General features: G+C 48.7%; 10 protein-coding genes across 16 annotated transcripts; 3 read left to right on the top strand and 7 right to left on the bottom strand.

Moving 5' to 3' along the window:
* Positions 1-3,723: 3,723 nt before the first annotated feature.
* On the bottom strand, positions 3,724-6,879 carry aqp8b (aquaporin 8b). The gene is made up of 5 exons (XM_023822078.2): positions 5,851-6,879; positions 5,426-5,552; positions 5,140-5,354; positions 4,264-4,398; positions 3,724-4,088 (listed from the first exon to the last, which is right to left on the bottom strand). Exons 1-5 carry the CDS (start codon positions 6,108-6,110, stop codon positions 4,046-4,048), a joined length of 780 nt encoding a protein of 259 aa, XP_023677846.1. The 5' UTR covers positions 6,111-6,879; the 3' UTR covers positions 3,724-4,045.
* A 491-nt stretch (positions 6,880-7,370) lies between these two features.
* LOC111849306 (aquaporin-8-like) lies at positions 7,371-11,132 on the bottom strand. The gene is made up of 5 exons (XM_023822065.2): positions 10,661-11,132; positions 10,043-10,169; positions 8,664-8,878; positions 8,450-8,584; positions 7,371-7,862 (listed from the first exon to the last, which is right to left on the bottom strand). The coding sequence occupies exons 1-5, from the start codon at positions 10,969-10,971 to the stop codon at positions 7,820-7,822; spliced, it is 831 nt and encodes a 276-aa protein (XP_023677833.1). The 5' UTR covers positions 10,972-11,132; the 3' UTR covers positions 7,371-7,819.
* Positions 11,133-16,818: 5,686 nt separating this feature from the next.
* Positions 16,819-36,362, top strand: arhgap17b (Rho GTPase activating protein 17b). 4 transcript variants are annotated; one of them, XM_072705274.1, is made up of 22 exons: positions 16,819-16,942; positions 17,730-18,207; positions 25,120-25,159; positions 26,753-26,857; positions 27,507-27,583; positions 27,705-27,816; positions 28,263-28,339; positions 28,447-28,564; positions 28,669-28,737; positions 29,094-29,175; positions 29,663-29,790; positions 30,191-30,302; positions 30,713-30,794; positions 30,890-30,970; positions 31,075-31,188; positions 31,605-31,696; positions 32,027-32,183; positions 32,339-32,578; positions 32,973-33,109; positions 33,220-33,762; positions 34,507-34,530; positions 34,924-36,362. In XM_072705274.1, exons 2-22 carry the CDS (start codon positions 18,155-18,157, stop codon positions 35,022-35,024), a joined length of 2,544 nt encoding a protein of 847 aa, XP_072561375.1. In that variant the 5' UTR covers positions 16,819-16,942; positions 17,730-18,154; the 3' UTR covers positions 35,025-36,362. The 4 variants fall into 4 exon arrangements, with proteins under 4 accessions (XP_072561375.1, XP_023677562.1, XP_023677563.1 ...); XM_023821794.2 differs by lacking the exon at positions 16,819-16,942 and having other exon boundaries at positions 17,642-17,925; positions 18,121-18,207; XM_023821795.2 differs by lacking the exons at positions 16,819-16,942; positions 34,507-34,530 and having other exon boundaries at positions 17,645-18,207.
* slc5a11 (solute carrier family 5 member 11) lies at positions 36,203-43,411 on the bottom strand. The gene is made up of 16 exons (XM_023821798.1): positions 43,295-43,411; positions 42,532-42,688; positions 42,320-42,391; positions 42,082-42,186; positions 41,890-41,949; positions 41,678-41,782; positions 41,488-41,593; positions 41,277-41,357; positions 40,979-41,184; positions 40,759-40,894; positions 40,516-40,623; positions 40,266-40,416; positions 37,993-38,161; positions 37,669-37,884; positions 37,388-37,523; positions 36,203-37,153 (listed from the first exon to the last, which is right to left on the bottom strand). The coding sequence occupies exons 2-16, from the start codon at positions 42,664-42,666 to the stop codon at positions 36,891-36,893; spliced, it is 2,049 nt and encodes a 682-aa protein (XP_023677566.1). The 5' UTR covers positions 42,667-42,688; positions 43,295-43,411; the 3' UTR covers positions 36,203-36,890.
* Positions 43,412-43,703: 292 nt separating this feature from the next.
* grid2ipa (glutamate receptor, ionotropic, delta 2 (Grid2) interacting protein, a) lies at positions 43,704-74,030 on the bottom strand. Of its 4 annotated transcripts, none has more exons than XM_072704897.1 (24): positions 73,844-74,030; positions 68,679-72,866; positions 66,863-67,116; positions 66,151-66,489; positions 65,796-65,950; positions 55,357-55,644; positions 53,969-54,054; positions 53,212-53,281; positions 52,552-52,848; positions 52,311-52,468; positions 52,011-52,181; positions 51,375-51,475; positions 51,138-51,291; positions 50,590-50,906; positions 49,383-50,414; positions 49,218-49,305; positions 48,238-48,327; positions 47,959-48,155; positions 47,692-47,847; positions 47,494-47,580; positions 47,143-47,272; positions 46,279-46,397; positions 45,778-45,942; positions 43,704-45,677 (listed from the first exon to the last, which is right to left on the bottom strand). In XM_072704897.1, the coding sequence occupies exons 2-24, from the start codon at positions 68,764-68,766 to the stop codon at positions 45,606-45,608; spliced, it is 4,614 nt and encodes a 1,537-aa protein (XP_072560998.1). In that variant the 5' UTR covers positions 68,767-72,866; positions 73,844-74,030; the 3' UTR covers positions 43,704-45,605. The 4 variants fall into 4 exon arrangements, with proteins under 4 accessions (XP_072560998.1, XP_072560999.1, XP_072561000.1 ...); XM_072704898.1 differs by having other exon boundaries at positions 68,679-72,418; XM_072704899.1 differs by having other exon boundaries at positions 68,679-70,350.
* On the top strand, positions 74,014-81,049 carry LOC111849357 (hexosaminidase D). Its single transcript, XM_023822169.2, has 14 exons — positions 74,014-74,152; positions 74,954-75,057; positions 75,355-75,607; positions 76,332-76,441; positions 76,525-76,612; positions 76,725-76,889; positions 76,972-77,155; positions 77,400-77,471; positions 77,676-77,880; positions 77,968-78,050; positions 78,667-78,742; positions 79,044-79,142; positions 79,395-79,484; positions 80,192-81,049. The coding sequence occupies exons 2-14, from the start codon at positions 74,972-74,974 to the stop codon at positions 80,379-80,381; spliced, it is 1,701 nt and encodes a 566-aa protein (XP_023677937.1). The 5' UTR covers positions 74,014-74,152; positions 74,954-74,971; the 3' UTR covers positions 80,382-81,049.
* Positions 81,050-81,350: 301 nt separating this feature from the next.
* On the bottom strand, positions 81,351-86,821 carry LOC111849360 (hydroxyacylglutathione hydrolase-like protein). Its single transcript, XM_023822171.2, has 8 exons — positions 86,256-86,821; positions 85,902-85,966; positions 85,578-85,695; positions 85,208-85,316; positions 85,022-85,125; positions 83,264-83,365; positions 82,961-83,040; positions 81,351-82,129 (listed from the first exon to the last, which is right to left on the bottom strand). The coding sequence occupies exons 1-8, from the start codon at positions 86,358-86,360 to the stop codon at positions 81,958-81,960; spliced, it is 855 nt and encodes a 284-aa protein (XP_023677939.1). The 5' UTR covers positions 86,361-86,821; the 3' UTR covers positions 81,351-81,957.
* A 117-nt stretch (positions 86,822-86,938) lies between these two features.
* On the bottom strand, positions 86,939-93,744 carry hagh (hydroxyacylglutathione hydrolase). The gene is made up of 9 exons (XM_023822170.2): positions 93,597-93,744; positions 92,676-92,845; positions 92,331-92,395; positions 89,389-89,506; positions 89,201-89,309; positions 89,024-89,127; positions 88,232-88,333; positions 88,063-88,142; positions 86,939-87,815 (listed from the first exon to the last, which is right to left on the bottom strand). The coding sequence occupies exons 1-9, from the start codon at positions 93,667-93,669 to the stop codon at positions 87,716-87,718; spliced, it is 921 nt and encodes a 306-aa protein (XP_023677938.1). The 5' UTR covers positions 93,670-93,744; the 3' UTR covers positions 86,939-87,715.
* A 58-nt stretch (positions 93,745-93,802) lies between these two features.
* On the top strand, positions 93,803-95,628 carry fahd1 (fumarylacetoacetate hydrolase domain containing 1). The gene has a single exon (XM_023822172.2). The coding sequence runs from the start codon at positions 94,062-94,064 to the stop codon at positions 94,719-94,721; it is 660 nt and encodes a 219-aa protein (XP_023677940.1). The 5' UTR covers positions 93,803-94,061; the 3' UTR covers positions 94,722-95,628.
* A 2,049-nt stretch (positions 95,629-97,677) lies between these two features.
* On the bottom strand, positions 97,678-111,450 carry LOC111849120 (heparan sulfate glucosamine 3-O-sulfotransferase 6). The gene is made up of 2 exons (XM_023821717.2): positions 110,523-111,450; positions 97,678-99,340 (listed from the first exon to the last, which is right to left on the bottom strand). The coding sequence occupies exons 1-2, from the start codon at positions 111,002-111,004 to the stop codon at positions 98,722-98,724; spliced, it is 1,101 nt and encodes a 366-aa protein (XP_023677485.1). The 5' UTR covers positions 111,005-111,450; the 3' UTR covers positions 97,678-98,721.
* Between the last annotated feature and the right edge of the window lie 2,255 nt (positions 111,451-113,705).

Genomic DNA, 113,705 nt, shown 5'->3' with positions numbered 1-113,705 from the left:
TGACTCAAATTTGAATGTTTTTATACATATGAAAGATAAATCATCTGAACCAAAGAGAATTTTGTTGTTTGTAATTCCTAGTATGTAAAACAAAAAATCAGAAGTTTTTCTAGATAGGAAAGATAGATTACCTGAATAAAAAGTAATTACTTGTCACAACAATAGGTGGTTGTCTTCAAAACTTAAAAGTTTGAATCCTCAAAACTCAAAAATATTGCCTTGAAAAGTTGCCTTGAAATTTTAGGTTGTCTTAACTTTTTCTTTTTTTTACAGTGTTTTTTTACAGAATTCTTTTGAATAGCAAGAAATGTAAGTAGACGTAAATTCTACATAAGCTATACCTAGTTTATGTTGGATGCAGTGTTTAACAAAATTTTCACCATAACCCAGGATTATTTATGTAAATTCAACAAAGATATCAATTTAATCTAAGTTTGATCTAACTTGAAATTACGTCTGTTAGAATGAAGCAATAAATCTATGATTGTGTACAGGCATAATATATAACATTACAGCATAGTGGTGGTCAGTAATTTAAACTTGCAACAAGCTGTAGAATTGTAGAAAATGCTATCTCATGTTTAAACTATTGTCCAACAGAGCATTTGTGGATGATTAACAACCAGAAAATACCAGAAAATGAAGTAACAGTGTATGTATGTCAGCCAGTGTCAATCAAAATGTTCAGTGTATTAAACCATCATCCCAAATCACACTAAGTGGCTCATCAAACATGACTGGATAAGAGACCTTTACTCACCACCCCCCCCTGTGGTCACCTGGCTGTCGGGCGAAAGATGGAAACATAGTTTTGTCAGCTTGTATTAGTAATTTTAAAGCCCTTTCCAAAATCGGCTTTCACCGTACGTGTGTTGTGGCCTTGTGTCTCACATTTTCACACCCCTGACAAGACGGAGGCTCGCGATTTCGCAGCAATCTTTAGTCGGCTTTTTAAAATATCGGTTCAGTTAAATATTCCCCGGCATTCCACGGTTTCAGTTCGCCAGCATTTTCACCCGGTTCCCACAGAAAAAATACGTTTAAAAACCAACAACACTCAAAAAAGATACCGACTTTTATTTTAATCCAATGATATAAGATAGTACATACACTCTCAGAAAAATTGTTCTTGTTACTGAGGTTGTACCCTCAATGGTCTGCCAATTGTACCATTAGCTGTAGGTAATTCAGATGAACATTTCTGTACCATCGATGGTACATTAGTGATGTTTGTACCTTTGGAATGTTCCACAGAGACCATTTCTGTACCTTAAAAAGTACAAGGGTACAGTTCCAGTGACAAGCAAAGGTACAGAGTGTAAACCAGAGAGTGTAGGCTACTTGTTTAATTCAAATTCTCCCTGACGTGAATTTTGCATTAATGATTCGGTGACAGTTTTATTATGTATTTTAAAAAATATATGTTTGATTTTCAAATTCAAACATTTCTGCCCAGACCAAAATCTCGTTAATACTACTATTTAATACTATTATATAAGATGAATAATGCATGCAATGTCGAAGGAAATGTTGTGAGAAATCGGAAAATCCACATGTACCTGACAGATTACTTTTCCTTATTTAAATTAAAATACAACATAAGATACAGTCAAGGGCGTGAAGCACCTAAGAACCTTTAAGGCCAAATATAAAACTTAATATCACTTACTCTGACTTTTATTTACGCCCTGGAAAGTGATTGTTAAATGAAATCATGGCTCCGCGACAGATCTAGGATGGATGCCAATAAATTGCACTCAGTGTTTTGATTAAACGGCTTACAAACTTTTATTGCAATCCACCCCGCGCCCCGTTTCCACTTATCTCTGTATTACGGTGGGTTGCGTCCCTGATAGTAAGCAAGGAAGCTAACATCGTTAGCGATAATTACAGTAAAATGTTGCTTCCCTATGCACACTTAGGCTGAAACCAGAGAAGTATTAAATGCATAAAAATATTTAAATGAAGTGCCGCATTATTTGGTAGAGGGGGTTACAAAATGCGGCGCCGCGCGGCTCTGGGCGTCCACAGAACGGTGGCTGGTTATCTCCTTTGCCAAATGTGCCCCTTTATCGCTGCATCCTGACGGGTTCCGCCCTCAAGGGGAAAAAAAAATGGTAACTTTTCTTTCTACTACAAAGAAACAAAGGAATATCCAAACGTTACTTTTAAAAACTAATTAAATCAACTTTCTCAACTGAAGATGATACGTGCCATCAATCAATGAGTATATTTGTACAGTTGAACTAAGGTTTTCAAAGGTTTACATCAAATAGTTGAGCCTTAACATTGTTTCTGAAGGACATGGTACAGCTTTTATCATATCAGAACGATACATAAATGAATGCAGTTATTTAATATATGTATTCCGGGCTTCCAGTATTGTTGTGATCCGTGATTCACAATAGTTGTTATTACGAAAGTAATTAAAATATAATTTAATTCGAAAAATATATATATTTTTATATATATAAATATATATATATATATATTTATAAAGTACTTGGCAAAACACAGCACACGCTGAGGCAACGGAAAAAAGAAGAAAAAGGAAAACAAAAAAAACAGAAAAAAAACAGAAAAAAAGATTTATTGTTTTAGCGTTTTTTGTGTAGTGTTTTGGCATTTTTGTGCTTTTGCATTTTCTTCTATGACTTTGAATGTTCCTAACATGGTACTTTTAATCAATTTTAAAAATATAATTAAAAATAGGCCTATTTAAAAATAATTTTCTGAGATTTGCACTTCAGGACCACCGTAATAAAGCAATGCTTTCAAACTTTATTAAGTCAGGGACCCCCCAAATTAAAATAGACCAGAGTGTAGACCCCCTTACCACTAAAGTGTGATCACATAAACAGGGGCGCCGTAAGGGGGAGGAAAGCTAGGACGATTCCAAGGGCCCCTGAGTGACAGGGGCCCTAAAAAATTAGGAAAATAACTGGATTGGTTTGGACTGGGGGGCCTAATATGATATGCTTTCATGGGGCCCAAAATCTCTAGCAACGCCCCTGCACATAAATAGGCCTAACTTACAAATAAAGATTGGTTGGGGGAGGGGTTGCCCTTAATTCTTTTCTGTGCGATTGCGGGATCCTCTCACCGTCACGTGGGCAAACCCTAAGGGTTGAGAACAGGCACCTGTGTTCGGCCCTTAGATACCCCACGCCGTGTTCGGACACGGCGTGTGGTGTTATTGGTTTGCTATGCAGCATACTGAGCGCTCAAACTTGTGCCTCCCATCCAGCCCTGATCCGTCCTGCCTGCTGTGCTCCAGTTTCGTCCCGCTACTAAGCTACAGTTATTGTAATACTGTTTCCATTACACCCTTTCGTACAGTTGTTTACGGTTGAGGTGCTATTAACAACATGCGGAAATGGGTCTGTTAGGGCCTTAATCCCCACTAGCAGCATCGTTTCAGCACCACGGACAGCGACCGTCACCTGTAAAACCTCACACCTGTAACCGCTTTCATCATCACAGCGGATCCGTAAGAGACAACAGCACAGAAAGAAAATGTGATGCCAGGATTTGGGAAAATGACAAGACACTAGGGGCTGAAGGGCCGGTGCAACCGACAAACTCCTTGTAGAAAGTGCGTTGGAAGCTGACACAGACAAGCGCTACCAACATTCCGGTTTTATTAGATTTGGCTGCAGGTACTATACAAATAAAACTCCACAACATTTTCAAAAGAAAGAAATGTTTTATTAAAGCAGAAAACGGGATTTGTTGGTTTGAGACCGCGGGATATGTTTTAGCTTGTGACATAGCGCCACCTGCTGGAATATTTATTTAAACACAATATCTCGGTGAAACTGCAGCCGCTAAAACGTTGGCGCACGTTTCGTTTTGCTAAAACTGCAGTAAGAGTGTTTCTATAGTCGCAATAATATTTATCTTTTTCACATTTAGTGCTCAAAGTATGCCTAAGCACATTTCTCTCTTAAGCAGGAGCATAACAAAATCGCACATAATCTTACGACCCAAAACTGACGTCTTCATATGATGTTTATAATAAGATCTTCCGTCATCGTTGAAAGTGTCATTTCAGGATAAGTCGAGTTTTGTTGTCTCCGAGCAGAAACCTGTAAATGAAACATGGGAAATGTGAGTTGTTTGTACCGATAACTTTCGAAATAACATAGATCGGACTCTAGTCAAATATAGGTGCATGTTGTTTCGCGGATAACTAATTACAGATGAGCTGGGCTGATAGCCTGAAATGGCAACCAGGCAGCCCAAGCATGACAGGAAGCTCACCTCACCAATGCAGCTGCCACCAGGCCTCCTAAAATAGGGCCCACCCAGTACACCCAGTGGTAGGACCAGTAGTTAGTCATGAGAGCAGGACCCAGAGCCCTGGCTGGGTTCAGACATGTCCCAGACACGTTCCCCCTGTGGCAACGGCAAGAGAATGACGGCCAGTCAGCGGGTGACTGAATCCAGCGCTGCGTTCAGTCACAGCACATGCGCTCTCTTGTTGGCGTGTGGTTCTGATACATGCAAGCCACATTTGATGCTTTGAAGGTCTGACATGTGTCTCTGGTTTTAAGTTTCCTGGTTCCAAAATGGGGGAACAGACTGAAAACTCCAGCTGAGACAGTACTGAGTTTCACTGCATTATGCTGGGTGACTCTCATAATAATGATTCCACTAATAATAATCTAATAATAAGTCAGAGTCAGGGATTTTTCTGAAAAGTCAATTATCAGCCTTGAGGTTCCAAGTCCCTGTGTCACAGACGTCTTTGTCCTACAGAGGTCCATGTCCTACAGATGTCTATGACCTACAGAGGTCCAAGTCCTACAGATGTCTATGACCTACAGAGGTCCATGTCCTACAGAGGTCTATGCCCTACAGAGGTCCAAGTCCTACAGATGTCTATGACCTACAGCGGTCCAAGTCCTACAGAGGTCTATGCCCTACAGAGGTCCATATCCTACGGACATCTGTGCCCTACAGAGGTACATATCCTACAGAGGTCTGTGTGTTACAGAGGTCCAAGTGCTACAGAGGTCTGTCCCTTACAGAGGTCTGTGTCTTATAGAGGTCCACATTCTACAGAGGTCCATGTCCTACAGATGTCTGTGCCCTACACAGGCCCATGACCCACGGCCAGTAGGGGGGCACACTCACCCTGCCAGGATGTTGATGACGACAGTGCCCCCAGCCATAAACGGCACCAGGGGGGTGCGGCTCTTGTGGTTCACCGCTCCTAGTAGCACCACCAGGGCAATGAGGCTGGTCATGGCTCCCTCAGCAAACAGGGCCCTGGCCACCTGCTCCTCGGACCTCAGGACGGTGAAGGCAGCGCCAGTGGCTTCCTCGTACTTGGCTTTGGTCGTCATCACCTGAGAGGGTGGAGACCCAGCTTGGACACCTGGAGCTCAGCAGGGACAGCAGTGTTCCCTCAAGGACTCACCTTAGACATGGCGGCTCCGATAACGCCCCCCACCAGCTGGCTGATGATGTACGGTCCAACCATGACGAGCTCCATACCCCCACACAGGTAGATGGGGATAGTAAACGCTGGGTTGAAATGGGACCCACTAGACAAGAAGGTGCCAGTGAAGTTTACCACAAAGTTCACACACACACACACACACAAACACACACATACATGGTATATATATATCAGACCTGATGATTATATTTTAAGGGATAAACTAATTAAATATACTGTATTTATTATGATTAGTATATAATTTCTTTCACAAGAGTCACTCAAAATCCAAAGATATGCATGATTGAGTCAGAATAACTCGCATCACATTAAGCACGGTGGTAGTATCGTGCTCTTGCAATACACACGACACATGATTGTCTGATAGGCAGCCGAAGTTTCACCTGATCTCTGCCATACACGCCACCAAAACCACGATGGCCAGGCCGTGCACCAGCGCAGGCTGCAGCCTCCCCGCCGACTCCACGTCCTCGATCACCGAGACGCAGCCGATGAACACGAAGAACATGGTCCCCAGAAGCTCGGCCGCGCACGGCTGGATCATCCGCTCCATCCGGCTTGGAGACCCGCCCTCTTTGGCTTTGCGACTGTCTCTTATTAAATTCTTCTCCATGTCTCGGAGCTCCAGCCTGTCTTCGGCCATTATGTCGCTACTGAAGGGGCACTTAGAAATGCAGATCTGCTACGCTCATAGTTATACATGGATTGTTTTACAGCCACGTAGGTGATAACCACGTGAACTCTGGATCTGCCTCAAAAAAAAGGCTCATTCTTAACTCGTAACGAAACGCGTGATTGCGGCTTTGGTCGGATTTATAATCTATCAATCATCCAGCCCACAGAGTCAAATGCTTATCTAAAAAATGTATTTTTTTAGTGGAGAGCACTGACCGGATCACACTGGAAATAAATAAATAAATAAGAAATATCGCTAATTAGTCTGATTAAGACGACTCTCAGATAAAATATCCCTTTGTGAGATCGGAGCGAAGCGAAAAGACACTAGAAATGAAATTCAAAGATCACTGCGATGGCTATATCACTTGACAAGCTGCCGTAAACAAACCAGCACCGTACATATAGGTTATTTTTTGCATGTAGCCTATGAGTATTTTGTCTTGTCTGCGGGTTCCGCAAAACTCGTAAAAAGTTTCCATTTAATTTTCGCGACAAATGGAAATCGCGATTGAGAAGGCTCGACTGTAGTTAAAGACCCGTCTGTTCCGGAAGCCGGTCCGCATAGACTGTCTAGTAACTTATAGGAAGATGCACATGTATCCGTCAAAAGACTGTGGAAGTGGCTTTTTGTAAGGTGGCAGCAGAATGCCGGTGTTCTGTCGAGTTGAGCTACTTTGTCGAGTTAGGCTACCGTAGTGCTAATCGATAGCCCTAACCCTAACTCTTACCCTAACCCTAACCCCCCAGAAACCCCTAAAGCCCCTACCCTAACCCTAACCCTAACCCAAACCCCTAAAACTTAACCCTAATCCCAAAACGGTGGAACTGCACATGCGCAAAAAGGCTCGATAGTACGTCTCGATAGGTAGCTCAACTCGTCAGAACACCTGCACCCTGCGTGTCGTTCGTATGCAGGATGTAATTAAATGCATGACACGTCTATGAAGGACGTTTTCTGTTTCACAACTGAGTTAGACACAAGACTTTAAAGTGATTGGTGGTAATAAAGATTATTTGGAAAACTGAACAAAATTCCCTGACGCTTTGATACTGGAAAATAATGTTTGTATGGAATGCATACGAAAAAGCTAATTTAGCATAAATATGACTACAAAATACCTACAACAAAATACATCCATCTTTCATAGTTGTTTCTCAAATGCTGGTTCTCTGCCACCTTAAACACATTCTCTGGACATTAAGAACATTGTAAAGACAAGAAATGTTAGTAAAGATATATAAAAATTTATTTGATACATTTACAGTTGATGATTTGCCCACATACTTGCTCATGGGTTAAGCGTGTGCCCCCCCCCGTTGGGTGAGGTCTGAACTTGATTCCTGACCCAGTGGCTTGAATCATACACACATGTGCAGCAGTGCTTCCAGTCAATCTCCGCATGGATCATGGGATCAATCACAATGCCAAGAGGTTTTCTGAATTCAATTCAATGCAATTCAATTTAATACGGTCGGGAAGATGGTGTCCCGGCCCTGGTGTGATTGTGGTGTCAGTCAAAGCCAACTCCACCATGTTCAATCACAGCCAATTATATTTTAATTGTTATCAAGTGTCTGCAGTGTTTTGAATCTTAATGGAGAGGAATAAAGCTGCCTTTTAGTTCAGGAAATCAGGTCCATAGGTTTCTGAGGAGCTCCTGTGAGGTGTTTCTGTCACTTCAGAATAAGCCGCAAACTCCGATCTCCCATCAGCAGTCTGAGGAAGAAAACGGCAGTGTGAGCTGAAAGTCAATGGAAAAAGGAAAAAAACAGCCCCCCCATCATGAGCAGGAGGAGCGATGGACTGATCTACCACGTTATCATGGAGTTTTGTTTTTGTACTTCTCCAGTAAGTGAGGCCAGACCATGACTGCCAGCCCATCTCTGACCCAACACCCCGGTGAGTTTCTCCCTATACTCACTGAAACAATTTTTTTCCCTTTGCATCCTGCTCATGGGAGTTTTACTTACAAAAAAAATGTACTGAGGGCAGAATGAAAAATCATTGGTTCAGATAGATAACCAATCAGATTGTAGCGGAAGTGGGTCAAAGCTGTTGGAGGAGGTGGGACCAACCAATCAGATGTCTTGGTCTCACCAGTTCCACAATCTGATTGGTTATCTCTCTGAACCAATTATTTTTTCTTCTGCCCTCAACTTTTTTGTGTAAGTAAAAATCCCATGAGCTTTTTCCCTGTTGTAAAACCCACCTCCACCCCTAACCCAAATAAAACTATAAAATAAACTATACTATACACCAGGAGGACGCTCCAAACACACATAGACAAATGTAGGGAAGCTCACCTAACAACACAGGCCGTGAAAACAGCCCCGCCCAAAGGCCCCACCCAGTAGATCCAGTGGTAGGCCCAGCAGTTCGCCACCAGAGCGGGGCCAAACGCACGCGCTGGATTCATGCATGCACCAGACACAGGCCCCCTGAAACACAACACTGCTTCAGAAATGAGTCGGTGGGAAGTGAACGCAGCTTCTGGCAAAGCGAGACCCCTGGCCTCACCCAGCGAGGATGTCGGCCGCCACCGTCAGGCCGATGCAGAGCGGCGCCAGGCTGCTGCGTGACTTGCCGTTGACTGCACCCATGCACACAGTCATGGTCAGGAACGCGGTCATGACGATCTCAGCCACGGTGGCCTGGCCCACCTGGGAGTCGTTCTGAACCACATTGAAGGCCCCTCCTGAGGAACTGGCATAGGACTGAGGAGTGGTGATGGCCTGGGGGGAGGGGGGTACAGAAAACATGCAAAAACATGCAAACAAACACACAGATGTGCAAACACGCAAACACACACACAAAATGTGCAAACGTACAAACACACAGGCAACCATGCGCATGCACATGCAAACACACATTCAAACATGCACACAGACATGAAAACAAACACACAAATGTGCAAACACACATGCAAACATGCGCATGCACATGCAAACATGCGTATACATATGTAAACACACATGCAAACATGTGCATACACATGCAAACATGCACACACATACACACAGATTAGTACCTTTCAGCAACTACAGGTTTCAGACATAATGAAGTTCACAATTTAGCATGTGCAATAGAATAACTAAATTGCATTATAAACCACATCATATTCTTCAGGGTTTGGGTTTGGCCCAGTCCAAGGACATGCAGTTTGGTGGTCTGGCTTCCCTAAAATGCCTGTGGTGTGTGTCTGCCTTGCAGTGGACTGACATGTCGTCGACACAGTGCACCCCAGCTTCGTGTGGCGGGTTCAGGATAAGGTTTCGGCACAAAGACTTACTGTGATCCCCTTATAACCAATCAGTGTGACTCTTCCTGTTCCAAATCAGGACTCCAAGTCATTTTCCAGGTGACTCCTTCAGAAACTAGACATTCCTGGGTTGTTTTATAGCTACTGATCATGCAGTAAGTGTGGCTTTATCGCTTTATAGCCTCACACCAGGGGGCATGCAGTTCCTGAGGATGAAAGTAATACCTGCCCTTTGTCAGCTTTTAATAAAGAGGGGCGCTACTAAAGACTGTAGATCCCATGGAAACATATCATATTAGGGCCCCAACCCAGATTCAAATTTTTAGGGCCCCTGTCACTCAGGGGCCTTGGAATCACACTATCTTTACAACCTTTTATGGAGTCTCTATGAACAAAAGTGTCAAAGCTCTCAACACAATCACTGAATCTTTATCTCCATGCCAGGGAATCAAGGGCGAAGATTTGGTTTCAACATTGGTAGGGACCAATTCAACACTGAACCCCCCACCCCCCACACACACACACCCCCCTAAACACATGTGGTACTGCCACAATATTGGTTCCTACCGTCCACACACAAATCTCTACACCCTTGCAGGAAATATACACAGACATCAATTGACGACCGGATTCTTACCAGAGCCAAGGCCGCCCCGATCATCCCACCAAGCAGCTGGGAAACAACGTAGGGCAGGAGCAGCACGAGCCGTAGCCCCCCGACGAAGTACACGCACAGGGACACAGCCGGGTTGAAGTGGCCGCCACTGCGCGTGAAGCATCAAACGTCATAAACCACCGTAAACATTAATACCGGTCAGTACGTGCAGCCGATGAATCAGCTGCACGGGGACACTGACCTCCTGTTCACAAAGGCGGTTATCTGGGCACCGTATCAAATCGGGGCTACTTAACTAGCACCACAAAAACACTTATTAGCCTATCAAAGGGGAATTCATCAGCCAGTTATATAAGAAGGATCTTCATTTATTGCCACGGATGGTAATTTTATTGAATCATAAACTTCGGATATTGCAAAACAACACGTGTAATGCTTTCATAACAACCTGCTCTGTTTTCTAGCGCGTTTGTGTATGTTTTTATTTAAAAAAAAAAAAACTAATTTTTATAGTAACCATATAAATATATATTTTTCTGATTAACGGTTTAACTTTTTCCAAGAAAATTAGGGGGAAAAAACGCAGACAAAAACGTCAATTAATTAGGACAGGATCTGAGGATAACGGACAGTCTGTACCTGATTTCCCCCAGGACCGCAATCACGACGACGAGTGCCAGCCCGTGCGCCAAGGCGGGCTGCAGCAGCCCCGTGGTCGCCGAGTTCTGCACCACCGAGCAGCAGCCCACGAAAATGAAGAGGGCTGAGCCCAGCAGCTCTGCCAAGCAGGGCTGCAAGTAGCTCTCGAAGGCGGCGGCGGCCCTCCGAGGCTCGTTTCGCGGCCGCTCCTCGGGATCCGGGGCGTCCCGGCATGGCACGTCGCAGAGCTCCGTTTTAGACATCGCGCGCTGCCAGGCAGATGTGTCCAACGTCCACGTAACCGCTGGCATTTATGCTCTTATCAGCTTCTGCTGAGTGACTCCGATTGACTCTGCAGTCTCACAGATGAGCGATACAAAACAACTATAAGATCCGAGGGAGATGTTTAAAATATAGATTTTACATTATTTAATATTTATTAGGAATGTTTGTCAGACATTTTATTGTGGAAACGTCTTAGTTTTTCAGAGCGTCCGACCGTATAGTTATACGCTGATATGCAATTAGGTATTTAACACGTTTAATTACCTTTTTATGCTGTTATTCGTCACGTAATCCATTAAAAAGGGATTTTAACTGTAAAAGTTTTTCGCTTTTACGTGATGATGACGCAAGTTTATATCGACGTTAAAAAATACCTTCAGCATCTTCTAATTTTCTTATTTTCATTCACATCGTCATTGTAGTTTGTTTTTAAACACCATTATGTCACACCGTTACTTTCGGCATTAAAGCAAAGTGATTAATGACATATAGGCTTAAACTTCTAAAACATCTATCTATCTATCGATGTATGATAGATGCGTGCAGAGGCAAATACATAAATTAATAAAAACAAAATAAATATAAAAACAAAATGACATAATTGAAATTTATGGAATCGTAATATGCGATGTGAACTGACACTGACATAATAAAATCAAGTTCTACATTATCTGGCCGGATCAGGGAAGTTTCTAGCTATTGAAAAGATCAGGGGCTAAGTCGGCTTTAGGCTACCTGGGGCTTGACCTTTTTTCCTGTCATCGGACTAAAATACTCAGTTTAAAATACGCGGGGCTATAGCCATGGGCCGGATTAAATGGTGGTAGCATTAAAAATACAAATATTCTCTTATTGAACGTGCGCAAGCTGTTCCACGAAGCAGGTTGTCCAATAAGAATTTAGGTAAGGAGCATTTCTATTGGACAATCATGACTTCTAGCTAAGTTAAACCCAGCTAACCGAGAAATCCTGTTTCGTGGAACACCCTCCAGCAGGGCCGGCCCAAGCCTTCAGGGGGCCCTAGCAGAATTTTATTTGGGGACCCCTCTGAGCCACCAATATGACTAATTATTGTCAATCCTTTATTATTCGCACACTATAAATCTAACACACCCAATATAAATTTTATTTTTTTGTAGCTGTGTTGCTTATACAGTGCCTGACAAAAGTCTTGTCGCTTAACCAAGTTGTAGGAACAACAAATAATAACTTGACCTGTAGTTAATCAGTTGGAATAAGAAATGGCTTATAAGAAAAGGCAAAGCCCTCTAGATTATGCTTATTATACCAAAATAAAGTTTTGCATCATTCGTTGAGTTTTGTCATGTAATTAGGACAGAAAGGTCAACTTTTGCCTGAACAAAAGTCTTGTCATATGTAAAAATAATGTAGAAATTATACATATATTTCATTTAGAATACACAAACATGCTACAATAACATCAGAACATAAAGTCATGGTGCCTTGGAAAAAAAAATTAATAATGTGCATGACTCCCATGAGCTTGGAGGACCACATCCATACGTCTTGGCAATGACTGAAATAACTTGTTGATGAAGTCATCAGGAATGGCAAAGAAAGCAGTCTTGCAGGACTCCCAGGGTTCATCTAGATTCTTTGGTTTCATCTTCCAAGCCTCCTCCTTCATCTTACCCCAGACATGCTCAATAATGTTCATGTCTGGTGACTGGGCTGGCCAATCCTGGAGCACCTTGATCCTCTTCAGTTTCAGGAACTTCAATGTGGTGGCTGAAGTATGAGAAGGAGCGCCATCCTTCTGCAGAATTTGCCCCCTCTTATGGTTTGGAATGTAATGGGCAGCAAGAATATCTTGATACTTCAGGCTGTTGATGTTGCCATCCACTCTGCAGATCTCTCGAACACCCCCATGGATGTAACCCCAAACTATGATTTTTCCTCCACCAAACTTGACTATTTTCTGGGTGAATTTTGAGTTCATGCGGGTTCCAACAGGTCTCCTGCAGTATTTGCGGCATTTGGTATGTAGTTCAATGGATGATTCGTCAGAAAAATCTACCTTCTGCCACTTTGCCACTGTCCATCTTTGCTGCAAGCTGTGGGCCTTGGCAAATTCAACATGCTTTTTTGTTGTGTTCTTGTTAATGCTGGTTTCTGAGCACTAATTTGGCCATGGAGACCACTGCGTGCGAGAATTCAAGAAACTGTTCTTGTAGACACAGCGGTTTCGGGTGACCAGTTCTGATGTAGATCTGCTGCAATTGAAAAAGGGTTGGCCCTGGACTTTCGAAGCAACAAACGGTCCTTTCAAAGAGCTGTCTTATGGGGTCTGCCTGACCTGGGCTTGTCATGAACATCACCAGTTTCTTCATATCTTTTTTTAATCCTCTCCACTTGACGTGTGGATACATTAACGATGTCTGCCACCACAGCAGCAGACTTGGTCTGGGGTTGAATCTTTGGCATGTTGTCAGAAGTCAGGTTGCGCTTCAAGTGAAGGTCTGGTGTGCTGGGGTTCTTTTTATACACACCTGGGATTATGTTAATTACAGTATTTGTCACAGGTGAACCTCTAATCTGTGATTGGTTGAATAATTAAAAGACATGACAAGACTTTTGTCCTTGCAAAAACAGGTGTTATGGACTTTAACAAGCTGTGAACATCAGGACACTTTTTGACTGTTTCATTTTGTACCCAGTTATTAATGTGAAAGCCCTTGGCATTAAATTGATCCATTCAATGTAACAATTGATTGATTAGAAATAAAGTTATATGCCTTTTTAAGTTACTATGTCCTTACGTGACAAGACTTTTGTCAATGACTGTATCATACCAATGTTTTTACCCTTGCTATGATCTTTAATTGTAACAGTAGCAAACCCACAGGAGTAGTCAGGTGTTAATTTGCACTTTGACATTCAAAGTCTTGCAGTACCAGTTGGCTTACTTAATGTGGTGTACTGAAAAGTGGCAAAATAAACTAGTAGACAATTGTGACGCCCGGCTCGTCCGATCCTCGTGTGTGCCACGCCCCCCTCGTTACCTCGTGTTAATTCCTGATTGCATGTGTGCACCTGTTTCCTGTGAATCCTGGCTTTTCTTGTGTATTTAGTCCGCGTCTGTGTCAGTATCCCTAGATCCGTCATTAACGTTAATCTCCGTGTTGTCCTGTCCGCCCTTAATAAAACCCGTTTCTTGGATCTTCGGCTATCTGCCTTGTCATTCCCCGCGCCCTGCCTGCTTGCCAGACAGCGCGGCATAACAACAATGCTCTTACTGTAAACACTTTAACCACTTTAATTATTTTTTTTTTGCAACATGTAAAAAGTGCAATACAATCAACACAAATAAAATAAATAATAAAATATAAGGCTAATGTTAACCACTTTACTTTTGGTCAGAAAATTTTGCAACATGTAAAAAGTGCAATACAATCAACTACAAATAAAATAAATTATATAATAAATAATAAAATATAAAGCTAAATACCAAAGAACTACAAATTAGTCAAATACAAACAGGATATTTTTTCTGGAGGGCCTCCAGGAGGAAGTCCAGCGTCGCCACTAAGCGTCACCGAGTGTTTGTCACACTGCAAACATTCCCATTATAAAGCGAGGGATTAAGCGCACACTAATCGGAACGCCGGCATTAATATTATTATTGCTGGCTTGTGGCACATGGGCAAGGCCTCTGCTTGGGGATATAAACAGTACCAAAGCGGTACTGCCGTGCTCGAAGCTCCAAGCCATCACCACTACACCCATCTTAAAAATGCTTTTCCCGGTCAGGGTCGTGGCCTCGTTGGGGGCCTGGAGTCCAGTCTGAACTGGCGCCAGTTTTTAGACTGCAGGAGGAAACAACACAAGTAGAACATATCAACTTCACACACAGAGCAGAGGTGAGATGGGAAGCTACAACCCTTCGGGTGTGTGGTGCCGGCCCGCACTCCGTACATCAGGCTGCTCATACTCAGTGTAAGGGCCGTATGTGAGGTGCAGCGCCGCTGTAGGCAGCATGGTTAAATATCTTCAGCCGTCACCGTCAAGCGCAGATGGAAACACGTCATTCAAACAGCAAAGCCAGCCTGGCCAAGGAATAGTGTCGGCATCATTAAAAAAACATCACGGACGATTTGTTAAACATAGATCCCCACTGGGGAACAAAGGAGAGTGTGTACAGCCTATTCTAAGCGTTATACTTTACAGTCTGATTTATTTTCTCTAATTTGTATGGTTTTACATTACTAGCATTACGACGACTGCTTTCCTTTTTCATAGTTTCAAGTTTGTTTATTGTAGCCAAGTCCAAGTGCTTTGACTCCAGGACCTGTACTATTTAGATTCTAGATAATACCACTGTTATTGATCTTAAAAATATCCTAAAATGTCACCAGTTTACGGTATGTTTAAGCCACTTGTGGATGTTTCCAGAATGCATAGTACGACGGAACAATGGAAAGTTAACAGTAAAATATCGGGTGGCATTGATCAGCGCAGCGCATGCGCAGGGCTGCATCACATCATCACATATCCGCTACTCCGACTGCAACAGTTTTGTAACTAAGTTGCTAAAGCAGGCAGACAGTACGTAGAATCTTTAATGGATACCAGTTTTTCCAATGAGAAAAAAATTACGGGAAGTGAGAAGAACTCGTTCGTCAGGGATTCTGGGTCTGCGGGTCGTACGGGGAGGCGAGGTTTCATCTACGCAAAACCGTGAAAGCAGACTTTTTTCTGCTACACAATATCTTATCTTTGACCAAGGCCACGGGCCAGAAACATATGGAATTGACCCCCTATTTAATGACTGCACTTAAAAACACGATAGCACGGTGTTAATTATTAACTAGAAAAACGTTTCAATGGAAAAAATTGAAATCGATGTTGAGGGTTGTTAACTTAGAACGAAAATGTTCTTTGTCCAAAGAGACAGAAGCTGTGATTTATGCAACGCTGCGTTTCCAGGGCAAATAAATAGAAAAGAGAAACGTTATATGGACCCATTTATATTGTGTCGGTATAAAATGATGATAATTAGATTACATTAGATTAGTTTCAACTTTATGGTCATTGAGCAAAGTACGCGTACTCAGACGAGATGCAGTTTAGTATAATATGATGCACGGTTAAGACAAAACATTGCTGAGACTTGCAATGCAATGTTACGTTTGCAAAGCCTTTCTGAATTTCATATTTGGAAGTTTGATTAATTTTTTTGCCAAGAGGGTCTTCTAAGTTGAAGATATAGGTCTAACGCATTTAATATCATTCTTTGCTTTTTACAGCTGATTACGGCTCTTGTACCTGTTCCTGTACGTTGGCACACAGTATGAGAGCGAGAGACAGAGATTATGTTCTTCTCGTTACTCAAAACGGGTTCAAATAAAATCCGACCTAAGTGCTTTTTCCTACCAACATCCTAAGAAATTAAGTAAAATAAAAGAAACAGGCCCAGTGAGAATGTTCGAATATTTTTTAGCGTTACTTAAAGATCTCGATTTCAAGTACAAACGGCAATTAAATGTACTTGATCCACGATGAGCAACGAAAATAACGAATCGAATCGCATGATTCGTGCATGCATGCAACCATCCATCTGTCTTCCAGCCGCTGTCACATGAAACGAAGGAAGGTTGAAGTAAAAGAGACTCAATACTCGGTGTTATACATGCAGTCGCCAGCGAGGGGCAGTAGATCAAGTCCCCAAACACAAGCGAACAAAGTTTTCCTCATAACCTTCCGGTTTGTAAGTTTAAAATGCATAAAAGCACCACATAAATTTGTGTACTGCATCAGGAACCTCTATTTAAAAAATTACTAGGCAAGGCATGTCCAGACATGTAAGGCAAGATAAGACCAATTCAGTTTATTTATTTAATTCACTTGAGGCTTGTTATGCCATTATTTTATTGAAAACGAGAGGTATCCTGTCAAAAGAAAGGTTCAGAAAGCCACACCAAAAATATTAAAACTAATCTTTTCATGGATAAGGAATCCTAACAAGGTAACCAAGAGGTAAGAAACAAATTGGATGATAAACAATTGTTTTGAGTGTATTTTATGGCTGATTTGAGACACGGGTCCGCTCCGACCCGTCTAACATAAAAGATACGAACAGAAATCTAACGTAATCCTTAGGTTAAAAAGAATAATATATAAAATTTACGAGACAACCTGACTGTGGTATCCGCATACACACAACGGCAGCGTAATATCGTTTTCAATAGCCTAATTAAAGCAAATGCAATAGCAATAATTTTCCTGTTCATAAATATGTGACGGCTGTAACTGAAGTAAACATCATGTCCGTGTTTAGGTCGGCTTACAGACGCCCTACATTATCCGACTGAAGCTGAAATAAGAGCAGAATTACTTGTACCGCATTTACATTGTAATCGGAAACAAGGCGAAAAAAAATTGCTTGTATCACTCTGACCGACAGATGGCGCCCTTCGCCTAACATGGGGAAAAAAATGTTAGCCAGGGTTTATAAATATGCATACTTTTTATATTAAAAAAAAAGTGGAGTAAACCTGCGAAACATGTTTAATTTCCAATTTAATTACATGCCCTTCTAGCGAGACCAAAAACTTAAACGCTTCTCTTTGCACTGAAACAACGAAGGTGAAGGTGATCATTTTTTTCTCTAAAAGCCAAATAAACACGATGTTACAGGTTTCATTTCCTTTGTGCTAGATTAACAGCAGAGTCTCATGACTAAATAAAATGTATATGGACGCGTCTCTGCTCGCGGCCAGGCGCTTTTACTCTCCCAGGCTATCACATGTCACTCCCGTGTTAGGCGCTCCTGGGAAGTCGATCGTACTTCCTGCCCCCGGTGGAGCCCACAGTATCCATCCAGCGCAGGGCTTGTCCCAGCTGAGGTATGCGGGGAGCTGGAAGCAGACACAGGGGCCGAGAGTCGGAGCTGCGTGACCGCCCGCTTTAAGAACAAGCAGCGCTCGCCTCGCCCAAGCGCATAAGCTCCGGTCGCTTTGGTAAGGCACCGAGACGTAAAGGGGCGGACATCTTAGACCGATCGCTAACTTTGCCACATAGGTGACCAGATTGGGTGGTAATGAGCACGGGAAGCTCACGGTCCTGCTCGTCCGTGATGCCAGCAGCTCGGGAGCGCGCATTCAGCTCCGGCCGGTGACGGATCTCGCAGCTGTTTTCTTAAACTTTTAAAACAGTGGAGGAGACGACGGGGAGGAAAAAGACGCCAAGATGAAGAAGCAGTTCAACCGGATGAAGCAGCTCGCCAACCAGACGGTGGGAAGGTAAGCGGCCCCAAGCGCAGGTACAGCGGGTAAGGCGGACTGAGACCCGGCGTGCGACTGTCAGGCTCGGCCTGGAGAACCGAAAACCAATTATACATATTTCTGATCAAATGATGGCCAGAGTTGCTCTGTGGTGTGTTTTTCAAACCGAAGTTCTTGACACGTAGACGGCTCCATACTTTGATATTGCTTATTAGTACCAGTTGGATTTTAAAAGTATGACTCATTGTGGGAAAAGTTGCTCGCTGGAAAGCCTGGTGTAGTCAATGATTTGACAGCTGCTTGCCCGAGTTATTGACCGAGTTTACTAACCAACTAACACCGGGACGACCAGAGTGAGGTTTCGGCGTCAGTCACGTGATTCGTCGGAACGAACCGAGCCGAGCGGCACCCGGACGGGGTGTTGGAAGCCCTGGGCTCGTGTGCCTATGATTTCCGAGGGTTAAAATCGGCCCGGTCCGGCTTGTCTCGCCGGTTGGCTGGAGCTACTAATCCTCCGGCATCTGCGGCTCTCTAAGCTCCATCTCTGCGTTGATTGACGCTCCCCCGATAAGAAGGACCCGATAAAAGCTGCGCTTCGGCCTCTAACTGTAATGGGGAGGGGGGTGGTTGACGTTTAGCAGAAATGGCCAAGCAAAGCAGCCGATTTGCCTGGGAAAGGCAGGCCGTGTTCCCCGAAGGGGGTTTCCATGCAAAGCAGCCTTTGCGGCTGAGTTTGTTTGATCTGCCTCAGATGGAGATTGTATCAGATGCAGATTGTATTACATATAGCGATATTTGAAAACTTGTCAGAAGCCCCCAGCATACGTTTTTCACTCTGTCGCACTGGGAGTGTGGAGCGTCCTGTTCATACCCCCAGGCAATCCTCTGAACTTCCCTGAAGTGGGGGGTGAAACGGGAAAATGCCGTTGTGAGATGGAAACGGACCAGCCGTGCAGCTGAGTGACGCTACTGACGTTTCTGTGATCGGCGATCCGGCGCCTCTTTGCTGTCTCAGTCTGAGGCTGTTTTTTTCGTGTTTTTCTCCACCTCTTGTTAAATCTACTCCCTCGTTTCCCCCGATGACCTCCTCCAAGCATGTCTGGAAGCAGTTCAAAGATTCCTTGAATGTCAGAGTTGGGGAAGTTGAGGGATGGAGCAGAGTTTGCTGGAAAGTGCATTAATCAGATTCACCCTGATCACAGACAGACTGTGATAGCGCCTTTGTAATGGAGGCTGTGTGCTTTGGATCAACACTGCAGATGCGTGTTGGGACTAAGGCGGGGAAACATCTCCATTATTTTTCCCATTTATCCTGGGGGATAAGCGCCTATACCAAGCTTCACAGGACTGGGTTACACCCTGGGCAGGGTGCCAGGCTCTTAGACGCACACGCCACAGCCCATTTAAAGATGCTAAATATGCTCACTGCACGTCTTTGGACTGTGTGAGGAGACCCACGCATCATGAGGAAGTGGGATTCGAACCCCCAGCCCTGGAGTTGTGAAGCGATGGTGCCCCCTACTGGGCCATCCCTTACATACCCCAGCAAGTGATAGTAATCACAGCTCTGCGGTTTCCGGGCCGGACTGTGATCCGTGTGGATTGTTAAAAGGCGTCGGGCGTCGACTTGCTCTGGTATTCTGCCCTATCTTGTGTCCTCCTCCAGGCCTGCCCTGTGTAATCCGGGCCTCATAGGTGACATTGGCACTCTTTCGAGAAAGTAGTCAGCCCTGTTTCCTCCACGCCGGCCGGCTTGTCTGCTTTTTGTCAGTCAGCCGCTGATTTGTGTGCGCGGTTCTCTGATCGCCCCTCTCCTGATCCATCCTAGATACATCGCTGGTGCCCGGCTGCGTCTCTCTGCGCAGAGCAGCCGCCTTGCCGATCCCGAGGCGGCCGTATCCAGCAGCTCTTACAGCAGACGCACTGATTCTGCTGGTGGTTAATTAATGAGGAGGAACTTGTTACTTCCCTTTGCTCACTTGTTGGTCATCGTTGTTTCAGACCGCCTTCGTTTGCCTGTGAGAAAGGCGGTGGCTCTGTTCTGAGGAGCAGCTGTGCTGTTGGACCTTAGAGTGGGGTACTTTTCCTCTCGGCTGACCGGCTGGCAGCTGCGTCCCTTTGAACGTCCCTGCAAAGATGGTTACCTCCTTACAACAGTCATATACTCCCCCAGTGTGGCCACAGGGAGTCAGAGACTCTCGGGGGAGGCTGGACGGGGGCCTGCTGACTGTGAGAGAAGCTTCGGGACCCTTGTCGGCCATTACGCTGCTGATACCATGTTAAAGTGTTAGTGCTCCTTGGGCTCCGCCCCCACTGACTCCTTAGCGAGTCCCAGTTAGGAAGTTGATATGCCCTGCTGTTGCCATGGCGACCATGACCACACGCAGCTGGGCGGAGCGAGACGCTGTGTGCTGTTTGGCCGCCCTTTACTGACTTCACACCTGTGTGCTGTTTGGAAAGCAATGTTTATGGCTGAGATTACATTCCTCTCACCGTGACTCAAAGTTCCCGGTAAGAAGCGTCAGAGAAGAATGTGGAGAGAATCTGCCAGCTTCGTGAAAGCTGATAAGCCGCGGTGATGTTAGCAAGCAGCCGGGGGCCCGGAGCAGCCGGCTGTGCTGTCGGGGGGCCGTAACAGGGCGGGGGGCCGTAACAGGGCAGAGGCTGCGTGAGAGAGCGACACCTGCAGGACACAAGGCGTCATAACAGGGCAGGGCTGCATATGGCGAGGTCCTGCTGATTCTCCGGTGCTTTGTACCTATGATGTCCGCATGATGTTCAGTCAGATCCCCCAAGATCTCTGCTTACAGAGAAGTCTGAGTGGGGAAAATGTTCTGGGTCTTGGTCACCATCAAGCCCGCTGTTTTGGGGAGGGTGGGGGGGGTCATCATGGGATGCCTGGTCACCATGCAGCCACTCTGCTCTAGTAGCAGGGAGATCATCATCATCATCATCATCATCATTATCATCGTCGTCGTCATTGGTGCTGCCTAGTGCTTTAGCTGGGGCTAAGCTGCCTGTTTTAATGGGTAACAGAACTGGGGGGTGGGGTGGACTGGGGTCAGCTGACCTCTTGGAGCTTCCTACCCCGTGATCCAACAGTGAGGAAAAAACAGCTGACTTGGTATCACCTGAGGAATGGCTCAGTGACATCCGGGGCGATATTTGGTGGACAAGCAGAATCTGAGACCCTGTGGTAGGAATAAGCTGAGGGACAGTGAGGTAGGGAGATGCCCGCAGCTCTGGCAGTCTGCTGATAGGGGGCGACGTGTGGACAGATCAGTTCTGGTCCAGCTTGCCAAACAGGCTGACTGTGTGTATTTTCTCTGTGTCTTGTGCTAAAGTAGCACGACGTGAATAAAGCTCTCCGCTCAGCGGAGGAGCATGCCGGCGTGGCTGTTTTAGCCATCTGCCACTAATGGCCCGCTAATGGCCTGCCATCGATCCACTGCCTTCCCAGCATGCCCTGCTCCTGCTTGGCCGTGTTCCTGCTTCCCTCCTGCGTTGGGCCTGTTCTTTCCATTCCCTTTATATCTTTACAAAGGTGATTTAATGGATTGTTTTATCATGGGCAGAGCAGCCAAGGGTATCGCCACGGTCTTGGGGGTACGCTGTGTCCCACGGGGCGTAGAAACATGCTTCCTGGGGCTCGAACCCATCACCTATGTGTGATTCTCCGCTTTGATGGAGTCTGTTCTGTTTCGCTTCTGCTACTCTATTGTCAGGGACAGGCGAGTCAGACTGTGGGGGGGGTCATGGGCCCCCCATGATTACTAAATGTGTGTGAAGCTGTTTGCTGTCACTGTGTCCCCCGATGCCCCATGTGTTGCTCTCCCCTGCGACATGCAAACTTTGATAAGTGGAGGCTGCAGACTGTGCAGGGAGGTCTTCTCCTCTCTGCTCCTCCACGTAAATAAACCTGCTTGTTAGCCCCCGAAATCCCCTGCTCGCTCTCCTCCCTGTCGCCACCTTTACCCTGCCTGCATCTACTCTGTCGGGTGTGTCTTTAAAGCCTAATCCCCTCCTGGGCCCTAAGACGGAGGGTGGGGATGCGTCGCTTGTTTGCTACCCTGGTGGCCTGATTGTCTGCGCGCCGTTTCCTGCGGCCGCTTCAGTGGCGTTTCAGGGAACTGAGCATGTATATTTCAGCTGCCCTCTGCGTCACCTTGCATGGGGGTTATCTGCGGCTGCTGCAGGGATACAGGAAGGGAAACGTGTTCATATCCTGCTTTATTGATGTTATAGTTTAATAATGTGATATTGTACAAACTGAAGCTTCGACTGGTGCCTGTGTTTCTTGGTCTGCCATTCTGGGACTGGTTTGCTGCTCCATCTTGCGCTGCCCCCCCCCCCCCAGAGGAGACTCTTACCCCCCACCCCTCTGTTATTTACAGGGGGATGTTTATATGCCTTGCCACGGGCCAGATTGTCCTGAGCTGAGCTCCGACAGCAGCAGACTCTCAGGGTCACGGTCTGTCCGCCTTCCCCTCCCCTGTAACCCCAGATGTTTTCCGTGTCGGATTTGGCGCCTGAAGCGTGCCTGCCTGTTACACACACAGGGGGTGGCTGTTTGAGCCCTGTGCTGTTCACTGCTGCTGCTTTTCCTTCCACCTGTTTGCTGTCCTACAGGCTGCTAGTGTTACCCGCCAGTGTTACCCGCCAGTGTTACCCGCCAGTGTTACCCGCCAGTGTTACCCGCCAGTGTTACCCGCCAGTGTTACCTGCTAATGCTGGGTCTGTTAAAATCTGCCTCTAGGTAACTCCAGGCTGCAGGAGCTGAGAAAACATCTGTCGGGCTTGCATTCTGTTTATGCCACCAGTGCCGGAGAAGGGGTGGGGGGGCGTAATATTCTCTGTGCTATGATAACTCCCTTGCATGTAAACACAAATGGTTACTAACCTTTACATGAAAGTTCCCCCTGTTCCCCGTTAACGTAGAGGTCATGGTTTGTATGGGAGGACTGTCTGCGGTTTAATTACAAGCACGGCCTGCATACATCCCCCACCCGAACCCCCGTGATCCTAACTTCCCCGGGACTGACTCATCTGTTCACGGACGGCACTTTTAATAACTATAACGGTAACTGTAGCGATCCTGTCCTGTCGCTTGGTTGCTACGGGCGATGCTGTTGTGGAAAAGCCTGCTTTGATATTATCTCTGAAGGGATCTCTTATTCTGCTGTTCTGCTTTAATTTCCGTGCCTGGCTCAAAAGGACCTGCAGCTTTCCAGATGTTTCCACGGTGCTTTTTCAGTGCCGCTCTGCCTGGCTGGGCGTGCGTTGTTGTTCCCGTGACCTATGGCGGTTCCCGTAACGGACTTCCTGTCACGACCACGAGAAAAAGAACCCTGAGTAACCCGAAGCTGGTGTTCCGGGTCTTTCCAGCCCTTTGCCGCCGAGTTAAGCAGCTTCTCGCAGGACCCTGTTCTCGATGCCTCGCTATTCCTGCGCTCAGGAGGGTGGGAGGTCCTGATGTCACCTTCCCGGTCTGGCAGGAATGCTGACATGCTGACAGCCAAGTTCCCCCCCCCCCCCCCTCAGCCAGGCTTCGGCGGTACCTGGGGCGATGGGGCGGGGCTGCGGTGCTGAGCTGTCCGCAGGAATCCGTGGGGTGTAGCCGAAAGTACTCGCCCAACCTCCCCCTGGCTATGTTGCCACAACAAACAGAGTGTCAGGCAGGTAGCAGGAAGGAGTGTTCCCTGGCACCAGGGGGGAGGAGTAAGGGACACCCCCAGGTCCCCAGGAGACTCGGGTTTGAGGGGGTCGCACAGCTGTGAGCTCCTTACCCCCTCCTCCATGAAGCTGAAGATGCTGCAGATCCATGCATACCAGGGGAGCGTCTCCCTGATCTGGGAACGGGAATCCTGCCAGAACGGGGCCATTTCCCCATGCCCGCTTCCTCCAGTTCCCTGACTCGCTCCAGCCAATAGACACGCTTACACAATTGTGGGTGTTTCCTCCCCGTGATGTCACAGGGTCGAGAGGGAGCATGTAGCGTAGGAATTCTGTTTTTATTCCAGGGAAAAACTAAATGACCATAGAATGCCTCCTTTTCCTAAGGTGTCACTTTCCCTAGCAACCTTGGCTTGTTATCTGGATCAGCAGCCTCGCTGTGGGAAGCTGTTCTCCCTGTCTGACCTTTGAACCTTTTAGCCTTTCAGCAGACTGCCCCCCCGGCAGTCATTCTGCGAAGATCCTGTCACATGAGCTGCTCGTACTTTGTCTCCCTGGGCGATAAGGTTGCCAGGGTAGAGCCTGTCGAACGGTAGCGCGTGAATTAGGCCAGAGGTTTAAGCTTCCATCATGGTGGCCATTTTTAAAGCAGCGATGTCATTGATGATCTTCTCAGAAGCTCTCCTGCACTCACGGCTCTTATTAACTTGCTAATGGTTCCTCAAACCTTTCGAGTAAAGTGGTGAAACAGTTCCGAATTCAGAGTTTCATAGGGGCATGTGTGGCTCAGTGCATAACAGATCTGTGTTTGTGTCCAGAAGGTCGTGGGCTTGAATCCTGCAGTCGTCAGAGTAATAGTGCCACTCTACCCCAGCCACTCGAGGAATGCTGACTCGCCCTGGTCAAGTTTTCCTCACTTGTATGCTGCTTTGGATAAAAGTATCTGCAAAAAATAAATAAATGGGTCCGGTGGTCAGGGGACCGCGCTTCTACTAGCTGGCCGGATCTGGGGATGTAGAGAATTCTGCTGCCATTTTGATCAGCCATGTGTCCCGGAAGGGCACACTGACAGCTGCTCCTGTATTTTTACCTCGATTGGCCTGAAGCTCTCCAGTCCGTCTGCCAGGTTCATTAGCATCTTCCTGTGGGAACGTCGTCTCATCGGGCTTGATCTTCTCGGGCTGGGCTGCTGCCTTCCTATGGATGTGAACCTGGTCTTCAGCAGAATCTAATTTCGCTGCTTTTCTTTCTTCACAGAGCCGAGAAAACAGAAGTCCTCAGCGATGACCTCCTCCAGGTACACAATTGGCGTGTGCCCCCCCCCCCCCGCCTTCCAGGGCCCTCTGCTCCTCCCACGTTTATAGCGTCTTTACAGCCCGTCCCTTTCACAGGCTCTGCTGGAGCTTTCTCGACGTGTGCTGTGGGTCTCGATTTGATGGCGAACGCTGAACATTGCGTCACATGACCTGCGCTGCGTCTTAGTGGTAAACAATGAGCAGATGTGCTGTTTCCCGTGGCTGATGTAACTCGGCCAGCATTAGAATGATTGTATATGTGGCAGCAGCGAGCGATACGTTTGAGCAGGACCACCTAGGGTTTGACCACGACAGTCTGTCATCTGTGGATGGTGAAATGTGTTTTCTGTGGCAGTCGGTTTCATGTCAGAATTGACACGGATGCACATTCATTCATGGCATTTTTAAGTGGAGCTTTTTTTTTTTTTCCTCATTTCGGAAATTCAAACTTCATTTTCCAGCAAACAAATCTGTCTTTCCAACAAATGCATAAAACACACGGTCCTGCGCACCTGAAAGGCTACGCGGGCTGGCATCGTGCCGTGGCGGGGGGGCGGGGGCGGTGTTTGGTTCTCTATCCGGCGCATTGTGGGATCGTGTGCAGCATGACAGGAATGCAGGCCTTTGCGAGCAGGCCTTGGTATTTTGTGCTGGGCTTTGAGCAGGCCTGTCTGTATCCTCCCCACGGCGGCTATGGCAAAACATGTATTTTATGGTACAGAACAGAAAACAAATGACGACGGGGTAGAAGGCATGCAGAACAGAGGGCGTGAGGGAACCTTCCAGAAGGTATCTCCCCGTGCATTACCCTGGACCTCCGTGGTAACAGTTTGGCCGCCGGTGATGGCAGTATCTCGCCCGTAATCCACATTCCCTTGTTGCACTGGCATTAAATCTGGGTGTACGGACGCTGCAGTAAGGCGGGCAGAGGGACCCGGCGAGTTTGGTTACGCCCTACAGTGGGCTGAGTCACCACACCCAGCCTGGCTGTCTCCTGACACAGTGCAAACACCATCCCGACTGGAGAGGATGTCCGGCCTGTCCTGTCACGTTTCTGATTAAAGGTCACCCTGGCTGTGTTTCTGTTTTGGGTCGTGCTCTCGTCTCTTGTTTATGGCGGCGAGGATTTGCGGCCTTGGGAGAACGCCCTTGTGTTTTTGGCATCGCTCTAACCAGGGTGGCCTGTGCATCAGAAACCTTCTGGAACATTCCGCATGTCCTTTCACTTAGTGGCAGCCTCCCCCCGTGGCCAGGAGATCAGCAGCTTTGCGTCGAAATTCAGGCCTGGGGCTCAGGACATCAGAACGCCAGGTTGAGGTCACGGTGGAAGACGGTGAACAGAGGCGAGGTGCCTCCACCCAGCCACTGTTCACAAAACCATGCTGAGCTCATCTCCTCCCTGCCTCGGAATGACAGGCACTCATGGCCCTCGGGGTATTGCCCAGCATGCACCTGGGTATTCCTGGGACCTGCCCGAGCTGTGTGGTGACATCAGAAAGGCATCTTCATCGGCCTGCCGTCCTCCATGTGTCAGTCACGGTTAGGCATCTGAATTGCACAGACGTCAGTGTGCCGTGTGTGTCGTCGCTGTGCAGATTGAGCGGCGCATGGACATCGTGCGGCTGGTGTCCCACAACACGCACAAGCGCATGGTCACGTGCCTCCAGGGCCACATCGGGACGGATGCAGAGAAGCGGCAGGTACGTCACCCCCTCCCCCAGCAAATCCTTACCTAAAGAAATGTTCCAGAGTTCTTTACATTCTAAGACATGTAAAGGCATGATATTTATATACATGTAGGTTTCTGAAGCATATGTGTGCTGAAAGACGTTTCAAAGCCCTTTTTTTAAAGCACTCGTGTAGTGCATTATAGATGCCGTCATAACGCAGTATAATGCATTCATAAGGTATTATAAACACGCCTATAACTATTTATAGAAAGGCATAACACATTATAATGGTCAGAATAAGAATTAAGGATGTACTGCATTATGCAGGTGTCTATAGTGCTCTATAAATGAGCTTCATAAAGCATTCATGATGCATAATGTATAATTCATAATGTATTATGCCTTTTTATAAATAGTTATAGCCATGTTTATAATTCTTTATGAATGCATTACAATGCATTATGAAGGTTACTTTAAGTGAATGGTTACCCAAAACTGTGAAGATATAAGCTTTAAAAAGCTGAGAGTTAAGTTAGTTTAAATTTAACAGCTGATGCATGCAGTAATACATTTATACGTATTGTTTAGTAAATATGTTGGATCACGGTCAGTTTGTCACTGTGGCTCCACTGCCAGTCCCATAATGCACTGCACTGTCACCCCCCCCCCCCCCCTGCAGAAAAAGCTCCCACAGACAGCACTCTCTCAGGCCATGCTGGACGGGGCCGGGCAGTTGGGCGACGAGTCTCTCATTGGGTGAGCCTCCCGTTGGCGCCCCCCCCCACTGGGCAAGATGGTGCGGTCGGCTCATGGCGGCATTGCGCACCAGCCGCTGGCGCTTTTGCTAACACGCTCTGCCGTCACGCTTCCCTGGCAGCAAAACGATGGAGCTCTGCGGGGACGTGGAGAACAGGCTGGCGTCAGAGCTGATGCAGCACGAGGTGCAGATAGAGAGGGAGGTGATGGACCCCCTGAACCAGCTGGCTGAGGTGAGCGGGAGTCGCAGGGAGCTGTGGAACGCCTCATAAGGGTGTCACTGACTCCCACAGGCTGGGGGGGCTGTCAGCCTTGTGCTTCTGTCCTGGTGGGAGTGGAATCTTTGGGCTGCTGCGGTCACCGGCTCTGGACGTGGTGCATGGTGGGGCACCGGCAGATACAGGCACGCCCTCCCCCAGGACACCTGCAGGGGCTAGAAGCCCTACTGAAATACTTTGAAGTCTGGTTGCCTGTTAACTTATGTTTCATCTGGGGAAAAAAAAGTGTTTCTTTCACTTAAAGAGCTTTTGAAGAATTAATTACAGTCTAGATTAACCTCAAAATTCTAGCCCTGAGATTATAGGTATCTGGATAAGCAGTAGAGGGATGAGGGATTTTCATCTGCAGTCCTGAGTTAGACTAGGCTGCAGTGGTCATGTGACCATCCATGCCATTCCAGGTGGAGATCCCCAACATCTTAAAGCAGAGGAAACAGCTGGCCAAACTGGTGCTGGATTACGACTCTGCAAGAGCCAGGTGATGAGGAGGGACCGCATTTCCCAGAATGCCCCGGCATGGGCAAGTGTGATCGGTGAGTCTGCAGGGGGCCCGAGGGTCTCAGCTCTCTGCTGGGCATTTTCCAGGTGGCTGCAGCAGAACAAGTCGATGGTGTCCACCACAAACAGCTCGGGCCTGACCGCTAAGGTGGAGGCCATCAAGGAGGAGGTAGACGAGGCTATGAACAAAGTGGAGATCTGCAAGGTACAGCGTCTGCTTCAGTGTGAGGGGGGTCTGCGTTACTCAGGGGGAGAGATCCCCAGTGGTCCTGGAAAGCCTAACAGCATGTGATTCCCCTTCCCCCACAGGACCAGTTGGCTGCTGATATGTATACCTTCTCCTACAAGGAGGGAGACTACGCCCGCTATTACGTCACGGTGCGTGCTCCTGCCACCTCTGGCTCCGCCTCCCCTCATGCTGCCCCCGCCCCACTATCCACTGTGCGGCTCCCACTTCCTGATTCTGTTCAGCAAACTCATTAGCCCTGCCCCCAGCTGTGGACCACCGTCGTCATGTGACACCTGGGTGGGGGGGGGGGGGTGTTTGCATGCTCCCCCCTGCCCGGAAAGCAGACCATGTGATTACGCTCCGTGTTTATCCACTTAAGAGGCTCTCGTGTGACCGGCTGCCGTGCCCCCCACCTTGCCGAGGGGGTGGGGCTCTGGGAGTCGTGCCCGTCCGCGTTCCCTTTCCTGTCATTGGCTGAGACTCTGCCCCGTGTGTCATTTCATAGTTGCTGGAGGCGCAGGCTGATTTCCACCGGAGGGCCCTGTCTCTGCTGGACCAGGTGCTGCCAAACATACGGGCACAGCAAGGTAGGCTGCCCGCTTTGCCCCCGCCCCTTGCCCCACTCTACTCCACCTGCCTTTCCGTGCCCCCTGTTCTGTTCCTCTGAAGAATACTGGAAGTTTCCAATGGCTTCTGCTTATCTGTGTAAAAACCTGTCTGTAGAGTGAATTTGGGACACAGGGCGGGATGGGGCGGAGTTGGGGGGGGTTTAAACACTGAGAGATTAATTCTGTTGTTCAGGCTTTTGTTTTCAAGTTTGCTAAATGGCTGCTCTGTTCTGCCTGGATTATTAAACAAAGCCAACACTTCATAAAGGTCTTTGAGATGCCTGCTTTCTGTGTTTGAAAGAAAGGCCTTGACATCACTCTGCTGGCAGCAGGATTTGAACCAGTGACCTTCCGTTCAGTGTCTTGCCATGGAGAACCACACAGCCCCCCCCCCCCCATATGTCAATCTAATGGCACATGTCCTGTCACGTGATAACATTAGTGCCCCGTGACCTTTGACCTGCAGACTCATGGACAGAGAAGCCGGCCTTTGGGACATCGTTGAGCGAGCACTTGAAGCGCAGTGGAAGGGAGATCGCTCTGCCCATAGAGGCGTGCGTCATGATGCTGCTGGAGACGGGCATGAAGGAGGAGGTGGGTGGGGCCTCAAGAAGTGATGGGTGGGGGCAGGGCTTCCCATTAAATCCAGAGCCATTTATTCTGAAGCCTTTAGTTCCTCACCTGAAAAGCTGTGGATTACAGGGGATTTCATGAGGGAGTATCGCCCAGGTGTAAACGCCCTTGTGGTATCTTCAGGATACCGGAGAGGGCGGCTGATTTCTATTCGTGCTCAGGGTTCCGGTTCTGTTCCGCGGACCACTCGCATTACAAACACACGGCCTGCTAGCCAGCTGTCACCTGCGACTGACACTGAAAGTGGGGGCCGGCCCCAAACAAAAGGGCCCATGTCTGCCTCAAACATTCATCAGTGTAAGTTGATCCATGGGGAGAGGGGAGCAAGCATCCAGCCCTAACCGGTGTCCCTGTGCCCCAGGGCCTGTTCCGCATCGCGGCTGGAGCTTCCAAGCTGAAGAAGCTGAAGGCGGCTCTGGACTGTTCCACCTCACAGTTGGAGGAGTTCTACTCCGACCCCCACGCTGTCGCTGGTATGGCCCGTCGACGCAGTTCCCCCTGACAACCCCTCTGTAGCATCCCTGTGGTTGTGGCTGTCTGCGGCATGTTCCGGACTGGCTAGCACGGTTGCGATGATGAGTTAGTGATGCACATCCAGCCATGACGATCCTGGAGTGGGTTTAGTGTCAGTTCGAGGACCTGAGGAGGAAATGACCCCGACCTGAGTGATGACAGCAGAATATAACTCCACGAGTGATTTGGGCTCATTACACCCTCAGACGCTGGCATGAGGTCCAGCTCTGTTGGCTAACAAGATGTGGTGGGCAGGGCAAGCTGTGCTGGAACCAGTGTCTGTGAAATTCGGAGTGGGTCCCTCACACCCTGCTTGGGGGAGCGAGGTGAAGAGTCTGCTTGTTCTACATCCTGTGTCCTCGTGTTTCAGGTGCTCTTAAGTCCTACCTGAGGGAGCTACCAGAACCTCTCATGACTTTCGAGTTGTATGAGGAGTGGATACAAGCTTCCAAGTAAGACGCCCCCACCCCACCAGATATTAGGACTACCAGTCCAGTCAACTGATGGTTCTGACCAAACAGGTTTGTCGGGTCCCGTGTGTCCGCAGCATGTCCGACCCAGACAAGAGACTCCAGGCACTGTGGGTAACATGTGACAGCTTGCCGAAGCACAACAAAGCCAACTTCAGGTGGGGGGGTTTGTCTTTGTGGCCCTACCCGTGCCGCCCAGCGTCTCCGGTGTCTCTTGTAGCTCGGAATCGGCGACACTCATGGTCCGGATGCTCTGTCGCAGGTATCTGGTGAAGTTCTTAGCCAGGCTGGCACAGGAAAGCGAGGTCAACAAGATGACGCCAAGCAACATCGCCATCGTGCTGGGACCCAACCTTCTGTGGGCCAAAACTGAGGGGTGAGAAGGAAGCTTTCAGCATTTGTAACCGTTTAGGCACGACCCATTACAGGGATTTGCAAGCAGGAGTATCCCAGAAAGTTTCTCCATGTTGTGTTAGATGTGCACAGAACTTCAAGCCAAAGATGTTTGCAGCCCATTACAGCCACATTAGCTAGATCTAAAAATTACTAAGTAATTTACTAATGATGCTTTTAGCTTCATTAGCGTGTCTGAGCACCACCTTTGATTTAAAGTTCATGGAAGAATCGACTCCATGGCTGACTGTGCAAAGACAGCAGTGATGTAGCTGTCTGTCTACTGCTCTTCTGGCTAAGACTCCTGGGCTATTTGCAACTGTCCCCCTCCCACTTATTACTCATCGTGGTGTTAACGTGCCACATCATCGCCGTTTCGTCCCCCCCCCCCCCCTGCAGGAGCCTGGCGGAGATGGCCGCTGCCACCTCGGTGCACGTGATGACCATCATTGAGCCCATCATCCAGCATGCTGATTGGTTCTTCCCAGACGGTAGCCCCTGCCCCACGCTTGCCATGTTACTAGGGCTCCGTGTCAGCATGACGGCTTCCAGATCAGAGCTCAGAGCCCGGTTTGGATTTTGCTTCTGGTTCTGAGTAGCACAGACCAGAGGGAACCTAGGAAAAATGCTGAATCTGCCACAAAATTTCTTGACTCTGTTAAACAGCATAAATGTTGTAAGAAGCTGTGTTTCTTTAGCTGTGCTCCTCCTTCTGCTTGTGCAGTTGGCATTAGCCAGCTAGCCTCTGCTTGTTGGTGTCTGTCACCATCCCCCATGCCACTCTCGGTTGGCAGATCACAGAGCTTCTTGTCTCTCCGCAGAGGTGGACTTCAACGTGTCAGGCATGTTCGTCATGCCCAGTTCCACAACCGTCTCGACCAGCTTTCTGACCCCCACGGATATGGATTTCGGGACCACAGACAAGAAGAGGCCCATCAGCATGGCTGTCCTGGACTCTGATAGTCCACGCAGAGACAGGTACTCTGCAAGGCTTCTTACTGCTCTGTTGTTGTAGCCTTCAGTCCCCCCTATTCAACTCTCCTGGGGGACAATTGACTGTCTGCCTTGCCGTTCCATCATGGCAATGTTGTATGTTCACTGTCTACCCCTTCCACCCTCTTCTGCTCTCCTAGCTTAGTTAACAAACTATTGGACCACACCCCACGTAGAGCCAACACTTATAAAAAGCCCCTTGCCTCGCCTGCCTTTCAACCCCCCCTGCCCCCAACAGAGGGCACTGGGGTGGCACTAACACATGCTCAGGTTCAGCCAATGGGCTCAGGCCAGGAAGTGTTGTCGTCAGAGTCCGCACAAGGGGCGGAGACAGGTGTCGCGTTGCAGGAGCTCCCCACCCAACGCACAGAGGTGGACAGGTGAGGAACGTGGGGACCAAGGCACGGTCCACTGGCCAATCAAGGCCTGGCTAAAACTTCCAATCAGCAGAAGACGACAAATAAATTTGCATGCAATTTCCAGTTCAGGTTAAAGTGAATTTGCATGAAAATCCAGTCAGAAGATTGATGAGGAGCCGGTCACTGTTGCACCCCCCCCCACCCCCCCCATCCCCCGCAGCATGGCATAGTCCTCTGGAATGCTTTCCTGCTTCATGCTCTGGGCTGTCGGACTGGCTTCAGCATTTACACTCCCTCCGGCAGGTGGCCTTTTAGTGGTGTGTGCTAATTTTAGTATAGCTGTGTGAGGGTGCCCTTCTGGGGTCGGCCCAGGCCCCCAGATGCAATAGCCTGATGGCCATTTGTTCCTGCATAGCTCCACATCCCCTGTCCAGAAGAACGGGTTCTCTGGTGGCCTGCCACCAAACCCCTATGGTGCGGGCGGCAGCTCGGGGCCGCTCAGTGTCCCCCAGCCCGGCGCGCGGGCCCCTAGTCCCCTCATGGTGCGCAAAGGTGAGACTCTCCTCTCTGTTAACACCAGCTGGCTGACCTCTATAGTGTTTCTTTATTAACGTGTCGTGAAACTGGAAGCCATCTTTATTCTCTTTGTTTTGTACCTGTAGGTGTGAAAAAGCCTGCCCCTGCCCCACCCAAACCGACCAATCCCCCTCCGGGACAGGCCAGCAGCCAGCCAATAGCATCCTCATCAGCGGCACAGCCGTCTGCCCCATTGGCCAAGCCAATTCCCAGCTCTTCCCCATCGGGACAGAGTCTAACCCCGCCGTCTAGCATGGCTCGCCGCCACTCGACCAATCAGCTCCCCATCCAGGCCCCCAGTCACCCGCCCCCTCAGCCTCCCATGCAGGTCACACCCCCCCTCCAGCCCAAAGCTGCCACCACCACCCCAGGGACGGGCGAATCCAGCGCGGACCCCTCCCCCCCCAGCACGCCGACACCCCCTGACACTCCGCCGCCCGACACTTGGCTCCCCGACATCTCCTGTGCTCCACCCGCTTCACCCAGCTACCAGTCTGGCTCCCTGCCCCGCCCCCGGCCCGTGCCTAAGCCCCGCCATCGGCCTAGCGTGCCCCCTCCCCCACAGCCAGCCACCCATGGCAGCGATGGCACCAACGGCGTGTGCCGCAGCACCTCCAAGATCTCCTCAGGTAAGACCTCCCCTCCTCTGGTCAGCAATAACATCAGCGCCTTATTCTGCATTATATGCAGCAATCCGGTCTGCACACGGTCATATGACCACTGCCCTGAAAGCCAAAGTATGCTCAGGATCATATGGATCTCATGATCTCATGAAGTACCTGGCGGTCAAGTACCTACGGTTCTCCAGAACGTGGATCTTAGACTCTCTCTGCGAGTTCTCCTCGCTACGCCTGTTAGCATACTGGCTAGCTTGAAACTTCTACTGCTCTGGGCCTGCCTTTTGGTTTCACTGCTTTCCAGGCATCTTCACCTTCACCTGTCATTCCCATCTTCACCTTCGGCCAGCAGGTCTCGTGCTTGTGTTCGGCCATTCAGGATGCTTGCATAACCGCTGCGTTTAATCACGCTGCTCACGCGCAGAGGGATCGCTAATGACTGCCAAAGTCCGAATGCCGGTCTGTCCCGGAGCTTGCATCGCGACCGGGAGCTCTAATCGCTGCGGGGAGGGAAGAATCATCTGCAAGCCCTTAATATTCCATATTTCTGGAACGCCGTTTTCTCCCAACACGCTGGGCTAATGACAGAACCTGCCGGTCTTTCTGTAAGCTCTCTGGCTATAGGATGTGCTGGGTTGACATGCAGGCCAGGGCCAGCGCTGCGGCAGGCAGCACACTGACCTCACGTCTGTCTTGTTTGTTTGTTTGTTTAACCCCATTTGCTGACCTCACTGACCTGCATGTCTGGTGCTGCAGAGACACTTCCTGAGGAGTCACCAGGTATCTACCTAAGTGAACTTTTGGGAATGATCTGTACTTTAGAGCAGGGATGGGCAGTCTAATCCTCAGAGGGCCGGTGTGTATGCAGGTTTTTGAGAAAACCTTTTGGTCAGCTGTTCAGACCCAGGTGTGAGGACTCTTCAGCCAATTATCCTCTAATCAGGGAGTTGCAGCAAAAACCTGCCCACACAATGGCCCATTCTGGAAAAGACAGCCTAACCCCTGCTTTAGAGAGCAAATTTATATGTTCGTAAGTATGCATGGGTATGCCAGAGAGGCAGGGCGAATTTGGGCAGATTCAGTCAGGCTAAGGTATGAGCACAATGTCACTTGACATAGATGACAGAGATGCCACTAGCGGGCACTCACCCGTGCTTGTGATCCTCCCTGCAGACGGCACTCAGGTGCTGAAGGGTCTCAGCCGCACGCTGGAATTCACTGTGGAGCCCCCAGCAGTCGGCCCCGAGCTCGAGTCGGAGAGCACCGCCCTCTGAGCTGGAGGCCGTGCCCCTCCCAACACACCCTGCCCACTTTCCACATCTCAGTTGGCCAAAGACCCCTCCCCCCTTATCTCATTTAAAACATCCTCACTCCAGTGCACTCCTTACGCACCCTGCCGGGCACCAACGAACTCTTGCACCTTCAGGTGTGTGCCTGCTGGAACAGTGACTAGGACGTGGAGTAGATGACCAAAGACCCTTAGATAAGCATTTCACTTGGGGACACTTTTCTCTCCGTCTGGAAACAGCTGAACGTGACAGTTCCCCTGAGTGGACGAGTTCACTCATAGGTGATGGGGCTTCTGTATTCGGATGGAGAATCTTTCTCTTCTGGCTTAATATTGTGCAAAAGGTGTTTCTGGTGGTATATGGAATGTGTTTTTTTTCCAAGGAAAATGTGTATTTTTTTGTGTAGCTGTTACTTTACAAGTGCATCTGGGCGGCGGGGGGAATGACGCATACCAAAGTGAAAGCCGCCGGTGTGCCGAGACGGGTCACCGCAGCTGTCTCCGGGAGACCCGTGCCGCCCCCCGGACATAGCCCCCAGAGCACACCCCCCTCTCTATTTATTTACATGCACATTCCAGCCATACCTCTGCATTTCTGCCGTGGAAGCGGACACCAGATCAGGAAGCGACTTACGGACCCTTCCGGCGTAAAAGGAGCGGCGTGGGATGGCCCGGTTCCTCCTGGACGTCTGCGCAGCTTTGGCGGCGCACGGGGCCCATCATAAGGACGATGGAAGACCTCATTTCAGCGTGCCACCTTACTTTCCGGAACGGGCCGCAAGTTTCTTAAGAATAGTGTCTTATCACCAAAGATGCGGTATAATTCTGAATGAGTTAAAAATACACTTTGAGCACTGTGGGTGATTTCGGTTTTCCTCAATGTGATTCTTCGATTTCCCCCCCACCCCACAAGGCAGAGCGTTCTGACTCTCTACCCACTGTGTTTTATAAGCTACCCCCCCCCCACTCTGCATTTAGCCTCCCCTCATTCCCGTAAGATGGCCGTCGCACTGTCAAAAGCACCGACGCGCAGCTGCTGTCCCACACAGGGTTCACGCTGTGAAATGGTACAGCCTCTGCCCCTCCCCTGTCCCCCAAATCTCACCCCCCCCCCCGAAATGAACTTCTCGCGTTTCACTGCGTTGCCTTAGTCACACCAGAAAATTCGTTTTTTTATTTTTAATAAAAGCCTCTGAAACTCAAACACTCACGTTCACATGTATAATTTGTTGATGCCGTAGTAACTGCAGCAGATCTGGCTATTCAGAAATACACAATTGCTTTGATATACCCCGTCTCAGAATAAATACAATTAAAACTGTAACCAGTGTTTTTCTGTCTCTGGTCCAGAGCATTTTATATTACTGCCATATCTATTGCTGAGCAGTTACTTTAACAGAATATCACCTATTTTGCTAACAAACTAATAATTAGTGTAGTTTTGATAGAGTTCACATGTTGACTTTCAATCCACTCAATATTGCGTTGCTCCCCCTGGTGGTTAATAGTAGCGACACCAACCACAGTATATCATGAGAGAATAAGACCAACTGGAAATAATATAAAACTTCTTATCTAATCTTTGCTCTCTGACACCTGCATCAACATGCACAATTATTATCAGATCTGGACACTGCACACACGCTGAGATGCAATTCTGCACTGATCCTTGTATTCTACCATACAGCAGTGATTCTAAAGAGGTCGTTTACAGATGCTGGCTGAAAATAGCGCCCCCTGCCTGCATATCAGCGTGGTGCGTGTATGACAGACACACAGTCCCCAGATGGGAAATGCAGATACGGGGTGTTTACATGAGTTTCTCCCAGCAGCCCCTGGTCGCCCACTCCTGTCAGGCCCAGTAGCCAATCAGGAAGACTGCCACGGCCATACACACAACCAGGTTGGCGTCAATGAAGCGGCTCATTAAGGGGTTCTCCTCCAGGGAGCAGGTGGGCATCTCCACGGGCACCTGCCGGGCACCGCTGCTCTTCTTAGGTCTATCCATCCCACACAGCCACAAGATGGCGGTGGTGAGTTTGGAATGGCTTCCGGCATGCCCCTTAGAGCTGGAATCTGCTGCCGTAACGTCAAGGTGTGACTCACTGCGTGACACTGAGGGAAAGCCAGAAAAACGAGTTTAAAATAACCTAAAAACACCACACCCACTGCACCCAAACGCAGGGAAAACACCTCCCTGCCTCAATGGAAATCACATCAATATCGCATCATCGGCGGGGGTTCCCAGCGTAAGCACGTCACTGGCGCGATACTCGCACTTCCTGTCACGATGACAGCAGCTCTGAGCTGGGACTCTTGGCATTTCCTGTCACGGGACTCTCGGCCTACCTGAGGCGTCTCGTTCTGGCTCTTTCTCGCCAGTTTTGCCGACGGGCGTCTCCATGTCCGAGGCGTCTTCCGCCGCCGGACTCCTGCTACTTTCCCCCATCCTCTGGATTCTCGTGAACCAGGTAAGACCATCAATCTGTCGAGAGACCCCCACGTCAGCAGACAACTCCCACCAGCCTGACTTGGCACCACATGTGGCAGCCGCTGGTCCAAAGGAAAACAACTCCCGCAGAAGGTGCCGTTTCAGTCTCATCATGTTCTCTAGTCTTGGTTCTGCCTACCTGCCCGGGAGAGGGCCTGTCTGTTGCCAGGCTTATGACCACGACCACGCCCATGGTGAGCAGAGTCAGGATGATAGAGAAGTACAAGTAGTGCACATATTTGACCACGGAGGGCCTCAGGTCAGCCTCATAGCACGGCGGCACTGGATACACGAAGTCCAGAACCATCCGGATGAAACCAGCCAGCAAGCCCACCACCAGGCCCCAGAAGGCGCCCTGTGCAGGTACACAAAGCGTTTTCATCAAGGCACTGCCCTCCGCCTCACCATACAGGAAGTGACACGCATGCCACGCTCCCCCCCCCCCCCATCCTCTGCTCCGCACCTTCTCATTGGCTCGCTTCCAGAAGCAGCCAGCGAAGAAGACTACGGCAATGGGTGGCTGCAGGTACGAGCTGATGGCCTGAATGTAGATGAAGAGCTGGCCTCCCTGACTGGCCTGAACCACAGGGATCCACAGCACAGAGACAGCCACCAGTACCAGCACAAACACCCTGAGTCCAGCAGAAAGACAGCAGTGGCCGTGGCCAACCCCATACAGCCACAGATGGACAGACAGGCAGGCAGACAGACAGACAGACAGACAGGCAGACAGGCAGACAGGCAGACAGACAGACAAGCAGACAGGCATGAGAGCTTATTTATATCTGATTACATTTTTGATCAGCCTGGATTTTTTTCTCTCAGTAGGAATAAAACAAATACAGAAATACAAACTGATGTAGAGGGGCAATGTATACTCGTCTAAATAAATACAGGTATAGAAAAAGTGATGCAATACACAAATTTGCAGACGTTGGCGTTAGGGCTGTGCGATATGACCAAAATCTAAAATCCTGATATCGATATATATTATGGCTGCACCTTGTATTTACGTATTTTTTCTACAGATCAGCTGCGGTAGGAATTGGAGAAAAATCTGCAAATAGGAGTGAGGTGACAAAGGTAACGTGATCCACAAATATGTAAAGCCCTTTTCACGTGTACAAATCTCTACATATTTTTTGTGAATTTCAATTTTCAAAACATATTAAAATATATTAAATCACATATTTTGAGGATAGTGATGCATTTGTCACTCTTTTCTACAGATCAGCTGTGGTATATGGAGCCCCTAAGACAGGCGTGGCCAATCTTATGCGCAAAGGGCTGCTGTGTATGCGGGTTTTCGCTGCAACTCCCTAATTAGATTACTAATTAAAGGACTGATTGGCTGAAGAGTCCTCACACCTGGGATTGAACAGCTGACCTACAGGTTAAACCTGCATACACACCGGCCCTTTGCGGATAAGATTGGTCTGTGTGGGAAAATATTTTTTTGAAATAGTTTTGAGTTCCCTTGCAATACTTTTCTATTACTAATAATAACTGTACTGTGTCCGTTTAAAATACAAAACATAGATTTAATGGACTAATAAGTATAAATCTAAACGATACAGACATGTCCAGTTAAATGTGCTTTAAGCATTAAACCACGGGGGGTTTCATATGTGTTTTTATATGTATTTATTAATAACTGCATTGTGTCCATTCAACGCTGGTTACTGTAAACAAGGCAGCTGGGATATGAAGGTGAAGTTCACACACAAACACTGAAATATTAATTAAAATTCGCTGTAAAGAAATCTGGAAAATGAAAGGGTGTTGCTTGTTTTGTTGAAAGATATTACAGCCCAAAAACTGAATTTTAAGTTAACTTTTCCATGGTGTCATAGTTAAGGTTTAAACCCGAAACCACTTCACTTATACTGAAATATTCCAGTAAGCGGGATGGAGCTTAAACCTTAACTCCAACACCACAGTAAAGTTAGCTTTATACAGTATGCAGTTTTGCCAGTGTTTCAGTGTTTGTAATACATTTCAGGGTTTGTATGTGTGCACTTCATGTTCAACAGCCCAGCTGTCTTGCTTAAAGTCACTGGCAGTGAAAGGACACAGTGGAATTATTAATAAATACGTATAAAACACACAATATTAAAGTTACATGGTGTACATTGTCCCCCATAGTTTAATGTTTAAAGCACACTTTACAGGACATGTCTGTATTATTTAGGTTTATCCATGCATGATGTTTCAGCAAATAGCAAATGGCCAAGTGTAGTGGAATTGCAAAACTAATACAAAAAATATTTCCCCACCCAGACCGCTTAGAGGCTCCATAACGGTACAAACTGGACAAAAATGCGCAAATCAATCGGAGGGAAGTCAAAAATATAATGCGATCCACAAACAGACAGTACATGATCCACAAATGTGCAAACCACGTTTCACATGTAAAAATCACCCTCTATTTTTGTGGATATGATTTTGCACAACACAAATAAAAAATACACATTTGTGGATAGTTAAATATAAAACCCAACAAAAACTTCCATACAAGAGCCACATCCCATCTGGTGGCTTGTAACCTTGCAAAACTGTCTTCCAAATGATGAAAAAATGTCGCCGTAAAACGGTGTATCTTGTGATACCACGAAATGAACGATAGAGCATAATATGAAACGATACACATTTTAATTTCGTTATCCGATATATATCGTCATATCGCACAGCCCAAGTTGGTGTCTCTCACAGTCCCCAAGATAAAACCGCGGTCACCTGCCCACCACCATCAGCTCCCACTCGGAGGCTCGGACTCGCAGGTGCCTCCACAGGTCCATGGTGAAGATTGTGCTGGAACTATTGAAGATGGAGGTGAGGGAGGACATGAGTGCTGCGATCATCACAGCCATCATGAGGCCGCGGAGACCTGTGGGGGGGGCGCCATGAAATCAGGCTGCGCTCTGCTGGGACCAGCTTAATACCCCCCCTCCCGAAACCCCCCCCCCCCCGCGGGGCTGTGGCTCACCGGAGGGTAGCAGCTCCATCACCAGCTTGGGGTAGGCGATGTCCGAGCACCCCACCGGATTCCCACACACGGCCCGGCAAACGTCGGGATCTCCACAGGCCACCTCATCTGAGACCAAAGGGGAAGACAGTATGTCTGAGGTGGGGGGGTGGGGGGGTGGGTGGAGCATGCTTGAGGCCAGGGGGGACAGAGTGTGAGGTGGGGGGAAGACACCCTGTTCCTGTGTCTGTGGGGAAGGCTAACCCGGGAACAGTATCCTGCTTATCATCCCCGGAAGGACCATCATGAAGAAGGGCGCCACCTTCAGGTAGGCAGCCAGCAGCGATCCGCCTTTGGCATGTAGTGTGTTTTTGGCAGCTAGAGAGCGCTGGACAATCACCTGCAGCCAGGACAGAGCCACTGTGTCACCCCCAATGCCCTTGTCCCCACAACCGACTACGCCCTCCCCCGAGGCGGGCGTCACCTGATCCGTGCACCAGTACCAGAGGGAGGGCACCGACATGCCCAGCAGCATCCCCGGCCAGGGCAGATCCGAGGTCAGCGGGTCCCTGAACAGGTGGAAGGCGTCCGGGCGCGGGAGGCCACAGCTGCTGTTGGGGTAGCGGACGCTGGGAATGGCGTTGCCATAGCCATCGAGAAGAGCATCCCAGCCTCCGACCGCTTCGAAACCTGGCAACAGGCAGCGAGGTCGGCGATGGGGTCAGGAGTCCCTCCCCAGGGGGAGCATCGCCACACTATGGGCGAGGGGGCGGTACACTCACTGAACGCCATGAGGGTGATGGCTCCCATCAACATGACGACGGTCTGCACAGCGTCTGTGTAGATGACGGCTGCCAGGCCCCCTGGAAGAGGAGCACGCCTCATCAGTCACATGAAACATGTTTTTAACCATTTATACATCCATAAGGGGGAGAAATGCAGCTTCACGGGAGCAGTGGCGCCCCCCGATGGACTCGCCGGTGTATGATGTACCTGCCACGGTGTAGATGGATGTAATGAGCAGGAGGAGACCCACTGCCAGGTAGAGATTCCACTGGAGGGCCTGCTGGATGAACACAGCCCCGGCGTACATGTCCACCTGGGGGCAGCAGAGAGTGGCTCACACGCAACAGAGTCGCGGGTTCAAATCATCTGCAAGATGGGGAGTTTAATTCGGACTCACCGATATCTTAGTGAAGATGTAAACGAATAAATACAGAACGGCAATAAACAGCTGTATCCTCTTGCCCCCGAACCTCCTCTGCAGGTATTCAGGCATGGTGGTGACCTGAGGCAGGACAATGAAGAAGCATCGACAGCATAAAGGGAAATCTAGCTTCATCAAAAATATATCCGCCCCCCCCCCCCAGGACAGGTAGCAGGGAAAGCCCCTACCCCCGAGGTGATGTAGATGGGCAGGAACACCCAGCCCAGGAGCAGGACCATGAAGAGACCCTGTGTTAGGAGAGGAGCACTGGTGAGGACATCTCCTGAGGTTCCTCAGAAACACCCACAGAAACACTGCTTGCTTTGCCCAAACTAGGGAGCCCCAGTTAGTGGAGATTCTGAGATGGCTGTCAGCCTTACGTTCCACTCGTAGCTGGTGGGGCTGATGCCGGCCGCAGCCCCTGACCCCGCCAGCCCAATGAAGTGCCCGCTGCCCACATTACTGGCAAAGAGCGACGCGCCCACCTGTAGGGGGAGACACAGAGCAGATGGTGCCCTCACAAAAGAAGAACAGGTGGGTGTTACCGGGTAAAACACAAGCAGGGTCCGTATGTGTCTGGTGAAGCTAAATTCACAGAACTCAGAGTGACTGACTCACCGGCCACCAAACCATGTTTTTCCCAGCAAGAAAATACCCATCGACAGTGCTTCTCTGGGTCCGCCACATGGACTGAAAAGCAGGCAGCGATGCTCAGAGGGTCACCAGGGCAAACCGTGCAATCAGGATTCAACAGGAAGATCATTTACACATTTAAACGGAGCCCCCCCCCCCAGGCTCCCTGAGGTCAGAGCTGGGTTTCCTCGACCTACCCACAGGCCCACCGCCAGCACCAGCAGGAAGTAGACCACCAGCACCACGATGTCTATGGTGGGCAGAGTCTGAACGGAGGCCGAGCCCCCTGCCAGAGTGGTGGATGAAGTGGGGGGCCCCTGGGTGGATGCCATCGGGCTGGAGGATCGGCTGGATCTGGGGAAGGGTTAACCAGAGGCGACCGCTGATGTGTGTCACGTTTACACGTGGTCGTCACGACTGCGGAGCCGTCCTTCAGAACACGCTAGGAGTCCCTGCTAGAGCGTTAACTGTTAATAAGTCACCGTCACCTTCGCTCAGATGAGTGACATTCCTGGCAAGCCCCCCCCCCACCCCCCGTCCAGGGACCACAGGCTTTATATAGCGAAATCTATAGCTGGCTTACACTTTGAAATTATTTTATTCCTAATGGAAGAGAGAGAAAAAAAATCAAAGCTGATTAAAAGTTTTAAAAATGTGACTCAGTTAATTATACTCATGACTAATGAAGCTCTTCATCACGGGTGAAACTCTCGAGATTTCACATAACCTCAAATGAGCATAAAAAGTGACTCAATACTTGTGTTTATTCACACGTGTACATGTGTGAATATCCCACATTTACAAAATTTTTGCCGGTTATGAAATTAAACACATCGGTCTGTGAATCGGTCTATGACGATCTCCTGCAGCTTGCACCTGCATAACAAACTCCGTCGGTCCCCTGGTCATGCGGCCACGTCCCCCAGCTTGTGGCCGGCGAGGCGCAGATGTGACACCCACCTGCCTTACATGACACCTCCGGAGCTCCTGTCCGGTCGGCGTGTCCAGGCGTATCTGTTCAGGAGACGCTTTCACTCTTCTTCATAACACCATCTGTGGACCTTGGAATCAAACGTCAATTAGGGCTGGTAGAAGCTGGTTAAAATTTAATCGGCGTATCAGCACCTTGGCTTGTTGGCCTGCGCTGGACCCTTCTGGAAGGACATCTCGCCGACTGGCGTTTGAGGCTCCACGCCACAGGGACCTTGGTGCCTCTTCCGGAGGGATGCTGTTGATCAGTGTGTGGAGCCATTCCAGGCCGGTGTGTGTGTGTGTGTGTGTGTGAGGTCCATGCTGTCAGAGCTCAGGTCACACACCAATCATTCCTGCTCACCAGACCATGCTGAAAGAAGATGCTGACACTCACATCTGCATTGCACACCAACTTTTATTTTGAGCCCAGCATTTAAACATATATGTACAGTTTTTAAACTAAAGAGAGGAAAATAAACATTTTATTCTAGGCCACATGAGATTAGAGATGGTGTATACGCAGGAATGGGAGGCGGTCATCACCGACACAGATGGATGGAGTGATCAGAGAATCCAAATGCCTTCTTCATATGCAAACAGATAATTATATGAACCATCACGCATTTAGCATTGAGATTAACAGGCCATTCCTCAGACAAATAGTAGCCTAAAAACAATAGCATTATTATAATAAGTAAGCACCCTAAAAAGCCACTTCCTACACATGCATGTACGTCCGCATCCCAAAGGATTTACCACAACCACTAAAACAGGGCGGAATCGGCAAGCAGAAGCGTCATCTTGCTGCCAAGAGAGAGACGGAACATGCTCCGTGTCCAGAAATCGTCCATGGGTCTCGGATCTGCTGATAATGACCGAGCGGGGACTGGTTGCTCTCGGCAGGTTAAGCTAACCGGTTGTGTATAACTGGAGGACAAACTTACTTAAGGTTTAACGTAACAAAGGAAACTAACCCGTTTACAAAGTAGCATATTTATATTATAACCAGGATAGTAAAGATGAACTGTTAGTGTGTAAATCCCAGGCACACGCTGGCTGCAGAGGGGCTTCACGGGGCCCGGGGGTGTAGTACAGGGAAGCAGTACACCCTGACGGCCACACGGTGTCCTCGGTGGTCGGACACTATCAGTGTGACGTGTGACACGGGGGCCCAGAGCAGGCAGCTCTCACACACAGAGCACTGAGCCTGATATTACCCAGACATCAAAACAGCGAGCGGCTGTACTACAGCCATGAGCTTGGTACCCTGCCTGTCCTGGGTGCGAGGGGGCCATGAAATCCAGCCTGTTGATAAATACCTAAACATGCAGATCAGAAAATGACGTATCTTCGCATATGACCCCGAAAGCCCATTCACAGGACGGGCTGCGGTCAGAGTGACTAGCAGGTCTGATTTGTGAAGACGCTGCTTTCCTACCGTCCACATATGAGATCGCGGAATATAAACAGTGTGTATGTGTGGTGGCTGCAGAGGAGAGTGAAGTGCCACTAGGGTGCGCCTACGGGACACTGGTGCACTGTTAAGGACAGGCGGGGACTCTTGCGAGGCAGACCGGGGTCATGCTAATCATGGGGAGCACACTGTCTCACCCAGGGAGGTCCCAAAGCGAGACAACAGGTCTTAGAAACAGTCTGAAGAGACGCCCGTCCCCCTCCCCCATCCCATCTGGTGAGCCCAATCGGGAACAGCGAGAGTGAGAATGTTAGGCATCACCCCAGTGCTGTCCACGGCCACCTTTCTTCAGGAAGATCACCGCTGTGACAGCTCATCGTCCCAGAGCATCGTCGTGACCCGAGGTGCTGTTTGTGCAAGACCGTTTCTGCCGGAGAACCAGCTCACGCTGTCCTAACGGCACCTCGTCATGGCAACTAAAACTGCACGATTATATTAAAATTTACAGGTATTATCTACATTTATATTTACATTTACACTTAACGGTACCAAGTCATCTGCAGCACGGTTTAAAAAAAAAGAAAGAAACGCAGAACGTGTGCTACAGTGATTCAGAACGTTAAATAATATTGAAAACTGGAATCATATTAGAATAAAAAAGCCTTCTGTTACTGTTCAAGGTCCACAGGAAGATTAATCATCCGGTCACTGTTGTATAATGTTCTGATGGCGTTTATAAAATGGTCTTCCCAGTACATACAGAACACTTCATCTGAAGTCATGTGCAGGGTCTGAGGCCAGCAGGGGGAGTCGTGTCCCTCTCCGCTGCACAGAGGGTCTGTCCGTCCGCCTGACGTCACCTCCTGCTGGTGGCCGGGGCCGTCCTCACCAGGCCTGTGGCGAGGCCACACGTGGGCTCCGTGCGTTCTCTAAGCATTGGATGTCGGCGAGGGCCCTCTGAAAAAGCGGGCATGGAGAGGAAGATGTCGAGCACTGAGTCCGTCGGCAAATGGCAGCGTGCCCCCTAGCCGCGAGCGGATCGCCGTGCCAGACTCACCTCGAACTTGGACATGAATTCGGAGAAGATGGCGAAGAAGGCCTCGGTCGTGGTGGCCTTACTGTCCTCCCCGAAGAAGGAGGCCACCTTGCTGAACTCCAGCATGGCTCTCTGCTGCAGCGACTCCAGCGACTGCACCGCCGGGTGACTGTTCTCCAGGAAGCTCTGTGGCAGCGGGGGTCAAGGAGCACAGCACCACGTCGATCTGTGCCTGCCTGTGTGCGTCTGTGCCCATCTGTGTGTCTGTGCCTGTGTATGTGCGTCTGTGCCCATTTGTGTGTCTGTGCCTGTCTATGTGCGTCTGTGCCCATCTGTGTGCGTCTGCACCTGTCTGTGTGTTTGTGCCGGCCTGTGTGCGTCTGTGTTTCTCTGTTTCTGCATGTCTGTGTTTCTGTGTGTGTGCTTTCTGAGTGTGTCTGTTTTTCTGCATGTGTCCGTGTTTTTGTGTGTTTCTGCATGTGCGTGCTCACGCTAGGCCACTCCCCTGCCTTTAAGGAATACACTCATGATGGCTGCAAATCGGTCATCTGCCGTGATGGGCATTTTCTGGCAGGCAGTCCGGATGTCCTGGACGGTGCTGTGAAGATCGTTAAGGTCCGCAGTGATTGTTCTCTGATTAACTGTGCATGAGAGAGCGAGAGAACTGCGGTGAGCCCACGCTGTTAATCATTACACCAGAGAAAACACCGGAATGTGAGAGGGCTGACGGCCAGAGCGTGTTTAGCTGTGCTGCATTTTCACACACTTCCCTTAACACTGATGTGCTTGGTCCCATTGAGCTCATGCCTGATGGGTACAGACCTGGATGTTACCCTATCTCTCTCTCTCTGTCGACCCGTCTCTCTCAGTCAGCCTGTCTGTCTCTCTCAGTCAGCCTGTCTGTCTCTCTCAGTCAGCCTGTCTATTTGTCTCTCTCTGTGAACCTGTCTCTCTCTCTGTCAGCCTGTCTCTCAGTCAGCCTGTCTCTCTCTCTCTCTCAGCCAGCCTGTCTCTCTCTCTCAGTCAGCCTGTCTCTCTCTCTCTCTGGCAGCCTGTCTCTCTCTCTCTCTCAGCCAGCCTGTCTCTCTCTCTCAGTCAGCCTGTCTCTCTCTCTCTCTCTCTCTCAGTCAGCCTGTCTCTCTCTCTCTCTCAGTCAGCCTGTCTCTCTCTCTCTCAGTCAGCCTGTCTCTCTCTCTCTCTCTCAGTCAGCCTGTCTCTCTCTCTCTCAGTCAGCCTGTCTCTCTCTCTCAGGCAGCCTGTCTCTCTCTCTCTCAGGCAGCCTGTCTCTCTCTCTCTGTTAGCCTCTTCTGGCCTCCTGTTTTTCAGAGCATTGTAATTCACCAGCTGCAGCACTAGATTCCCAGGTGAGTCGCAGGGCTCGCTCACCTTTGGCAGCGAGGGACACGGTGGGAAGGTCCTTGGCAAAGCCCAGTAATTCCGGAAAGTGCTGGCTTAACGATTTGGCGAGGACGTGCAGGAAAGTCCACTTGCCGTCCACCGTCTTCGTGGTGCTGAGCTGCAAGGTTGTGACACAGTCATCATGTGGCTTCACCTGGTCCCGCGAGGAGTTGAGAAACTCCACAATGCCTCGGGACCAGCCCAGACTAAGCAGACTTAGAGATGTTCTCAATGACAGTGTAGGTCTGTATTTATATTATTATATCTGTCTGATTATGGACGTGTTTCACTGCAGGCTGACCCACACTGACAGTGTCTCTCCAGGCCGGAAGGCTGTACCTCAGTCAGAAAATTGATCTTAAATCCAGTGGGTTTGCTGGTCTTGGGCTGCCCATTGTTCAGGTAGTTCCCCATAGCCAGGACAAACTACAAAGAAAGAGTCTGGATCACAGCTGAGGTCTGAGCTGGCTTGTGTCAAAAACAGACGTCAGAAATGAAGCATGCAACGGGACACAAGGACCATGCGGCCGCGCGTACCTCCAGGATCTTGGCTAGCTTCTTGCTGCTCCTGAGCTCCAGGGAGGCTTTGTAGATGCACTCATAGCCAACCTTCATCTCCTCGGTTTTCTCCTGGAGCGTGGTCTTAAAGAGGAGACTCCTCAGACGGGTCTTGTAGTCAGGAACGGAAAGCATCTGGGAGCACCACAAGAAACTCAGACCCATGAGAGTATCATATCATTGGATGACACTGTTCTGGTCTGGCGGGGGTGTCGCCGTGGTACAGGCCCCCACACATGCACGCACCTCCAGCACAAACTGGTCGGGCTCGCTGAGCTTGGCCGGCTTGTCCCGGTACCGCTCATACTGCTGGGCCTCGTCGTCGTCCGGCGCGTACAGCAGCAGCTGCTTGATGTGTGCAGGCTCCAGGCGCTCTGTGGCCATGGTCATCAGCACGTGCCGCAGCTCAGCGGGGGACAGCTTCAGGTGGGCGATCAGGATGGCTGGGGATACACGGCAACCACGTGACCGCCAGCTCCCATCTGACAGCCCCCCCCACCGCCCCGGGGTGACCGGCATACTCACAGGCGTTGTAGGCCTTCTTGTGTGACAGGATCTCAATCACGTCCCTCTTCTTGAAGGATTCAGACTGCAGGATCAGTTCTGGAACAGAGACTGACACAATTTACAAGCATGAGGTGCCGTTTTGCTGATAGCCTGAGCAGGTATGGGGAACCGGGCTCTGAGTGTGTATGTGTGTGGGGGGAGGGGGGGGGCAGTGCAGGCAGCAGGCCTTTCTGGCAGGGGGCAGATGATGAGGGGAGATATGAGAGAGAGAGAGAGACAGAGAGAGAGAGACAGATAGACAGACAGAGACAAAGTTAGAGGGCTAGAGAGAGAGATAGAGTGACAAGAATAGAAAGAGACAGACAGGCAGAGTGATGGGGATAGAGAGGGACAGACAGACAGGCAGAGTGATGCAGAGAGAAACGGACAAAGTGACCGGGACAGAGAGAGACACAGACAAAGTTACAGACACAGAAAGAGACAGACAGACAGAGAGACAGACAGACAGACAGAGAGACAGACAGACCAAGTGATGGGGACAGAGAGACATGTATACACAGAGATGAAGGAGAGGAAAAGTGATGGTGGAGCAAGAGACAGGCAGAGGCACACAGGAAGATAAGCAGAGCAAAGGATAAGCAGGGACAGAGGGAGGGAGGGAGGGAGGGAAGGTTGGCGTTTATTTGAATGGCTTTGTAATTGATGAAAAGTGAGCCCATAAAAGTGTAAACAAATCATTAAGGTTGTTAAATAAGGGTGGATCTCTGAGGCACATCATAATGAGAACCTACAGCAGCCCAGTGTAATGATACAGTGAGCAGATGCAGCATTCGCTCTGCAAGTATCGAAAGGTGCTGCAGTTTAATTAAAATGATTCTGAAAGGCAAACGTAAAACTGAACTGTTAAGTTGCATTTACATGACATCACTCAACATCACTCTTATCCTCTGTGAGGCTTACGGCCGTTGATGATGCGGGGAAAGCCCTCTGATACTTACTGGGGCTCTTCTGGGTCCCAAAGTGCAGCTCCAAATCGAGGTATTTCACCATGTCACTCAGCTTGTCAAAATCAGAGTCGGCGCCGAGCTGCAACACAGAGCAGATTTGGCACCCCCTGCTGACTGGACAGACGTAATGCGGACAGGACGTCACGCCATACCCACCTGACCCCAGATGGTGCCCTCCGAGTTCTCCACCTGCTCCCATCGGAGGCGCTTCACGTTCATCTGGCTGGAGTCTGCACGCTGGAGCGTGGACGGGGGCAGAGGGGGAGGCTCACATGGCGGGGGCAGAGGGGGAGGGGGCGGGGGCACTGTGTGTGATTGGCCTGAATGGTGTGATGGGACAGGGCTATGCCGAGGGGGCTGGGCCTGGTGGGCGGGATGCTGCTGTGATTGGTAGGGAGTCTTAGGGGGAGGTGACGGGTAGGTTAGCTGAGAGGACTGGGCCTGGTGGGCGAGATGTTGCTGCGATTGGTAGGGAGGCCTTGGAGGAGGTGATTGGAAGGATAGGGGATGGGGCGGTGCCTGGTGGGCAGAATGCTGATGCGATTGGTACACAGGCTTAGGGGGCGGTGACTGGTACGTCAGATTAGGAGACTGGCGGATGGAATGCTCCACTGATTGGTAGGTAGGTTGCGGGCCGTGCGACTGCGATTGGTAGATGGGCTGAGGGGGTTGGGCCTGGTGGACTAGATGCTGCTGCGGCTGGAAGGAGGACAGGATGGGCTGCGGGGACGAGTGCGGCAGTGAGTGGGGCTGCGACCGGATCTGCACCTGCTGCAGCAGGAGAGTGGTCTCTGGGGACAGGATGAGCGGCAGCGACTGGTGGCTGGGGTGCATGTGCTGGGCCTGCAGCTCCTCCCGTGTGGGCAGCACCTTGTGCAGCGACTGGCGGTTGGGCAGGATGCCGCGTGGCGGGGGAGGCGGAGGGGGCACTGCGTGGCGCCGGAAGGGCGACGGTCCCCGGGGGGCACGCTCCGGGGAGAGCTCGTCCGGCAGGGGCGGGTCGTTGAACTGCACGGGCGGGGGTGGCGGCGGACTCTGGGGAGGGGGTGGGATCTGCTCAGAGCTGGAGGAGTAGGTGAGCGAACTAGCGTCGTCGCTGCTGCTGTGCAGCTCGCTGGGGCTGCTCGCATCCTGCGGCAGGAAGCCACCGTCGTCCTCCTCCTCCTGGAAGCCCAGCTGCATGGATGCCTGCGGGGAAGCACGGCCAGAGCTAACGGGCTGCCATTCACATCACGTGCGCAGACCGAGCGGCACTAAGGAGCTTTAACGGTACAGACGAGAGCCACCACCGGCTGCAGGGATGAGCCAATGAGCTTCTTCCTTTTCCATATCACGTGACTGACGTGCAGCCGGGGTGACCTACCTCCTCGTAGTCGTTGTCTGGAGTGAGGAAGTCGTCCACCGCAGTGACACGGTGGCCGAGCTGCTCGTTCAACGCATCCAGGAACTTGTCAGTGTCCTGTGTGTGGGGTGGGGGCGAGAAGGTGAAGAGGTTCCCGCGGTGGGTCGGGGGCGTGGGGGGGTAGTCGACAGGCGGTGGTGACGGCAGGGGACTGTCCAGGCTCATGTACGGGTTGGATTCGGCGCCGGCCTGGCCGGGCACGCCCGCGGGGTAGCACTGGCATGCGGCACTGGGCAGCTGCTCCCTCCAGGACAGGGAGGGCGCTGATTTCCGACTGCCTGCAGAACACATGCGCAAAAGATCACAGAATATGAAGCTAAATGAGGGACAGAAGAATCACAGAATGCAGAGCTGAAGAGAAATTCATAACTGAGTCTGACTGCTACAAAATACCGTGTTGTACAGTAAATCTATGGCATCTTCCCTTGACCACTGATTCCAAGGATTGCAGGCTCAGTCCCATGACAGAGCTGAACACCTAGACCTGAACGCCAGATAGACATACTGACCTCCTCCATGCATGGAGGGGGAGTGGGTGTGGCCAATGGCGTCGGGCTCCACCACGGGCTCTGGGAGGGGCGAGGAGCGACTCTTCAGGGACCTGGAGGCCTTCCCGCCCGAGTACACGTTCCCCACCTCCAGTTCAGTGTAGACGGTGGACAGCTGCAGATGGACGACACGAATCACCAGAGCTGTCCTAGCTGCCTTGTCAGCACTGTGATTGGATGGAGGCTGTTTATACCCACATTGTTCAGGTTGGGAGTCTCAGGAAGGGACGTCCCGTCTCCAGACTGCCGCTCCCCGGGGGCGAGCCGCATGCCCACCTCCATGGGTTCGTTATGGGTCCCTGGGGACAGAGGGAGACAGAGCGAGGTAAATGCTCCTTCCAGACCCCGCACATGCTCAGTGACGCCTATGAGGTGACGAGAAAAGCAGACATGGAGGCTAACAACCTCAGGGACTTTCCTGGAGACCTGTTTAATCTATCTAAGTAAAAACAAGCAAACTGTAACTGAATAAACCAGTGAGATAAACAAGTGCACTCCAGTTAAGGAGCAAAAACAGCTATCAACCAGTCAAATGCAAGAACCCATTATTAAACAAGCAGGCCAAATGTTGTTTGGTTTAAAGTGTGAAATATTAAATATAAAGGCAAGCAGTGACAATCCTCCCAGGGGGGCATAAAGCTGAACAGTGTAACAGCCGCAAAGTTTATATAAGCTTTAGATAAGCTATTAACTAATGTTTATTTGTGGGTGGAGCTTTGGCTAGGTGTGGGTGGAGTTAAAACATGTTGGGGGCGGGGTTCATGCGTGCCGTGGGCGGAGTCTATAAATACTCAGGCTGGGTTTATACATGCTACGGGCAGAGTTTGGACATACTGGGAGCGGAGTTCAGACATGCTGCAGGCAGACCCATGCCCAGGTTGGTGCCTATGATGAGGTCGTCAGAGCTGCGGCCTCTCACGCTGCTCCGGTACGCCGTGCCCGTCACACGCATGGAGCTGCTACGCCGGTGTGTCTCAGGGGCAGGTTCCGGCTCGGCGGGGGCAGCTGGGGTGGGGAGAGACATGCATACGCAGGAAATCACGGCACGCAGAAGAGCGAATATTAACACGAGACCGGACGACAGATGCAGTAAAGATTACACACATGCGGGTTCGTGCGGACAGGGAAACGCACCTGCAGGTTGCGTGCGGAAGCCCAGGAAACGAGCCATCTTCTGCTGACACTGCTCCTGCTCTTCGTAGGTCAGTAGCTGGTAGATGAACTGCCAGAGGACCTGCTTGGCAGGTGTGTCCAGTACAGGAAAGACGTCCACGATGAGTGTGTCCACGTTTCTGTGCCGTGTGTGGGGAGGCAGGTGAGACAGTGGGCCGTCGGAGCCACACGTCACGGAGGGAAACAGGAACGTTGTACACACCTCTGCTGGAAGAAAAGCTCCAGCGCCTTGCAGATGGTGTAGCGCTCCTGGTGCGTGAGCAGGTGCTCCAGCTGCTGGCCGAAGGTGCGGCCGTGGACACGGATGCTGGGGGGCAGGATCTCTGTGACCCAGTGCAGTGATCGGAGCTCAGGAGATCGAGACCCCGGGGAGCCAGGTACCCCCAGCTCAGGCTCCAGGGGTGCCAGGGGGGGGCCTGATGGCCCATCTTCCACCACCAGGGTGGGCATGGCCCCACTACCCTGTAGCATGGAGACCACCTTCTCATGGGAGCAGCACCTGGCAGATATGGGGGAGGGGCTTATTAGTATTATGAATGAGTAATGGAGTGTGTTAGAGGAAGGGTGGGGAAGGGGCGGGGCCTAGGCAAATATAGCTGAAGGGCGGAAGTGGGGCCCAATCGCCTTCAGCTGAGAGAAAGGGGGGACCTGAACAGGGTGTTCAGCAGGACTGGACGCTATTAAATGCATCTATTTTCATATACACAGCACTGCGTAAAACTAAACACGCTGGGGTGAGTTGCTATTTCTGTCTGACTGCAGTAGATGGAACCTCATTTCAAGATGTGTTGTGAATTTGTGTGTCATGTTTACAAGAGATAATAACCAGAGTACTGTCATCCCCCCCCCCCAGTGCACACACCTCATGTCCAGTCCGTTGAGAAACAGGATACGATCCCCGGGTTTGAGGCCTGCCTTCTCTGCGGGGCTCCCTGCGAGGGTGACAGGATGAGGTGTGGGGGGGGGGCACCGCCTGAGCATGTTGCCATCTCCCCTAGAGTGACCCCCCCTGCCCCACCCACCCAATCATTCTAAACCGGCCTGACCTGCGTGCTCCCTCTGGGGCTCCCCCTGACTAATACGTGGTCCATGTATCAGCTTCCAGCCACGTCATCCCCCCCCCCCCCACCCGCTGCACACCTGTGGCCGCCCTCCCTCACTGGGATGATTCAGCGAGGGTCCTCTGCCACCCACCATCCCTGAAATAGCTTCATGTGGCTTCATTCACACAGAGCCGCAAGGCAGCTCGGTTGTTGATACACAAATATCACAGTGTTGATACATTTAAACAGCGGAACTAATTAAGACCCTCTAACAAGCAAGACGTTTCAATGATGACATTTCGGAATAATATATTTAGTCGACAGTTAAGTACTTAGTACAAAAAGTAACGCTTGCATCAGTGCTCATGCTTTAGCTGACACTCCCATGCACCACAAGCTGCACGCATGCTGGGATTACAGGACTCACTCCAAACAGGTGCTCTGCATATTATGCTGCAGAGGGTGTGTGCAGAAGGTGTGAGGAGTGAACATACCCTGGTCGCAACCTATCAGCAGACCAGCTGCAGACACACGCCATGCAGTCGCGGAGACTTGCAGGGTGGGACACGGTCGTACCTGGGATGACGGAGTCGATCCAGACAGGAGCGTGGCCCCGGAGCGTGAACCCAAAGCTCTTGTTCCCCTTGTAGACACGCACGGTCCTGGGGCGCACGAATGGAGTTAACATCAGGCCTACCCGGCCAAGTTACCCATAATGTCTCAGAAGTCCCGAATTAGCCGGAGGATGTCAGCTTGGAAGGCTAAAGGCCACCCCACCGACTACACATATTCTCAAATACACTGGAGTCTAATAGGTGGAGGGGCCTGATGGGTAGAGGGCCCTCAGGTACACCCCAGGACCCCTGGAAATCGTGTGGCCTAATTTACTCCACCCATATGTGCTTTCTAGGCTTCAGGGCTCAAACAAAGCCCAATCAACGAGGGCAATCAGTAATCAGCCAATGAGGTGGGCAGTAATCCTTGTCTGAGGAGATAGTTGCTGGTGCTGAGGCCCCACCCATCACCTGCCATCCCCCACCCACCAGCATCTGCTTGGTTTCCACAGCAACCCCTGGCCGAAGTTACGTAAGTGCTGAAGGAAGTAAAGTTCACGTGTGGTCCTGATTGGGCAGCTCTGGCACCCGCCTAATGGCAGTTTAAGTGCCGGGCGCTGCCCGAACTGTGGAGACACTCAGGGATCTCGTAACCTGAGCTGTGAGGAACAGACATGGCTGTTAGGTTTGTGTGGAGGGAGCCTGTTTTCTCTGTAAGCCAGCCACGGGCAGATACCGCCTCCTACTGGAGGACATCGGTATAGCTGGGATCCGAAGTGTGGACCACGCACAATCTTAGACTCACGGCGTCTCTGAAAGGGCAAGATGCAGGCGGCGGAGCTGTGAACGCTCCAGTACGTTTCTCACCCTCCAATGCTCGCAGGAGGGCCGGAGAAACAAAGCACTGCATGTCGGCCTCCCACGTGGCGACAGCTCCCCGCAAACACGGAGGCGGCAAACCGCAGGCTGGGGGGCTGTGCGGGAAAAGCCTCGCTGGGACACTCACCCTCCCCAGCAGGTGTCAGCGTGAGCCAGGCTCTAGGCAGCTTTATACAGCTCCTTCACCCTCCCCAGCAACACATGGTGCATTTTCTGAAGCTCCCAGTCCGCAACATAGCACATCCTGTCCCATAGTTATGCCATAGTCTGCTCCATTATTCCATGGCACATAAGTGCTCCTATCAAACCCATGTAGGGTGAGCTTTAACACTCCCGTCCCAAGTTCCAGCTCGACATCCATCTAGATATCCAGACATCACCGACCTTTGACCTTCACAAACATCTGAGGACTGAAGACCCCATTACTCGTTATGGAAATTTGACCAATCCTGCAACCCGTGAAATTTGTCCCCATAATTCCTTGCTTCTACCTTTAATGGTACCCAACCACGTTAGGAGGTAGACGCTCACCTGTAGCCAATGGTGGAGCTGCTGTGACCCACCACCAGGGAGGTGGTCTTCCTGAGGCCGCGGGCGGGCGGCGGGGGGCCGGGGATGTCCTCCGTGGCCACAGAGGAACGGGGAACAGAGCTGGCACGTGTGGACACCAGCAGCCGCTCAGGGTGGTCCTCGCTGCGGCTGCGGCGGAGTCGGTTCTGACCCGGGCTGCTGAGGCTCCGTCCCCGGCGGACCCGCTGCAGGAGGCCCTGGGACACCATCTCATCGAAACGTTCCCGGTGTTTCTTGGGGATGAAGATCCTGGCAAACATGGTAGAGCAAAAGGAAGGAGAAGGGGGTCGCATCAGGTGCCAGCCCTACCCACCGCGGCTGGCCCGACGTCCCGACCAACGGGCACCTAGCCACATGCTGAGCCGGGCAGTGCCAGGCTCCTACAGCGAGAAAAGGAGTAGCCCAAATAGAAGCTGACTGAGCTGAAGTAGGTCAGCACTTCCGAAACCTCACTAAACACCCCCACCAGAGAGAGGAAGTTCAGGCACAGTCAGTCTGCAATGGCACCAGAATCGCAGCCGGCTGGTGCGCTTAAGAAAGCCACCAGAAATGAGAGTGGCACTGACTTATTCTCCCCACAGGCCAGAATAACAGAAAGTATCTCCAAAAGTGAGGAGGGAGTCGGCACTCGCTGCCTCCAGATGCCTAGTGTAATCCCGGGATGCTGCTGGGAGAGCGAGGCTGGACAGGAGCCTGGGTGCCGGCTGTCTCTCCCCATCAGGACCCGTGGAGCCTGCTCCAGCTGCCGCCTGCTCTCCAGGCGGGAGAGCGCTCAGCTTCAGTCTTTCTCCTCCCTCTCTTTTTCTCTCTCTCACTCACTTGCTCACCCGCTCTCCGTGCCTGCAGTGAATTGGCTCTTTGCTAGCGCCCGCTGTACGGAGACATTAATGTGGGCAGCCAGCCTATCGCACAGGCACAGCCAACGCTGGCATCTCCCAGCCAGAAAGAATCCCTCATTCTACTGCTTTCGTAACAAATTGTCATTCTCCCATGTGAGAATTGTTCCGCGGCTCCTTCCACGGGGCTCACACACACTCTCCTGGTGCTTGATCCAGAGTGACTCGGCCTCACGCTAGATTGCAGATCTACCGTTCTGACCGCAAAGGTGGAGCATGCCCAGTTCAGACAGTGGCAGGAGCCAACACACTGCCAGGGCCACTGAAGCAGCCAGGCCGATAAACTCAGACCGCACTCCCACAAACTGTAACAAAGTGCCTTCAATAGAGGCAGCTTGGGCCATTTAAAGACCACAGAGGGAGAGTAGCAAGAGAGAGGAGCAACAAGTAAGTGGGCGTCAGATCCAGAACAGGACAAAGCTCTGAGCTGACAGACTTAATCAACTAACCGATCAGCTTTAAAGTTGTTTGAAACAAGCCTCACTCCATGATGGCTACGTGAAGCCACCTTCTGCAGCACACACCGGAATATTTTGTGACTTTAAATTAAGAGCAGACACTCTGCGTGATCCTAAATGCAGAACGGAAGCTAACAAGGAAGCTTCATCACTGGTGGATCCTGTTCCCCGTCCATCCACCCCTGCCCAAATCTCCAACGCATGCGCCTTTAACGCTGTGCCCATCTCCCCAGTGCCCGTGTGTTCCATATTTACATCTCTAATCATGCCAGTGTGGGCAAAATAATGAATAAACAAACACAGTGATGACAGATGATTCAGTGATACTGGCCAAGCTGGAGAACCCCCCCCCCCCAAAAAAAAATAATTACATCATAACTGGGCAAGCAAAAGATCTCTGGGAACACCAGAAATGATCGCAGAGACCTTTAAACCCCGGGAAAAACTAATTTGGGGTCCCCATGTGACAACAGTGATCTCACAGGAACTGAGATTTAAGTCCTAATCCTGTCTCATATGAAGACCGCCGCCAAGCCACTTCTTGGAGGTACCCTTTGACGCACAACATGAGACCCTGATCTGGCCAGAACTTTCCATTAGCAACAAGGAACATTGGGAAGTGTCACAATGAGAGTTTAAAGGGCAGCCTGGGGGCTGCTTCCCAAGACTTTCATGCCTTGGGGTGTGTCACCCCGGGACGGCTCCCATAAGGGCTGCTAGGGAGGGACCCTGGGGGACCAGTTCCTATGGCATTTTCACTGCAGCATTGTGACCGAGGTTGAAAAAATCTAAGTGATGAAAAAGCGAGAACACCCTTTTTCGGGCAGCCAGAAGCCGACTCTCAGTCTCCCGTCTTCCGCAGGGAGATCCGATCCGCATGGCAGTCACTATGACAACCATGCCCACAATGACATGGCAAAAAGGGCGGGGGAAACGCTGCTCTTACCTGATATAACAAACCCAGATGGTTCCACTGTCAATCATACTGTTTGGGCTAAACAGCTTGTGACAGCAGGTGACATGGCATGTCAGACAGGAAGGCCTTGGCTCAGAAGCCTATAGAGAGTAAGTGGTCCAAATTGGATGCTTGACTTGAGGGAGAAAGGGCTCAAGAACTTCACCCTCTAGTAGTCAGTCTACATCTACGTTTAAATGGAGCTTCGAGCTAGAGAATCAGGAATGGCACAGCTGAAAGGGGCTCCAATTTCTATGGTTTCTATGGAAATAGAATAAAACCCTCTTGTGGGAGTACAGTTGATGGTTTTAACGGGATTCTTGGATACACAGTACGTCACTGTGTCAGGGTCCATCGTTATCTGGACTTCAGAACTCCTAGCTGTATGCTACTGCTACCTATGAGCGGTTATAAGTTTAGCAGGGGGACAGACTGTTTCTGAACACATGCGAACTAATGGGAAGCTTACAGCAAACACAAGGTCTGACAGCTCCTCCCTCTCTGCTCTGTAGATACCCACTCAGATCCTCCCTCTCTGCTCTGTAGATACCTGCAGGCAGGGGCGCCGCCAGGGGGGAAAGGTTAGAACGATTCTAGGGGCCCAGCACTGACATGGGGCCCTGTTAGGGGCTTTACCTTTTCGCAAAAAGGGGGGGGGGGGGGGCAAAATTCTAATCTTTCATGGGGCCCAAGATTTCTGGCGGCGCCTCCTTCCTCTCTGATCTGTAGTTACCCGTGGGGCTCCGCCCCCTCTGGTTTGTAGATACCCACTGGGCTCCGCCCCCTCTGGTTTGTAGATACCCACGGGGCTCCGCCCCCTCTGGTTTGTAGATACCCACGGGGCTCCGCCCCCTCTGGTTTGTAGATACCCACGGGGCTCCGCCCCCTCTGGTTTGTAGATACCCACGGGGCTCCGCCCCCTCTGGTTTGTAGATACCTGCGGGGCTCCTCCCTCTCTGATGTGTAGATACCTGTGGGGCTCCGCCCCCTCTGGTTTGTAGATACCTGTGGGGCTCCTCCTCCTCTGATCTGTAAACACCCACTCAGTTCCTCCCTATCTGGTCTGTAAATACCCACTCAGTTCCTCCCTCTCTGGCTTGTCGATACCCACAGGGTTCCTCCCTCTTTCATCTGTATATACAAACTCAGCTCTTACATCTCTGGTGGTCTGTAGATAGGTACACAGTTCCTCCTACTGGTTTAAGAGTATGTCCTTCTCCCTGTTCTGAAAACCAGGCCAGCAGCCCTAATACTTCTTGAGACTCAGTGTAGATCTTCAAGGTCAACCTGCATGAAACTGGAACAGTACCGTGGCCCTCTGTATAGGAGCAGCCTTTTCTGGGACAGTGTTGGCCCTAAAGAGTCACACGGTGTAGGAGAGAATGATAATCCACCAGTAAGCAAAACCACAAATGGGACGCATAGCGGCACCCAACTTCACCCCGAGAAGGAGACCGAGCAGCTGAGGCCAGCACCAGGTGACCAGGCAGGAAAAGCCTATCCTCTGTAATGCCACTATTCACAGGCAGAAACTCACATGTAAGGTTGGGGATACGGACTACAGTACGATCTGTGAGGAAACGAGTCAGAACAGAACTGACAGATATTATTCCTTTAAATACTCAAATCAGTTCCACCAAGTGCACTGACATCGCTGACGGGAAGTGGCGTACTTCTTAATTAAAACTTTTCAAATGGGTTTAAAAGCTTTTAGACCATGACTTAGCTGTCAGACTAGTCACTTTATGCAACGGTGGCTGATTTGATGCTACAGGGCAGCTTTCTGTGGTGCTAATTATCTCCAGTACATCAGATCTTCCAAACAGGTTCACCATCTTTCTTTGTTCATTGGAGTCATGCTGTCAGACATGAGGCCTGTAAACGTGACTCAGGCACAGCACAGGCAGCTATATTCAGTATCAACTCTTTCTACTCTAAACGTGCTAAATATTACTCATTGCTCTCTATGTGGATGTCTGAAAAAGCCACTGGTATGCATTTTAAACAGTGATCATTTTCATATGCTTGTTAAAGTGTCCCCATGCAGTCATATTCATTCACATTATTTTACCTTCATGGCTGGAAGATGACTACATACACGCCTGAAATAAACAATGTCCACATCCCACTAACCCTAAGATTGACGTTACCATAGAGCCAGGCTCCCAAAAGAGCGCTTGTTATACGTCAGCTGTAGGAGAAACTGACCCCCGCACCAGTGAATCCAAAGCATTTTAGGCGTCAAAACCATCCTCTCTCAAACAGGATAGCAATCCTGACCTAAACTGTAGTTCACTCTAAATGAATCGAGAGACTCTTCAGATGCATCATGGCTACATTTTAAACATTAATGAAAGAATTCCTCTACATCGATTTTTCACCTCTGCACCATGGCCATGAATTTAATGATTCTTAGTGACAGAAAGCTTCTGCTATGTTCGGTAATTCAGTGAGAATCAGCAAAAGAAGACAATATAAACAAAAAGTGAGACTTTTTTTCATGCGGGGAAACACAAAACTTAACAGATCCATGTGTTTAAAACTTATTAAGGTTCTCTAATGCCCTCAATTAGAAGGAGGTCGAGGCTGTTCTATATTTAAACGTGCAGCGGGGACAGCGTATCGAGGACGCACCGCTTAAAGGGAAGCCTTGATACAACAGGGCCAAACACAGAACTCATACGTTTCAGACCCAGTTTGCAAATTCCTGATTTTTGGGACAAACACACCTCTCAGGAAGTCTGAGCTGACCACAGCAAACAAGGAAGATTAGGCAATTGTACTGGAAGCGCCTACATTTCGTGACTCTGTATTGGGAGCCTCAGACTGGGACTATGTCCCGGTCCCTCATCACGACACGGGTCTCTAATGCCTTGCTGAGACGTCATTAGGACCTGCTTAGCCAGCCTATAACTTTTTGTCCACCATCCTAACAGCCCTGGGGGCTGCTCACAGAAACTGGGTCAAATCAAGAACTTCTGCTATTATGCCTGATGGTTTTTAATTGTCATATTAATAAGCATTCAGAAAACAAAAAGCATTCAAAAAACAACGGCCCCTGCTGTATGTATGAATGAATCACATGGTTATGGTCACATGACTAAGAGAAGCAGGTTAAAGCCAGGGGAAAAGATGACAGCTAATTATTAATTTGCTTACACAATACAGTTAATTAAGCTTTGCCAGATGTTTCCTTTAATTACAGCTACATGGTTTCCCTTTGCAGGGCAGGGAACAGGACAGTTGAGACCTCTGTAAGACACAAAGCGGTGGAGACACAGCAATACCTCGTGTCCACATAATGACCTGATGTTTAAGTGTCATCGATGGTAAACAAGTGATAGCGGAACATGATGGCAAAGTGACTTCATGGAAGCAACTTGGGAATCATGTCCACGTAAATGAAACAGAGGCGTCTCCCGGAAACCCAGCAGACCCTGTCGGTGACACTTCTCAGCCGAATTCCCTAACCCACTTCTGAGGTACCGCAGCTGTTTGATTGGAAGTTAACTCCCAAGTAGGATAGGAATCCTCCAAGAATTGTCGAACAAAAAAAAACTTTTACTTTTTGAGAAGCCATGTTAGGCTTCCAGAACAAGCCATCTTACTGTGTCACATGACAAATATTAGAAGCAGAAAGTTTGTATAAAGTAGGTCACTAAATGGTCATCGTGCATATTCACTGAGCAAGCATTAAATTGTAATTATTTCAGTGCTCTCACATCAACACAAAGAAAATTTGCTTGTATATACTTTAAAATTATAATGAAGTATAAACACGTATATAAGAATCGTAAGTTATTAGTGTTGAGGGACCTAAGCCAAAGTTACTACAGCACAGCAGCTGGAGACATACGTGGAGTTTATCACCTACATCACATACAGAAACAGGCAGCAGATCTGACGGCGGCAAAGACACTGTACCGAAATCGGCGAGAGAATCCTCTCTCCCACCCCATCGTGTCTCAGGACCTGAAAGGGAAGGTGTCGAACTGGCGAGGCAAGCGGCACAGCTGGTTTGCTTCTGATGGTTTTCCCTTACATCGTTTCAACGACAAAGATCCAGAAAGGTCCGGAAAAGGTGGTCCATCTCCATCAGGACAGACAGGCAGAGGACAGCCGGTCGCCTTTTAATCTCATACCACGGCACCTCCGCGCCCTGCTTAGTCAGATAGATCCGTCAGATCGGCTCCTTCCCTCTCCTAAGCTCCTGTCTTGATCTTGTAGCTCTGCTCCTCCATTGCCCCTTCCTCCTCAGCAAGCTCGCGCTCCAGGGCCGCTTGCGGTCGTAGGTGCTGCTGGGAGCCCGTTCCTCCCGGGCTCTCAGGTGTGGTGAGTGCAGGAGAGCAAGAGGAGGGAAAGAAGAGTGAGAGCACCAGCCCCTCCTGGGCATCACAGGCAGGTCGGAACACGTGAGACAGAGTTCCGGCACTGAGACCGAGCCGGGTCTCTCTCTGGTTCCGCCTTCACGACTGAGCCAAGCCCAGAAACACACAGAGGCTCCCCAACCCAACTGCTCGATCACAGTACTTCTTCACGTACGCCCCCGAGGGAATCCGCTCCAAAGGCACGTCAGCGTGGTCTCTGAAAAAACAGCACTCAGGAGAATCGCCTACCGGAGGCGAGTGCTTGCCGCTCATTACTGATAAGAAGGTCATCTACACAGCTTGGGATCGCAGCTCACTGATTGACGATCTTCGCCGATAAACAGAGGAGTGTTCAGAAGTTCTGAAACCCCGTTGAAGAGCAGCCTGTTGGGTAACCGGTCCTGTCCACTTATTGACTCAGTCAGCAAGAGTCAAAGTCGTAAGTTAAGGGGACACAGATTCGATTTGGACCTTCAGCGGTGCGATGCTTCTCATCAGGACCCAACAGCAAAGGAGCAAGCGGACCAGATCCTGGAGTTTTACCGTGAATGTGCTGTGAATGTGTCTGTTCCCGCTGTTTTTGTGCCATCGTCCTGACATGCTTTTTCCCCGACTCATCAAAGTGGGGACACATTTACAGCAATTCACACACCGTGCTGGCTCTGTGATGTCAGACACCTAACAGAGAGCCCTCGTTTGAAGAAGTAGGCTGCTTAAATATAGAGGCCCCAACGGGGAGACGGCAGTCAGGTCCCACCAACATCGGAACTGCAAACCGGTCAAGATCCCAGCGGTGAGGAGCGAGCTAAGCTACAGGACACAGGCAGGTAAAGGCACAGACGATCAAAATCACGGACTTCTCTCCATGACGGCCTTGGGGATTCTCAACTTGAGAAGAATCACTATGGTCTTGGGAAGACGACTAACAAACACACGCTATGTTGTTTCAACAGATCCCGCACTCGTCTCCCAGGGAGCCATCACATCATTCAACAAGGGGTTTTGTACAGCAGCACGACCGATCAGCAGACGCTTCACTTATCCAGACACAGCAGGCTCAGTCTGTATGTGAACCAAATACTTGGGCACTACACACCAGCACTACAAACAGTTACACCTCAAGAAAAAGTCTGAATCACTTTCCTGTGAGCTGAATGTAATGAATATACTCAGGATGTGAAGGACTCCAGGGACCCCTCTGGCCTCCTTCAAGCCACTGGGCTCTAAAGTAGATCATCCTGGATCCAAATGGGACAACCCCAGGCTTAGATCATGGGACACTTAGTGGTAAATTAGCCAATCCTATGCTACGTGCTCCAAATGATACTTCCTGTCTTCATCAATATTACACCCAACCCCCACACGTTTTTTGGCCTATGCACTAAGCCTCAGAGTACAGCACCCAGCAAAGCTTTAGCCCACCGTTAAGCAGGCCTCGTCTCATCCATTTCCAACCATCTTTCTGAATGTTCTTCCTGCGATGCCTGTGGCGGGGAGGCCCAGGGAGCCCGCGATTGCCTTGTGTTTGGTTAAGCGGCTCACTAGACCCGGACTCTCACTCACCTGGCATCATTCTGCCCCCTCCATGAAGTAAATGACACAGTGCTGGAGTAAAATATACATTAATGTTTCAGTCATTGTTTTCAATTTATGGAAAGACCTGCCAGGTTTGCACTGAAACTGAACCAAAGGCAGAAGTCCAGCAGGAACCCTGCTTCTGTGGAGGTTTCCTCGCGTGAGCTGGCAGCTCTAAACTGCCTTTGCTGTGTATGTACACAGTGTTCTGAGATTGCACAGCCCTAATAGAGGTGGGTACTTTTATAGCTATTGATCTACTCAGTGACAGGTGAAAGATTGGGTGGGTGGGTGGATGGAGACACATCTATTAGCTTCATATTTGTCCACAAAACAATATTGATTTCAGACAGAAGATGTCCTTGGAGGCAAGAGCAACTTTCCACCCTGTACATTATAGTCTCACCCAGAATGAAAGAGCTTTACCGCTGATATTTGATTCTACGTTACACTTTTTTCCAGGTACTTTTTTGGCCTCTCAAGCTTAAAAGCATTTTTCAAATATCCCCAACACAACAAGAAGACATATGCCATAATTTCCCCAGGTAACAAAAGGACTATGTTGTGAGCCACAATGAAAGTGTATTAGCCAAAATACCAAAAATACAATCAAATGAAACAGACCAAACTTCATCTGCAAAACGCCGCAGGCAGTGTGAATTGCTTATCGTCATTACTCAAAAAGCTGTTCCAATACATCTACCTCATCACCGAACCATCCTCCTCATCACTGAAACACTCTCCTCATGACATCATTGAAACACCTTCCGTGTGACGTCATTGAAGCAGTAAGACTGGGATAAGAGATGGTAAGAGCAGGAGGGAGAGAAACTGAAGCCATATTCGTATATAATAATATCCTACTGTCACTATGTCGCAATCATGGATTTTTATTAATAAATCTATCCCTCTCTCTATTAATTAATAGGCTCTGAACATGCACACTCCCTCAGAAAAAAATATGACCCTTAAACCTGTCAAGTCTGTTGGTCCTGGTCACAGTCATGTCTTCACACTTACTCTCTCCCTCCTCTGCCCAAAGCTTAGACACAAATAGGCCCCACATGGAAAAAAATATATGCATGCTATTTACACACATACAAATAAAACAACACCTTATATTCACAACCCTTAATATTGCTTGCATATTTATGTGTTTTTAATTTGCAGAAACATCCTTTGAAAACTTTGCAGTGAAAACTTGCTGCGATGTTCCCAAAGTGTGAAGATGAACTTGCATCACAGGTCTGATCATACCATCGCTTTCTCACTGCTTTTATCTGGCAGGAAACTCATTCATTTTAAAAATATTCACAAGTTTCGCTGACTGTGACAGAATCGTCAAGGACCTGTCATTGAATATTTGGTACCATGTTTAATTTCTATTTCTGGAAAAGAAAATTCAAGGTTTATTTCTGATATCTAAAAGTCTTGGGAAGACAACATGGTCTCCAAAAGCCTTCTTTTAGCACCTGATATAAGTGAAGTAAATATTTGTTTCCTTGGAGTCTCTCGCTGTCAATTTTCCTGCTTCTAAGGAGGCCATTTAGAAACACAAATCAGCTGTCACTTCTAAAAATAATGTAGTTTCTTATGTTGTGTAGAATTTAACTTTCATCGTAATAAAGCCGCAACAAAATAAGTGTACGTACTGGGAATATTCTAGACAGGATCCAGTGGTCCCATCCAGGAAATGAATAGCTGGTCTTAATCTGCTTGTGTTACGTGACATGTGGTGACGAGGAACACGGTTCATATCTCCAGCAGCAGAGTGTCTGACATGTTGTGCAAACAAACATTCAGCTTTGCTACCAACTGTGCAATTGTGTGACACCTAGTAGGATAACTCTGTGCTGTCAATTACTGCCTGCTTCCCCCCAATGAGAACCAGTAGGCCAGCCAATCAGATATGTAGGTCACCGACCTCATAATCCCACCCATCCTGGACTTCAAAACCCAACTTGTCCAATCACCAGCTATTCACCCATTTCTCAGTTTTTTTGGTTTCATTGCTCTCTCCCTTTTGTATTTTAAAATGGATCATATCCCTCCCACCCTCTCCAAGAAAGCTGAACGGCAAACAGGCAGGTGGTGGGGGGTTACAGGTGCATTTTGGTCCCCCAGTTGGCTGGAATGCTGGGCGGGGTACCTGACGCTGTCTATCAGTTGCTGATGCTCTGCGCTGATCAGGATGTCGGGCAGGGCTGCCGCCAGGGTCTCCATATTCCTCTCGGCGGCGTAGTCCTTCAGCACAGCAAACAGATGCTCCTTCACATCCGGGTCATCCTTCAGGACCTCCTCAACCTGAACCGGAACACACACACGTGCAGAAGGTGTCACCTACAACTGTACACACAAGGGATGTCATTAATGACAAACAGCAAGAGCAATTAGTTATATGAGTATAAGTAAAAGTAATAGTAGTCATACCAGTATGAGTATTAAACTGGAAAGCATACTGCCTGATGTTTACTTCTGCTGTCCACTAGAGGGCACTGACTGACCTTCATGTTGAATTCCAGAGCCTTGTTCTTTCGGTCCTGACGCACACTGTCGCTGCTCTGCAGGACGCTGGGCTCCTTCAGGCTGCTGGTCATGCGCTTCAAGCGGCGGCCCTGCCGCAGGACGCCCAGGCGCAGCGTGCAGCCCTGCGACGCCTTAATCATGGCCGCCGCCGTTTCGTGTTGCCTCACAGGGATGCCGTTCACCTCCATCACGTAATCACCTGCCCGCAGCCCACTACGCTCCGCGGGGGAGTTGAACAGGCAGTCCTCCACCACCAGGGGGCAGTCCCCCACGATAGTGAACCCAAATCGACCGTCTGGCCCAGGAGGAATATCCATCTGTGGCATTAAAAATTATTTATAAATTCCACATAAAATCTGAATTTGGGTAAATAGGGAACAGAAGGCATAAATTTCACACATTTTATCTTTCTGGTTTCCTAAATGTCTAACGCAGAAATTATCTGTTTGATATACTGACACAGACACTAAACCAGGGTGGAATGGGAGTGTTCTGTTAGGCCACCATGAACGTTCGTGTTAGACCTGCATTTCTGCTAGGTAGGGGCGGTCTATGGGAGGTGTTTCTCCACCTGAGTTACTGCTTGTACACAGAAGTACAGAGATAAAACTAAACTGCCCGGTTTGAGCAAGCTCTTTTCAGGTTGGCCCCGCATGTAAACACAGATACCCTGGTATCCAGCTTGCTCACCTGCTGAATTCGGGACACCACGCCGATGCTGGGGGGGATGTTCTTCTGGGTCTTGGCCAGGGTGACCAGTGCATCCTTCCCCAGCGAGGAGACGTTCTGCCCCTCGATCTCCAGCACTTGGTCGCCGGGCTGCAGCCCGGCATGGTGGGCACTGCTGCCCTCGTCCACCGACAGGATGTAGCTGGGCCCACTGCCCCCCACCCGAAAGCCGAAGTCTTCCGGCCAGCCCTGGTTGGAGGCCGGCATCGTCAGGACTGTGCAGGCGGCAAGAGAGGGAGAGAGAGAGCCGCACAGGCTGAGTGTTAAACACAGCTAACCACAGCTCTGTGATGGCGAAATGCCTCATCCAAGACAGAGCAGCTGTCATTAGCTCCTGGAGAAAGCTGCAGACAGTTTACATTCACAGTTATTCGCACTTGTTTATTTAGCAAACCCTTAAAGCAACATGCAAGTGAGGAAAGCTCAGATCGGCACTCTGTCAGTGACCCTGTAGCGGGTGGCATTAACGGTCTCACTCAAGGGTACAGCAGTAACAGGGTCACTCTGCCAACTATAGCATTCGAGCCTGTAACCACATAACCCTGATTTACATTTTTTTACCTGGTATTCAGTTCACAGTATTAATGGAGTGGACCGTGCAATTAATCCAAAAGTTACCGAAAATGAACAACGACAACAATGTCAACATGTGTTCTTCTATCCACTTTTGGGTGGGTAGCCCATAAACTTCACCAGAAGAACAGATATTTGTCCACTTCACACACTGACTGTTCAGCCTGGTTCCTGCCCCCAGCTGACATCTTAAGACATCGAGCCTGGTTCTGTTAGTCTGACTGTACAGAACTTTGTCTGGCTATTAAAAACCTTAATCAAAGCTTTGATCTGCTCACACTGTGGATAAATGAGCCTGAGGTCTTTAAAAGCACAACGCAACACAGAGCAGCAGGCCGAAGTGCTCACACACAGATGGGGACACGCCCCTCAGCCTCCAGAGCGACCAGTCCGACAGCTCAGCTCCAAGCTGCTCCCACTTCAGGATTGCTGGCCTAATTCTATCCCCGCGGCCTCTTTTAAATCACAGGAGGTTGCTAAGCCAGCCCCAGCAGAAGCCGTGCATTCCAGATGCATCCGATCTCTCTTTCCTTAGCTTCCCAGTGCCACACAGTAAGATTCTGTCTGAGTTTTACCCAAGTGCTTTATAACTTGCTTACTGAGCACTTCAGGAGGTACGCCCACCGTATCGGAGTTATTTATACTGGGTCTGTGCTGGTTGAAGTTTACTGTTGGAATAAAACAGCTCATTTCAAAATGCTCACTATGTATCAGATTTAAGGTCAAAAGTGATCTAAACGCATAATGGAACAAAAGTAATCAGGAGCGATCGTTCTGACTTCGCGAGCAACTCATAGAGACCCCAGCAATAAAAGTGTGTCAGACATACAGTGTTACGCAGATAACAGCAATCCTGGGAGGGAAGGGTTAATACAAGCCAGGAGACTCTCATAAACTATGAAATTCTCTTTTGGAATCGGCGGATCACACTTTACAAGAAAATAAAGTGACTGCAGGAAGTAATTTAATGAACAGTCTGCTGCCTGTCAAACCTAGTGCTAATGAAAAGGTACATTTTTTTTAATAAATGCTCATTGACGTATGCAAATTTAGTGCACTAACGTCAGTCTGGTGATAACACAAAACAATGTGCTGTCCTGTCTAGAGCAGAAATTCTGGGGCAAAGCAAGAGAGAGGCAGCCTTTCAGTCCGAAAGTGAAACGTTAAGTTTCTAATTGGAAATTAAAAGAAAAAGCAAACTTACAGAAATCTTTGGAGGCAGAGCGTGATCCTGAGCGGCTCTGTCGCAGGGAGAATCTCCCCTTCCTGCTCCTCAGAAACTTCTTCATCATCTTGACTGGCTGAAGCCAGGGCCCAGGCGCCCGTCTCCGTATCCAGCGAGAATCCCCCTCCCTCCCCGCCAGCGGCACGGCAGGAGCCGGCAGACCACAGCGTCACATCGCTGAGGACGTGCTCGGAGAAGGATCCCACTCTCGAATCGGAAAAGAGCAGCAGAGAGCGGGGGGCGGCTGAGGCGGAACAGGAACGTAACAGGGCGCGTTCTACATCTCACCAGAGTTTGTCCAGTTATGTCCTTTTGAGTTCTAATCAGAAAAACTGGGACACACTAGCTGGGATCTTTAATAATTCTTTCACTGGAAAAGGTGCTGTGAAGCCCCAATTTTCTATAAATACCTCCCCCTCTCTCTTGTACACTCTGCCACTTGCTCTCTCCCCCCCTCGCTCTCTCTCGCTCTCTCACTCATTTTCAGATCAGTCTCTCTCTGAGGGACAGAGGCTGACCCAGAAACAGTGTGGCGGACCAAGGAAGGGCGATGGCAGAGTGAAGAGCAACTGGCGAGACAAAATGCATACTGTGAGCACTGTAAAAGGGAGATAAAACAGTGCGAACATTCTGGCCTATATTATAAGAGGCATCTGAAGGTCTCCTTCACAGGAAAATGAGAACAGCGCCCTCTGATGTTGGGGCAGAGGCACTACACCTCATGGCACAGCCACAAGCTGCAAAACAACTCCACAGAATAAAAGAAGACTTTCATACCATGTTCCAGGAGCCAACCTCGTAATGGCCTAATACTCCACGCAAACAGAAATAGAAATTAAGTGTCTGATTTAGTCAGATGTCCAGGTGCAAGGGAGGCAGTCAAAACAGGGCCCTATAATTCACTGCTTAACTGACACTTTTTATATTAAGTGACATATAAAACCGTTCATTACTTTGCATATTTTACTCAAGCTGTTCTGGTTAAAGGTCATGGCAGGGAGTCTTCTCCCGGGACTACGGCACATGTACTTGTCCAGGTCACTGCGAGCAGAAGTGGGCCGAAGGCAAAGGGAAGGATGGGGCAGCCAGCAGCTTGATGCAGCAGTAACGGCTGCTTTTAACACTGAACGCGCTCCCAAAGAGCACAGGGGCTTCCGGAAACATGGGGCTGCAATGACAGTGGTCAGATTGTTTGTGTTTGAGTGAATCTAGGTGTAACAGCAGCACTGCTGAATAAAAAAAACGACAGCTCTGACCTTTACCCTCTACATGCTGATCAGAGGTAGGGTGGTGATTTACAATCTTTCTTTTTTTTCCTGACCTGGTTTTCAGATTACAGTGTGTTCATCAGCATCCCGTTTGAAGGCCTTGGCTAGAATACCAGGTCAGGGAACGTAGGATCTGAGGATGTGTGAGTGAGCCATGGATCTGTGAAAGGACCCCCCCTACCACCCCCCCTCGCTGTTGATCAATCGGCAGGTGTTCTATTATGAGTTCCTTCAATGAGCCTGACGTGGAAATCTTCTTTGGTCAGGATTAGAGCGAAAGGTACCCCCATGTTGGTATTTTAAGAATCAGAAGCAGCCAGAATTTGGAGATTAAAGGCAACCATAGAGGTTGTCCAACCTGATTTAGATGTGAATTTCATGCCCTGGTATAAGAAAAAGAATAAAGAACAATTACTATTACACCAGTACTATCTCAAACAATATGTAATCTGATTAAAGGGAGACATGGGAACCAGCACGGACATCCAAGGTTTACATCAATTACATAGAATCTGACACAACATGAAAGGCAAGTCCTGCAAACAAGAACCAAACTGTACATTAAAATTAACTGCAAACTGTTTCTTAGCATGTTTAATTGTTCATATAGTTTACATGGCTGACTGATCAGATTTTAGCAATTATAGTCTTAGGTATTTCCCTTAGTAGTACTTAATAACTCCAGTCATGTGAAAAAAGAAAGTACACCCTGTTTAATTTCTAAGGTTTTAGGTCTACATATCAGGACAAAATAAAAAAATCATCTTTAGCAGGTCTTAAGATTAAAACCTCTAATAAACAACAACACATGACATATTACACTGTGTCATTATTTATCTAACAAAAACTAAGCCAAAATGCAGAAGCAGTGTGTGAAAAATTAAGTACACCCATACTTCTTCAATAGGAATTAAGAGGGTAAGTAGCACCCAGGTGTTGCTAATCAAATGCACTTGATTAACTGATCATCAACAACTGTGACCACCTCTAGAAAACCAGAAGTTCTGCAACGTTAAGAGAAATTGCAAAAAACCCAAGAGCTACATCTCACACTCTACAGGCCTCAGTTAGCAAGTTAAATGTTAAAGTTCATAACCGTACAATTACAAAAAGACTGAACAAGTGTGGTTTGTTTGGAAGGAGAAAGCCTCTTCTCTCTAAAATGAACATGGCAGCATAGCTAAGGTTTGCAAAGTTGCATCTGAACAAATCACAAGACTAATGGAACATTGTCCTTTGAACAGACTAGACCAAGGTGGAGATGTCTGGCCATAATGCACAGTGTCACGTTTGGTAAAAACCAAACACTGCAAAAACACCTCATACCAACTGTCAAGCATGGTGGTGGAGAGGTGATGATTTGGGCTTGTTTTGCAGTCACAGGACCTGGGCAACTTGCAGTCATTGAGTTGACCATGAACTCCTCAGTATAACAAATTATCATAGAGTCAAATCTGAGGCCATCTGTCCAACAACTGAAGCATGGCTGAAATTGGGTTATGCAACAGGACATTGATCCCAAGCACACCAGGAAATATACAACAGAATGGCTAAAAAAAAAAGTTATTTCCCACATGACTGTACATCAATTACATAGAATCATACACAACAGGAAAGGCAAGTCCAGGTCAAATTGCAGACAAGGACCAAACTGTAAATGAAAATTAACTGAAAATTGTGTTTCTTGGCATGTTTAATTGTACAAATAGCTTTACAAGGCTGCCCAATCAGATTTTAGCAGTTCCGGTCTTAGATATTTCCCTCAATATTACTTGACTAGTTTAAAGGACTGTTTTTCAGTCTCTGCCTTGTCTATAACTGGTTCATATTTCTTTTAGTGATGTGAGTCAAACATCCTGATTTATAGATACAAGATATGTTACATGCATACTTGGCAAGGAGGGTGTCAGCTGCCTGACAGTTTTTCCTGTGTTGTGTAATGCGAAAATGGGTCAAATCACTGGACAGATTTTAACTGTTTACTGTGGATTTACTTATTTTCATATGTAAATAGTGGGAATAAAAGCTCAAAAAGAAGAACCATTTTGGATCACTACCGGATGAGTACAGTTACTGGGGCACACGTCAGCTGCATCATTGCAACTTTAGCCTTCAGGATCTCGACACCAACACAGACAGCCTGGAAGCTTTTAAGCAGAAGGCGGGGACAGCTCTGACTGCCAAGAGATGCTTTTAATCACTGGTGTAGGGATGCAGAAGGCACTGAATCCTAACGAATTGAGAGACACCCCCCTCGCAGAGTTGCAGTCACAGCTGTTACACACAAAAGTGGCGGGACATGCCTGGGGAGCAGTTCCATATTTCAATCACCTTCTCATGTCGTTTTCATGGGACCCGGACAGACACTCGCTCATTCTGGATAATCATCAGGTCCTTCGGCCAAGCCCTCAAAGTGCAACGAGGCCATTCCAAAGCATTCCGAGATATAACCTAGGATACGTTTGACACAAAAGCGTGCAGCCACCTGAGAACCAGAACACCCCACGGCAAGGACAGCACATGAACCCGGCCCAAATGTGACACAGCCAATGGATGGATCCATAACTAATCCGTCTGATCTGCTTACAGACAGTGGGTGTTGGCCGCCCTGGTTCCCATACTGTCAGTGTGTAAGTTTGAGCTCCCCGCCACCCCTCAACTTTGCGCTGTGGTCCGGCAATCCTGGTTTGCAGTTAAAGTTGAGTGTGGTATACAGAACCAGATAAAAACTCCAACCAGCTCCTTCAGCCTGTAATGTGAAATGGCCAGTCGGTCAGTCAAGTGTTTCTGTTAGCTTTGCTCATTTTCCCAATTCTGTTGGTCTTGTTCACTTTTCAAATTCATCCGTCTTCTGCACCCGCTTGTTCTATTCAGGGTCGTAAGGGGACCGGAGCCTAATCTGAAAGTTACAGCCACAAGACAGGGAACAACCCAAGATGGGGTACCACTCCATCGCAGAGCACACTCACACACCAGTCACTCACCTATGGGCGTATTAATAACTCCATCCATTTTCCAAACCGCTTATCCTTCATTTCACCTTAAAGTTTGACATCCCCGAATAACTAGAGACTCACTGATTACATACAGTTACAGTACTGATAGGAAAATCTCAGCTAGTTTACTGAAGCATCTGCCATTTCACATCTAAACACTCAGTAAACGCTAACCTGGGGTACATACCACTTATGCTGGTATATTTCTCTCACAAGATCATGTTATGTCCATTAAAAACTATATATAATGTATAATTAGTAAAAAATTCCAATTAGCGTCTATTTGAGGAATGTGGTTTTAGTTCAGTGGTTTTCAGCCATTTTTGCACCACGACCCAATTTTTACCATTGCGCGACCCTATATCAGGTATAGGTTTAAATTCGCGCTATGATGAAATACGCAGGGGACTCTGAAATCTACGCGAATCAATGACTATCGCACAAATCTGATTGGATGTAGCAGTGAATTCAGTGTATGTGGTTTAGCTCATTGGATTGGTTGTGTTCACTAGTTTTGAAGATCCAAGGCCCGTTTATATAGGTTTATTCTAGGATTGGGGCTGGGAAATCTGATCGTGAATCAGCATAGGAGCTTGCTGGTTTTAAAACGCTCACATTTCCAACTCTGCCTTGTGACCCTTTCAGCACTCGCTGCGACCCAAATCTGGGTCGCAACCCACGGGTTCAGAATCGCTGTTTCAGCCAGCCGTTTAGTTAACGAACAAGATGAAGCGGTGCACGTGACTCACCGCCGTCACTAACATTTATTTCCCTTCTTGAACGGGCGCAGCCCACAGATCTGCCGAGTTAGTCGGCAAATGGCTCCTACAGTAAAATATAAATCACCTGGGGGGTTATAAGAGGGGCTCATACCGCTTACCTGAGGCCGCCTTTCTACCTTTGAAGGTACAGACCGCCTCCCTGTCTACCTGTTGGGCCCCGGCGGACGGGGATCCACCTTCACAGGCTCGTCCCCGTTTTCCGGGTCCCCCTTCCCACACATATCCCATATTTTCATTAATTTCGTGTCATTCTAATGGCTATTACTCGTCGGGAGCGCCACCGGCTCGCGGGATGAAGGAGGGGGTGGGTGGGGCGGTGCGAGCCGGGGCCACGTGACCCCCTACGTAATGACCCGCGAGCCGCAGTAGGAAGAAGAGCGAAAGCTGTGACGCGACGGAGTGAGTGGGTTAGTATTTCCAATTATACTGTTCGACATAAAAATGTAAAATGTGCGATAAATGCATCTTTCTGTAATGCTGTGCATTAAAAATAGCATTGCATGCTCATTCCATAATAAGAGTTTCCGAGTTTTCGATGACACCATATATTCGTCGTTTTATGTCATAATCATTTATATTTTTATTACCTCGATCATAACCAAGATAAGGATACTGTTACACTGCACTCCTCTAGTACGCCTGTTAGATGCGATCAGCTGTTCAAATTTCTCTTCTTTCAGTTGTCTAATGTTTATTTGTCCGATTCTGCATTGTGTAGAAATTCTGTAGAAATTCACCGGAATGACAAATGTCTACGAATGATTTATATTTATATGCATGATGCAACGTAATGAAAACCGCTTATAGTGTTATGGCGTAGATCACAGAGGGTCAGCCCGCTAAAACATGAGTTACGGGTCAACAGGGATTTGGGACTAGATTATTATTCAAAGCATAATCTGAATATCAGGTTTTCTGATGAAATACACATATCACCGCGGCTGTCCGAAGATCGATTCGAAACCACCTGATTCGGTTTTAACCACATGGAAGTGGGCACTGAGTGTTTGATTAAATTACTAAGCGGTCACTGCTTCTTTGACGTGCCGGATGCCGATGTTCACCTCTGAAATAAAACGTTTGTGTCTCGGTCCGGTGCCGTTGTTTTGTCCGAGTAAGATTTGTTGTGCCAAATGATTAGTTGACGGGAAGGTGAGACATTGCTGTAATTCCACACCGCGGTTTTATTCCCTTTGTCGTCATTTCAGTGATGATATTTCGCCGACATGCGTCCGAGAATGCAGTTAATTCTGAGACTACTAGTCGTTTGTTTGGTCTGTGGAGCCATCGTGAAGCTTGCATTGCAGCCCAGGTGAGGTCCTTATCTCTGTTTACCTACCTGCTGAATGCCTTGCCTTCTGTCTCCTGCAGATTATTTGAAGGGTGGGTTCATACACAGCATGTCTTTGACTCATTTAGCACATAGGATTAACTTATGTATAAAAACTGGTATGTGACTCAGACAATTTCCATCTAAAAGGAGTAGCCTGTATGCTACATGTGTATAAAGGAAGAAAGTTGGTTTATTTTCCTCTGTCTGAATCTCGTAATAAGCACTGATCTACTGTGTATGGGTGTTTTTCTTATTCTTTTTCCCTAATCACCATAGTCCAAAAACAGCAGCCAAGGAAACACTGATCAGAAATGTCAAGTTTTGGAAGAGTGTCCAAAAGAGTTCAGAGACCTGGAATGGCTCTCCTGTGGACAGGCATTTGCCTACCCCGGAGGCTGCAAAAGGAAGTGGGGTCACCGAGCCGGTCCCAAAACCACAGCCACACCTACAGCAGTCCAGCGGGAGTCCTCTGCGCATAGTGCACTTAGACCTGAAGGGGGCTGCCCCCAAGGTCAAATACCTGGAGCAGGTGAGGGGTCGGGTCATGCATGTCAGACAGATATCAGAGGGAATCCTTCTTACACGTACAGGGATTCATTCTCTGTACTGGCCACATTTTGACAGGCAGTGTCATCTACAAAGCAAAGCCTTAACACTGTAGCACCATTAAAGTATTAAGTGTGATCAGAGAGGGGGTGACGTGGTGGATTCATACAGTACCATGCATTTACATGTGGGACCCCAGAGGTTTGGGGCCCCCTGATGGCCACAGACAGACACTACGTTACGGCTGGGCCCCCAGAAACAACAAGCCCATCCCTGCTAATACCGAGACTTTCAAGTTAAATCGTCACTGAGGCTGTTGTTGATTTTTCTTATTAACCGCAGTAATTTCAATAATCACATTCCAAACCCCAGATTTATTCTTTAAATAAAGCCCTTGAGATCTTTATTTATTTTATGATTATTTGTTATTGTTGACACACCACAGCACACAGTGCACAACAACGAAATGTGTCCTCTGCATTTAACCCATATGTGACTTTCGTGACATAGCAGGGGGCAGCTAATTCAGTGCCCGGGGAGCAGTGCTTGTGGGCGGTACCTTGCTCAGGGTACCTCAGTGGTGTCTTGCTGGTTGGGGATTTGAACCTGCAATCTTCCGATTACGAGTGCGCTTCCCTAACCATTAAGCCACCACTGCCACTTCTGCCACTGCCACTTTAACTAATCTCACACCAACCGCATTTCAGATCTTCCCTCTGCTGTCTGCCCTGGGTGCTGATGGAGTCCTAATGGAGTATGAGGACATGTTCCCTTACGAGGGGGACCTCCATCTGCTCAGGTCTCCGCATGCTTACAGGTAGGCGTGGGGGGATCACCTGGGCTTCTCAGTTCATTCTGGTTTGCACAGAGTAACTGTTCCCTGTTCTTGTCATGGACCAGTTTGGAGGACATCCAAACCATAAGGACCTTGGCCCGTCTGAGCAAGCTAGAGATGATTCCTCTGGTGCAGATCTTTGGACATCTTGAGGTATGAGATGAGAGGGACCTCGTGTAAACTGACCCATCTCAGTGATAAAGCGATACCCCGGTACATAACCTGCGTTCTCCTACCCCCTCCCTCTTTCTGCTCCTGCGAGCAGTTCGTTCTGAAGCATGAGGAGTTCAACCCTCTGAGGGAAGTGGCAGCCTTCCCCAACAGCCTGAATCCGCACGCGCCTGGGGTTCGCACCTTGATCACGGACATGGTGATGCAGGTCCTGAATCAGCACCCAGATTCCCGCTGGTTCCACATCGGCGCTGATGAGGTGAGCCCTACTCTCCGAGCTCGGTATTCACGATCCCGGACGCCCAAGCGACAACATCTCAATGGTTCCCTTCGGTCCCGAGGTGTATGGGCTCGGCGAAAGCCAAGACTCCAAGAACTGGCTCCACGCTAATGAGGGGAACGTCGGAAAGATGTTCCTCAACCATGTGACGGCGGTAGCAGGATCTGTGCTGGAGAAGAGGCCTAACATCAGCCTTCTCATGTGGGATGACATGATGCGGATGATCAGCGTCGCGGATCTGAAAGGTACGGCTGTGAGCAGGTGGCAGGCGAAGAGCGCCGGCTGATTCGGGCTCCGAGCTTCAGGTTTTTCAGGAGCATCTGCTGAAATAAATCTAGCTGCTAACATCCCTGCGAGTCTCAGCAGCTCCACTGTCATCAGTGTCATGTTAAAAATGAAGCGACATAAAGGAAATTACAACCTACATGCACTGTATTGTTGCCACTTTCCCTCTGTCTCTCTCTTTGTCGTAAATCCCTGGTTTTGTAGCGTCGAATCTGCCCAGAATCGCCTCCCCTGTCATATGGAGGTACCGGCCAGATTTCAACACAGGACATGTTGGTAAGTTTCCTCTGTGTAAACAGCCTGGTTTGCAAGTCCAGTAAACTAACAGACATCTGTACTGATCTGTAAACCTCGAAAGAACAGAGATGAGCTATTCTGGTATCTAGAAAAGCACAAACCAGTAAGTCAGTTAGCTGTGCTAATCACTTTTGATGGAAAATATACTTTTTTGAGTCAAATTTTTGTATGTACTTTTTCCAGAAAGTTTAATCTCAAAATACCAGGATTCTGGTTTCGCGAGCGTCTGGTTTGCCAGTGCTTTCAAAGGGGCTTCAGGCGCCGACCAGCGCTGGACTCCTCTCGACCATCATCTGAAGAACCACCTGATTTGGCTGAAGGTCATGGAGGCCATGCCCAAGTACCCATCCATCTCCTTCCAGGGGATCATACTGACCGGCTGGCAGCGGTAAGACGCGGGTCGCCGCCCAAGCAGTCGACTTCTGCCTTGCCGTGTGATGGCCAGCTGATCATGCGTGTTCTTGGCGTGTTCTAGGTATGAGCACTTCTCGGTCTTGTGTGAACTCCTGCCTGTCGGTGTCCCTTCTTTGGCCCTCTGTCTTCAGACATTAAAGCACGGTGAGTAGAAGCAGGAGCTGCACACTGACGGTGAGGAGGTTCCACAAGGTCTTGGGGAGTAGAATTGATTAGAAAGCCTTGGGGCCCATGCTGCATATACAGACTCTGTTGTTCCCTATCATGTCGTTTCTCCTGTGCTAAAACCCAAACACCCGCCTCTCCTTGTCATTCTTCCCTGCTGCTTAATCAAACCCGCTTCTCCACATTCTTCCAAACAGTCAACCGTCCTCCCTTGCACAATATATATCTCAACTGAAATGCATCGTACAGTCACTTCTGGTTTACGGTGTTGCTGTACAGGCTTTACCAGATATATTGCAATAACGGGGGAACCTAGATTTACATCATTCTTTTGTCAAAATATAATAAGTGCATTCGTCCATATTGGGATGAGGGCCAATACAATACAATAGATAATAAAGAGAGAGTTAGACATGCCATTATTCACAAGGTCAGAGAGCAGTAGATATTGCAGTAGCCCAGCTCGCCTATTAGTGATGTCAGAAGCTTGCCGCTGCCAAACTCCACGTGTAAACAGAGCACCAGAATGTTGGGTCACCTTAAAGAAATGTGCGCTGTCTGTTTGGTGATTTACTGTCTGTTTCTGTGATTTCAGGCGATTTCAGTGACCAAGTCAAAAAGGAGGTCGAGCATATCTTGGGCTGCAAGCTTGACGTCAAGAACGGCACCTGGTACGGTGATGATGCTTGTCATCTGTGACAGACGTTCAGACTTGGGTCCATCCTGTCGTTTGTGCCTTTTGCAGGCCTTTGATGTTGCGTGAGACTCACTGTACAGTTCCGGTTTCTCCTACCATTTAACTGTAAGCACTTCATGCTCTCACAGTAAAAGCGGTTCGCCCATACCTGTAGGTACAGAAACGCTCCCATTTCGCTTTGGAGACGTGTAAGGTGGGAAAACTGGGTGTTAGTGTATAAGTAACACTATAGGCAGGCAGGTCTCTCTGATGACGGCACTGTGCTTCCTTTCCAGTGAAGGCAGTGGTGCTTTTTCTGGCTCGGAGCTGTACCACATGGTGCACCACATTCACACCAACCTTCAGAGCGACATGAAGGATCTGTTAGGAAACCGGTGAGTATGTTGGAGGGGGGACGCTGAACTGCAGCAATGAAATATGCGAGAATCTGTCATCAGATGGTTGATTTATCAAATGACTGATAAAAGGGAAACGTGAGAGGAATTTTTCCTGTGTTCTAATAATGGCACAGTAATAACATTAATGAAGTTTTCAGGTGTCTAGGGAAGGTGGATGGACAGAATTCTGAAAAAAATTGTGTAGAGTTTGGACAGTTCGTCCAAGCATCCTGTCCGTTTGTCTTACAGTGAGCTGCAGGGGGTGTTCTCACTGTATCACAGGAAGTACCACATCGGCAACCCTCGAAATCTCGGCATTTATAAAACAAAAATGGAACAGTAAGTGTTCTTCGCTGAATTTGGTCGGCATGCCGCCCAGTGTGTCTGTCGTAGGGGGTGGTCAGATATTTGTTTGCCACGGTGGTGGTAGTGAAATACAGCATCACCTGCCTTCCAGGGGAAACCTTCATAGTAGTTTTATTTGAAAAGCACCCATATATGCGCCTGGTAACACCCACAGCCTGCTCCTTCTGATAACAGGTCATGTGACCACAGCATGCAGGGTCACGGAGGGTCATGTTTGCTTAACCATTAGCATGGGCGGGAGCATGATCTAATGGGTTTCAGAGATGGTGTTATTGTTCATACCGGACACGGTGCATCCTGGGATTTTCACACACTACAGCGTCTCGAGTTTACAGACAATGTGATGATGCGTTCCTGTGTCTGAAAACACTTTGATATAATAAAGGTCATAGGATAATGGCAAGACTGGTTAGTGCAGAAGTAAATGGTCAGTCAGTGCGGCAGAGCAGGTGTCCCTGATCACATGACACCCCAAACTTTGGAGCAGCTTTAAAGGCAGGAAAGGCGTGGTACCCGGTATTCGGTATCTAATATAATGAGTGCTGGGTGTGGATCGCAGTATGTTTGTCTGTGCCCCTGAGCTGAGTTTTTCAGCCGGGGGGGGGGGGGGGGGGAGTAGTCCCCCGTAGTCACATTCCTGGGAGGGGCTTATGTCTGACGGCCTCACGTTGACCCCGCAGGGCTCTGAAGCACTGGGAGAGCTACCTGGAGAACTTCCGCGTCCAAATGGAGGCCATTTACTTTCCCGACACGGTGGAGGAGTGGATGGACGAGAATGTCAACCCGAGCATGGACCAACTCAGGGGCCTGGTGGCAGATCTGGGCCAGATAATTGCCCTCGAGGGCAAGCCGAAATCTGCTCGCCTGTAGCTGTAGGGGTAACTAAGAGGTAATAATGTCCAGCTGCTCAGAGTTCCTCAAATGCGGCCTGGGGCCCGGCCCCATCGGCCCCCGCATCTTTGGGAGGTTTGCGTGGGTCCTGTGTTTTCCTCTTGCCGTTCCTCCCTCTCTCCCTCCTTTTGAGACCAACTGCCATTGCTCAGAGAACTTTGCACTGTGTAGCTGCATTCTGCTCTGATTGGCTGGCCATCCTTGCCGAAGATGGATTATGCTGCTGTGTGCTGATTAGTCACTGGCCAGTGGCGCACATGCGCCTGAGCGCGAGGCAGCGTCTCCTAGCAACAAGTGGTCCACAGGTCTTGGGCCCGCTGAAGGACACCATCAAGACAAAACTACCTTTTAGTTCCTCACTTGATCAAAAACCACTTTTGGGTGTTGTTTGTGAGCCAGATGTTCTGCTTAAGATGTGGTAATCTACCCCTTAATGTAAAATACAGGGAATGTGTATTTTTTTGGTAGAGCTAATTATCGTGTAACTTTTTAATCAGACTGTGCAGTGATACTGTAACACGAAGCACTTTGCTAGTAGCGACCATAGGCGTCGTCGTCAGGCCATTCGCCGAGTTTCTCAGGTTGTTTTTTCATTCTTGTACGAGGTATGTGTGATATAACACAATACACACTTTTGATTTGTGTAAGTCTGTCTGCATGATTTATTTGAAAGCTGAATTTAGTTTGACCCGCTGTAGCTGGTCAGCGGCGGCAGCTAAACAGCAGTAGCTAAGGTGTTTCGGTAGTAAGCCGTCGTCGGATCTTCCCGCACATTTCAGGGATGCAGGGAGGTCATCCTTCAAGTATTATATTTTAATATAATATTTTAACGTTTTTTTTTTTATAGATTCACGTATAATCCATACACGAATTTTAAAGCAGCAACTGTCGCTGTGTCAGCTGTTTTGGGGGATGATTTTTTTCAGTATTTCACACGTCAAAACAAAATCACAATTCAGTGGTTTTATTAAACACAAAGTCTCACCATCCCAGCCCGATATATATATACACATTTAAAAATAAAAATCCCGTTCAGCAGCCCAACCATTACAAACAGCAATTTAATCAACATTTGTAATCATAAAAGCTGACGTCACCTGATCAACGGGCCAATTTACCTTTGTGACAATAACTGGAAATATATTACTGCTATAGAGGAGCATAACATTTAAGTGCCTAACGACGACTGAGACGTCTTACGAAGCCCAACGCAGCATTAGTCACAGGTGGTCACTCTGTGAGGGACGCTGTGTTTTGGGGACGACATGGTGACATGCCCAGAGTGAATCCCCTCCGAGTTATCAACAGTGAGGGACCACTCCCCTAGTACAATGAAAGAAAGATTCGGCTTAACATGTTAGCTTGGCGGCCTCTGCTGGCTCCGTCCTCCCAAAATGACAAAGCTGTTTGAGACTCTACTGAAGTAACTTCATACCTAAGCTCCCCCTCCAAAGAAAATCTATTTGCTGCACACCAGCTCCGTTCTCTGTTCCCCGCTAATGGCGGTCCGTCTCCCCACCACTCTCATCTGCAGATCCTCACGCCCCCCCCCCTTTCAGACCTTCGGTAGCCGGGGGGGGGCACTGAGGAGCCCCCACTGCAGGGCCAGCATGGCCTGCGGAGGCAGCCTCTCCTTGGGCTTCCGGAAGCTGTCCCTCTCCTTGCGCAGCACCCGCAGTACTTCCACGGGGTCAGTCTTCCCCGTGAATTTCTGAACTCCCTCCTCCCTGTAAGGTGGCGAGGGGGACAAGATCACATGGATCCCACCCACTGTCCACGATTGGCTGATATAAATGTGATACCGTGGGGTTGGTCAGCATAACTAATTATGCAGTTACCAGCATGCTTTGCACCGCACCTCACATCAGAAGGCCTTTTATGTTGTCCCCCACAAACGGCTCTTGTTTAAGCTCAAAGCTACAAGGATTTTAGGAACTGTAGCAGCTTGGATAGAAAACTGGTTAACAGACAGGAAGCAGCGGGTAGTTGTTAGAGGCACAATGTTATAGTGGGCCTGTGTTCATAGTGGGGTACCGCAGGGTTCAATTTTAGGACCACTACTGTTCCTAATTTACATTAGTGATATTGACACCAATACCTACAGTAAACTGGTTAAATTTGCAGACGACACCAAGATGGGTGGTGTAGCAGATACTGATCTAGCAGCACAGAGGCTACAATATCTTATCTGCTTCTAGTGTTAAGCCAATGGCAGCTGTTGGTTAATTAGCACAGCAACCTCCATTTTAAAAGAGCTGTCATCTCCTTTATTAAAATTACTTGTGCAACCGCCACAATAGGTTTATTTGCACTCTGTATGTGGGTCTGCTGCATCGGAACACTTTGCGCCCTCTAGGGTTATGGCATGACATAGAATGGACAAGGTGGTGTGTTAAGTATGCGACCGATTGTCGTCACCAGTGTGTTTGATTTCATTTTGACTCAGATGTCGTTTGAAATACACGGCCACGATCACTCATGTCTCCGGTCCTTTCAGTCCATCCCCTTCACCTCACGCCCCCCCCAACCACGTGTGCCCTAGACAGGGATTAACTCACGAGAGCCGCAGGAAGGGGTTGTACTGGAACTCATCCACAAGCGTGGACGGCACAGTGGGCTTGTCGTCGTCGTCCCGTGCCTGAGGGGACACACGCCAGCCAGCAGGTGAACAGACAAAATGTGCCCGACCATATTCTAGAACTTAGTAGAACTTTCTAAGTCAATTGAGACGATGAATTGGACCCCCATCTCCTGCAACATGACCATGGTCCTGGCTGTGGGAAAGGTTTGACCCCGAGGGGGGGGGCTGAGACGTGGGGAAAATGCTACCGAACCCCCCACCCCCCCCCTCCGCCGCTTACCCTTGCCCAGCTCAGCATCTCCTTCACCTTCTCGTTGTCTGGCTCCACCTTCAATGCGAACTTCAGGTTCTTGATGCTATACTCGTGCCCACAGAAGACCTTCTGAAACAGCAGCGTAGAAAGACATGGACGTTCTCTCATGGTAAAAGCGACCAAGCTGGAGGTGCTGCCATGCTGACAGGCTCAACAGTCCTGCATGTAAAAGCTTGTTTTTATAAAAGAATGACTATTAGCAGTTATAATATGAAACGCCTGTGGTTAGTGCCAAGAAAATAACAAGATATAAAATGTGAGAGAACAGGGAAATCACTTTAAAAGTGTAAACCTGAGGCTGACACAGGAAGCTGGAGCCATTCTGCTACATTTACAGCATTTAGCAGACACTCTTTCAGAGCGACTTACAACTGCCGTGACTGTTCTTCGATCTATAAGCTAGACCTAATATCAACAACTGTCGTCATGATCAAGTTAACGCTAAGAACGTTGTCTAATAAAAAACAGTGCACAGGCAAACATTGTTAGTGGATTTTTTTTTTTTTTTTTTTTAATGGAGAGAGTGGATAGTAAGACAGGTATTAGTCTCATAGGTAAGAGTTAAGTGTTGGTGGTTTGAGATAAGCAGCGCTTGCCACATCATGTGACCTCTGATGTCACTCCTATTACTGACTCCATTTCCTCTCAGCTGTCACTCCTTTGTATGACTGTGTTGTTTTGAGTCCCCGCAAGGTGAGAAGAGCTCAGGAAAATAACCAGTATGCTCTAACCCCAGGTAAACTCCCCCCCCCCCCTGCCCCTACAGTCAAGGCCTGGCTGCTTATCTGATTCAACACAAAGTGCATGATTCAGCGGTTTCCATGCAGACATCCCTGAGCCGGGCTCCGCTTTCTGCCTAAGGTCAAGCTGACTGATTCCCGTCCCGGAGCATGACACACGGCTCGACACGCTTTCTCTCGCGGACTTTGAGTCAGCGAGTCCCCATACAGATACACAAATAAGGCAGTTAATAATAAGTGACTCATGAACACACCGGCTTTTTGTTAATACATGAATTGCCTTACGGTGCGTAATCATCCCCTAATAAGAGGCTGCCTGTTGCCGCCAAACCTCGTGCAGCGACACTGGGAATTTTGGGTCTGTTCTGGCACTGAAATGTCTTTGTTTTTGACCAAGTTACAAAGAAGCAATTTGCTATTAAAAAATATTTAACAACTGGTGAAACAGCCTGCCGGGGCTGGAACACGACTCCACCCGGCTACACCGACACCGGGGGGGGCAGTGCGGGGAGGGAGGGGGCTGTTTTTATCTGTGCTCAGGCGTGTTGAGCCTCCTGATAGGGGTTGAACTGAATTTCTATCAAATTTCTACTAACTTAGGCACCCAGATAATGCGACTGGGAGTCGATTTACTCCCTTCATAGGAACAAAAATACTTTATTGATTTTTTATTTTAATGATTATTCTTTTTTAAGATTATCTTGAAATATAGCATACCTTGAAACTATATGTTTAAAAATCAGCTTAAAAGTTTACCATGCATTCATTCTCCAATACAATCATAATCATTTTCATCCATCCATCACCATAACCACTTAATCCCAACCGGGGTCACAGGGAGGACCAGAGCCTATCCCGGGAACAACGGCCGGGCTGGAACCAACCCTGGGCAGGTGCCAACACATCGCAGGGTGCACACACTCACACACTCACGGGGCCAACGTGAGCTGGAAGCGGAGCCCGGCGCCGGCTGCGGGAGACTGACCGTTTCCTGCGGCAGGGAGCCCAGCACCTCGGTCAGGTTGCGGTGCATCTGCTCCGCCGTTCCTTCCAGGAACCTCCCACATCCGGCCAAGAAGAGCGTGTCCCCTGGCGAAGCGGGACGGGAGGTGGCGTGAGGGGGGGGGCACGGGCACCGCGGCAGACAGGGCGCTACGTCAGGGGCACGCACCGGAGAAGACGGCCGGGGGGTCGTCGCATCCGTCCTCCCACACGAAGTAGCACATGTGACCGGAGGTGTGGCAGGGAGTGAAGAGGCAGCGGACGTTGAGGGAGTGAAACTGCGGGGCAGAAGTTGGGGGGGGGGGGGGCACTCAATATTTGTTTATTTAGCTGATACTTTTGTCTAAAGTGATAAAGTAGGGGGCAAATGGGGATTAAGGGCCTCGATGAAGAGCCCAACAATGAAGTCACTCTGCCAACTCTGGGATTCAAACCAATAACCTCACAATCACAGGCACAACATCCTAACCTGATGAGCCACACACCATATGTAATGCACAAATGAAAATGTTTAAAACTGTAAAGGGGTGTCTGTGCACCTTGAGCTCCTGGCGGTCGGTGACCTTATCCGTCAGCGCCTCGATGCGATCGTCCCCTCCGTACACCCTGAGACCCGGCAGCTCCTTCACCAGCGCTGCATTCCCCCGGGCATGGTCCCTGAGGAAAGGGAGAGCCGAGATTCTCCACCTCCCATCAGCGGATACAACCACACCCTAAAATCCTTATTACCCACACTCAGAGCAGGAAGTACTGCTCCAGTTACTCCCACGAAACTAAACACTGACACTGTCACTAATTGATCTTCGGTGTTTACCAGCTGGATGGGGTGGACCGAGCATTAGGGGAACAGGGGCTAGGTTTACCAGTGATGGTGGGTGGTCAGGACGGCCGTGAGAGACAGTCCCTCCCGTTTGACGATCTCCAGCAGCTGTTAAAAGCCAACCCGAGAGAGTCAAAACAATATCACACAGGTTGGTCTCACTTTAAGCTGGGGGCGATTTAAGCAACGTACTGACCGTGTCGGAGAATGATTAGACTTTACATGGGAAATCAAATAGCTTGCATGGGTTACCGTCACCCGAACCGTATTCTGATCACATGCAAACAATACAGAAAACATTACCGCAGATATGTTCTCGCATCTCCAGCTGATTTTACAGTTTAATATGACAGATGTCCGCTATATAGAGCAGCCCCGGCGTGCATCGCTCCCTCACCCGGTGCGGCACGGCTGGGTCCACCGCCACGGCCTCCCGGCTCTGCTCGTCGATCACCAGGTACATGTAGTTATCCTCCAGGATGGAGATCACCTTGACTTTCATGCCGCAGCGCTCCCGGGGGGCATGCAGGGGGCCCGACGCAAGGCGGACGCAGCACCGATACACCGCGGAAACAAACTGCAACTAAGCGTCCTTTAAAAATGCGCTTTCTGGTGCGTGTTAGCCAAGCGGCCGGCCGAAGTGCATGTGCACCGCCCAGATCTGCACGTCGGGCCGGCGGAAAGCCGAAATTACCGAGGGGGAAAAAGTGAATCGCGAACGATCATTAACTAACACAAGGCGGCCATCTGAGCGGGAAGGCGTCCGCTAAACACGACATCATCGCCCGCATCCACCGGGGGTGTTTTTACCTTAATTAACAGCAATGCCGCTCCCCGTGTTTCCGATCGGGGGAATTAGCAGCTCACATCGCGTCTAAACCGCAGTAAAGGAACCGGAGACCGAGCCCATTAAAATGGTGGCCCTTTCCACACCCCCGGCTACTCGCTTTAGCGGCCCCGGTTTCTGTCCGGTACCAGGCTGCAGTACCCGCTGACCCTGTGTTTACACAGCTTCCTGCAACACTCCGATGTCAGATCTATTATCCATTACAGATGCACCAGGATAAAAATAAGAAACTGTTGGGCCGTAATTTGAGTGTTTTATTAATGACAATAGACGGTACATCAGATTGGCGTCTTTCTCATACTATAATTTAAGCGGCTCTTTCATGTGCATACTTGGTTTGGCCAAAGCTTCTAATAATAATAATTTCAGAAAAATCATAAATCTTTCTGGCTAATTGTAAGATTGCGAACAATTACATATGTCACATTATGCAATAAGAAAAGCAGTTTACCAATAACAAATCACAACAAAATCTTAACGTCTAACATCCTATTTCACTAAAAACTGTACACATTCTCTCTAAGTGCATTAACTATTTAAAAAAAAAACGAAGAGAAACCGACTATTTGAAACTATTGGTTAGAACTGAAAAAACAAATGTGATTACTCTTGACAAAATAAATATTTGACATTTCTTAATATTAAGATATCCTTAGAATTATACATAAATATATCTTCTGATTGTTTTATGCAAGGTGCTGATCATGTCTTGAATTATGAAAATATCATTTTTATACATCCATTTACACAGCAGTAATGATCCATCTGCTGAAAAATATGACAACAAAGAAATCCACTTCTACGTATTAAACATTAGTCTTCTGTCGTTATTCAATGGAATAATACTTTTAACAACATCTATCACACAGTATGTCCTATCAATATAAGTATGTATGTTCTGCTGATAATTAGTATTTGAGTAAATGAAGTATTTACAGCAGTGATGAGTGCAGGCGGGTGGCACTTTCACTGACGCCGTGTAGTGCACAGACAAGCCCCCCTCCTCAACCCTAGTCTTTCGGGACACGGAAGTTGTCCTTCTCTCTGCGAATGCTGCCCATGGCCTGGATGGGGTCGTTCTTTCTGGCGTGGTCCTGCACCGATTTCTCCCTGTTCACAAAGTCACAGTCAGAGCAGTTTGGTCCAATCACATTCCACCTACAAATAGCTTCACCCAGGATGGGTCTCTGCTGATAATTTATACATTTTAAATGTAGTTATATTTATTTAGCAGACGTACAATTGAGAAAGCAGGGTCAGCCAGTTTGGGGGTTAGGGGCCTCGCTCAGGAGCCCGATGGTGATGTCACTGACCCGTTGAGCCACGCACAGCCCCCACCATGGTGAACTCCCCTTACCTCACTCTCATGAAGGGGTTGTACGTGAACTCCTCGCCGATGGTTGATGGGATGGTCGGTTCCCCGTTGTCATACGTCATCTGAACAGAAGAAGCCCCCCCCCCCCCCATCAGTCATCCCCGTTTCAGCGTCGCTCCGCACGGCGGCGCCTCACTTTAGCCACACCCACCTTCGCCCAGGCCAGCTTCCTGCGGATGTCCTGGTTGTCTGGCTCCACGTGTCGAGCGAATTTGAGGTTGTTGATGGTGTACTCATGCCCACAGTAAACTCGCTAAAAGGACAAAGGCACAGGCTAAATGCTAACGGGGGACACATTTTACATTCATTTGTTTAGCAGTTGCTTTTATCGAAAGCGGTGGTTCTCAACCTTTTTTGCACCGCGACCCAATTTTTGCCATGCCAGCTTAGTCGTGACCATATATCAAGTATAGGTTTAAATTCACACCATGATCAAGCACACAGTGCACTCTGCAGTTTACACCAATCAATACACAAATCTGATTGGATGTGCCAGTGAATTTTAAATTAGGCATCTGTGGTTTGGCTTTTTGGATTATCTGAATGTTCACTAGTTTTGCAGACCCAAGACCCGTTTATATAGGTTAATTGTAGGATTGGGGCTGGGAAATCGGATTGTGGATCAGCATAGGAGTTTGCCGGTTTTGAAATGCTTACATTTCCAACTTTGCCTCGCGACCCTTTCAGAACTTGCTACAACCCTTGGGTCGCGACCCACGGGTTGGGAATCGCTGATCTAAAGTGACGTGCATTTAAGAACGCAGGAAGGACACCATCTGATTCTTTTCATCTGTCCTGAATAGTACTCAGGCGAAAAATTACACAACATGCTGTTTGTCAGACGGGGTTAGAGGTGAATGAGAACACCTCTGAATCATCATTATCATCATCATCATCATGGTCGTCGTCTCATATCTGGTCCGGGCCCTGCTCAGCCCTTTACCGTCTCGGGTGGCAAGCGTCCAAGGACTTCGATCAGCGCCCGGTACATCTCATCTGGGGTGCCCTCGAAGAACTTCCCGCAGCCCGCAACAAAGAGCGTGTCCCCTGCACACATGTCAGACATGGTCATGTAGCCGCCGCGGCAGTGATGCAAACCCGGTGATGAGCCACTCGTCACCTGTGAAGACCGCCGGCGGCTCGGCGCTCCTGTCCTTGGTGATGTAGTAGCAGATGTGTCCGGAGGTGTGGCAGGGAGTGAAGAGGCACTTCACGTTCAGGGAGCCGACCTGCCGGGACCAGGGAGACGTCAGCGTGCGACAGAAGCGCCCCGAGCTCCCTGCGGACCTAGACGGCGACCGTGCTCACCGCAAATGTGTTATAGTGAGTGACTTTCTGAGTGAGCGCCCCCACTCTGTTGTCGCCCCCGTACACCCGCAGCCCGGGCAGCAACTTCACCAGCTTCTCGTTGCCACCGGCATGGTCCCTGTGGAGAACAGGTCGGCTCAGGTGAGCTTTACTGTTATACAGTACCATCCATACACAGGAATACAGCGGCATGAAAAAATGTTCCCCCAGGACCACGGTGTGACACACAATGGCAGTGACAGGGGGAGGGTTTTCACAGGACTTGCAGTGCGAAACGGGGGCTGGACACAGAGTTTTATATCCACAGTGCAATGTGTAAGTAAACAATACACTACAGGACTCTACAGTACAGTACATACACAGTACTATACAGTACATTACATACATAGTACTGTATGACAGTTCTGTACAGTACAGTGCAAGCAGTACAGTACATACACAGTACTGTACAACACTACAGTACCTACTGAGTACTGTATGACAGTTCTGTACAGTACAGTGCAAGCAGTACAGTACATACACAGTACTGTACAACACTACAGTACCTACTGAGTACTGTACAGTACCTACACATTTCTGTACAACAAAATACAGTACCTACATAGTACTACAGTACATATACAGTACTGTATAATACAGTACATACAGTACTGTACTACAGTACTGAACAATACAGTACAGTGTATACACAGTACCATACAGTACATACACAGTACTGTACAACACTACAGTACCTACTGAGTACTGTATGACAGTTCTGTACAGTACAGTGCAAGCAGTACAGTACATACACAGTACTGTACAACACTACAGTACCTACTGAGTACTGTATGACAGTTCTGTACAGTACAGTGCAAGCAGTACAGTACATACACAGTACTGTACAACACTACAGTACCTACTGAGTACTGTACAGTACCTACACATTTCTGTACAACAATATACAGTACCTACATAGTACTACAGTACATATATATGTATAATACAGTACATACAGTACTGTACTACAGTACTGAACAATACAGTACAGTGTATACACAGTACCATACAGTACATACACAGTACTGTACAACACTACAGTACCTACTGAGTACTGTACAGTACCTACACATTTCTGTACAACAAAATACAGTACCTACATAGTACTACAGTACATATATATGTATAATACAGTACATACAGTACTGTACTACAGTACTGAACAATACAGTACAGTGTATACACAGTACCATACAGTACATACACAGTACTGCACAACACAATACACTACCTACGCAGTATTGTACAATACAGTGCCTGACAAAAGTCTTGTCACTTAACCAAGTTGTAGGAACAACAAATAATAACTTGACCTGTAGTTAATCAGTTGGAATCAGAAATGGCTTATAAGAAAAGGCAAAGCCCTCTAGATTATGCTTATTATACCAAAATAAAGTTTTGCATCATTCATTGAGTTTTGTCATGTAATTAGGACAGAAAGGTCAACTTTTGCCTGGACAAAAGTCTTGTCATATATAAAAATAATGTAGAAATTAAACATATACTTCATTTAGAATACACAAACATGCTACAATATCATCAGAACATAAAGTCATGGTGCCTTGGGAAAAAAAAATTAATAATGTGTATGACTCCCATGAGCTTGGAGGATGTAACCCCAAACCATGATTTTTCCTCCACCAAACTTGACTGATTTCTGGGTGAATTTTGAGTTCATGCGGGTTCCAACAGGTCTCCTGCAGTATTTGCTGCATTTGGTATGTAGTTCAATGGATGATTCGTCAGAAAAATCAACCTTCTGCCACTTTGCCACTGTCCATCCTTGCTGCAAGCTGTGGGCCTTGGAAAATTCAATATGCTTTTTTTTGTTGCGTTCTAGTTAATGCTGGTTTCTGAGCACCAATTTGGCCATGGAGACCACTGCGTGCGAGAATTCGAGAAACTGTTCTTGTAGACACAGCGGTTTCTGGTGACCAGTTCTGATGTAGATCTGCTGCAATTGAACAAGGGTTGGCCCTGGACTTTCGAAGCAACAAACGGTCCTTTCAAAGAGTTGTCTTACGGGGTCTGCCTGACCTGGGCTTGTCATGAACATCACCAGTTTCTTCATATCTTTTTTTAATCCTCTCCACTTGACGTGTGGATACATTAACGATGTCTGACACCTCAGCAGCAGACTTGGTCTGTGGTTGAATCTTTGGCATGTTGTCAGAAGCCAGGCTGCACTTCAAGTGAAGGTCTGGTGTTCTTGGGGTTCTTTTTATACACACTTGGGATTATGTTAATTACAATATTTGTCACAGGTGAACCTCTAATCTGTGATTGGTTGAATCATTAAAAGACATGACAAGACTTTTGTCCTTGCAAAAACAGGTGTTTATGGACTTTAACAAGCTGTGAACATCAGGACACTTTTTGACTGTTTCATTTTGCACCCAGTTATTAATGTGAAAGCCTTTGGCATTAAATTGATCCATTCATTGTAACAATTGATTGATTAGAAATAAAGTTATATGCCTTTTTAAGTTACTATGTCCTTATGTGACAAGACTTTTGTCAATGACTGTACAGTAGCAACGTGTGGAATACGTATAGTGGAACTGAATAAATAAATACTAAGTTAGGAGTTCAGGATATCTTGGTGCACAGCTCCACACTCACCATTAATCAAACATCTCTAACGGACACAAATTCATGCACAATTTCACAGCTAATTTAATGCTTTAGCTCAAAGTAATTTGATGGTATGTAATAAAATTACATAATAGTTCTCTTCTGTCCTCTGGGGTGATCAGTTGCTAAGTCATCATCTGGGAAACTAAAATTTGTCACAAAGTTGCAAGTGACTCAGGTGGTTTAAACGTTAGATCTTAGCGACATGCTACACGTGTCTGTGGTCATACTGGTCATTAATGGGAATTATAAGCTGCCCGTTAACTCACCAGTGATGATGTGTAGTTAGGACAGTGGTCAGTTTTACTCCATGCTTTTTCACTGCATCTACAACCTTTTTAAAAAAATAAAAATAAAAAAAAAACATAGGATTTTCACTCATTTGCTAAGAGTCTTGAACAGTTTGAGGGGTGATGATTACGGAAGAGGATTAGGGCCACCATGAAAATATTATTTGAATTCTAACTTTAATGTCAGAATTCTGAGGAAAAAAAAAGTCAGAAATTCTGAGAAAAAAAAAGTCAGAATTCAAATAATATTTTCATGGTGGCCCTAATCCTCTTCCGTAGATGTTAATATAAGCAACATGGCATAAAGAAAAATGAGTGGGTCACCTTCGCAGGTTCCACTGGGTCCACAATAGCGGCCTCCCTGGTGTCCTCATCAATAAGAAGATACATATAATTATCAGTGAGCGCAGGTAGGATCTCAACCCTCATGTCGGACTGGGTCACTGCGCAGGACTTCCTGTGAGTGTGGAGGGCCGAGCGGATCTGGGCCGGACCTCCGCGGGGAAAAGGGATGCAATCAGCATACATACCATCCATCAGCTCACACGCCATCCACACATCCAATCGTTCATTTTATACACTGTTTTGTTCGCGGTTTCTGGCAATTTCAGCATGGGAAGACATTCTTAAAAGCTTTATTTTCTTATCCAGAGTTACAATGGGCATGTTTCAGCGTGTAACGATAAACCAATCGCCGTCGCCTCGCTACAAAATAACTTAAGTGTCGGTGTTACTTCTCCTTTCTAATGAGTGCAACCCCTTCGCGCATATCAGCGGACAAGATCAAGTACTGTATTTTAGCAACAAAAATGATGGCGGTCATTTAAAGATTAATAATGTACGCACGTCAGAAATAATTACCAAGTATGCAAAAAGTGAGCTGACTAACGGGGCGTTGGTCTTTCGCAAGGCTGCCTAGTGCAACGCAACACCGACTGCTGTCATAGCCAGCATTTGATGCAGTGTACATGCTATTTTGAGCCTTTGTGAGGCTGAAATAAGGTGCCAAATCTCATCGATAAGAGAGGCCGGACCACGGGAATGTGGCTGCGGGGTCTGCGCCACTTTCGGGATCCGTGCGGACCTGTAAACACTGGACCCGACTTAACTTTGCTGTGTAAGACGGTGCTAGCTTAACCTTCACCGCCGTGCACACACAACGGTGGAGGATAGAAATGATTTAAATGTCGGTTTTTGCAGACGCTGCGGCAAACGGAGCGTATTTGGCCATTTATAGCGACGTACCAAATTTATACGCAGCAGCTCCTCCCAGCACACCAAGAGTGCAAGCACTCGCCACCAGCGACCTGAATAACATATCAAACTAATAAATTGGAAGAACGGGGTCCGTTTAAGGCACAGCCGTCCCCCTTAACTTTGACCTACGAGCGATCAACCAATCCAGCCTGGGGGTGTGACACCGGCGTCATTCCTGAAAGACACTAGCCAACCCGGACACCTGTTCGAAATATCGACACGCATGGAGCAAATTAAGCTGAATGGCTATTAATATCTACGATTTAGTACAATGTAGCTTGTAGTACGATTTTCCTATGACAATGAATATTTTTTCATCTGAAAAAATGAAACGCGTTTTGGAAAATGGCACTGTTTGTTGCCTCCCTGATTCCGTACTGGGATGGCCGTTCAAAGGTCATTCCCAGAAGAGGGCGCATACAGGTGTCTCAGGCAAGTCAGTAGTTTTGGAAAATGACAGCCCCAAGAAATATATCACGGTTTTGGGAGTGGGGAAGAAAAATTATCTGCGTGGGGAGGAATTACGCTGACCATGCAAAAGAGCTGAAGAATGCGGTTCCAACCGAGCCAGTCCTCTTCCTGAAGCCCCCCACGGCGTACGTGAAAGAGGGCTCCCTTATCCTGGTGCCGTCTTACTGCCGCGACCTGCACCATGAAGTCGAGCTCGGGGTAGTTATTGGCAAAGGGGGCACGGCCATCTCCCGGTCGGCCGCGATGGACCATGTGGCTGGGTACGCTTTGTGCTTAGACATGACTGCGAGAGACGTCCAGGAGGACTGCAAGTCCAAAGGTCTCCCCTGGACTTTGGCCAAAGCCTTCAACACGTCCTGCCCCGTCAGCGAGTTCATACCCAAAGAGAAGCTCCCAGATCCAGGCAACGTCAAGATATGGCTAAAGGTGAATAACCAGCTGCGACAGGACGGCCACACGTCGCACATGATATTCTCCATTCCGTTTCTTGTCAGCTACATCAGCGACATTATCACCCTGGAGGAAGGGGACCTGATCCTCACGGGAACCCCCCGAGGCGTGGGCAGTGTCCAGGAGCACGATGAGATCGAGGCTGGCATTGAGAACGTGGTGCAGATGACCTTCAGTGTCGGCCGTCCGTGAAAAAACGATAACATTTAGGGTTGAAGTCTCCACTCATGGGGGCGTGCAGGGGGTTGTATTGGCTAGTTTTGAGTACGGGGGGGGGGTTACAACCCCCATCCGCCCATAATTTACGTCTGTGTTATGAACAAAACATTATCAGGGATCCATTAATATAAGCCACTGAACTGTCTCACTTGAAGAAGGTATACGTTAAAACCTCGTGACCCATGTGAAGCCTTTATATAAATGAAGCTGTAAAATTTATTTATGGTATAGTAATGTCCCTGTCTTGATTGTGGATGCGGCAGCGCGCTGTACCTGTGCATGTCAGTGCAACCGGTGAAACCTGTCCTGACCTGACCTATCTTGATAGTTCCCTGTTGGGTGAAAAGTAGTTCTACTTTTTCCCCAGCAGAGGGCAGTAGGGACCCAGTTATTCCAAACCGCGTTTTTCTAGCGTCAGTTGCCGAAGTTTTGGATAGAGGTGACGCTGCTACACATTTATTCATTTACATGGCTGGATATCCACCAGTACAGTGTGGGTTAAGCATGTGCCAGGATTGAAATTCTCTTGTGAACGAGAGCCAGAAACGAGTAACCAGGCCAGCCAAGAACTGTATAACCAATAGACCATTTTAAACTTTAATCTTTGCAGGCTAATGTATGTCAAAAGAGAGCAGCAACCCATTAACAAAAAACATCCATCCATTTCCATAACCACTTATCCAATATCGGGTCATAGGGAGGCTGCAGTTTGACCCAGAAAACGCTGGGTGGAGGACAGGGTACCCTCACACACTCACTGACGGCTACTCATGAATCACATGTCTTTGCACTGTGTTACTTTGTGAATTTACATGTGAGTCACGCCGATGAATGTCTCTGTGATTCTCGATACAGTAAACGATCTGCTCCCTTGTTCTTACCTAAGCGTGATCCTTACGTGGCTGTCCCTGACATGACCGCATTCCTCCCAGTGGTGTGGAACATCTGTTCCAGGTTCAGTTAGCGGTCTCCTCACGGCCCCTTAATCATGTGCCCCCTGGCCATCCCGTGCTCATCTCCTGTAACACGAGGCCCCTGCGACTGAGATTTCCCTGCCTCTCCGAGGCATTCTGTCATTCCGGGCTCTCCGGGGTCGGAGATCACGATGTTTGATTTATCAGCAGCCTGAAATTGACCTTCCCCACGTATGTCATCTGGATGGAGAATCCCAGTGAGCAGTGCCATCTCACCAGAACGGGGCACGGAGACCCGTGTTGGTGTCACACCCTGCTTGATTTTTAAACGTAATTCCTGTGTTAAGGATCCTCTGTCATACAGCCTTTATTACGGCTTTGCTGATTTCTAAAGCTGCTTCCGGAATCTCCAGTTCGGTCCCCTTTTGTAAGGTCTTCTCACATCCCTGTCTCTCTCCTGCCAGTGAGCTGGTGTGACGTCCTGAAATGTTCACACTAACGGAGGATAGTAAAGGTATACGCTGCATTCCCTGTGTCAGTGAAAGTGCTTTACAGTGTCCACTTCCTCTCCCCGCTTACGTCACTCAAACAAAATTTAATGTTTTTAAATTTAAACACATCTCCTCTATTACCGGAAACCCCCTAGTGGTGGCCTTAAGGACCTTTAATTAGAAACATCTCCTGCCTCTTTCAAGTAGATGAGAGCTGGGCCCATGGCCGCACTGCAGGGACACTTGGGGGCGTGTCCGGCCACTCCAGGGCCCTGATCAGAGATGCCGCTCCATAGCGGGTCCGCTTCCTTGGTGAATGGCTCCCTCACTGCGCACTGCTGTTTGTCGCTGCAGGCAAGTCTTTGGACGGCTGTGGCATGTGCCACGTCCTGTGCAGGACCTCCATTCTGTCACCGTGACGATACCCAGGTGGCAATCTTCCAGGTGTTTCCCCCTGCATAGGGACACACAAGATCGTCCCCCCCCCTCTTCAAAGTGCAGTAAAACCATGTGCTTGGTCCCTGTGTGCTAAACATGATAAACCAGGTTACATGGTGTCAGCTTCTGAGGTTTCCCCCTCCATGTTCACAGAGCGCCCCCTTTTGGCATGTATCTGTCACTGTCATGCAGCTTTTTCTTCTCCTTTCAGTTTTTTTCCAAAGTCCCCTCCCCCACCCAGCCCTGGCACAGCATGTATGGCAGACAGACAGCCCGGCATGCCCCCCCAATGCCACTCCAGAGCCTGCCAAAGCATGCGTGGCAGACAGACAGCCCAGCGTGTACCCCGTGCCCCCCCCCCCCCCCCCAGCCCTCGCTTCCATGAATACCGATATGCTCCAGGCGATTCCTCCATGCGTTGCAGACGGCAATTTGGGGGGCGACCTTACGGGGATGGGACCTGGGGGCAGATGGAGCCCCTCCAGGAGCAGGGGAGGGGGGCCAGTCTGGGAGGGGCTTTCAGGGCTGCCCCCCCCACCCCCGGCATGCCCCTCTGCATTCCAATAGGGCCAGGCTGAATGGGGCCCTCTCGCGTAAATGGATGTCCCTACTCAGTTTGCAGGGCTCTTGTCCTCCTGCACAAAGGCAGACCTTGCTGAGAGGCCCTCAAAGACCCACTTCATCTAAAAGGGAATCAACTCGAAGAAAAACAACCGAGGAAAATCCCTATAAAATGAACCCCCCCTGGGCACCCACCCCCTCCCTTTTGCATTTGACTTGTGCATCTGAAGATTCATGCCAATGGAGAGTGGTGACAGAAATGCTTGGGATGGAGAAATTAAACATTCCCAACCAACACCAGTCGGAACCAGGCAAACCTCTCTCTTATCTTAATAGCGCAGTACCCCACATTGGTCAGAAGGGGGTGCAGTGGTCAAGGCAGCAGTCTCCCACCCAGTGAGGGCTTGTAAGTGCAGTGTCATAGAGTGGACAGCCTTTAACCACACACAGCATTTGAATCTATTTATAAAGACATTATAAATGTGGGATCACAGTGTGGTACCAGAACAGAGTACCAGACGAGTCTTACTTACAAATAACTTTGGTTTATTTACAGTTTAGTGGATTTAAACTCTACAGGCACATACCTAACAGTATTCTTTGCAGAAAAATGTCAGAAATGTTATTGTGGATTGATTGTTTTACATTTCACGTCCTCACAAGCACCGTGTGGTGAGGTTATACCCGCGCAGCCCCCTCCCTTAGGCAGCTGTGATTCAGCACCCACCAGCAAAATCGCAGGATGTCAGTGAAGGTGTCTCACTAGCAAAGCTATTGCATTGGATACTGTGAGCTGAAATCTGGCAGGTTGTCTGTGAGCTCCATCACAGAAGCCTGGGCCACACGACGGACTCGTCTCTTAGTCAGACTGAAGGGCAAACTGTGGCCTAACTCGACAGCCAGCATCTGACTCTGTGACGCAGCAATAGTATTATTGTCTGGGACAGTGATAAATGTATTGATGTGTGAAAGCTGGAATCCGCAGCTAAAAATAAACCCTTTACTGCTGGTTGGAGTTATGTCCCACCTGTGTGGCTATGCTGTTGATGGTATTGTGGGCCAAACTCTAAAATAAATTAAATGACACAGACACACAGACATAGGCATACCGACTGGGTCTGCCTGGTCACCAGATCGACATGCCAGTGACCCCAATTCTGAGTGAATCGCAACAGAGTGTCACCGCAGAGTGTCATCGGGAAGAACAGAAAGTAATTCCAGTTTTCTTTGGTGTCTTTGAACTGTGTCAAAAGGCATGTGGCTTGGGAGGACGTGTGACCTCCAGGACGGTGTGTGACTCCCCCCCCCCCCCCCCCCCCGCCCCCACCCCTGCCCTTGCCCTCCATCATGACCATAGCTGTACTCTGTTCTGATGAGCAATTCTAGAGAACTGTCAGTTTGTAGTGAGAATTTCCTGGGCGTGTCTAATGAAGTTCTTTTGAGGAGCTATTATATTCTAGCAGGTTCTCGGGCTACAGCAACATCCTGTGACGCTGAGAACAGGAAGTGGAAGGACGGTCCACAGTTCGATAGCACCTCTGACCGAGCGATATTCCACTGCAGCATATTTCAGTCCCAGCCAAAGTCCTGGCCACTCATCTGGTAAAACTTAAGGTTGAAGGGCCTGTAGAAGTCTCTAAGGCGCTGCAGCGCCCCCTGCGGGATCGCAGGGTGAGGGCGGCCCTTGGATTTGCCCAGGCAGCGCGGCCGACTGCTGCCCTCGGGTTTCTTAAGGCAGGGGAAGCCCTTGGTTTGGTTGAAGTAAAAGTGCTTGCTTCCCACAATGCGACGCAGCCCCAGAAAGTCCTGCACGCGGCCCACCTCACCGGCCGGGTCCAGCACCAGTCGCTCGCCGCTCACAAACAGGAAGCTGGAGGGCGGGAAGAAGCGCAGCCAGTTCTCCAGGTGCTTGGCGTAGATGCCGATGCGTACGGCACTCCAGGACGTGTCCACCGGGCCGCGGCTGCCATTCCGAAAGGCAAGGTCCTGGAACGGGGGCAGAGCCGGATTCTTCGACTTGGTCTGCGTGTAGTCCGAGACGGCGCGGGTGACGGGGTCACGCACCACCACGATGAGTTTGGTCTGGCTTCTCAGGGCAAAGACGCGCTGGGGGGCCTCGCGCGTCACAAAGTAGCTGGGCGTCTTCTCCATGGTGATCTGGCCGTCCAGGGTGCGGGGCATCAGGCTCCTGGGCGGGGCAGAGCACATCAGCTCAGGAAGCAAGAAGGAGGAGATCAAATGACCTACCGGGTCTTGAGCTGAAGCCCAGATGGACTCAGGGTCTAAACGGGCTGTAGACGGTAGATATTAAATAATGACACAGACACACAGGAAATGACATCAACAAAACAGACTGTCAGCTCACACTGTCAAACTCACACTTTTATCTTATTTTACGTCATTTTTTCCAGTGCTCATGTTACTGGGAGCTGAATCTGCCTCCACTCTGTTGACTGGTTTTTCATCCAGCTGAGCTCTTAATTAATTCGATTTGATTGCTGCTGATTAAATCACGACCGTGAATTATGTTGACGTTCTTGATTGTTTTAATTTGAAGGAAAACTTGTGCCAGTGCATTTGTCCTTTAGGCTCTTAAAATAGCTAAATTGTACAGATGACCTAATTCAGTACTTACTTCATTCAAAGTCAAATGGATATTTTTTACTGCTGTTTTATTTTCACGAAAGAGCCAGACCGATTAAAGTAACGCATCTGACTCTATGTCCATTCAGCAGAGCAACTTAGACCATAAAGAGCCCAGTCAGAGTCTTCCTGTAAACCAGGCCAACGGACACAGGGCCTTCCCAGACTAGTGGAGAACAAGCAGTTCACTGTGAATAACAAAGCCTTTTCAAGACTGAGCAAAACCCACAAGGTAAATAACCATTAGAGAGACACACATGATGTGCTTTAACAATCACGCACAAGAAAAACAACAAATAAGCAGCAAGAAATACAGACCGAAGTTCTGTGATGTCACACCTGAGTTTACAGGGGCTGTAATACAGACCCTGATGTTATGCTAGCAAAGCCTGTTCTGCAGGCCTGTGAAACATTTACTCATGTGAGATCATGATGGCATAAGCGTGTGAGGGGGATCAGTGACCGAATGAGAAACAGTATCTGTTCCCGGAAGATTCTACCAAGTTCTGGGGGACTTGCTAGGTGGCAGGAGTGCAAACAGAGAGCTGGTCCATCCAGGGCAGGATTAGCACATACACTACCGTTCAAAAGTCTGGGGTCACTTAGAAATGACCTTGTTTTCCATGAAAACATACATGAACTGAGTTTGAATAGGAAATATATCTAAATAAGTAGGAAATAGTCAATGACAAAGTTAAAAATAATTTTGAAATTAAAGTAATAATTTTTCAAACTTTGCTTTCATCAAAGTGTCTTCCACTTGCAGCAATTACAGCCTTGTAGACCTTGGGCATTCTAGATGTCGGTTTGCTGAGGTAATCTGATGAGATTTCACCACGTGCTTCCTGAAGCATCTCCTGCAAGTTGGATTGGCTTAATGGGCACTTCCTACGCACCATCCGGTCATAACAGCTCAGTAAGCTGAAACCCGGTGATGTTGGCCACTCCATTATACACAGAACACCAGCTGACTGATTCTTCCCTAAATAGATCCTACATAGTTTGGGGCTGTGTTTGGGTTGTTGTCCTGTTGTAGGATGAAACTGGCTCTAATTATGCACCGTCCACGGGGTTTGGCATGGCGTTGCAAAATGGAGTGATAGCATTCCTTCTTCAAGATCCCTTTCACCCTGTCCAAATCTCCCACGTTACCATCACCAAATGAGCCGCAGACCATCACATTGCCTGTGATCGTTTGATCTACATCTCAGAAACATTCTTGCTTGTGATCCGAACACCTGAAACATAGATTAGTCTATCAATAGCACTTTTTCCGAGCTGCCGGTGTCCAGTGTCTGTGTTCATTTGTCCTGTGTCTTTTCTTTTTATTGGTCATTCTCAGATACGGCTTTTTCTTTGCGATTCTGCCTAGAAGGCCAGCATCCTGGAGTTGCCTCCTCACCGTTGACGTTGAGACGGGTGTTTTGCAGGTACTGTTTAATGAAGCTGCCAATTGAAGACCTATGAGGCGTCTGTTTCTCAAACTACCTTCTCTAATATATCTATGCTCTCGCTCAGTTGTGCACCAGGGCCTCCCCCTCCTCTTTCTGTTGTGGTTAGAGCCGGCTTGCGCTGTTCTGTGAAGTGAGTAGTACACAGCATTGTACCAGGTCTTCAGTTTCCTGGCAATTTCTCACATTGAATAGCTTTCATTTCTTAGAACAAGAATAGAGTGTCAGAAGAGTTTCTGACCATTTTGAGTTTGCAATCGAACCCACAATTGCAGAGCTCCAGATACTCAGCTAGTCCAAAGGAGGCCAGTTTTATTGCTTCTTTAATCAACATAACAATTTTCATTTATGCTAACATAATTGCAAAAGGATTTTCTAATGATCAATTTACCATTTAAAATGATAAACTTGCATTAGCAAACACAACATTTCACTGGAACACAGGACTAATTGTTGCTGATAATGGGCCTCTGTACACCCATGTAGATATTCCTTTAAAAAAAAAAAAACGTTTCCAGACAGTATTTCTGATCAATCTGATGTTATTTTAATGGACAGAAACTTTTTCAAAAACATGGAAATTTCTAAGTGACCCCAAACCCCTGTTCTCTTTTTCCCCTGTTCCCCTATTCTCTTGCTCCTATGTTCCCCTATTCTCTTGCTCCTGTGTTCCCCTGTTCCCCTATTCTCTTGCTCCTATGTTCCCCTGTTCCCCTATTCTCTTGCTCCTATGTTCCCCTATTCTCTTGCTCCTATGTTCCCCTGTTCCCCTATTCTCTTGCTCCTGTGTTCCCCTGTTCCCCTATTCTCTTGCTCCTATGTTCCCCCATTCCCCTATTCTCTTGCTCCTATGTTCCCCTGTTCCCCTATTCTCTTGCTCCTGTGTTCCCCTGTTCCCCTATTCTCTTGCTCCTATGTTCCCCTATTCTCTTGCTCCTATGTTCCCTTCCCCTATTCTCTTGCTCCTATGTTCCCCTGTTCCCCTATTCTCTTGCTCCTATGTTCCCCTGTTCCCCTATTCTCTTGCTCCTATGTTCCCCTATTCTCTTGCTCCTGTGTTCCCCTGTTCCCCTATTCTCTTGCTCCTATGTTCCCCTGTTCCCCTATTCTCTTGCTCCTATGTTCCCCTGTTCCCCTATTCTCTTGCTCCTATGTTCCCCTGTTCCCCTATTCTCTTGCTCCTATGTTCCCCTGTTCCCCTATTCTCTTGCTCCTATGTTCCCCTGTTCCCATTCCCTTTTTCCCATTTACTTGATCACATTCCCTTGTTCCTTTGTTCCCTTTTCCCTCATTACCTTGTTCTCCTGTTCCCTTGGTCCCATTCATTTGTATCTGTTCCCCTGTTCCCCATTCCCTTGGTCCCCTATACCTTTGCTCCCTTGTTCCCTTATTCCATCATTCTCTTGTTCCATTGTTCCCCAGCTCTCTGTTCTTATAAAACCCTCTCCCCTCTCCCTTAGGGCCGTGTTTCATCGTAAGCCAGCACTGATGGGCAGCGAGGATCCCATACACCTGTTTGGTCTTTGCCGAGGCCTGATTCTGGTCACGCACGTAGCCCCGGGGGACGGCTCGGCCGGTGAGGCCTCCTGCCGGGATGCAGCACCAGGCCGCTGATTTACATCAAGGTCGGCCTCGTCTGCCACACTATCCCCCCCTTTAGAAGTCGTACGATTGTGACTCAGTGACTGAGGTCCTTTCAATGGGGTCATGTTACCGCCGCTGATGTAGTAACACGGGAAACAACAGCGACTTCAGAGCAAACAGGGGCAGGGAACACAGCACTCTGCAACTAGCTGGGGCCACAGTCTTGTTGATTCACCCCATTTTCTGGGGGGGGGGGGGTTATGAGGTGGATAAAAGACAGAGGGCCCATAGCAGTCAGCAACCTCCATGTTCTCACTGTATCAAATGGCCCTGTCCAGCCGCTCAATGGTGAATGGAGACAAAGGTGTGGCACACTGATCTGTACTCTAGACACTCGGACACACAAAACCAGCTGGTAATCAGACCCCCCCCCCACCGCCCCCGCCATGGCTGTACTTCCAGAAGCTTCACATCAGGAAGCAGCGTCACGCGCTGGTACATTTCTGTCATCACCGAGTGTCGACCTCTGTCGGAGCCCTCGATATTCACCCCTCCTTTTACCGCACTTAATGTGCCCCCCCCCCCCCAGCCCTGGTGGACAAAGCCGTCTCTTCAGAGTCTAAGATAATGAACTGGGACCCACTGACACGTGTTGACACTGCTGTCGCCATTTTGGATTATGCTGGCCTATAATCGCTGAATAGTCCACCCGACACAAAAGCCCGAGAATGGGAGCTGAAAGGCCCGGCCCGGCCCGGCTCGCAGACGGCAGCGGAACCAGGACAGGCTGACAATGAGGCCCCTGTCTCTGGCCCACAAAGCTGTCCAAAGAGAAGCCCGTCAGGCCCCCTCATTACATTGTACTCTCAATGTCCTCTTCTGTGCTTCCCTTCCTCCAGAAGCAGTTTTAATGGTCTGTTTTCATACCCAATATCCAGCTAACAAATATTACACAGTTTGGGTTTTGTACTCAGAAACACCTCATTGGGGGGGATTGTTCTCTCTTTTTGGCACATTTGTAAACTTACTGGGACAGAAAAAGAGCAGAAAAGGATGAGTATCATCGTCAGTGATGTGTACATGGGCTTCTTGGTTTATAATTGCTTTATGATTACTTTATGATTACTTTATGATTACTTTATGAATGGAGTTCAGCCTGCTTTGCTGGGGAAGCTGTTATGAGGTGCTGGAATCACCACAAACCATCAATGGCAACATCAGAGGAACTGTCCTGTTCTGCAATGTGCCCCCCAGGTCGCTCTCACAGCCCGGGGGACAGCAGACCGGTGTGTTGAACAGTCACCACTAAATCCACACCGACACAGCATCGGCAGCAGTTCCCGCGCCTTCAGACCCCTCAGCTCCCCCCCCCCATACCCCACCCCCCCCCACCACCACCACACCCTAAGCTGAGCCCAGTGGGGGGATTTACCAGCAGCGCAGGATGCACCAACATCTGGTATCAATGACAGAGAGGGTTTGGGATGCTTTGGGGCCTCTCAGACCCCGAACTGGATAACCACTAACTCTTTATATTAACCAGCCTGCCGGAGAATGCCGGCCTCCTTGGCACAGTCATCAATGGGAGACAGCTGCAGAGGAAACACTGAGCTGTCAACAAACAGGAGAGGGTCATTGTAGAAGTACAAAAAAGGTCTGACCTTTTTAGAAAATAATACTGACCATCTTGCGTTGCGTGAAAAAGACACTCGCTGTTATTGTTACAAATAGACACCTAATGGCTGTTACTGTGATTAAAGGACTAACAGTCTGGTATACTGACTAAAACGCCGATATACTGATATAAAGACATCCTACTAAATAAGAGACCAAAGTATTTTAGGACCATATGCCTTAGAATAATGTGACGAGTATTGACACACCAGCCGTACAAACCAACAGAAGTACGTTGTGTGTGGCTCAAGGTGGCAGTGGGATCTCGGCCCCATGAATCAGCATGCCACGCAGACTGTGAAGATAAACTTTAACACCATCCACCGTGTACGAAACAGACGAACACAGACTCATGGGGTACAAAAGATCTCCATAACTCTGATCTTCAGAAGTGCTCTAGGACTAATCTTCAATGAAATCTTTTTTAAAGGACATAAGAATAATAGTTTTCAAAGTCGGGGGTGGGGGCAGGTGCTTTCATGCGCGGCGGTTAAAAAGTGCCTCTGAAGTTCAAAGACTGTGACAGAAGTACGACGGGGAAACTCGAAAAGCTTCCAATCACTTGAAGTCCCAGTGAAGCCGCCGTCGCTGTCCCTTTAAGAGCCCCCGACTGCCGTCAGTGTGACACGTGAAGCCAGAGCGCCTGCAGATGTCAGCCTGCAGGATCTGGGGAGCAAGAATCACATGATCACACGGTGTTGGCTCCATCCTCACCTGTGCGTGCCGTGTAATTAAAATGGGGCTCGACAGCAAGTCCCATGCACATCACACCTGGGGGACATTATGCCGTCCGGCTGTCTGATCTTATAAACTGCCATTAGAGCCAGATCTTATCAAGCATTTCCGGGTCATTCCTCGGAGTGAGTACTTTATACTTTTCTTGGAGTAGCACAGGTTAATCCCTGCAGGTGAGAGGACGAGGAAAGCCATACGCTGCACTTCTGATTCTCTCATCTCCACGGCAGGATGGATGGGATTTACGGCCGGGAAAGCCCGGGATGGCCCACAGGCACCGCTGCACTGCCTTTGTGAGGCCTCCCTCCTCCCCAGTGATTAAAACGGGGGAGAGGTCGTTTACACTGCTAGGGGCGGCGGCTCCCCTCTCCGGCCCAGGCTGTCTGGCCCGCATGCCACCTACGCCTCTATCTAATGTTGTTTTTTCTCTCCTGCTTTCTCACTACATTCATTTGTCATCAGTAACCGGGGGGGCTGTCAGGGTGACGCAGAGAGCGCCTGCTCCCAGTGACACGTGTGCACCCCTCAGCCTGCTCTCAAAGCAGGGTCACCTATGGGGCACAGGAGTGACACCTATGGGGACCACTAATGTGCGGCAGGCTGATGACTCGTAAGAGTCACGTTTGTCGGGGAGATGTGTGAGATCAGTGATGATGGATCCTGGCTCCCAGTCGCTTTGTGCAAAACCATTTAGACCGTAGGAATTTCCTTTTCTTAGCCTTTGAAATATATATGATCACACATGTGTCTTACTGGTATAAGAGAGGAGGGATTTTCCTCTGTGTGTCACCGGTATCTACTGGTATCTGGGTGGGGCGGGTGGGGGGGGGGGGGAGCTGGTGTTACTACCCTGGAGTCAACGTAGCCACACACACCCCCGGCAGTGGAACCCATGGGAAACATCATAGCTAACAGATCAGATACACGGGAAAATCCCAGGATTTAGCAAATCACAAGTCCTTGTGCACAGCTCCAACAGATCCAGTAGATCCCAACCACTTTTATGTGATCCACCCCATTGCAGCCAGAGGGATTGGGAGCTGTGGGGAGCACTGCCCCGCATCGTGAGCGAGGACCGAGCCGCTGTCCTGTCACCCTCGGGGCCTTGGCTCTCCCTAGCCGGGTCGTTACAGCTGAACCACCCTTAAAAGCTTGTCAGATTTCACGAGCTCATCAACACGAGCCAGACCATGGCCCGAATGACGTCGAGCCACACACCACTCAGCTCCCCGCACCATCAAAACACAGAAGTGTGACAGGAGTCCCTGGAGATTCCCTTCCTGACCCGACCACTTCTTGTGCTTTGCTCCCGGCCACATTAAAACAACCCATCAGAAATTGGAGGGGGGGGGGGGGCAGGAAAAATCCCAGCTTTGATGTGAAGAGGAGATTCATGGTCACCCAGTTCCTAATGGTGTCTCGTGTCAGGGATACATGCTTTGCCTCTGCTAACCAATGGGATGTATGTCAGTCTGGGGGTCATTGGCCACCTTCTGACAGGCAAATAACAGATTCTGGTCCAATACCAGAATCAAACCCTTTTTACCTTCAACTCACCTTACCTCCAATCACACATCAGACAGAGAATTCAGCCTACAGGAAGACTGCAGCCATTGGCTCCCAAGCCAGCATCCCTATTCAAAGCCAACACAAGCTAACACAGGCTAACACAAGCTAACGCAGGCCAACAAAGGCTAATTCAAGCCAACACAGGCTAATACAGGTCAACACAGGTTAATACAGGCCAATATGCCAACAAGCTAACACAAGCCTTTTCATCATTTTTACCAGCCAATCACATGCATAGTTTCCCCGGGTCGGTCGTGAGAGACTTCTCCGGAAGCCGGCCCTCTTTCCAACACTGGTCTCTGTGAGCGTTGGTGGTTTTCTGCTGAATGTCTTTCATGTGGTCACAGTGGGCCCATATGTTCAGCAGAAGCGTGACTCTAAGCAGGACATCCTCTGCTCGCGCTAAACTCCTGCCGTCCACCCCTACGCAATGAAACAACGAAACGAGCGAAGGCGCTAAAGGATCAGGCGAAATGGAGGGCAGCCCCATCCGAGGGGTCATGTTAGCGAGACCCCCGTGGTTACCTGTCCTGGGCCCCGCTGCTGCCAGCCCTGCCCCGGGTCACCCCCATCACAGCTCTACAAGCTGGGCTCTCCCTGGCTCTGCACTGGCTGACCCCCCAGTTAGCTCCTGGGAGGGGGTGGGGTTATAATGACAAAGTGCCTCCTGCAAGCCTGACCGAGCCACCCCACCCTCTCCCACAGCCCCAGTGAGTGGAATCAGATGTGGATGCTGTGTGTCACTGGGGGGCTACCGGGGACTTTTATAACGCAGCAGCTTAACAAAAGATTTTCTCAGAACCCTGTGCCTGTGTGACCTGAAGCAGCCAGGACTGAGAGTGACACAGTCCCGTGGCAGAGAGTGACACGGGGGTGACGCTGACACACACGCGGTGTGCTGGTCATGTGACATTCCGATCCCACCGCTGACTCTCCAAATCTACAGGGGCGCAGTGGAACTACCTATGTTTGTATAAACCGCCGTCTCTCACCTGAACGAGTCCAGGCAGGTACAAACATCTCCTCCGCAGTCGTGATAGGAAATGTTTTGGGATCTTTGATCAAAAGTGTCTCCCTGGTGCAGAAGCCCTCAAACACAAACATTCACACCTGCTCCGTCCAGCTTCCTGAACTACTCCAAGCTCTGTCTTGAATTCCTTTAATTGTTTTCTCAGGAATACTCAGCGACTAACCTGAGACCCAGCAGGTGTTCCTGTGTGTTTCTTTGATCACTCACTCCTTATAGACCAGCTAGCTAGTGTCAAAAAAGGGTGAAACCCCCTCTCCCAATCCTCCATTTTGGCTCAAATTTAAATGTGCTTTTTAAGGTTTAAGAGCCCCTTTATAAATACAAGCACCCTGCCTGTATGAACAGCTGTTTAGTGATGATCAGGGAGGTGAGACCTGGCCGGAACTGGGGGGGGGGGGATTTGGAGGAGGGGGTGGATTGCTGCCTGCAAGTGGAAGTAATTTATGGAGAATCTGCACCAAGCGTTGAGCCCTGGAAGCCACAGAAATTTCCATACGATAACCTGACAGCAGCCAGAAGCCAAGACACAGAGGGACAGAGAGAGAGACAGAATCAGACAGAAAGACAGAGAGGGAGAGGGACAGAGAGGGAGGGAGACAGAGACGGAGACAGAAGGAGAGAGAGAGGGAGAGAAAAAGATAGAGTTGGAGAGAGACAGATAGACAGATGGAAACAGAGAGAAAGATAGAGGGAGAGAGACGATGTGTTATGTTTTTAAATGCCAAGTCCAAGAAAACACCTGCACTTTCATTAAAATATCCATCAGAATTTGCTGTCTTTCCTGGCTATGGAGAGCGTGCAAAATTATAAAGACAACAACAACAATAATAATAATAATAATAGTAATAATAATAATAATAAAAGAGGGAGAGAGAAATGGAGACAGAGAGAGAGAGATAGACAGACAGACTAAAATTATCAGCAGCAAAAATGCTTCCATGTGTTCTCATCTTTTTAAATTGGATGGAAAAAGAAGATAAAAAGATAAAATTACTGTTGTGAATTCTGATGATGATTGCGGTCTCTCTCTCTCTCTCTCTCTCTCTCTCTCCCCAAGCTGAAGGGCTCCTGTGGATATTCTCGTCATCTGTGCACAATCAAGCCGCCCTCTGAGGGACACGGCAGCTGGCCCGGAGGAGCACAGGCGGTGCTCAGGCTCACCTGGGTCACCTGCCTCCCACAGAGGTGTGTCACCTCTAACACCTGCCACCCATTTCACTCCTTCGTCGGAGGTGTTTTCTGTTTTCTGTGACACCTCTGAGCAGCGGCTCCTGCCAGGCAGGGCGTGATGCTGGCAAGAGCCAAAGGCAGCGTTTCCACAGACAGACAAACAGCCTTCATGCAGATCAAACCCATCCTCAGTATCGCTGCTTGACAGGGGCTGCAGTCTGCCCCTCACTAAAGTCCTGAGTCCGTGTGAGTGTCTCAGCTTTGCAGACTATCAGCACGACTGCTTCCAAAACGGTATCGTTGGGTCCCAGAGATACAACCACGGATGCGTCAGAGCGACACCCCAGGGGCTTCACCTCAAAGGACATTTACACCCCACACCTTTGCCGAAAGCTGGACCATGAGCGTTTCACTTGTTATTTGTTATTAGACCAGTAAATGTCACTGTTACCTATGGGATGGTTTCAGTCTTCTCTTGACTGAAAGAACGCGGTGACTGAGGACTGAAAGGCATCCTATAATGCCACACTGAACCCCAAAGACATTAGGACCCTTTATAACCAGAGTAAGCCCCCCTTTTGTTCCATAAACAGATACCAGTGTGTTTCTGTCAATCAACTGCATGTTGCTGATTGTGTTGCTTGGGAGCAGAGGATTCTGGGTATGAGCAGAGTCGTCACTTACCCTAGTTAAAAGGTATGCGGTATTAGGATGGCCACAACCTTTATGTGAATGTGCTGCATTATAAAACATTAACAAAATGAAAATGAACCAAGTGTGAATTGACTGCAATCGTATGGTGAATGGGAATGAATTGTTGGATTAGCTGAATTTGTCAAATGGGAAATACGTGTAAATGAATTAACTGGAATCAGAGAGATGATCATTTGCTTGCTGAGGCTGATAGGAGTTTAAACCACATTCTGTCTCTCTGTGCTGCGAATTCTGCGTTTGGATGACAGTAATCCTGAGCTTTCTAATCCAACGCTATCATCTTGACGAAATATTCGTCAGGATGACATTTTTATGGTTGCTTTGAGGTGTTTCCCTAATTACAGACTCTCCCTGAATTTCAACCTTGCGGGAATTTTTTTATGAAAGTGTAAACAACACAGAAACTTTAGCAAATAACAGGCTGCTTAGTTACTTTAACTATATGAATAAGATGTAAGGTGCCCTCTGGAAAAGGCCGCACGAATCGCTATGGTGACAGGCTGCGTTTTAACCCTAAATTGTAAATAGACCTACTTTATTATGATGAGGCAACATGACAAAATGTTAACCTGATTTTTATAAATTCATCATTATGACAATTTAGAAAGATTCCAACCAGACTTTTCATGATCAAAGGTGTACCATGATAGAAAATTCCAACAACCAAACTATTAAAAGTAAAGGCATGCACCGTTTTGGAAAAAAAAACGTAAATGGCCATTGGACGGCATAGACTAATTAAGAAACCAGATAGCTGCAAAATAATCTAAACCGAGTTTGGCACGTGCGTAAAGCCCTACCTGTACCACTCCAGTCCCTTATCATAGAAGCGGTCAAAGAAATGTGGCTCCGATCCCACGGCTCTGACATCGGGGTGAATCCGGAGAAACTCGAGCAGGGCTCGGGTACCGCCTTTCTTCACGCCGATTATGATCGCCTGGGGAAACCTCTTTATCCCAGCGTTACTGAGGATGGAGATGTCGCCCCGCGTCTGACTGCCGGGGGACAGTTCGTTGGACCATGGCCCCTGAGTCCTGTTCCGGCGGCTCATCGGATGCGGAGGGAAGCGCACCGGAGTCCCGACCCCGCTCTGGGAGTCGTATTCAACGCCCCTGGTTGCTGATTCGGGGTCATACGCGGGGCTTGACAGGTAGTCGCTGTATCCAGTCAAAGAGTAAAAGAAATAGGTGAAAATGAGCACCATCGTAAAGAAAGCCGGCAGCTTGGACTGAGTTTTCAGCGGTCCAAAGTTGACCTTAGATCTCCATGTGTCGCATCCCATGAGTCGCGATCCTGATCAGTGAGCAACAAGCTGAACGCGGTGATCATACTGCATCGGTCCAATCCCAAGACACGCTGGGTTTCGGTCCTAAGGCGTTAGGAGAGATAAAGCGAGATCCGGAGCGTCGACGCCAGGCTGTGCGCCCTGTGTGCGGAGCGGTGGGAAGCGCGTCCCCGCTGCCTCCAGCGCTCCAGCGCCGCGACACGCATGTTTCTCCTAATTCAATGCCTTAGTCAATGCCGCTCCTTTTCCCAAACTAATTCCCCTTTGCACTTGCCAGCGGTGTTGACAGCCAACGTTTCCCAGTCTCCGGTCCAATATTTGTATGAATATGTATTTGGGGGCCGCTGACAGCGCCGCTTTACGCTTCAGTTCCCCGTCCCGTGGGTCCGGACCCGAGTCTGCGGCGCTCGCCGTATGGGGCTCGTCCTCACGTTGACGGCTTTATGAATGACACACACATAACCCACTTCCGTGCCTCACCGCCTCCGCCCCGCCCCGCCCGGTTAAAACCGTACACCTGCGCCTTACACTTCACCTACACAGTATAAGCCGGGACGTTTTTTCATCCCGATTCGCCTGAGCAACTTTTCTCCGAAATATGTGTTAAATTAAAAATAGAAATAAACATCAATTACTAGTAGTCCTTAGTTTTGATATACACTAATATTATAATACATAACTGTTACAACATAATGTGTTACAATGGTTACTGTATTATTGTGATAGAAATTTCAATCACTGTCTGCAAGGCGAGAAACATACGTCAAACATTCTTGTAGACGTCAGAACAGAGGAAACACTTGCTCATGAAACACCATCGAAGAGCCAAATGGATACATCTTATAACACAGCCCTGGTACCGTTTTGTTCCTCAGAGTACAAACAACATTAATGTACCCTCAATAGTACAAAATGTTCCTCAGAAGCCATTTCCGTACCTTAAATTCGACTGAAAGGCATAGCTAGGATACAACTAGCCCTTGAGGATATAGCCCCAGTGACAAATAATTGTACTCTCAAAGGTACAAATTGGTGTCGTGACCTAGCACGGGGAAGCAGGAGAGGGACGCGTAGGGCTGGGGAATATGAGATTTAATGAAAAAAGGGAGCAGGGACAGGGGACAGGCAAAGACAGGCAGCACTACACGGAGAGACTTCAATGACAGACCGAGGGAAACGGACTCGAACACGGACTAAAATACACTGGACTCAATGGAAAAAACAGGAAACAGCTGATAACAAGCGGGATTCCAAACGAGGTTAACCAGGGGGCGTGGCACACAGGAGGATCGGACGAGCAGGGCATGACAATTGGTACTTTTTTGCCATTGTAGGTGAAAGATAAAAAGCAATCCATAAGAGCTGCGTGAATATTGCGGCAACTCACATTCTGTTTTTTTTAGAGATGCGTGCATGCTGAAGGTCACATGACTTAAACTTAATCTCTATATGAGAAGCTATAGATAAGGAAGGCGGAGCCGCACGAGCACAGAGTGACTTGTGTGACATTCTTCTCTGCAGAGTGAAGAATTTCAACTAAGTTTGCCTATTCTTTTATTGGACCCGATCAAAGAATTGCCATGACAATTATAAAATAATTGTTATCGTTGTTTTTGCAGTTGTGAATTTTTTCGCACTGACGGATTTATTGTGGCATCTACCTCTTCCCAGGTATAAGAAGGAAATGTATTGTCTCTTACATTTTGACCAGGGTTCTCCTTAAAGTGCAGTTACAGCTGATTAGAACAAAACTGTTTGAACTTAAACATGATAATGATTAAACCTAAAATAGTGGGAGTGATTCTAGGCAAAGGGCTGAATGATAGCATGCATTTCTGTCTGATCACTGATGCCGTTCATGTCGGTTTAATTTATTTAAAAATGACTTTAAGATTTTTAATACCATCACATGCGCGTTTAGATTAATATTATAAACTTAGATATTTTGCACTTTCTATTCTTTATTTTTTATAAAATGTTATGTCTAACACTAGAAACATAAAATGTTAATATAAACAATCAAAGTTATAAATTCTACGCTGGCGTAGGTCTGATTTTAACATTGGCAAGAACCAAATCAAACCCGAACCTCTAAACACAAACGGAACTCCCACAATATTGCCCTACCCTAATCTATACGACCTCGGTTCTCTAGAACTCAATCTGTCTATAGAAGCAAAATGTCAAATTTTCAAAATGTCAAACTGGAATTTCAACTAATTAGCAGTCATCGTTAAAGACTAAAGACTTTTCTGATTAAGCAAAATACAAGCTTTTTACGTTAAAATGTCGACTAAAGTAATTGCAAATTTATTAGTCGAATAAATCGAGTGAAATGTACGTGCAACTTCTCTTAAAAATTGCTATAACGGCACACAGAGACAGCCATTAGAGGGCGCCAAACAACAGCGTATATTAATTAACACGCTCAATCATTATGTTGAATCTGTTGTAACTATTATACATATATATGTGAGTAGTATAAAACCACAATTTTAAACTAAGTTTTAATATTAGGTCGAATTTCCACTCACATAGTCTCTCACAATGATCTCCGTCAGGTGACAGGCTTCTCTAGCAAAGTAGGTGCTTTTGCATCAAAGAGTTTTGACGCTACGGTGCCCTCCAAAAGGCAAGGTGGTAATTGTATACTGGAAAAAGGCTGGTCTGTCACTAAACCCGTGTTTCAGAATAAAGT

The sequence above is a fragment of the Paramormyrops kingsleyae genome, chromosome 22, assembly GCF_048594095.1.
Source record: "Paramormyrops kingsleyae isolate MSU_618 chromosome 22, PKINGS_0.4, whole genome shotgun sequence".
Lineage (NCBI taxonomy): Eukaryota > Metazoa > Chordata > Actinopteri > Osteoglossiformes > Mormyridae > Paramormyrops > Paramormyrops kingsleyae.
Note: the sequence above shows the minus strand (reverse complement) of the source record. Positions and strands in the feature narration are given on the sequence as shown.

Coding starts and splice junctions, on each gene's coding strand:
- aqp8b (XM_023822078.2), bottom strand. CDS start 6,110: ATGGCCGAAGACAGGCTGGAGCTCCGAGACATGGAGAAGAATTTAATA. Junction 5,553..5,850: donor GCGTGTATGGCAGAGATCAG/GTGAAACTTCGG, acceptor CTTCTTGTCTAG/TGGGTCCCATTTCAACCCAG. Junction 5,355..5,425: donor TCGGAGCCGCCATGTCTAAG/GTGAGTCCTTGA, acceptor CCACCCTCTCAG/GTGATGACGACCAAAGCCAA.
- LOC111849306 (XM_023822065.2), bottom strand. CDS start 10,971: ATGCCAGCGGTTACGTGGACGTTGGACACATCTGCCTGGCAGCGCGCG. Junction 10,170..10,660: donor GCGGTCCTGGGGGAAATCAG/GTACAGACTGTC, acceptor CTTCACGCGCAG/TGGCGGCCACTTCAACCCGG. Junction 8,879..10,042: donor TCGGGGCGGCCTTGGCTCTG/GTAAGAATCCGG, acceptor CCCTCCCCCCAG/GCCATCACCACTCCTCAGTC.
- arhgap17b (XM_072705274.1), top strand. CDS start 18,155: ATGAAGAAGCAGTTCAACCGGATGAAGCAGCTCGCCAACCAGACGGTG. Junction 27,584..27,704: donor GGCGACGAGTCTCTCATTGG/GTGAGCCTCCCG, acceptor CTTCCCTGGCAG/CAAAACGATGGAGCTCTGCG. Junction 27,817..28,262: donor CCCTGAACCAGCTGGCTGAG/GTGAGCGGGAGT, acceptor ATGCCATTCCAG/GTGGAGATCCCCAACATCTT.
- slc5a11 (XM_023821798.1), bottom strand. CDS start 42,666: ATGGCATCCACCCAGGGGCCCCCCACTTCATCCACCACTCTGGCAGGG. Junction 41,950..42,081: donor CCACCAGCTACGAGTGGAAC/GTAAGGCTGACA, acceptor CTCCTAACACAG/GGTCTCTTCATGGTCCTGCT. Junction 41,358..41,487: donor ATCCATCTACACCGTGGCAG/GTACATCATACA, acceptor CTCCTCTTCCAG/GGGGCCTGGCAGCCGTCATC.
- grid2ipa (XM_072704897.1), bottom strand. CDS start 68,766: ATGATGAAGAAGTTTCTGAGGAGCAGGAAGGGGAGATTCTCCCTGCGA. Junction 51,476..52,010: donor ATGTCTGAACTCCGCTCCCA/GTATGTCCAAAC, acceptor CTCTGTCCCCAG/GGACCCATAACGAACCCATG. Junction 47,273..47,493: donor AGATCAATTTTCTGACTGAG/GTACAGCCTTCC, acceptor ACAACCTTGCAG/CTCAGCACCACGAAGACGGT.
- LOC111849357 (XM_023822169.2), top strand. CDS start 74,972: ATGCGTCCGAGAATGCAGTTAATTCTGAGACTACTAGTCGTTTGTTTG. Junction 77,881..77,967: donor ATACTGACCGGCTGGCAGCG/GTAAGACGCGGG, acceptor GGCGTGTTCTAG/GTATGAGCACTTCTCGGTCT. Junction 79,143..79,394: donor AAGGATCTGTTAGGAAACCG/GTGAGTATGTTG, acceptor TTTGTCTTACAG/TGAGCTGCAGGGGGTGTTCT.
- LOC111849360 (XM_023822171.2), bottom strand. CDS start 86,360: ATGAAAGTCAAGGTGATCTCCATCCTGGAGGATAACTACATGTACCTG. Junction 85,317..85,577: donor CCGACCGCCAGGAGCTCAAG/GTGCACAGACAC, acceptor TCTGCCCCGCAG/TTTCACTCCCTCAACGTCCG. Junction 85,126..85,207: donor CCCCCCGGCCGTCTTCTCCG/GTGCGTGCCCCT, acceptor CCGCTTCGCCAG/GGGACACGCTCTTCTTGGCC.
- hagh (XM_023822170.2), bottom strand. CDS start 93,669: ATGTTATTCAGGTCGCTGGTGGCGAGTGCTTGCACTCTTGGTGTGCTG. Junction 92,846..93,596: donor AGCTGCTGCGTATAAATTTG/GTACGTCGCTAT, acceptor TTCCCCGCGGAG/GTCCGGCCCAGATCCGCTCG. Junction 92,396..92,675: donor ACCCAGTGGAACCTGCGAAG/GTGACCCACTCA, acceptor TTTTTTAAAAAG/GTTGTAGATGCAGTGAAAAA.
- fahd1 (XM_023822172.2), top strand. CDS start 94,062: ATGACAGCCCCAAGAAATATATCACGGTTTTGGGAGTGGGGAAGAAAA.
- LOC111849120 (XM_023821717.2), bottom strand. CDS start 111,004: ATGGGATGCGACACATGGAGATCTAAGGTCAACTTTGGACCGCTGAAA. Junction 99,341..110,522: donor AAGGGACTGGAGTGGTACAG/GTAGGGCTTTAC, acceptor TGCCCCGCCCAG/GAGCCTGATGCCCCGCACCC.